At 39.5% G+C, this 144,179-nt stretch overlaps 1 protein-coding gene and 1 non-coding gene across 4 annotated transcripts; both read right to left on the bottom strand.

Moving 5' to 3' along the window:
- Positions 1 to 63,010: 63,010 nt before the first annotated feature.
- Positions 63,011 to 63,117, bottom strand: LOC149029143 (small nucleolar RNA R71). Its single transcript, XR_016171330.1, has one exon. It is a non-coding gene; the product is annotated as a small nucleolar RNA R71 (small nucleolar RNA).
- A 17,935-nt stretch (positions 63,118 to 81,052) lies between these two features.
- On the bottom strand, positions 81,053 to 141,436 carry LOC149029142 (CAP-gly domain linker). Of its 3 annotated transcripts, none has more exons than XM_089140584.1 (5): positions 141,184 to 141,436; positions 139,751 to 139,844; positions 122,053 to 122,252; positions 115,446 to 115,557; positions 81,355 to 81,433 (listed from the first exon to the last, which is right to left on the bottom strand). In XM_089140584.1, coding segments are annotated over exons 1-5 (630 nt in total). In that variant the 5' UTR covers positions 141,407 to 141,436; the 3' UTR covers positions 81,355 to 81,432. The 3 variants fall into 3 exon arrangements, with proteins under 3 accessions (XP_088996702.1, XP_088996710.1, XP_088996695.1); XM_089140569.1 differs by lacking the exon at positions 81,355 to 81,433 and adding an exon at positions 107,002 to 107,111; XM_089140576.1 differs by lacking the exon at positions 115,446 to 115,557 and having other exon boundaries at positions 81,053 to 81,433.
- Positions 141,437 to 144,179: the final 2,743 nt, after the last annotated feature.

Here is a 144,179-nt window from a genome sequence, read left to right as displayed (position 1 = left end):
AATCTTGACTTGGTATTCCTATCCTAGTAAATATAGTTTCTAATTCATGTCCTTATCATGTTAGACTTGCTACATATGTATTTTAACAGTAGCTTGGTGTTTACATTGTATTACTTCAATGTTGTATCATGTTTATCAATTTCAATATATGATGACTTATGTCATGAATCGAATGTTTACTATGACGTTGTATCTTGTGAACTGATATGATGAACTTGGGCATGTGATTGCTTAAGTATAACTTGGGATTGAGGGGTACCCTACTGGTGCTTCTCCCTTGGACATCGGAGGGAATAGTATGGGATGTTCTTCGAAGGTGTCCATTGACGCTTTCCCGGGTTATTGAATGACATGCATAGGATTTGTCTAGATGTATGGCTAGGATGTCCCTATCATATCAGACCCGATTCGGAAGGGCATTGAGACCGAACAACCCGTGGTAGTAGTGTGGATTTGTGGGCGCTCAAGACCGGTATCCACCCCGTGAGAGGACATAAATTGCATTACGGTTACCCGAAAGGGGCCATTTATTGGTAGGGTTACAAATGGCTAGACTTGGGCTCACGGGCACTCAAGACCGGTGAAATGATCCGTGAGAGGGACGTGAGAGCTTCCCGTTTACCATTTGTGGATGACCAATAGGGTTGATGAGTCCGGTGAGTAATATCCGTGACTCTAGTGTGAAGGATACCGGAAAGGATCCCTAGAGGGGAGGAATGGAAGTATCTGGAACTGGCATGATATGATTAAGTAGATGACTTGCATTGGGCTAGGCTATACCCTGACATGCGCCAATACTTAGACCAAACGGTGATGTGAGAGAGCGGTGACCGACACCCCCAACCATGGATTTGTCCGAGAGGGATGCAGGACCCAAGTCACCCCGGTGATGAGTAACTGAGACTACCCAAAGAAGTATGGTGCTATGACTTAAAGCATGTCTACCATAGATGACCAGCATACTTAGAATAAAGTCATATTGCATTATATGCCTCATATCATCTGCATCATTTTATGATTATCTTGTGGTTTATGTGTGAAAGGATAACTTCCTTGCTGAGTTCTTTTGAACTCATTCCTTTTCTGTTGCAATATTTTGTTAGGCTATTCTACAGGTGATTACTCTGATGGCACCCTCCCTGAGACGGACCCGGATACCTCATACTACTATCCAGAGGCTAGCTACACTGAAGACTTCGGTGACCATACCGAAGAAGATCACCCGGCGTACCAGGGTTAGCCCTGGAGTTGTATGGGAGCAGTCATGTTGGATCTCCATGGTCCTCACTTTTGAGGAGGACATATCCATTGTGGAGGAGACTTATGAGTAGTTACTACTTCTTTTTGTGACAGTTAAACTTAGAAGAATTGTAATAACTTTAATTTATCTTCATAATTTGAGACTTGTACTTAACTAAATTTTGACCTCACTTCCGTTTGGTGAAGGAGTGGATTCCGCCCACTGCCTTCTTAAGTTACCTGATTTGATATTTATTTCCGCACTCTGATTATGTCTGACACCTTATTTTTGAATTCCATGATCATTCATTGTCAGTTTATGATTATTATCTGTTCATGATTGTATTATCGTCGATGTGGATTATGTGGTCCCTGAACTATGGATCTGCGGGGCTGTGGATCACATCCCGGGTATGCCAGATAGGGTACCGGCTGGGTGGATGTGACACTTATTCTGGCTACAATAAAATTCTTATGAAAAGGGAGGACCAACCTCACACGGCTTTTATGACAAATCGAGAAAGCCATTGTTATAAGGTTATGCCTTTCGGATTAAAAAATGCTGGGGCAACATATTAGAGGGCAATGAATAAATTGTTTGCTGATCAGATCGGAAGAATTATGGAGGTTTATGTAGATGATCTTCTCGTGAAAAGCCAATTCAGATCTGATCATCTCATTGATCTAAGGGAATGCTTTGATGTACTCAGAAGGAATGGAATGAGACTTAACCCTAAAAAGTGTGCATTTGGAGTTTCATCTGGTAAATTCCTTGGTTATATGGTAACACAGAGGGATATTGAGGAGAATCCAGAAAAAATCAAGGCCATTCTGGATATGTCAGCACCCAGCAATATGAAAGAAATCCAAAGTTTAACAGGAAGAGTTGCAGCATTGAGCAGATTCATATCCAAATCAGGAGATAAATGTGCACCATTCTTCAAGGTGTTGAAAAGTTTAAATGCACTTAATGAATTTAGATGGTCTAAGGACTGTCAATGTTTGTTTGAAGAATTAAAAAGGAGGCTGACTAGTCCGCTAGTTCTATCTTGACCAAAGCCAGGGGAGGTCTTGCAGATATATTTATCTTCTTCGAGGGCGGCAGTGAGTGCAGTATTAATCCGAGAAGAAGGTACTATCCAAAATCCTGTCTACTTTGTAAGTCATAGATTGTTAGATGCAGAGTCTAGATATCCGGAATTTGAAAAATAGGCTTTAGCTTTGATAATAGCGGCCAGAAAGCTTAGGCCTTATTTTCAGGCCCATCCAATTATTGTTCTTACTAACTGGCCTTTAAAGAAAATATTACATAAGCCTGATCTTGCCGGGAGAATGGTATCATGGGCAATAGAATTGACAGAACATGATATAGATTATAAGCCCAAAACTGCAATAAAGGCACAGGTCTTGGCTGATTTTATTGCTGAAAGTATTTCATCACTAGAGGAGCAGAAAGATTCTAGTGAGATATCTACTGGTTGGATTCTTCATGTGGACGGATCAAGTCATTCTCAGGGATCAGGAGCAGGCGTGATTTTACAAAGTCCGTTCGGATTTGTAATTCAGAACGCTCTTCAATTTAAATTTCACGCTTCAAACAATGAAGTAGAATATGAAGCTCTCATTGCGGGATTACGACTGGCCAAATCCCTTTGTGTGCAAAACATTGAAGTAAAAAGTGATTCTGAGCTGGTGGTCAGTTAAGTCACGGGAGTATATGATGCGAAAGATGATCGGATGATCAGCTATCTTAAGAAGGTGTTGGAATGTAAAGGATGGTTTTCACAATTCTCGATTATGAGAATATCCAGAAATCAGAACACAATGGCAGATTCTCTTGCGAAATTAGCATCTGCAAAATTTGCTTATTTACTGCAGGCTGTATATATTGAGGAGCTGGATATTCCAGGCATATTCGAGCTAGAGATAATGGAAATTGATGCAGAAATGTCTTGGATGGATCTTATTATATAGTATCTTAAAGAGGGTATTCTCCCTGAGGACAGAGAAAAGGCCAGAACTGTGAAAAGAAGAGCTGCCAACTTTATTCTAAAGAATGAACTGTTATATAAAAAGAACAATTTCTGGACCACTTTTGAAGTGTTTGGGACCATCTGATGCACAATATGCTCTGGCAGAGGTCCATGAAGGAATCTATAGAAGTCATCTAGGTGGGAAAGCTTTGGCTTATAAAATTTTAAGGCAAGGATTCTATTGGCCAGGAATGCAAACTGAAGCAATTGAATATGTAAGGAGATGTCATCAGTGCCAAATTCATGCTCCAATTCAGAACCAACCGGCGAAGCAGCTGACATCAATTCTCAATCCCATTCCATTTGCAATGTGGGGGATGGATCTACTTTGTCCATTTCCTGTTGCGTCTAGAGGGAAAAAATTTGTGGTAGCTGTAATTGATTATTTCACAAAATGGGTGGAGGCAAAAGCCTTAGCCACAATCACCACAAATCAAATTGAGAAGTTTTCCAGAAACAAGGTCATCTTCAGATATGGTCTGCCAAAAGTCTTATTGACGGATCATGGAACTCAATTTGACAATGAAAGGTTCAAGGAATTCTGTGCAGATTATCACATCGAATGCAAAAACTCTTCTGTGGCATATCCTCAATGCAATGGTCAAATCGAGGTAACTAACAGAACTCTCTTACAGGGAATTAAAAGGAGACTGGATGAGGCAAACAGCCTGTGGGTTGATGAGTTACTTCATGTGCTATGGGCATATAGAACTACAATCAGAACACCAATGGGAGAAACACCCTTTAAGCTGGCATATGGGTCCGAGGCATTGGCTCCAGTGGAAGTAATGGTTGGATCAGATAGACCAGAGAGGTTCGATCCAATAACTAACGAAGAAGGATTGAGGGTAAATCTTGAGTTTTTGGATGAAGTTGGGAGAGAGCTCTATATCGAAATATAGAGTACCAGAGGAGAACAGTGGCATACTATAATGCTCGTGTCAGACCTAAATCTTTAAAGTTGGAGATTTGGTCTTGAGGAAGAAATCAGCATCAGATCCAAGGAACTGTGGAAAGCTCTCTACAAACTGGGAAGGACCATATGTGGTAACAAAAATTGTGAGCAAAAATACTTTTTGGCTCAAGGATGCTTATGGAAGCTGTTTGAAGCGACCATGGAATGTAATTCACCTCAAGAAATATTATCAATAGAAAGGAAGCAGAATTTTTTGGTATTCTTGAAGAAATTATTCTATCAACCATTATCATCAAAAGATTCTTCTTCAATTTGCGCAAAAGGTCTTTTTCGTCGAACCAGTCTTCTGATCATGCTTTCTAATGCTGATCCAGGGTCATTCCTTCCGAGGGTGATCCCGACTTCGAAGTCAGGCTCTAGTAAGCCAGCCTTCCGAGGCCTGATCATGCTTTCTAACGCTGATCCAGGGTCATTCCTTCCGAGGGTGATCCCGACTTTCCGAAGTCAAGTTGTAGTAAGTCAGCCTTCGGAGGCCTGATTATGCTAGTTGTCACAGATCATTCCTTCCGAGGGTGGTCCTGACTTTTCATAAGTCAGACTCAAGTAGCCAGCCTTCCGAGGCTTGATCATGCTTTCCGAAGCTGATCACGGATCATTCCTTCCGAGGGTGGTCCTGACTTTTCGTAAGTCAGGCTCAAGTAGCCAGCCTTCCGAGGCCTGGTCATGCTTTTCAAAGCTAATCACGGATCATTCCTTCCAAGGGTGGTCCCGACTTTTCATAAGTCAGGCTCAAGTAGCCAACCTTCCGAGGGCTGGTCATGCTAGCTTAATCATGGATCATTCCTTCCGCGGATGGTCTCGACTTTCCGAAGTCAGGCTCAAGTAGCCAGCCTTCCAAGGCAGCCTTTCGATCGAGGGCAAAGGAGTTTATCAAGAAAAATTCTCACAAGACAAGTTATATGGAAGATTTTAATCAAAGTTGCAAAAACTTTCATCAGCTATTTTTCTTTAAGGGCATCTGATCAGTTATAAAAGCTTCATCAGCCATATTTTTCTTAGGAATACTTCATCAGCAACTAAGCAAAGATATAGTAGTTGGTCAGAAGTGTGGTATCTGATCAGATGTGCAACAACTCAAGGATGGCTATCATTTTATATCCGTGGTCAACGTTGCAAAGGTTCTCTTCAAAATATTATTTTATCAAAGCCCCAAGGAGCAAAAGAAAAGAAAAGGAAATTCTATTGATATAAAAGAGATTAACAAAATCAGAGCCCTTATATTAAAAGGTTAGCAAAAAGGTAAGTTAAAAGCCAAAGGAAAATATTTTCTTAAACATCTGGATTTGCAGGTGAGTCACCATCTGTAGCAGCATTTCTATCACCTTGGGGAGGTGAATCATCATCATCATTCTTATCATCGGAAGAGCAACTATTGTCAGAACGGGAAGAGTCATCATTATCATCTTCCGAAGAACTACTTGAATCTGGATGCTTTAAATTCCTAAGATCAAAAAACTTCCTAGATGGGAGAAACTCTGGAGGCATTAGCTTGAAATCCACATTGGAGCAAATTTTGAGAATTTCAGAAAAGATTTGGTCAAAACAGACCTTTACCACATTCTTCCAAAATCCGAGGAAAGCTTGATTATCTCCTGCCTCCTCCATTGATGAGGTAACTGAGCTGAGAACAACTTGATGTTCATCATGCATTCTTTTCTTTTCCAACTCAAATTGTTTTCTTTCTGACTGTATGTCTTCAAGCATAGAAGCTTTGTCCTTCAGAGTCTCATCCAAAAGAGAATCTAGATTTTCTTTTTCCTGAGAGATCAAACTTAAAGAAACCCTGAGATTATCTCTTTCTGCAGCAACCTCACGAAGTCTCGATCCCAAATTATCATTCTGATATTCCAAAACAGATTTTTCCTGCAAAACTGAGTTGAAGGCTTTATGATGATACTCATGTGCCAACTCTAAGTTTGCATTTAATTTCTCAATCCTTTCAAGCTATTCTAGGAGTTAACTTTTCTCTCTCTCAACATCTTTTGACCAGGCAAAGGCTCTGGCTAATTTTTCTTTGAGATCTTCTCTCTCAACAGTAGCAAGTTTAGCCCTTTCCAGAGCATCATTCTTTAACATTTCAAGCTGGAGAAGCTCATCTTTGTGTTTCAAAACAGAACTCCTTAACAGAGAAACCTCTTCCTACAAGTCAGTGCATAGATCAGAGCAGAGTTGGTAATCATTTTGTAAATCATCTATATCATTGATCAAATCTATCTCTCTGAATTCAGCAGCTGTCAATTTTCTCCTTGAAGAGTTCAAACTATTTCTGAGTTCTTGTACCTCATTGATCAGTTCAAAATTTCTTTTAATCAAGCTGTCATTTTCCTGGAACAGAACTTTTTCTCTTTCTAGTACTTCAGAAAAAGTATTGAAAGCAGCTCCGAAACATCTGTAGGTTAATCAATAAAGACCAAATAGAATAAGTAAATGAAATCAATAGTAAGTTAGTTTTAATAAGAGAGATAGAAATTTGTTCCTTACCCCCATCCATGTGAGTAAAGATCAGGGTCAGACATACAAGCTGTTTCTCTCTTATCACGAGGAATTCTACCCTTTGTTCCCCATTCTCGAGCAACCTCCCAGTTATGGCTAGCTGTATGGTTCTCTTTCAAGAGCCACTCAGGGTTAAAGTGATTCCCTGAATCAGCAACACTCTGGGTATCATCTGGCTGATCAGGAATTGGGTGGAGATTGGCGGCCTCAATTATATCATGAGGGCCCACATTCGCAGTCACATCGTTCGAATCAACTTCCATATCAAAATTTTTGGCTACAATGTTCTCCTGGTCCTAAGGGTCAATTGGGGGATCAGCTAGCACATTAACTTCTTGGGGAATAGCATTAACTTCTTGGGGAACATCATTGACCTCAAGGGGATCAACATCAAAAGCTTCTTCATGAGGTGGGATGTTTTGGACATTTTCCTCAACAGCAGGAGCTATGTTAATGTCAGGAATGACATTATTCACAGCAAGATTTGGTAAAGGGAAAACAAAAATAGGGGGATCATTCACAACAATATTTTCATTATGAGGAATATTTTCAAAAATATTCTCTCCAACAACAATTTCCAAAGGAGGATCAGGCACAACAACATTCTCATCAAATAATTGATCAGCAATCTGTTCAATAATTTCACCGCAAGCATGAGCGAGTATAACTTCAGCAATTTTCTTCAGATGATCAAAAGAATAATCAGGAATTTCTTTACCTTGACCTTCATTCTCAACCATCTCTTCTGGGAGAATAGAAGCGTCATGGGGTAATTCGGCTGATGCAGGGGAAAGTTTATGTCAACAATGTTATCAGTGGCTGTGGGGGCTTCTTCCTGAAGAGTACTTTTTTCAGTGGGGACTTCAGTGGGAGTAGAGTCAGATTCTTTCTTCTTTCTTTTCTTGGAGCCAGATAACCCCTGACCAGAAGCAGGACCTGTAGACCGGAGTCTACATCTCAAAGTATTGGAGGTTTTGGAAGCTCTTTTCTTGACAACAGGATTGTCACTGGCAACTATTTTAACAAGCTGCACATCAGGATTTTCTTCAACATCAATTTTTTCTCTAACAGTATCTTCTGGTGCCTGGTCTACTTTTTCCTGACCAGGCGAAGATTTCTTCTCAGCAGATTTTTTCTTGGAGGGTTTGTTGTGACTACGATCACTGGAAGGACGAAGGGTAGTATGCTTTCTCTTCTTAATAGATTTGGCAAGCTTGGGATCTGATTTCTCTTCTTCTGAAACGGCTTTTCGAAGTTTGGCAACGCTGGGGATTTGATGAGCAATAGTTCCTATATATGTATATAAATAGAGTAAGGACAAGTTTCGTAAAAAAAAAAAAGGGAAGAAGGAAAAAGTATATCATTATCATTGTCCTTTACCTGGAAAAAGACCATGATTGGCTAGGCCTGCGTCAATTTTCAGGTCAGCCGCATCAATCGAGCTCCAAGGAGAAATTAAACCCCAAGTCTCTCGATCATACTCGTTGAGTTCAGGACGCTTGTTCAGAGGAAAAAGAGAATTCAAGGAATACAAACACCAACAGGAGCCGGAATTTGGATTGGGAATGGCACAGAAAAAATATTTCTCTCGCCACTGCTTGTTATCATGAGGGATGGAAGAGTCAATGAAAATCTGGGACTCTCTACCTAGTTCATTTGCAATGCATGTTCTTCTTGCAAAGTGAATGTATTCGCGTTCTCGGGATACTTTCAAACTATAGTAGTTTCTAAAAAGTTCAACAGAAGGAAGGCGCTTCATTCTAAGAATAAAGGCAAAAAAGCAGTATACTAACCTCCAACTATTTGGAGTGAGTTGAGAAGGACAAACATGGTAGTAATCCAACAGGGACGGACTATCGGGATTAAAGGGATTCTGAAACCAGATTCAAGGTGGTCAAGATAGATAGTGATAACTCTGGGATCAACAGTACACGGACAATCAGAAGGTCCGGGAACCCATATTTTGGCATTGGAAGGAAAGTGATAATCTTCTAAGTAAGATGACAGATGAGACTTCTTTACCTTGGTAGGATACCACTCTGGACCAACGTATTTTGGGTCTTTCTTTTCCTTGGACATGTCCATGGGCGTATAGGCAACGATAACTTCGTCGTGAGCATAAGGAGAGGGTTTCCAATCTGGAGAAATCTGATCGGAAGAAGAAGTACCTAAGGTTTTTCTCGGTCGTTTAGCACTTGGAGGCACAGTGGGCAATGTGAAAGCCAGACCTAACTTTGACTCGGAAACCTTGTTGTTTGTAGGTCCGACAACCTGAAGTAAAGCAAGAAGTCAACTATGGGCCATCCCAGTGGAAGACTCGGTGTTTGGCTTAGAATCCATGAGTGTTGATGACAGTGTTCCATTTATGGAAACTGCACCCTGATGAAGAAGGAATTAGTTGATGGACTTGGAGTACTCTCTGACTTGGTTCGAAGGCATTTCTACCTACTAGGTAAGTCACTTGGTGTGTGTGCAAAACCCCTTTATGTTTGGATTTAGTCTGAGCCTTCATTTCCCTTTTTTGGAATTGCTGTCCTGATTGGTCGACTCATTGGTTGACTGGGCCAGTTGACCAACCAATCGACCAATGAGATCTGATTTGCTGATTAGGTCTTTGCTTGCTCTATTTAAGTCCAATCTCGAGTCTACTTCGTATTTTCTGCCTCCAAACTCTTTGGAACGAACCAGAGCCCTCTGCAAGTCATCTCCTCTGCATCCTTGGTGATTCCCTTGACGGATCTTCGTCAAATCTCTTGCATTTACACAAAAAGGTATGTGATTATCCTCTTCTATGTTTCATCTTTGATTCTCCATTACTTTTCTTTCCTTTTCTGATTGAGGACAGTAGAGGTGATGTTGCATCTCTGTTGCAACTATCACTTTACTCATTCCTTCTCTTTTCCTAAGGATCTAAAGCTTGGTGGATGATCTTCATCAAGATCATCACCCACTTTTGAAGGAAAACCATGTATTCATTCTCTTTCCTTATTTAGATTGATGTTCTTCATTCTTAGATCTATTTTTCTAGAAGATCTATGCCTGCTTTTCATGAATTCTTTAGTAGATTAGTGATCCATCATCCTATAGTTTCTCACCCATGAATTTTAGTATGAACTCTTCAAGAACCATGATTGATCTAATTATGGTAAGTTTTTGTTTCCTAATTTGTAACTTGAAGACTTGATATGATTAGAGTTTTGAAGTCCTCTATATACTAGCATACTATCCTTGTAGTTTCCCTCTTGTTTGGTACCCTTTTGAACCACCAAATTTGGTTTTGTATTCAAAAATCTCTGATTTACTGTCTCTGTTGGTCGACTCATTGGTCGACTGAGGCAGTAGACCAATTGTTGGTGCTAATTTTTCCGATCACCTTGAACCGTCACCTTCGCACCGAACTCCTCAGATCTGGATCGATCTGGTTGGTTTGATCCTTCCGTCAGTCTCTCGTTTACTGGAAAAATGAAACACACTGGTTAGAAACGGAGCCGATCGTCTTGATCGGCGTCGCGTCTCCAATGATCTAGTTAGGTTTATGAAGAAAATTCTTCAGAGCTCGAAGGAGCTTCTGAGGTGTTTCCATGGAGTAAAACTAGGAAAAAAATCCAGTGTTCATGATCTGAGAGACTTACCCTTCTCGAATTCTCCTTCCTCTTTTATATGGATTTTCCCACTAGTAATACTTTCAATCATGACCATCGGATCATCGCTCCTTCTTGAATGGTGTTGATCATCTTTTCTTTATAATCTCGAGTGAACCCATAAGTTCTTTAATCTCATCAATCGAATTCGGTTAAGCCTGATTAGACCGGTGCAAACCGGAAGTGGATATTTTAGCCACAACACAAGCCCCCAAGCTTGCTGATTAGGTTGAACTTATATGAGACTCTGATTAACAGGTTTGAAAAAATCATCCAGCATACCCTGTTCAGCTCTTACATCTTTTCCCAAGGTACTTTTTGATTTCCAAAGAACTATGATGCCAAGTCATCATATCATCATTAACTTGAAAGTTGATTTATGGCTCTCCCCCATATAAAATCATAACTTATGTAATTGTAGAACCATCTTGTGTGATTATTACATCTCTGTACTCAGCCCCCAAATCATCCTGTAAACCATCTGAAATCTCTTTCTTGTCAGACTTTTCACAAATTCTTAAATATAACTTTTCATCTTCCTTAACGTTATCGCCGCTTGATCATAAATCTTGTCTCTTCCCACGTACAGTCATCATGTTCTCCCTTACTTGTCATATATCATCCTCGTATTCTCAATCACAATTTCCCTAAATTCACCGATTGATTCCACGCGTCGGTTATGAAAAGTAATGACCATTGATCTTGGAACATCGTGTGTTTCCCCCCATTTTTCAAGAAATCTCCTTACGCCTCTCTTCATTCTTTATATATTTATCTGTCAACTATCACCTGCTCTCCTCCGTACTCTGTCCTCCTCTTTCGAGAATATCAAATACACTTATCCGCCATTTTTCCCTATCACTTCTCTTCAAATTTTATCCTTCGAGTTTTCTTCTTCTTCCTTTCCTGCTTCCACCATGGATCCTGCTTCCAACCCTTCAGCACCTAGTATGTGACATCCAACCCAAACCTAACCTGGACACCCTATTTGTTTTGGGATAAAGAAAGACTTGTTTGATATTAGACCTTAAAGTTTGACCTTGATTTCAGTGTTATTGTCTTTGAAAGCCTTAAGAAGTCATGCCAGACCTTTTCTTTAGGGTAGATCTGTAATATCTGGCCTTATCCTAACCTTGACCTTGTCCGGAATCTGTTATGTTTATAGGTCCGAAGACCCAAAGTGGGGGAAAATAGACTTGTGGACCCTTTTGGTTGATGATTTGGTGTCAGAGCCCAAACCCATGGACATTGACGGTGATGCCCCTCACTTGAGAGCATTGTCAGTGTTAGTTTTGAATCTGCGCACCGAAGAGGGGTGAATTAGTTGAAATACCTAATGAACTCCTGTGCTCAATCCGAATATATTTCCTAAAACTAAACTTCTTGATGGACTTGTAGGAGAAAACCCCACTCAATTTGACCCCATATAGCCGTCCAAATCCCTGTCCGAAGTTGCTGAACTATGTCTGGCAAATCCTGCTTGCGCATCTACGAAGGTGAGATTATTTGGTGAACCTAATGAACTCCCATGCTTGATCCAAAGGTATTTCTGAAAACTAGACTTCTTTATTGACTTTTAGGAGAAAACCTCACTCAATTTGACCCCTTATAGCCCTCCGAATCCCTGTTCGAAGTTGCTGAACTATTTCTGGATTTTCTGCTGAAACCTGTTACTTGTTTTGGTCGATGCTCTTTGGTCGATTCCATCAACCAAGGACCATCGACCAAAGTTGCCCAGAATTGAGAAAAAAAGATGCTTTTGGATATTCCTTCATCTATTTAAGTGAAACCTCGAACCTAGAACCATATTTTACTCATTTCAACACCTGAGAACGTGGGAAGGCTCCTCCTTAGCTTGGGTGATGATCTTCTACAAGAATCATTGTCTCTCTTCTTCAACTATCATCTTCCAAGGTATGATTCTCTCTCTTTCTCTCTATTCTACTCACTTCTCTTCTTCTTTTACTGATGAGATCATGGCCAAGGTGCTGCAACCTTGCAAACACCTTGCCATGAATGTCTCTTCCCATTTATACTTGCTTTTCCTTCATTCTTGCTATGCCTCACTTGCATCTTGATCCTTACATATGCATTACCATGATTCTTTGTTTAAAAACTTGATTTCTTATACTAAACTGAGATGTGGAGTATGATTAGTCTAATCTTTGGCTTGCAAATGATTGTAATCATGTTCCTAACCTATTCCCCAACTAATTCTCTAGCTTCCCTTTCAATTCCATCAATTTCTCATGAATGCTAGGATTCTTGTCTTTAGAACATAGGACCTCAATTTGGGGGTTTTCATTTTGACCATTGGATCATGTTAATTCTTGCTACATAGTCTCCTGCTACTGTTCCTAGCATTCCCTCCAAGTTTCAATCCGAACCTCGAAAGACCCATTTCGGACCAAAATCCCCAAAACCCACTATTCTGTTCCGGAGACATTTTGGTCGATCCTCTTTGGTCGATGCCATCGACCAAACTTGCTACTGTCAGCAACCTTGCTCCGTTTTGACCCGTTCGACCTCCGATTTTCCCGATTTCTTTTCTAACCTTTCATTTATGTTTGTCTAGGGTCTTATTACCATCTTTGGATCATTCTTTTGAGATTGTTGGATTATCATCATCGCGACTTAAGGTAAGGACGGTTGTTACCATAACTACATAGATTATGTGATTCTTGCTTCTATGTTATAGACTTAGTAGATTTACCTTCTTTATCGTATTTCCTACAGTATATGACTGTTATAAGTACTTCAAGTATAGTAGTGCCATGTTTACATATTCTTTTGTTATCATGATTATGTATTCTTAATAAATTCATATGTAACTGATCATGTTATGGTATGTATCTTTCTATATGATGAAATGTCATTTATGTATGATATGATGGAATTGAGAATGTGATTGAATAGGTATGATTTGGGAATGGGGAATGTCCTATTGACATTTCTGTCCTTAGACATCGGAGGGAATAGTATGGGATGTTCTTTGAAGATGCCCATCGACGCTTTTTCGAATTATTGGATGACATGTATAGGACTTGTCTAGATGTATGGCTAGGATGCCCCTGTTGTATCAGACTCGAATCGGAAGGGCATTGAGACTGAACGACCCATGGTAGTGTATGGTTTGATGGGTGCTCTAGGCCGCTAACCAATCCGGTAGGGGACATAAACTATGCTACGGATACCCGAAAGGGGCCATTTATTGGTAGGGTTGCAAATAGCTAGACTTGGGCTCACGGGCGCTCAAGACCGGTAATCAATCCATGAGAGGACGTGAGACCTTCCCGTTTACTATTTGTGGATGACCAATAGGGTTAATGAGTCCGTAATCTGGGATTTCGCTGACTCTAGTGTGAAGGATACCAGAAAGGATCGCTAGGGGCGAGGAATGGACGTATCTGGATCTGACTTGATACGACTGAGTAGATGACTTGCATTGGGCTAGGCTTTACTGTGACATGCACCAATACTTATACCAAACTGTGATGTGAGAGAGCGGTGACCGATTCCCCTACCATGGTTTGAGATGACTTTACCCAATTACCACGGCATTCCCAAAGATACGGAATGGGTTGAGGGAGAGTGACTGACAACCCAAAGAAGTATGGTGCTATGACTTAAAGCATGTCTACCATAGAGACTAGCATACATAGAGTTAGAATCATAATTGCATCATGTGTTTCATATCATATTGCATCATGCTATGTTTTGTATCATGTATCTATGTTATTGTGGAATAACCTGCCTTGCTGAGTTCTTTTGAACTCACTCCTTTTTGCAACATTTTTGTTAGACTCTATTGCAGGTACTACCATTGTTGACAATGATGGTCAACACTATGAAGACTAAGTTGATGACCCGTACCCCACTGGTCACGGTTGACAAGTTGATAAAGACTAGTAGTCCGAGATTGGGACTTTTCTGGAGCAGTTCGGCCTTTACACTTGTGTGCTAGTGTTGGGATATCGTCCCATTTTCTTTTTACCTTTTAGTTAATTTGTTGAGACTGTAGTTTAGTCTGTTCCCTTGTCATGTTGGAAACCGGTTGTAACCCTTAATTTTAGTCGATCTACCTTCCGCTATTATTATAGGATGGGTTTCTTCCCTCCTTTTCACACTTTGACTATTTGTCCTATTTGTATCATTTCCGCACTCTGATATTATTTGTGAAACCTTCTGAGATCTTTTCTAGACTTTTATTATTAAATTATTTGAATACAAGGAATTGTTCTTGCTTTTGATTATATTATTGTGCTAAGTAGCTATGATCGTTCCTAAACTTGATCGGCGGGACCATGATTCACTCCCCGGATAATCCAAATAGGGTACCCCCTTGGTGGATTTAGGGCGGGATGTGACAGAATACCTCCACACAATCCATTACACCTCCAAGTATCGCACGACTGAAAGATATGTTTGGTGCTTCTTCTTCCCATTAGAACCCTTTAGACTGGAAACCCTCTCCATACGCTCACAATGAAGCTATCGTCACTTATACGTCTGTAGACATGTCCAAAGAAAAAATGGACCTGAAGTATGCATGTCTTGAGTGGTATCCAACCAAGGTAAAGAAATCTCACCTGGCTTCTTATTTGGAAAGTTACCATTTCCCTTCTGATGCCAGAATATGGGTTCCCGAACCTTCTGACTATCCTTATACAGTTGGTCCAGGAGTCATCACCATTTATCTTTACCATCTCGATTCAGGTTTCAGAATTCCTTTGATCCCAATAGTCCAGTCTTTGTTGGATTATTATCATGTTTGTCCCTCTCAACTAACTGCAAACAATTGGAGGTTGATTTACTGCTTTTTCGCCTTCATTCTCATAATGAAACGCACCCCCTCTGTCAATCTTTTCAGGAACTACTACACTCTGAAATTATTCCGCGAACGCGGATACCTTCACTTTGCTAGAAGAACCTGTATTTCAAATGAACTGGGTAAAGATTTCCAGATTTTCATTGACTCTTCTATTCCCCATGATAACAAACAGTGGCGAGAAAAGTATTTTTTATGCACCATTTCGAATCCAAATTTCTGCTCCCGATGGTGTTTACATTCTTTGAACTCCCTGTCCCCTTTGAAAGTGCGTCCAGAACTCAATGAATATGACTGAGAAACTTGGGGCTTGATTCCTACTGGAACTCCAATTGATGCGGCTGACCTAAAAACGGATGTAGGCCTAATCAATCACGGTCTCTTCCCAGGTAAGGATAACAATCAATGATATACCTTTCCTCCCTTTACCATTACTTTTCCTTTAAACCTTATCTTCATTTTATGCATATACAGAAACTATTGCTCGTCCAATTCCTAGCGTCACTGAACTTTGAAGAGTTGTCTTAGAAGAAGAAAAATCTGATCCCAAGGTTGTCAAGCTCACCAAGAAAAGAAAGCACAATGCCCTCTGTTCCTTAAAAAGAAATTCTACTGAGAAGGAAACTTCCCCTGGTCAGAAGAAAGTTGACTAGACGCCAGAAGGTTCCATCAAAGAAAACCTTGATGTTCAAATTGTGAAGACTGTTGCCAGTAAAACTCCTAGTCCCAAGATGAGGACCTCCAGAACTTCCAACACCCTGAGATGTAGACTTCGGTCTATAGGTCCAGCTTCTGGTCAGGGGTTACCTGGTTCCAAGAAAAAGAAAAGAAAAGAATCCAATTCTGTTCCTATTGAAGCCCCCCAATGAGGAAAACAATCCTCCCGAAGAAATCCCTGCTATCATTGAAACTAATACTGAAGAAAACAGAGAACACACACTGCCAAACATATCAGCTGAGTTATCCCATGACACTTCAATCTTCCCAGAAAAGATGGTCGAGGATGAAGGTCAAGGTAAGGAAATTTTTGAATATCCTCTTGAGCATCTGAAGAAAATCGCTGAAGATATGTTAATTCATGCTACAGGTGATATTATTGAGGAAATTGCTGATCAATTATGTGATGTGAATGTTGATGTGTCCAATCCTCCCCCGAAAATTGTTACCGAAGAAAATGTTTCTGTGAATGTTCCTTCTACTTTTGTTTTGCCTTTATCCCAAACATCAATATACCCCCTGTTCTTGAAGAAAATAACTAGAATGTTCCTACTCCTGAAGAAAATAACTAGAATGCTCCTCCCCTTGAAGAAATCCCTGAAGTTATCCCTCCAGAAAATAATGCTACTCTTCATGAAGCTCATATGGCAAGTTGATCCCAGATTGATCTTGGAGATCAAGAAAATATTGTAGCTGAAAATATTGTTATGCAGGCTGATTCAAATGATGCTGCCATAAATGTAGATCTTCAAAATGTGATTGAAGTTGCTGATCTCCAACCAATTCCTTGTCAACCAGATGATACCTTGAGTGTTGCCGAATCAGGAAACCCCTTCAACCCTGGATGGCTTTTGAAAGAAAATCATACAGCCAACCATAACTGGGAGGATGCCAGAGAATGGGGAACCAAAGGTAGAATTCCTCGTGACAAGAGAGAAACAGCTTGAATGTCTGACCCTGACCTTTACTCTCACGAATGGGGGTAAGAAACAGATCTTTATTCTTTTTTCATTAAAACTGATTTATTATTGATTTTATATATTTATTCTGTTTGGTTTATATTAATTAATCTATAGATGTTTTGGAGCTGTTTTTAATGCATTTTCTGAAGTATTGGAGAGGGAAAAAACTCTATCGCAGGAAAATGACAACTTGATTAAGAGGAATTTTGAGATGGTTAATGAGGTACAAGAACTTTGAAGAAATTTGAACTCTTCAGAGAGAAAATTGACAGCTGCCGAATTCAGAGAAATAGACTTGATCAATAATCTAAATGATTTGCAAACTGATTATGAACTATGCTCTGATCATTGTGCTGATTTGCAGGAAGAGGTTTCCATGTTAAGAGATGCCATTTTGAAACATAAGAATGAGCTTCTTCAGCTCGAGATGTTAAAGGATAATGCCCTTGAAAGGGCCAGGATTACCACTACTGAGAGAGAGAATCTCAAGGAAAAGTTAACCAGAGCCTTTGCTTGGTCAAGAGATGTTGAAAAAGAGAAGAATGAACTTTTGGAATAGTTTGAAAAGATTTTACAGGAAAAATTGAACACAAATTTGGAGTTGGCTCAGGAGTACCATGTTAAAGCTTTTAACTCGATTTTACAGGAAAAGTCTACTTTAGAAAATCAAAATGATAGTTTGGGATTGAGACTCTGCGAGGTCGCAGTAGAAAGAGATAATCTTAAGGTTTCCTTAGGCTTGATTTCAAAGGAAAAAGAGAGTCTACATGCTCTTTTAGATGAGACTCTGAGATATAAGCCTTAATGCATGAAGATATGGAGATAGAAAGAAGACAATTCGAGGCAGAAAAGAAAAGAATACAGAATGAGAATCAGATTGTCCTCAGTTCAATTACCTCTTCTATGAAGGAAGTTGGAGATAATCCAGCTTTCCTCGGATTTTGCAAAGGCATGGTGAAGGACTGTTCTGACCAAATCTTCTCGAAAATCCTTAAGATTCACCCCAACATAGATTTCAAATTGCTGCCTCCAGAATTTCTCCCATTTAGAACATTTTTTGATCTTAGGAATTTGAAACACCCAAATTCTGATAGTTTGTCAGAAGATGATACTGATAATGATAACAATGAGTCTTCCAGTTCTGGCCATAATCATTCTGCCAGTGATCTAGGTGATGATGATGACTCACCTTTTCAAGATGATGAAGAAGTTGCCGCTGATGATGCTGCAGATGTTGACCCATCTGCAAATTAAAAAATTTAGGAAAATATTTCTTTTACTTTCCAATTTACCTCTTTTTTTTTTTTTTTTTTTTTAATCTCTTTAGTGTATGAGGTTTTTTACTTTGTCCATCTTTTATATCAATAGAATTTTCTTCTTTTCTCTTTTGCCCCTTTTGGCTTTGACAGAATAACACTTTGAAGAGATTCTTTATAATATTGACCATCATCCTCAGGCCATTGTGTATCTGATTAGATATACCCTTCTGACCAAATCTGCACCCTTAATTAGCTTCTAACGAAATATTCTTGAGGAGAATATAACTGATGAAGCTTTTATAACTGGTCAGATATTCTTAGATAATGGCGTGTAGAAAGTCTTTGCACTTTTGATTAGCTCCTTTCCTTTCGATCAAAAGGCTGCCTTGGAAAGTTGGCTACTTGAGCTTGACTTCGGAAAGTCGGAACCATCCTCGGAAGGAATGATCCATGATTAAGCTAGCATGACCTGGCTACCTGAGCCTGACTTACGTAAAGTCGGGACCACCCTTGGAAGGAATGATCCGTGATCAGCTTCGGAAAGCATGACCAGGCCTCGGAAGGCTGGCTACTTGAGCCTGACTTATGAAAAGTCGGGACCACCCTTGGAAGGAATGATCCATGTCACATCCTCCCAGCCGGTACCCTAACTGGCATACCCGAGAGTGTGATCCACAGCCCTAAAGATCAAGTTTAGGAACGATCATATCCATTTTGCACAATAACATAATCAAAAGCAAGAACAAATCATAATGTTCAAGTAATTTATAATAAATTCAAGAAAGGATCTCAGAAGGATCACTATAGAATATCAGAGTGCGAAATAACAAGATACCAAATCAAAAGACAACTGTAGAGTATAGCGGAAATATACCCTACAAACACATGCGGAAGGTAGATCAAAATCTAAGTAAAGCTCTAAGCTAATACAAGTAAAGTAAAAGATACGTCTAGAAGAATGTAGAGAAAACTATTCCACATCTTCAGTCAGCTCTTCTTCTCTTTCAGTCTTCATCTTCTTCACTTTGCGCTTCCTTATATGGACCGTCAAAGAAATCGGAACCTGTAGAGAAGTCTAACAACAGATTGTACAAAAAGGAATGAGTTTCGAAAAAAACTCAGTAAGGCAAGTTAATCCATAACAACATAAATAACATGCGGCAAAAGATAACAAGATGCAATGCAATATGGAACAGATAATGTGTGTATGCATCTAAACTCTAGGTATGCTGGTCTCTATGGTAGACATGCTTTAAGTCATAGCACCGTACTTCTTTGGGAAGGTCTCAATCACTCATCATCAGTTGGTAAAGGGTCCGGCATCCCTCAGGACAACCATGGCAGGGGGTTAAGTCAACACACTCTCTCACAACCGTTTGGCATAAGTACCGGCGCATGTTAGGGAAAAGCCTAGCCCAATGCAAGTCATCTAGTCAGTTATATCATGTCAGATCCAGATACTTTCCCTATGGCACCGACCAACTCGGTTCCGTATCCTTCACACTAGAGTCACGTATCCTGTGGCACCGACCAACTCGGACTACGGACTCATCAACCCTATCGGTTATCCACATATGGTAAACGGGAAGCTCTCATGTCCTCTCACGGGTTGGTTACCGGTCTTGAGCGCCCATGAGCCCAAGTCTAGCCATATGCAACCCTCCAATAAATGGTCCCCACAATATGATTCCCGTCCTCTCACGGGTTGGTTACCGGTCTTGAGTGCCCGTGAATCACATTCGCTACCATGGGTTGTTCGGTCTCAGTACCCTTCCGAATCGGGTCTGATATAACAGGGGTCATCCTAGCCAAACACTGCTAGACAATCCTAGGTATGACATCCATTGATTCAGGAAAGCGTCGATGGGCATCTTCGGAGAACATCCCATACTATTCCCTCCGATGTCCAAGGACAGAAGCATCAAAAGGACACTCCCCAATCCCAAACCAAACTTAAGCAAACACATTCTCATATCAGTTATGACATACACAACCAACAGTTCATCATATACAATAGAATGTAAAAGCAAAATCAGATTAAGCAGTAATAAGTAACTCATATAATATGAATAATGAAAAGGATAACATAAACAAGTGCTACTGTTCTCACAGTAGGACATCAGAATTAAAATACAATAACAGTATGTAAAATCATAGTTTCACAAAGTAGAAACCAGAGAACAAGCAACCTATGTAGTTAAGGAATCAACTGTCCTTACCTGATTATCGAAGAATATTATCCAAAAATCAAAGACAGCAACTCCAAACTTAGCAAATAGACTCCTAACAATCATAGATACAACATTAGGAAAGATGCCTAAAAGATCAGAGAGCAAACGAAGCTCCTGACTCCTTTGGTCCAGTGCTTGGTAGACTGGCCCAATCGACCAAGCAGTCGACCAAGCAAGTCAGTACAGAATAGTGAAAACTGTTTTGGCCATAACTTCTTCGTTTGAAGTCGGATTGATCCGAAATTCGAAGGGGATCTTCCTAGGATGTATTAGAATCATATGGGAAGATAAAATCATCAAGTCATGGTCAAAATATGGGTTCTTGATTTGACCCAAGAAATTAGGGTTTCAACCTTATGGTTCCCATAAAAAGGTTATGATTACAGAATGAAAGGGAATAAATTGTTTGGTCAAAAGCAGCAAGAAATCATAGGAAACCTAATTTAGGTTAATAGAAACATTGCCCACGAGGTTTCCCTCGCATGGGAGGTCACCAAGATTTTCCAGAAGGATGATACAAGGGTTAGGGTTTCAAGAAAATCTTCGGCTAGGGTTGAGATCATGATGATGATCATAGATCTCAAAGAAACGAAGGACATCACGAAGGGATGGTTGCAAGGATGCAGCATCAACTTCCTGATTTCAATCAAGAACAAGATCATAGAAAGAATAATTAGAATTTCAGAAGAGATACTAACCTTGAATTGTCAGATCAAAGAAGAGAGGTTTCAGATCTGCAGAGGAATCGTTCGAAATCACCAGAGAGAGTTTCGGAGAGGTCTTCTCACGTTCAAAAAGTGTTTAGGAGGCTGCTGTAACTAAGAAACTCGAAGTAGGGTTTAAATAGAAGTGAAAAACCCTAAAAATTACAAATTCTCGGATTTGGCAAACCCTTTGGTCAAGTGCTTGGTCGAGTGGTCCAGTAGACCAATCAGTCGACCAAGCAGAACAGCAAGGTTCAAACAGGGATTCGGAGGGCTATACAGGGTCAAATTGAGTGAGGTCTTCTTCTACTAGTCAATCAAGAAGTCTAGTTTCCAGAATACTTTCAGATCAAGAATTGGAGTTCATTAGGACCACCAACTAAGCTCATATTCTTTGATGCGCAAGCAGGATTTGACAGACATAGTTCAGCAACTTCGGACAGGGATTTGAAAGGTTATATGGGGTCAAATTGAGTGGGGTTTTCTCCTGGAAGTCCATTACGAAGTCTAGTTTTGGGAAATATATTCGGATTGAGCACAGGAGTTCATTAGGCATTTCAACTAATTCACCCCTCTTCGGTGCGCAGATTCTGAACAAAACTGATGGCTCTCATGGAAAGGCTAGGGGTAATCAAGATTCACCCTAGGAAAAGAGAAACAAAGAATGCACAATATGAAAAGGTGTTGGGAAGTTTCCAACAGATAAAAGAACATTAGGGTCTCAGATATGGTTACCTCTCATAAGAGTTACCCATAATAAACTCTCACAAAAAAACAACCCAAGATAGATAAAGGAACATGTCATTAATATTTCAAAATCAAGAATGGAAATAGGAAGGGTGTACCAATGAGAGAAAAGAATGTAAATAAATTCAAAGGAAAGAAATCCTAATATCCCATGGGAAGACTAGGGAGAATAAAGATTCACCCTAGGGAATAAAGATAAAGAAATCATAATAAAGAAAGTCTTGGGGAGGATCCAATGAATTAATAGAAAATAGAAGGGTTGCCAAAGAGGAAGTTCAAAGGTCCTTTCCATGTTCTCTAGAGAGTTAGAAACCTAGTGGGATTGTTTACCACGAAATTAAAAGAAATAAAGCTTTTAAAAACCTTCAAAACAGAAAATTACCAAAATGCCACTGCCTAGACAACTTGTTCGAAAATAGGGATTTAATGGGCCTAACTTCAATATTTTTGGATGGGCTTCTTTCAACGCATCATACTACTTACCTAGTATGGAGGGATGTCTTCACACCGGGTCCAACTAAGCTTTAGGTCCATCAACCAAGTTCTTCTTCACCAATGAGTAGTTCAACACCAAATCAATTAAAGTTTCCATAAGGAAACACCATCATCAATATCCATGGGTTTTGGGTCAAACACCATATCTTCTACTGAGATGGCCCACAAAGACATCATCCCTCATTTTGGGACATTGGATCAACCCTAAGAGAAAGGTCTGACATGGCTTCCTAAGATTTTCAAAGATAGTAAAACTGAAATCACGGTCAAACTTCAAAGTCAACATTAAACAAAACTGAAATCACGGTCCAACTTTAAAGTCAACATTTAAACTAACCCTTCTTTACCCAAAACAGATAGGGTGACCTGGCTAGGTTTGGGCTGGATTTCACAATCCATGATCAGCTTCGGAAAGCATGACCAGGCCTCGGAAGGCTGGCTACTTGAGCCTGACTTACGAAGTCGGGATCATCCTCGGAAGGCATGATCCGTGATCAGCTAGCATAATCAGGCCTTGGAAGGCTGGCTACTTGAGCCTGACTTCGGAAAGTCGGGATCACCCTCGGAAGGAATGATCCATGATCAGCTTCAGAAAGCATGACAAGGCCTCGGAAGGCTGGCTACTTGAGCCTGACTTACGAAAAGTCGGGATCATCCTCAGAAGGCATGATCCGTGATTAGCTAGCATAATCAGGCCTCGGAAGGCTGGCTACTTGAGCCTGACTTCGGAAAGTCGGTATCACCCTTGGAAGGAATGACCCTGGATCAGCGTTGAAAGGCATGATCAGACCTCGAAAGGCTGGCTACTTGAGCCTGACTTCGAAAAGTCGGGATCACCCTCGGAAGGAATGACCCTGGATCAGCGTTGAAAGGCATGATCAGACCTTGAAAGGCCGGCTGCTTGAGCCTAACTTCGGAAAGTCGGGATCACCCTCAGAAGAAATGACCCTGGATCAGCGTTGAAAGGCATGATCAGAAGACTGGTTCGCCAAAAATATCTTTTGAACTAAATGAAGAAGAATCCTTTGATGACAACGATTGATAAGACGATTTCTTCAAGAATACCAGAAAATCCTGTTTCCTTTCTATTGATAATATTTCTTGAGATGAATTACATTCCATGGTCTTTTCAAATAGCTCCCATAAGCATCCTTTAGCCAATATGTGTCACATCCACCCAGCCGGTACCCCATTTGGAATACCCGGGATGTGATCCACAAGCCAAGGATCAATGATCTGAGGTCCATGCCTCCCACATACACGGTAACATAATCATGAATAGTAATAGTCAATGGTAAAAAACAGTTAATACTAAGTATCATGAATAAGATAAGATTAAATAAATCAGAGTGCGGAAGACAATAACATTAAAGTATAAACATAATCATAAGGGTGAGAGAAGGTATGATAACCACTCTCTCAGAGCAGCGGAAAAGAAGTGTGATAACGTCAAATACAAGTCCAAATGTCACAAGAAAATCCCAAAGATAAGTTAGTTACAAGATCCAAGGTTCCATAAATACACCAGGGGAATGGGGCACTATGCTAGGGTTTCTTCTATACTAATGGTAGTCTCCTTAACAGTACGAATGAAGTAAACCCAACGCTGCCGCTCCAGTACAACTGTGGGGCTAACCCTGGTGCGGATAGTAATCCTCCTCGGCTCCAATATACGGATCCTCACCGACGCCACTACCCGGAGGGTAGTATGTGGAATCATAGTCCGCCTCATAGGAGGTGCCATCGTAATCTTCGGTACCTGGAATATAATCTAAAACATTTGCACAAAAGGAATGAGTTTGAAGAACTCAGCAAGAAAGTTATCCCATAATTAGAAATCATACACATTCAGAACATATTATAATGCAATGCGATATGGAACATATGATGCAAATATGAGTCTAACTCTATGAATGCTAGTCTCTAGGGTAGATATGCTTTAAGTCATAGCACCGTACTTCTCTGGGTCGTCAGTCACTCTCCCATTTCCATATCTTGGGAATGCCCGGGGAAGATCGGTAAAGTCATCAAAAAGCCGTGTTAAGGGGATCGGTCACCGCTCTCTCACATCACCATTTGGTCAAGTACTGGCGCATGTCACAGTAAAGCCTAGCCCAATGCAAGTCATCTACTCAGTCGGTCAAGTCAGATTCAGATACGTCCATTCCTCGCCCCCGGCGATCCTTTCCGGTATCCTTCACACTAGAGTCAGCGAAATCCCGGATTTCGGACTCATCAACCCTATTGGTCATCCACATATAGGAAACGGGAAGCTCTCACGTCCTCTCACGGATTGGTTACTGGTCTTGAGTGCCCGTGAGCCCAAGTCTATCCATATGCAACTCTACCAATAAATGGCCCCTTTCAGGTATCCGTAGCATGGTTTATGTCCCCTACCGGATTGGTTACCAGCCTAGAGCGCCCATCCAACCATGCACTACCACGGGTTGTTCGGTCTCAATGCCCTTCCGATTGGGGTCTGACACGACAAGGATGAACCTAGCCACACAACTAGACAGTCCTATGTATGTCATCCAATAACCCGGGAGAGTGTCGATAGGCACCATCGGAGAACATCCCATACTATTCCCTCCGATGCCCAAGGACAGGAGTGTCAGTAGGACACCCCCCCAATCCCAAGTTATACGTAAACAATCACATATCCAATCTCATCATTTCTCATGCATCCAATGCATATTCATAATAGTAATCAAATCATGATATTGAAACGAATCATTATAAACATAAGCAATCAAAATGATAAGAGGACACAACAAGAGTATAAAGATTTAAATGTTACTGTTCTAACACATATGTAACAATCTTATAATGATTGAAAGAAAATAAGGGATTCCATTCTTTAAATAAAACACAATTCAATATTTGATGACTTATATGTTTATGGAGATAACCATCCTTACCTTGGATGAATTGATGATGAATTGAGAATACCAAGAATAGTCCAATAGAATTGTTAAGGCCCTAAATAAACATCAATAATAAGTTAGAAAAGAAGTCGGGAAGATCGGATGTCATTTGAATCAAAATTGGCCAAGGTTGCTATCTGCCAACATTTTGGTCGATGGTCTTTGGTCGATGGTATCGACCAAAAGGATTGACCAAAATTTCCTTCGAGACTGAAATGTGGATTTTGGGGGTTTTCATCCGAAAATGAGTCTTCCGGTGTTCGGATCAATCTGAAACTTTGAGGCATACTTAACAACAGTAGTATGACACTATAAATCAAAAAATTAACCCAATCCAATGGTCTAAATAAAAAGCCCCAATTTGAGCTATCAAGTTCAAGTGATAAACATCATGGCATGAGTTGGAATTGATTGCATTGATGAGGAATAGCATGTAATAGTTAGATGAACTAATAGAAATTCGATTGGAATCATATGGCAATGTTAAACATGAACATAATACACTCTATAGCTCAGTTTGGTATCAAATGGCATGATGTTAATAGGTAAATCATGGAATACATATGCTAGGCATGAGATAGAAGCATAGCATCAATGAATAGTTAAGGAAATCATGGATTGAATCATGAGTAGACACTTGGAGTGGTGGTTGCAAGGTTGCAGCACCATTCCCAATGTCTCATTATCAAGGTGACAATAGGAAAGAGTAGAAAATGGTAGGGTAGAGAGTGGAATGAGGAGTCATACCTTAGTGTGGAAGATGAAGACAAGAATCAATGATAAACTAAGTGTCTTTGATGAGGTACCCTTCACACTAACCAAGGAGCTGCTTTGAGAAGCTCTCCCCACGTTCTCAGGTGAGAAAATGATTGCAAAAGGGCTCAAGGCTCGAGGTTATATTAAATAGAAAAGGAATATTCCATGGAATCATTAACTTGGCAGACCGGGATATTTTGGTCGATGGTATCGACCAAAATATTTTCAGCAGAAAATTAAGGTTTAGAACAGCAACTTCAAATAGAGATTTGAAAGGCTATACAAGGTCAAATTGAGTGAGGTTTTCTTCCACAATTCAATCAAGAAGTCTAGTTTCGGGGAATACCTTCGGATTGTGCACAGGAGGTCATTTGGTACATCAACTATATTAATCTTCTCCGATGCGCAGACTTTCCTTAAACACTGACATTGCATTTAAGCAAGGGGTATCATTGTCAATGTCCATGGGCTCAGTCTCCGAATCATGATCATCAATCAGAATGGTCCATAAATCTCTTCTTCCACCGCTTCGGGTCTTCGGACCTGAATACAACAGTGGATCCGGGTCAGGGGGGCTGGATATTACATTCTCCCGCCTTAAAAGAATTTCGTCCTAGAAATTGAAAGCGTACCTGTGCTTCCAAAAAGATGAGGAAACTTCTCCTTCATGTCTTCTTCTTTCTCCCATGAAGCTTCTTCAGGGGCATGGTTTTTCCATCGAATCTTCACCAGAGGGATGCTGTGATTCCGCAACTGCTTGTCCTTTCTATCTAGGATCTCGACTTGTCCTTCATCATAAGAAAGATCGGCATTAAGTCCTTCGGGTGCTTGTTGTAGTATGTGCTCCGGGTTTTCTAGGTATTTCCGAAGCATTGAAACATGGAACACATTGTGAACTCCACCAAGTGATGGAGGCAAGGCCAAGCGGTATGCTACAGGTCCAACCCTTTCCAAAATCTCAAAAGGTCCAATGAAGCGGGGACTAAGCTTTCCTTTCACATTGAATCTCGTCACCCCTTTCATAGGTGATACTTTAAGGAAGACTTTCTCTCCAATTGGAAATTCTAAGTCGGTTCTTCTCTTGTCGGCATACGACTTCTGTCTAGATTGAGCAGACTTGATCCTTTCCCGAATCATGCCAACCATATCACTGGTAGCTTCAATCATCTCTGGACCTAAGACTTTTCTTTCACCAGTCTCAGTCCAATACAAGGGCGTTCTACAAGTGTTACCATACAAAGCTTTAAACGGAGCCATGCCTATTGTTGCTTGATAACTGTTGTTATAGGCAAACTCGACTAAGGCTAGGTGTTCATCCCAATTTCCACCCATGTCAACCACACAAGACCTAAGCATGTCTTCAAGAATATGAATTGTCCACTCAGATTGTCCATCAGACTATGGGTGATGAGCTGTACTCAGATTCAATTGGGTTCCCAAGGCTTTCTGCAGACCATTCCAAAACCTTGAGGCGAACCTAGGATCACGGTCAGAAACAATACTCACTGGCACTCCGTGTAGACGAACTACATTGTCCACATAAAGTCTAGCTAGCTTATCCAAAGAGTAAGTGATCTTCATAGGAATGAAATGCTGCATTAGTCAACCTATCAATGATCACCCACACAGTGTCATTTCCCTTACTCGTCCGCGGCAAGCTAGTCACAAAGTCCATTGAGATATCTTCCCACTTCCAACTAGGAATAGGAAGGGGCTGAAGTAATCCAGATGGGGGTTGGCGAACAGCTTTCACACGTTGGCAAGTTTCACACCTGGCAACAAAGTCTTCAACGTCTGCTTTCAAACCATTCCACCAAAAATGTTCCCTTAAGTCCTTGTACATTTTGGTACTTCCAGGGTGTACTGTAAAGATGGACTGGTGTGCTTCTTTTAATATTTCTTTCTTGATTTCATCAACAGTGGGCACAACGAGTCTACCTCTAAACAATAAGGTACCATCCATAGATGTACTAAAAGCAGGGTCCATTTCTGAATTCGAGGCAATTTTATCAATCTTCTCTTTCAACTCTTGATCAGAACTTTGCAAGGCAACAATTCTATCTCTAAGGGAGGATCTTGCAGTCATGGCATAGAGAATGCAATCCGAACCCTTAGGGACCACTTCCAAACCAAATCTTTCCATCGAGGACAACAAAGGCCGACTCAAAGCATTTAAATCCAACTCTTTTCTTTGACTCTTTCTACTAAGAGCATCCGCCACTAGATTTTCTTTACCCGGGTGGTACTGGATGTCACAATCATAGTCAGAGACCAACTCCAATTATCTTCTCTGTCTCATATTCAACTCCTTCTGGGTGAAGAAGTATTTCAAACTTTTATGATTCGTGAAGATGGCGATCTTCTCACCGTATAGATAGTGTCTCCAAATTTTCAAAGCAAATACGACAGCTGCAAGTTCTAAGTCATGAGTGGGGTAGTTCCGCTCATAATCCTTTAGTTGTCGAGAGGCATAAGCCACTACCTTTCCGTGTTGCATCAACACGCAGCCCAAACCGATTTTAGAAGCATCAGTGTAGACCGTCAATCCACCGGAACTATTAGGTATAGTCAGAACTGGAGCGCTTGTCAATCTAACTTTCAGCTCTTCGAAGTTCTTCTCACAAGAATCGGTCCAGCCAAACTTCTCTTCTTTTCTAGTTAGCTTAGTCATGGGGGCAGCCAACCTAGAAAAGTTTTCAATGAATCTCCGGTAGTATCCTGCTAATCCATGAAAACTTCTTATCTCAGTCACGATCTTCGGTCTTTCCCAATCAGTAACAGTTTGGACTTTCTCTGGGTCAACACGAATACCCTCGGCTGAAACAACATGGCCAAGAAATACTACCCTTGAGAGCCAAAAGTCACACTTGCTAAATTTAGCATAGAGTTTCTTTTCTGTCAACCTTTGCAACTTGCAGTTCAGGTGCTCCGCATGCTCTTCCTCATTCTTTGAGTAAATCAAGATGTCATCAATGAAAACGATTACAGATTTATCGAGTACATCGTGAAATACTCGGTTCATGAGGTCCATGAATACGGCAGGGGCATTAGTTAAGCCGAAAGGCATCACTTTAAATTCATAATGTCCGTACCTTGTTCTGAACGCTGTCTTAAAGATGTCACTTGACTTCACCTTCAGCTGATGATATCCCGATCTCAAATCAATCTTTGAAAAGACAGCAACACCCTTCAACTGATCAAAAAGGTCATCAATCCGAGGCAAAGGGTATCTATTCTTGATTGTCAGCTTGTTCAATTCCCGGTAGTCAATGCACAGACGCATACTACCATCTTTCTTCTTTACAAACAAGACCGGAGCTCCCCAAGGCAACACACTTGACTGCACGAAACCTCTCTCTAAGAGTTCATTTAATTGAGTTTGCAACTCTTCGAGTTCGGTAGGTGCCATTCTGTAAGGGGCCTTGGATACAGGAGCCGCTCTAGGAATTAAGTCTATAGAAAACTCAACTTCCCTATCAGGAGGCAAACCTGACAAGTCATCCGGGAAAACATCGGGGAATTCACTAACAACTCTGACTTCTTCAAGTCTCTTCTTCTCTCTGACCTTGCTTCCAGACGAAGCATCTCCCAAAAAGGCATGGACTTGCATTAGAGTGGACAAGGTCTTCTTGCTAAATCTTCCCTTCTCTCCTTGAAATTCGAAAACTGAATTCTCTTCTACATAGAACTGGATCTTCTTTGAGGAGCATAAGATCACGGCATTGTAGAAGGTCAACCAGTCGATTCCCAAGATTACATCAAAATCTCTCATGTCAAACAATACAAGATTTGCCTTCAAATTCCTTCCACAGATCAAAACAGAACAGTCTTCTAACACTTTATCTAGTTTAACGGCAGACCCAACAGGGGTACAAATAGATAAATAACTAGATAAACATCGAGGTGTCAGGTTAGTTCTCAAGGCAAAAGTAGATGATATGAATGAATGTGATGCACCCGTATCAAATAATACAAATGCGGGAAGAGAAGCTACTAACAGAGTACCTGTTACAACATCGTGGCAGGGGTCTTGCTCGGTACCAGATATGCTAAACACTCTGCCAGAGGGAGGGGCAGAAGTAGCAGCAGGAGTACTCTTCACTACAAGAGCTTGAGGTTGCACAGACTTCTTAGGGCAGAAATGAGCATAATGGCCTGCTTGCTTGCAGAGGAAGCAAGTAGTATCTTTCGGTCCAATAGGAGCTGCAGCAGAGGGAGGTCTCTGATAAGCTGGTCTAGGATTCACCATCCCAGGCCTAGGAGGATAAGTAGCTCCCTGAGGTCTGGCTCCACTGGACTGACCATAATAGCTCACAGGAAGGGAATTAGGGTTCTGACCAAAGTTTCTCGGCTGAAAAGCGGGTGCAGTATAAGGAGCAGGTCTAGCAAAACGCTGATCAGTGCGGTCCACAAATCCAGAAGGTCTAGGTTGCCAGGGTTTCTGAACTCGAGCATTTTCCTTTTCATTTTCTTCAAGCTTCTTCGAGTTTTGGACCACCTGAGCATATCCTTCGAGAGGCAAGACAGTGAGGTATGCCTTAATAGAAGGTCGCAAACCCTTGAAAAACTTTTTCGCCTTGGCTTCTTCAGACTTAATAGATTCGGGGGCGAAGAAGAAAAGTTCTTCAAATTTCTGCTGATACTCAAGCACAGACAAAGTACCTTGTACTAAGGCCATGAACTCGGCCTCCTTTGCATCCTTTACAGCTTCCGAAAAGTAATTCTTGCAAAAAGCTTCCTTAAACTTCTCCCAAGTAACAACACCACCATTCAAGGTCTCAAGGATAGGCCTAGTGGAAGCCCACCATGCATCAGCTTCTTGATGAAGCTTCTGCTCGGCAAACAACACTTTCTGGGCATCAGAACATTGCAAATGTCTGAAGGCCTTCTCCAACTCATGAAGCCACTTGTTCGGAAAGAGGGTGTCCTTTGTTACACCAGTAAAGGAAGGTACTTGCAACTTTAAGAAACTTTCCATCAATCGAGTGTGGGGTGTCCCGATGAATCTTTCCACAAGAGGGGCTGCGGCTTCAGAAGTTCCAACTCCGGCACGGTTCTCATTGCGAAGGGTAGCAAAACCAGTCATCATTTGATTAAATTGGGCAGCCTGCTGTTGCATCATATTGGTCATGACGCTGGCGATATCTTTAAAGCTTCCGATATCGGGGGCACCAGGAATGCCATTCGTGGTGTGGCTATCTTCCTATGTCTGCTGATCGAGCCCCCAAGAGGGGGTTTCTTCGTTTCCGTTGCTTCCGGATCTGACGAAACGATTTTTAAGTAAGACCATTCTGCAAGGATCAAAGATAAGGATACCAAAATTTCAGTTTTGACAAAGACAACTTGGCCAACGAATAGGATAACCAAATCATGGTTAGAATTATCAATATAACAGTCAAATAAATCAGCATTGATCAAAATCCAAAGGAAATGAGTCAAAGAATCAAAAATTCCCAAAATAACCCAATGCAGAAAAATGATACATTTTGGTCGATGCTTCTTGGTCGATGGTATCGACCAAAATAAATTCTGCGTGAAAATCAGATTTAAAGGGCCCACTTCTCATTTCATTTTCATTTCTCACTCAACCATTTCGAGTTTAGCTCTAGAGAAAGCGATTTTCTAGGGTTCTCAAAAGTGCTAGGACTTGATTCAAGGCTTCAATCATTCTTGATAATCTCATTTGATCATCTACACAAGTAAGTTCTCTTTCTTTTTCTCTTTTCTTGTAAACTTCATTCACCATTGTTGTGTTCTTCAATAAAACTGAATAATACTTGTAGCTAATGGTTAGAATCATGCATATAAATGATTAGAAACATGTTTTCATAACTTTTCAAGTAAGATTAAGTTCCAAACACACGATTGCGTCTATTTTGGTTACCAAAACATGAGTCATTTCACAAAAACCAACTTTACAAAAACTTGTCTCATTTTCAAACTAAAAGGAATTTTGACATGAAACAAATTTCTACAACACTGATCTATTATGGGGAAAGTGTTCCCATTCTCCATTCGGTCAAATCCTCATTTTTCAAAAATCACAAATGCAAGCCCAAAGAGGGATTTTTCTCTCTCCTACTTGCTGAATTTTCACTTAAATATATAAAAAAGATAAATTTTCAACAGAGGAAGTATTCTAGCATGTTTGTACAGGTCTTATGCATATGTCAGAATGATCAAATCAAAATTTCACCAACATCGAAATTTTCTGAAAATTTACGAAAATGCCCTTCATCTAACAATCACACACTGGGACTAATCCAAATGAGTTTCTTTCTTTGTTCCAACAGATCCACCATGCCTAGAGGAGGGAGACAAGTGGATAGGGGTAGAGGACTTGTTCCCCGGGCTGAGGTCATAGACGAGGAGCATTTCACTACTCCTATGGCGGAGTTTCTATACGAGTATTATTTTCATGATATACCGATCGAGCACGGACGATTGGTGGATGTGGATGATTTAGAGGTATTTCGCATCCGAGAGAGATTAGAGGCTATGGATTGGCTTCACTTATACACTACGGCACAGCCAGTCTACCCAAATCTTATCAGATACTTCTATAGTAATCTGACTTACCATATAGAGGATGATTCGAGGGATGGTTCTAGGATTGTCATGGATTCCGTGGTCAGAGGTATGGAGATCAGTTTAACTACGAGGACACTGGCTCACATCTTAGATATACCGATCGTACGAGAATCCCGTTGGTGGATTCCCGCCGGCACAGATATCACAGAGGTGCTTCTTCCCTAAGAGGTATACGAGGTGTGCATGACTCTATGGGATGACATTGACTGCTATATGCCTCGGTGTGGTACCGCGATGCGTCCTTCAGCTAGAGTTATCGCTCGCACCGTCGGGCGAAACATCCTTCCGAAGGCAGGGCATCATAGCAAAGTGTCGGTGATGGAGGCACTGGTCATTTATAGTATGTATACTGGAGTACAAATCGATTTAGCATACATCATGCAAAATGTCATGATTGATCGGATCGAGTTTCCTGGGGATAGGAACTTGGCTTTCGGCCGACTCTTGACTCGTATCTTTGAGTACTTTGGTGTGGACTTGGAGCATACACCTATGATTCAGGGTCGAGATTTAGGTGAGCCCATTGGTACATGGTTGATCAGGAAGATGGGGCTCCAGGATGCAGTCAGATCAGAGGATGAGGATGATATCGATGATGCATCAAGAGATGATGACTCGGAGGATGATAGTACTGATGGTGATGATGGTGGTGACGATGATGAGCATAGTGAGGATGATGATCAGGGTCATGATGATCGAGGTCATGAGGAGGCTCCAAGACATGAGGAGGTTCCCGCTCCACGCTTTACTGAGGTCGGAGGTCCATCACACACGACTTCTGAGGCTCCAGATGTGGCTTCTCATCAGTCATCGATTTACTCTATTCTTGAGAGGATCGAGGCTCGGCAGGAGAGGATGGAGTTACACATGTGCACCCTCAGTGAGAGGTTTGCACGACTGGAGGAGGAGTTCAGATCTAGGAGGGATCAAACAGATCGCAGGAGTCACTCACCTACATAGACAGTACTAGGAATTTTCTTTTATGTCATCATGGATGTATTTCTCTTTTCAAACTTGTAAAAATTTCCCTATGAAATCAATGAAGTTCAGTTTTTTTGTCTATATTATTGTGTCTTACTCATGAGTCAAATTATGTTTCAATATTTTGGTTTCTAGTCCATGTTATCTATTATTCACTTCTAAGAGCACTTGAGTCACTTTCAGATCTGTGACTCGGAATGTTCCGTCACTGTTTCTGTGGTCGGGGTTCCACTTGATCTTGGGCTCTGATACCAATCTGTCACATCCACCCAGCCGGTACCCCATTTGGAATACCCGGGATGTGATCCATAGTCCAAGGATCAATGATCTAAGGTCCATGCCTCCCACATACACGGTAACATAATCATGAACAGTAATAGTCAATGGTAAAAAACAGTTAATACTAAGTATCATGAATAAGATAAGATTAAATAAATCAGAGTGCGGAAGACAATAACATTAAAGTATAAACATAATCATAAGGGTGAGAGAAGGTATGATAACCACTCTTTCAGAGCAGCGGAAAAGAAGTGTGATAACGTCAAATACAAGTCCAAATGTCACAAGAAAATCCCAAAGATAAGTTAGTTACAAGATCCAAGGTTCCATAAATACACCAGGGGAATGGGGCACTATGCTAGGGTTTCTTCTATACTAATGGTAGTCTCCTCAACAATACGGATGAAGTAAACCCAACGCTGCCGCTCCCGTACAACTGTGGGGCTAACCTTGGTGCGGATAGTAATCCTCCTCGGCTCCAATATACGGATCCTCACCGACGCCACTACCCGGAGGGTAGTATGTGGAATCATAGTCCGCCTCATAGGAGGTGCCATCGTAATCTTCGGTACCTGGAATATAATCTAAAACATTTGCACAAAAGGAATGAGTTCGAAGAACTCAGCAAGGAAGTTATCCCATAATTAGAAATCATACACATTTAGAACATATTATAATGCAATGTGATATGGAACATATGATGCAAATATGAGTCTAACTCTATGAATGCTAGTCTCTAGGGTAGATGCTTTAAGTCATAGCACCGTACTTCTCTGGGTCGTCAGTCACTCTCCCATTTCCATATCTTGGGAATGCCCGAAAAAGATCGGTAAAGTCATCAAAAAGCCGTGGTAAGGGGATTGGTCACCGCTCTCTCACATCACCAGTTGGTCAAGTACTGGCGCATGTCACAGTAAAGCCTAGCCCAATGCAAGTCATCTACTCAGTCGGTCAAGTCAGATTCAGATACGTCCATTCCTCGCCCCCGGCGATCCTTTCCGGTATCCTTCACACTAGAGTCAGCGAAATCCCGAATTTCGGACTCATCAACCCTATTGGTCATCCACATATAGTAAACGGAAAGCTCTCACGTCCTCTCATGGATTGGTTACCGGTCTTGAGCGCCCGTGAGCCCAAGTCTATCCATATGCAACTCTACCAATAAATGGCCCCTTTCAGGTATCCATAGCATGGTTTATGTCCCCTACCGGATTGTTATCGGCCTAGAGCGCCCATCCAACCATACACTACCATGGGTTGTTCGGTCTCAATGCCCTTCCGATTCGGGTCTGACACGACAAGGATGAACCTAGCCACACAACTAGACAGTCCTATGTATGTCATCCAATAACCCGGGAGAGTGTCGATAGGCACCATCGGAGAACATCCCATACTATTCCCTCCGATGCCCAAGGACAGGAGTGTCAGTAGGACACCCCCCAATCCCAAGTCATACGTAAACAATCAAATATCCAATCTCATCATTTCTCATGCATCCAATGCATATTCATAATAGTAATCAAATCATGATATTGAAACGAATCATTATAAACATAAGCAATCAAAATGATAAGAGGACACAACAAGAGTATAAAGATTTAAATGTTACTGTTCTAACACATATGTAACAATCTTATAATGATTGAAAGAAAATAAGGGATTCCATTCTTTAAATAAAACACAATTCAATATTTGATGACTTATATGTTTATGGAGATAACCATCCTTACCTTGGATGAATTGATGATGAATTGAGAATACCAAGAATAGTCCAATATAATTGTTAAGGCCCTAAACAAACATCAATAATAAGTTAGAAAAGAAGTCGGGAAGATCGGATGTCATTTGGATCAAAATTGGCCAAGGTTGCTGTCTGCCAACATTTTGGTCGATGGTCTTTGGTCGATGGTATCGACCAAAAGGATCGACCAAAATTTCCTTCGAGACAGAAATGTGGATTTTGGGGGTTTTCATCCGAAATGAGTCTTCCGGTGTTCGGATCAATCTGAAACTTTGAGGCATACTTAACAACAGTAGTATGACACTATAAATCAAAAAATTAACCCAATCCAATGGTCTAAATAAAAAGCCCCAATTTGAGCTATCAAGTTCAAGTGATAAACATCATGGCATGAGTTGGAATTGATTGCATTGATGAGGAATAGCATGTAATAGTTAGAGGAACTAATAGAAATTCGATTGGAGTCATATGGCAATGTTAAACATGAACATAATACACTCTATAGCTCAGTTTAGTATCAAATGGCATGATGTTAATAGGTAAATCATGGAATACATATGTTAGGCATGAGATAGAAGCATAGCATCAATGAATAGCTAAGGAAATCATGGATTGAATCATGAGTAGACACTTGGAGTGGTGGTTGCAAGGTTGCAGCACCATTCCCAATGTCTCATTAGCAAGGTGACAATAGAAAAGAGTAGAAAATGGTAGGGTAGAGAGTGGAATGAGGAGTCATACCTTAGTGTGGAAGATGAAGACAAGAATCAATGATAAACTAAGTGTCTTTGATGAGGTACCCTTCACACTAACCAAGGAGCTGCTTTGGGAAGCTCTCCCCACGTTCTCAGGTGAGAAAATGATTGGAAAAGGGCTCAAGGCTCGAGGTTATATTAAATAGAAAAGGAATATTCCATGGAATCATTAACTTGGCAGACTGGGATATTTTGGTCTATGGTCCTTGGTCGATGGTATCGACCAAAAGGATCGACCAAAATATTTTCAGCAGAAAATTAAGGTTTAGAACAGCAACTTCAAATAGGGATTTGAAAGGCTATACAAGGTCAAATTGAGTGAGGTTTTCTTCCACAATTCAATCAAGAAGTCTAGTTTTAGGAAATACCTTCGGATTGTGCACAGGAGGTTATTTGGTACATCAACTATATTAATCTTCTCCGATGCGCAGACTTTCCTTAAACACTGACAATGCATTTAAGCAAGGGGTATCATTGTCAATGTCCATGGGCTCAGTCTCCGAATCATGATCATCAATCAGAATGGTCCATAAATCTCTTCTTCCACCGCTTCGGGTCTTCGGACCTGAATACAACAGTGGATCCGGGTTAGGGTCAAGGTTAGAATAGGGCTGGATATTACAATATGTATTTCTGCTTACAGTTTTTGTCAGCACATATGGTCCTTCCCAGTTGCCAGAAAGCTTTCCACAGTTCCTTGGATCTGATGCTGATTTCTTTCTCAAGACCAAATCTCCCACTCTAAAAGATTTAGGTCTGACACAAGCGTTGTAGTATGCCGTTGTTCTCCTTTGGTATTCTATATTGCAGTATAAAGCTCTCTCTCTAACTTCATCTAAAAATTCAAGATTTGCCCTCAACCCTTCTTCATTAGTCATCGGATCAAATCTTTCTGATCTGTCTGATCCCACCATAACCTCCACTGGGGCCAATGCCTCAGACCCATATGCTTAGTCTAAAAGGCGTTTCTCTCATTGGTGTCCTGACTGTAGTCATATACGCCCACAGTACATGAGGTAATTCATCAATCCATAGGCTATTTGCCTCATCCAATCTCCTCTTTATTCCTTGCAGAAGTGTTCTGTTGGTTACCTTGATTTGACCATTGCATTGAGGATATGCCACAGATGAGTGCTTGCATTCAATGCGATAATCTGCACAGAATTCTTTGAATCTTTCATTGTCAAATTGATTTCCATGATCTGTCAGTAAAATCTTCGGCAGACCATATCTGAATATAACATGGTTTCTAAAGAACTTCTCAATTTGATTTGTGGTAGTTGTAGCTAAGGCTTCTGCTTCCACCCATTTTGTGAAATAATCAATTGCAGCTACCACGAATTTTTTTCCTCCGGTTGTAATAGGAAATCAATAAATCCATTCCGCACATAGCAAATGGAAGGGGATTGAGTATTGATGTCAGTTGTTCTACTGGCTGGTTCTGAATTGGTGCATGAATTTGACATTGATGACATCTCCTTACATACTCAATTGCTTCAGATTGCATGCGTGGCCAATAAAATGCTTGTCTTAGAACTTTATAAGCCAAAGCATTCCCACCTAGATGCTTCCACAGATTCCTTCATGGACCTCTGCCAAAGCATATTGTGCATCAGATGGTCCCAAAAATTTCAAAAGTGGCCCATAAACTGTTCTTAAGTCCAATCTCGAGTCTACTTCGTATTTTCTGCCTCCAAACTCTTTGGAACAAACCAGAGCCCTCTACAAGTCATCTCCTCTGCATCCTTGGTGATTCTCTTGACGGATATTCGTCAAATCTCTTGCATTTACACAAAAAGGTATGTGATCATCCTCTTCTATGTTTCATCTTTGATTCTCCATTACTTTTCTTTCCTTTTCGGATTGAGGACAGTAGAGGTGGTGTTGCATCTCTGTTGCAACTATCACTTTACTCATTCCCTCTCTTTTCCTAAGGATCTAAAGCCTGGTGGATGATCTTCATCTAGATCATCACCCACTTTTGAAGGACAACCATGTATTCATTCTCTTTCCTTATTTAGATTGATGTTCTTCATTCTTAGATCTATTTTTCTAAAAGATCTATGTCTGCTTTTCATGAATTCTTTAGTAGATTAGTGATCCATCATCCTATAGTTTCTCATCCATGAATTTTACTATGAACTCTTCAAGAACCATGATTGATCCAATTATGGTAAGTTTTTGTTTCCTAATTTGTAACTTGAAGACTTGATATGATTAGAGTTTTGAAGTCCTCTATATACTAGCATACTATCCTTGTAGTTTCCCTCTTGTTTGGTACCCTTTTGAACCACCAAATTTGGTTTTGTATTCAAAAATCTCTGATTTTGTAGGCCACTGTCTCTGTTGGTCGACTCATTGGTCGACGGAGGCAGTAGACCAATCAATCGACCAATGAGGACAGCAACCTCATATTTGGTCTGTTTTGGATGATTTGATTTCCTTCTTTTTAAGTATCTTTCCTAATATGTTATATATACTTGTTTAGGACTTTCTTTCCAAGTTTAGACAAGATCTTACTTGATTCCCCATGATCCTTTGCGAGTTATATAAGGTAAGGATGGTTATTTCCTTAATTACATAGATTGCATGTTCTAGTTTCTATATTTGAATCTCTTTGATTTATTTCCTTAATTAGATTCTTACACTGATGTACTACTGATGCAACTACCTTGATTATAGTAGCATTACTTGTTTATGCTAATTGATTCATGTATGATTTACTTACTAATTATATGCAAGTTGCATGTTGTTATTGATTTCTTTCCATATAAGAAGTTATCATAAATGTGATATGATGGATTTATGTTTGTGAATGATTAAGTATGGTTTGGAAAGGGGAGGTGTCCTTTTGACACTTCTATCCTTGGACAACTACGGGAATATTATGGGATGTTTCCGAAGATGCCCTTTGGACACCTTCCTACACTGTTGGATGACATATTTAGGGTTGTCTAGTAGTGTTTGGCTAGGATGTCCTGTTATGTCAAACCCTAATCGGAGGGGTATTGAGACTGAACGACTCGTGGTAGCAATGGGGATTCATGGGCGCTCAAGACCGGTAACCAACCCGTGAGAGGATAGGAATCGCATTGTGAGGGCCATTTGTTGGTAAGGTTGCATATGGATAGACTTCGGCTCACGGGCGCTCAAGACCGGTAACCAACCCGTGAGGGGACATGAGAGCTTCCCGTTTACCATATGTGGATGACCTATAGGGTTGATGAGTCTGTAGTCAGGGACTCTGAGGACTCTAGTGTGAAGGATACTAGAAAGGATCGCCAGGGGCGAGGAATGGACGTATCTGGATCTGACTTGATGTAACTAAGTAGGAGACTTGCATTTGGCTAGGCTGTGACCCTGACATGCGCCAGTACTTAGACAAATGGTGATGTGAGAGAGCGGTGACTTAACCCCCAGCCATGGAATGTCCAGAGGGATGCCGGACCCACTACCAAAAGGCGTTGTGTGATGAGACCTTCCTAAAGAAGTACGGTGCTATGACTTAAAGCATGTCTGCCAATAGAGACCTTCATACATAGAGTTAGAATCATATTGCATCATGTGTTTCCTATCATATAGCATTTTACTCTGCTTTGAAATCCTGCTATTTATGTTATTATGGATTAACTGCCTTACTAGGTTTCTTTTGAAACTCATTCCTTTTATGCTATGTATTGTTAGATTTCTCTACAGGTATTGATGACTATGAAGGTCAATATGAGGAAGCACCAACTGAAAAAGTGTATTTCACGCAAGGTGTTGGCAACTATGAAGATTACGTTGAGGATTCCTCGAGTGGTCTTACTTGTTACCAGGATTAGCCCTACTGTGGAGTGGGAGCGTGTAAAACCCAGCCCTAACCTTGACCCGGAAACCTTGATATTTGTAGGTCCAATGACCCAAAGTAAGGTAAGAAGTCAGCTTTGGGCCATCCCAGTGGAGGACTTGTTGTCTGGCTTTCAATCCATGAGAGTTGATGATGAAGTTCTATTTATGGAAATTGAATCTTGATGAAGATCGGATTAGTTGATGGACTTGGAGTGCTCTCTATCATGATTTGAAGGCATTTCTACCTATTAGGTAAGTCACTTGTTATGTGTGCAAAACCCCTTTAGGATTGGATTTGATCTGGGCCTTCAATTCCCTGTTTTGGAATTGCTGTCTGCATTGGTCGACTGATTGGTCGATCGGACCAATCGACCAATCCACTCGACCAATGGGTGCTGTCTTTGGCAATTAGGTCTTGCTTGCTCTATTTAAGTCCAATCTCGAGTCTACTTCGTATTTGCTGCCTCCAAACTCTTTGGAACGAACCAAAGACCTCTGCAAGTCATCTCCCTTGCATCCTTGGTGATTTTCTTGACGGATCTTCGTCAAAACTCTTCCTTTTGCATCAAAGGTATGTCTACACTCTCTTCTTCTCCTCCATCTCTGTTTTTCTTTCCTTTTTGAGTTGAGACAGTAGAGGAGATGCTGCATTCTCTGTTGCAAACATCTCTGGACTTGTCCCTCATGATCTTCCTAAGGATTAATGGCTAAAACAATGATCTTAACCATGATCATTGCAAGCTTTTGAAGGAATCATGATCAAACCATGATCTAGTCTTTGTTTAACTTTTGATTTGAATTCTGATCTCCTTGGATCTTCTATATTGATCATGTTAGTAGTCAATTGCTGTGTTTTCTTTTCATGATCCATGATCTATCAATCTCTAGTTGTTTCTCTTCTACCATACCATGTTTTCTTCATGAATCATGATAGTTACATATATGGTAGGTTTTGTTTCCTTATTTAGATTTATGCTCTTAGGTCTATTTTCTTGAAGATCTAAGTATGCTTTTCATGATACCTTTACCTGAAGCAATGATCCATTCTCCTATTGTTCTTGTCTTTGATTTCTATCTTGAATTCTTCAAGATCCATGATTGATCTAATTATGGTAACTTTTTGTTTCCTAATTTGGATCTTGATGACTTGATTTGATTAGTGTTTTGAGACCCCCTATATGTTAGGATACTACTAATGTAGTTTACCCCTTGATTTGTACCCTTTTGAACCACCAAATTCGGATTTTATATCTTAAAACTCTGTTTTTTTTTAGGCTACTGTCTGCATTGGTCGACTGATTGGTCGACTGGACCAGTCGACCAATCCACTCGACCAATGAGTACAGCAACTCCAGAATTGGTCTGTTTTGGATGTTTTGGTATCTTTTCTGTTAGGGATCTTTCCTAATATGTTGTATACACTTGTTTAGGACCTTCTTCTCAAGTTTGTCAAGATCTTACTTGATTTCTTAGGATTCCTTTGCGAGTTATAAAAGGTAAGGATGGTTATTTCCTTAATTACATAGATAGCATGAATCTAGTTTCTATATTTGAATATCATTGATTTGTTTCCTTAATCAGATTCTTACAATGATATACTACTGTTGCATAACCTTGATTACAGTAGCATTACTTGTTTATGATTAATTGATTCATGTATGATTTACTTACCAATTATATACAAGTTGATTGTAATTATTGATTTCTTTCCATATATGAAGTTACCATATATGTGATGATATGAATTGATGCATGTGTATGCTTAAGTATGGTTTGGAAAGGAGAGGTGTCCTTTTGACACTTCTGTCCTTGGACTACTACGGGAATATTATGGGATGTTTCCGGAGATGCCCTCTGGACATCTTCCTAAACTGTTGGATGACATATCTAGGATTGTCTAGTAGTGTTTGGCTAGGATGTCCCGTTATGTCAGACCCTAATCGGAGGGGTATTGAGACCAAACGACCCGTGGTAGCAATGGGGATTCATGGGCGCTCAAGACCGGTAACCAACCCGTGAGAGGACAGGAATCACATTGTGGGGGCCATTTATTGGTAGGGTTGCATATGGATAGACTTGGGCTCACGGGCGCTTAAGACCGGTAACCAACCCGTGAGAGGACGTGAGAGCTTCCCGTTTACCATATGTGGATGACCAGTAGGCTTGATGAGTCCGTAGTCAGGGATTATGAGGACTCTAGTGTGAAGGTTACCGGAAAGGATCGTCAGGGACGAGGAATGGACGTATCTGGATCTGACTTGATGTAACTAAGTAGAAGACTTGCATTTGGCTAGGCTTTACCCTGACATGCGCCGGTACTTAGACCGATGGTGATGTGAGAGAGTGGTGACCTATACCCCCAACCATGGAATGTCCCGAGGGATGCCGGACCCATTACCAACTGATGATGAGTGATTGAGACCTTCCTAAAGAAGTACGGTGCTATGACTTAAAGCATGTCTGCCAATAGAGACCAGCATACATGGAGTTAGATTCATTCATTCATTGTTTGTCTCATACCATATTGCATTTATGTTTGTTCTGAAATCCTGCCATTTATGTTATTATGGATTTAACTGCCTTACTGAGTTTCTTTGAAACTCATTCCTTTATTGTACAATGTTTGTTAGACTATTCTACAGGTACTGAATATTATGACGGCCCCTATGAAGAAGCGCAAGGAGAAGAGGCATATCTCCAGGAAGGTGATTGCGGTTACAACAATTACACTGAAGATCCCGCGAGTGGTTATGCTCCGTACGATGCTTAGTCCAACCATTGAGTGGAAGCGCCCTTGTGCTGTTTATGAGATTTATACTTATAGGGATGTTGTCTATAAAGTTGAGAACAATTTAGTTACCCATTGTACCTGCTACTGGGATTAGATTATGTCTTGCTTATTCTCTTTTAGAACTACTTTTCCGCTGGTTGTAGAGTGGGATTTTGCCTCACTTTACTTATCTGTCTTAGACACTGATTATATCTAGTACTCTGATTTATATATGATTCATTCTTTCCTTATTTGGATCTATGATTTATCTTCTGCACTTTTATTATTATTGTTCATGATTATGCTATTGTTTATGTGGGAGGTTGATTACTCGATACCTGATCTTCGGGCTGTGGATCACACTCTCGGGTATGCCAGATAGGGTACCGGCTGGGAGGATGTGACAGAGAGTCTGAACGTGATTGATGAAGTCTATGTTTATGAAGATGTTCTTTATAAAGTAGAAAAGACTCTAGCTTAGTTTGATTATATCTTTCTTTCTTGTCTTCAGAACCAGTTGTAATCTTTCTTTTGACTTGCAATCTACTTTCCACTGATTTGTAGAGTGAGATTCCGCCTCACTTTACTTTATGATTTAGACATTCTGATTGTCTTTCGTACTCTGATGACATGTGATTATTCTTCCCTTATTTGGATCTTTTGATTATACTTTGTACATTGATTATTTATGTTATTGTCTATGTGGGAGGTTGATTACCTCGATACTTGATCTTCGGGGTTGTGGATCACACACTCGGGTATGCCAGGTAGGGTACCGATTGGGTGGATGTGACAACAGTGGGCTGTACAGAAGTACTGGGCGTTGAAGGAATGGTTGCAAGGTCCATAGTTGAGACAGGAAGGAAAGAGGAGAAAGATTTGCAGGATGTAACTTAGAAGGAAACTTGAAGAAGAGTATTAGAAAATGGCGGATCCATATTTGATATTTTCGTAGAGAGCGGACAGAGTACAGACGAGAACAGATAACAGTTGATGAATAAATATAAAGAATGAAGAGAGGCGAAAGAAGTTTCTTGAAAAGTGGAGGGAAATATATGATGTTTCAAGATCAATGGTCATCACTTTTCGTAACTGACGCGTGGAGTCAATCGATGGATTTAAGGGTATTGCGGTTGAGAACACAAGGATGATATAAGAGGAGTGGGGAAGGACATGGTAGTCGTACGTTGGGAAGAGACAGAATTTATAATCAAACGGCACGAGAGGGGATAACGTCAAGGAAGATGAAAAGTTATATTTAAGAGTATATAAAAAGTCTGACAAGAAAAAAGATTTTGGCTGGTCTGCAAGATGATTTGGGGGCTGAGCACAGAAGCGTAATGATTATGGAGGATGGTTTGGTTATTGAGAAAATTTTGATTTTATAAAGAAGATGAGCCACAGATCAACGTTCGAGTTAATGATGATTTGACAACCTGATATTATAAGTTTTTAAAAATCATAAATCTCTTGGGAAATGATATAAAGTATTGATCCAGTGAAGATTAGCTGTGTAGAAAAGGTGATGCAAGGGTTGACAAAGAACATCAAGAGTCGGCTATCAAGAAGGAGAAATATGAAAGGAGATCTTTATTCTGATCGAATGATTCAGATTTAATGCGTATAGTCTTTTGACCAGAGCTCAACATGGTATTCAAGAATTCCTTGGAAGAAAGATTCAAGCCTCTTAACTAGAGTCTCGTACGAGTTCGACCTGATAAGCAAGCTTGGGGACTTGTGTTACGACTAAAATATCCCAGTACCGGTTTAAGGCGGTTCGCTCTGGTTCTGCTCCGGTTCAATGATAGTTTAAATAGGTTCGATTGTTTCAACAAAGAAATCTATGGGTCCGCCCAAGATTATAAAGAAAGGTTGATCATCGCCATCTAATCAGAAGCTACGATCCGGCGGTTATGGTTGAAAACGTTATAGGCGGGAAAATCTATATAAAAGGGAAAAAAGGACTCGTCAAGGGTAAGTCTCTCAAATCAATTCAAAACTGGATTCATTCCTGATTTTACTCCATTAGAACATCTCAGAAGCTCCCTCGAGCTCTGAAGAACTGTCTTCATATACCTAACTAGACCATCAGAGACGCGACGCCGATCAAGATTATCAGCTCCGTTTCTAACCGATGTGTTTCATTTTCCAGTGAACGAGAGACTAATAGAGGAATCAAACGAATCTGATCGATCCAGATCTGAAGAGCTTGGTGCGAAGATTGCGGTTCAAAGCTATTGGCAAAATTAGCACCAACATCTACTAAAAATAATTCTAGTATAGTAAGTGTTAATGATCGAATTATCTGACAGAACCGACCACTATTCAATCCGACCATGGATTCAATCCAATGAGCCACACAGGTTTAATTAAAGAACGGTTCGACCATAGCTGATAACTAGGGAGATCAATGATCAAGATGAGCAGTGTTTTTGTGAAATCCAACCCTATCCTAACCCTGACCTTGACCTGGGAACCCAGTTGTTTGTAGGTCCGAAGACCCGGAGTAAAGAAACAAGCCAACTATGGGCCATCTCAGTGGAAGACATAGTGTTTGACCCAGAACCCATGGAAGTTGATGATGGTGTTCCATACTTGGAGGCTTGTTCAGAACTAGAAGGAAGCTACAGCTTGTTGAAGATGAGTCAAGTTGATGGACTTGAAGAATAGTTGGACATGATTCGAAGGCATTTTTCTATACTAGGTAAGCCATATGTTGTATTGGGAGAAACTCATTAGGTTTGGACTTGAGTTGGACCTTTAATTCCCTGTGTTTGGCTTGCTGACTGGCTTGGTCGACTATGTAATATCCAACCCTATTCTAACCTTGACCCTGACCCGAATCCACTATTGTATTCAGGTCCGAGGACCCGAAGCGGTGGAAGAAGAGATTTATGGACCATTCTGATTGATGATCATGATTCGGAGACCGAGCCCATGGACATTGACAATGATACCCCTTGCTTAAATGCATTGTCAGTGTTTAAGGAAAGTCTGCGCATCGGAGAAGATTAATATGGTTGATGTACCAAATGACCTCCTGTACACAATCCGAAGGTATTCCCCGAAACTAGACTTCTTGATTGAATTGTGGAAGAAAACCTCACTCAATTCGACCTTGTATAGCCTTTCAAATCCCTACTTGAAGTTGCTGTTCTAAACCTGAGTTTTCTGCTGAAAACATTTTGGTCGATCATTTTGGTCGATACCATCGACCAAAACCATCGACCAAAATGTCCCAGTCTGCCAAGTTAATGATTCCATGGAATATTCCTTTTCTATTTAATATGACCTCGAGCCTTGAGCCTTTTGCAATCATTTTTCTCACCTGGGAACGTGGGGAGAGCTTCCCAAAGCAGCAACCTTGGTCAGTCTTGACTCAAATGACATCCGATCTTCCTGACTTCTTTTCTAACTTATTATTGATGTTTGTTTAGGGCCTTAACACTTCTATTGGACTATTCTTGGTATTCTCAATTCATCATCAACTCATCCAAGGTAAGGATGGTTATATCCATAAACATATAAGTCATCAAATATTGAACTATGCTTTATTCAAAGAATGAAATCCCTAAATTTCTTTCAATCATTATGATACTGATACATATGTGTTAGAACAGTAACATTTAAATCTTTATACAATTGTTGTGTTACTCTATCATTTTGATTTGCTTATGTTTATAATGATTCGTTTCAATATCATGATTTGAGTACTATTATGAATATGCATTGGATGCATGAGAAATGATGAGATTTGATGTGTGATTGCTTACGTATGACTTGGGATTGGAGGGTGTCCTACTGACACTTCTGTCCTTAGGCATCGGAGGGAATAGTATGGGATGTTCTCCGATGGTGCCTATCGACACTCTCCCGAGTTATTGGATGACATACATAGGAGTGTCTAGTTTTGTGGCTAGGTTCATCCTTGTCATGTCAGACCCGAATCGGAAGGGCATTGAGACCGAACAACCCGTGGTAGTGTATGGTTGGATGGGCGCTCTAGGCCGGTAGCCAATCCGGTAGGGGACATAAACCATGCTACGGATACCTGAAAGGGGCCATTTATTGGTAGGGTTGCATATGGATAGACTTGGGCTCACGGGCGCTCAAGACCGGTAACCAATCCGTGAGAGGATGTGAGAGCTTCCCGTTTACTATATGTGGATGACCAATAGGGTTGATGAGTCCGAAATCCGGGATTTCGCTGACTCTAGTGTGAAGGATACCGGAAAGGATCGCCGGGGGCGAGGGATGGACGTATCTGAATCTGACTTGACCGACTGAGTAGATGACTTGCATTGGGCTAGGCTTTACCTGTGACATGCGCCAAGACTTCGACCAAATGGTGATGTGAGAGAGCGGTGACTGATTCCCCTTACCATGGTTTTTGATGACTTTACCGATCTTCCCCGGGCATTCCCAAGATATGGAAATGGGAGAGTGACTGACGACCCATAGAAGTACGGTGCTATGACTTAAAGCATGTCTACCTTAGAGACCAGCATTCATAGAGTTAGGCTCATATCTGCATCATATGTTCCATATCACATTGCATTATTATATGTTCTGAATGTGTATGATTTCTAATTATGGAATAACTTCCTTGCTGAGTTCTTCGAACTCATTCCTTTTGTGCAAATGTTTTAGATTACATTCCAGGTACCGAAGATTACGATGGCACCTCCTATGAGGCGGACTATGATTCCACATACTACCCTCCGGGTAGTGGCGTCGGTGAGGATTCGTATATTGGAGCCGAGGAGGATTATTATTCGCACCAGGGTTAGCCCCACAGTTGTGCGGGAGTGGCAGCGTTGGGTTTACTTCATCCGTACTGTTGAGGAGACTACCATTAGTATAGAAGAAACCCTAGCATAGTGCCCCATTCCCCTGGTGTATTTGTGGAACCATTGGTCTTGTAACTAACTTATCTTTGAGATTATCTTTTGACACATAGACATGTATTTGACGTTATCACACTTCTTTTTCGTTGTTTTGAGAAAGTGGTTATCATACCTTCTCTCACCCTTATGATTATGCTTTAATGTTATTGCCTTCTGCACTCTGATTTATTTAGTCTTATCTTATTCATGATATTTAGTATTAACTGTTTTTACCATTGATTATTACTGTTCATGATTGTGTTACCGTGTATGTGGGAGGCATGGACCTCAGATCATTGATCCTTGGACTGTGGATCACATCCCGGGTATTCCAAATGGGGTACCGGCTGGGTGGATGTGACAGACTAGGTGGTCGATTGGGCCAATCGACCAACAGAGTCAGAAATCCGAGAAAATCCTTTGTTTAAGGTTTTTCACTTTCTATTTAAGTAAACATCGTATTTCTTAGTATCCTCTGCCTCCAAAATTCTCAGAGAACGTGGGAAGACTCTCTCAAAGCTTTCCTTGGTGAACTCGAAGAACTTTTGCAAGATCTCAAGCCTCTCAACTCTGATTCTTCGATCTAAGGTTAGTGATCTCTTCTGTATGGTGATTTATTCTTCTATGATCTTATTCTGGATTGAGACTATGAAGAAGATGCTGCATCCTTGCAACCATCTCTTCCATAATCTCCTACCATTCTTAAGGATTTATGATCAACATAATGATCTTAACCCTAACCCTTGTGAAACCCTCATGAAACCATGATCTCCCTTTTCGATTCAATTTCTTAGCATGATTAGATCTGTTTTTCGTGATGGAATTGTGTATGACTTCTGATTATTTTCTACTAGGATGAGATCTGATCATTTCTAGTTTTTCCCATGGATTCATAGTATATTTTTCATCGAAAACTAGGGTTTTTACCAAATCGGAGAATCATGATTTCAAATTGGTAGGTAGTGTTTTTGATCAATGTTAGTTAGGTAGTGTTTTTGATCAATGTTAGTGGCTAATCTATACTCCTTTAGTGTTAGAATACTGTTCTAAAGGTTTCCTCCAAGTTTCGTAGAGTCTCTGTCACATCCACCCAGCCGGTACCCTATCTGGCATACCCAAGTGTGTGATCCACAGTCCACAAGATCCAGTAGTTAGAGAAATCAACCTCCCACATTCACAACAATATAATCAAGAACAAGACTAAATCAATGTTAACAATATTATTCAAATGAATCAAGGTAAAGTAACAAGACATTCATCAGAGTGCGGAAAAGATACCAATAGATATATAAATCAAAAGTAGAGTGAGGCAGAATCTCACTTCACGAGTACAGCGGAATGTAGTTCGATAATCAAATGGGCTTTTCTACTTTATAAAGGATGTCCTCATAAACATAGACTTCATCGATTATGCTCAAACGCTCCCACTCCACAGTAGGGCTAATTCTGGTAACAAGAGAGACCACTCGAGGGATCCTCAAAGTAATCTTCGTAGTCGCCAGCACTTTGCGTATGGTATGCTTCTTCATCTTGTGCTTCCTCATATTGCGCTTCATAGCCATCAAAACCTGTAGAATAGTCTAACAGAAGATATTGTACAAAAAGGAGTGAGTTTCAAAGAAACTCAGCAAGGCAAGTTATTCCATAATAGCATAAATAACATAGTATCACAAACAAAGCATAAGATGATATGATATGAGGCAACAATGTATGTATGAGTCTAACCCTATGTATGCTGGTCTCTATATATAGGCAAACATGCTTTAAGTCATAGCACCATACTTCTTTGGGTAGGTCAATCACTCCCCCTCAGCCATCTTGGCATCTTGGGTCTGCCGGTGGTAGTTGGGTCTTGCATCCTTCCTGGACATTCCTTGGTTAAGGGTTAAGTCACCTCTCTCTCACATCACCGTTTGGTCTATGTATTGGCGCATGTCAAGGTAAAGCCTAGCCCAATGCAAGTCTTCTACTTAGTTACATCAACTCAGATCCAGATACGTCCATTCCTCGCCCTTGGCGATCCTTTCCGGTATCCTTCACACTAGAGTCAGCATAGTAATAGGGGTATAACCTAGCCAAACACTGCTAGACAAGTCCTAGGTATGACAACCAATAATCCGGGAAAGCGTCAAAGGGCAACATTGGAAATATCCCATACTGTGAAACCCTGCCCTAACCTTGACCCGGAAAAACCCTGTTGTTTGTAGGACCGACAACTCGAAGTAAAGCAAGAAGTCAGCTTTGGGCCATCCCAGTGGAGGACTTGGTGTCTGGCTTTGAATCCATGAGTGTTGATGACAATGTGCTATTTAAGGAAACTGAATCTTGATGAAGATCGGATTAGTTGATGGACTTGGAGTGTTCTCTATCATGGTTTGAAGGCATTTCTACCTATTAGGTAAGTCACTTGGTGTGTGTACAAAACCCCTTTATGTTTGGATTTGATCTGAGCCTTCAATTCCCTGTTTTGAACTTGCTGAACTAATTGGTCGACTCATTGGTCGACTGGACCAGTCGACCAATCCACTCGACCAATGGGTTCTGTCTTTGGTAATTAGGTCTTGCTTGCTCTATTTAAGTCCAATCTCGAGTCTACTTCGTATTTTCTTCCTCCAAACTCTTTGGAACGAACCAAATACCTCTGCAAGTCATCTCCCTTGCGCTCTTGGTGTTTATCTTGACGGATCTTCGTCAAAACTTGTGTTCTTATACAAAAAGGTATGTTTACACTCTCTTCTTCTTCTTCATCCTTGTTTTCTTTCCTTTTTGAGTTGAGACAGTAGAGGAGATGCTGCATTCTCTGTTGCAAACATCTCTGAACTTATCTCTCATGATCTTCCTAAGGATTAATGGCTAAAGCAATGTCCGTAATCAAGATCATTGCAAGCTTTTGAAGGAATCATGATCTAAATCATGATCTTGTCTTCATTTGCCTTTGATTTAAATTCTGATCTTCTTAGATCTATTTTACTGATCATATTAGTAGTCAATCGCTGTGTTTTCCTTACATGATCCATGATCTATCAATCTCTAGTTGTTTCTCCTCTATCATACCATGCTTTCTTCAAGTATCATGACTAATACATCTATGGTAAGTTTTGTTTCCTTATTTAGATTCAAGTTCTTAGATCTATTTCTTGAAGACCTATGTATGCCTTCCATGATATCTTTATCAAAATCAATGATTCATTCTCCTATTGTTCTTGTCTATGATTTGTATTTTGAATTCTTCAAGAACCATGATTAATCTAATTATGGTAACTTTTATTTCCTAATTTGTAACTCTAAAGCTTGATTTGATTAGTGTTTTGAAGTCCTCTTTATGTTAGGATACTACCATTGTAGTTTACCCCTTGTTTAGTACCCTTTTGAACCACCAAATTTGGTTCTTTATTCTTAAAACTCTGATTTTGTAGGCCACTGTCTCTGTTGGTCGACTGATTGGTCGATTGAGACAGTAGACCAATCCAATCGACCAATGAGTACAACAACTCCAGATTTGGTCTGTTTTGGATGTTTTGATATCTTTTCTTTTAGGGATCTTTCCTTATATGTTGTATACACTTGTTTAGGACCTTCTTCTCAAGTTTGTCAAGGTCTTACTTGAATTCTTAAGATTCCTTTGCAAGTTATAAAAGGTAAGGATGGTTACTTCCTTAACAACATAAATTGTATATCTTAGTTTCTATATTTGAATCTTGTTAGTTTATTTCCTTAATTAGATTCTTACAATGTTATACTACTGTTGTACTGTCTTGATATCAGTAGCATTACTTGTTTATATTAAATAGACTGATGTATGATTTACTTACCAGTTATATACAAGTTGAATGTTATTATTGATTTCTTTTCATATATGAAGTTACCATATATGTGAGGTTATGGACTGATGCTTGTGTATGCTTAAGTATGGTTTGGGAAGGAGAGGTGTCCTCTTGACACTTCTGTCCTAGGACTACTACGGGAATATTATGGGATGTTTCCGGAGAGGCCCTTTGGACACCTTCTTCAACTGTTGGATGACATATTAGGAATGTCTAGTAGTGTTTGGCTAGGATGTCCTGTTATGTCAGACCCTAATCGGAGGGGTATTGAGACCGAACGACCCGTGGTAGCAATGGGGATTCATGGGCGCTCAAGACCGGTAACCAATCCGTGAGAGGACAGGAATCACATTGTGGGGACCATTTATCGGTAGGGTTGCATATGGTTAGACTTGGGCTCACGGGCGCTTAAGACCGGTAACCAACCCGTGAGAGGACGTGAGAGCTTCCCGTTTACCATATGTGGATGACCTATAGGGTTGATGAGTCCGTAGTCAGGGACTATGAGGACTCTAGTGTGAAGGATACCGGAAAGGATCGCCAGGGGCGAGGAATGGACGTATCTGGATTTGACTTGATGTAACTGAGTAGGAGACTTGCATTTGGCTAGGCTTGACCCTGACATGCGCCAGTACTTAGACCAATGGTGATGTGAGAGAGCGGTGACTTGACCCCCAGCCATGGAATGTCTCGAGGGATGCCAGACCCACTACCAAAAGGCGTTGTGTGATGAGACCTTCCCAAAGAAGTATGGTGCTATGACTTAAAGCATGTCTGCCAATAGAGACCAGCATACATAGAGTTAGATTCATACATTCATTGTTTGTCTCATACCATATTGCATTTATGTTTACTTTGAAATCCTGCCATTTATGTTATTATGGTTAACCTGCCTTACTGAGTTTCTTTGAAACTCATTCCTTTTGTACAATGTTTTGTTAGATTACTCTACAGGTTCTGAGTATCATGACTGCTCGTATGAAGAAGCGCAAGGAGAAGAGGCATATCTCCAAGAAAGTGATTGCGGTTACGACAATTACACTGAAGATTCCGCGGGTGGTTATGCTCCGTACGATGCTTAGGCCGACCATTGAATGGAAGCGCCCTTTTGCCATTTATGAGATTTATACTTATAGAGACGTTGTCTATAAGATTGAGAACAATTTAGTTACCTATTGTACCTGCTATTGGGATTAGATTTTATCTTATTCCTTTTCTTTTAGAACTACTTTTCCGCTGGTTGTAGAGTGGGATTCCGCCTCACTTTACTTATTGATTTAGACATTCTGATTATCTTTCGTACTCTGATCATATACATGGTGTATTCTTTCCTTATTTGGATCTTTGGTTTATCTGTTGCACATCGATTATTATTGTTCATGATTATGTTATTGTTTATGTGGGAGGTTGATTACTCGATACCTGATCTTCGGGGCTGTGGATCACACTCTCGGGTATGCCAGTTAGGGTACCGGCTGGGAGGATGTGACAGATTACTCCCAATGAGGTCCAAGGACAGAAATGTCAAAAGGACATTCCCCAATCCCAAATCATACCTAAGCAATCACGATCATAATTCAGTCATATCATCCACGACAAATATCACATCATATGAAAGAGTATAATAAGACAAGATTAATTAAATAAGGAAACATACATGAGTAAGTATTCATACATAATCAAGTACATAAAGTAAATAAGGAAATAAGATCCTAATGTACTTGCAGCATTCATATCATAATAGAAACTAACATAACAGTAGCAAATCTAAGTAGTTCCCAAATTAGAAACTAAATCTATGCAAATCTATGTTAATATGGTAACAACTTTCCTTACCTTAAATAGATCCAAGAATATTCCGGACGGACAAGAGGATGAATCCAAAGTTAGCAAATAATCCCTAGAATAGCATCACACAATCATTAGGAAGTAGTCCTAAAAGAATAAGCATGATTCGAATCAAATCGGACGAAGAAAACAGATTCTGCTGTTGCGGGTTGATTGGCTGGGTAGCATTGGCCAGTCGACCCAGGCAGTCTGCCCAAGAGCAAATCCAAAAGTAAAAATAGAATCTTGATCCGAAACCTATGCTACACAAATCGGAATGCGACGAAACTTGGAGGGATTGTCTAACACAGTAGTCTAAGCCTAGAAAACATAATTTAGACATCAAACCACCATTAAAACATTACTTCCTAATTTAGAACCATAGTTTCTATTTTGGTAAAAATCATAGTTTTCATTGAAACATGCTATGAATGAAAGAGATGAACTAGAGATGATTAGATCTCATTCTAGTACAAGAACACAGTAGATCAGAGGTATGAATAATCATAGAGAAGCATCTATAATGCTAGAATGAATCAAAATAGGAAATATTATCATACTTTAAGAAGAAGTCAAAAGAATCATGTCAAGAATGAATGAGATGATCATAGTACAAGAGAATGAAAAGAGATTGTAAAGATATGACTACAAGGTTGCAGCATCTTCATCATAATCTCAGTTCAGAAATGAGAGTGATCATGGAAAGAATAAATCATTAACATAAAAGATAGATTACTAACCTTTAATTGAAGAACAAGAGAGAGAGTTTGCAAGATTGCAAGATTAGGTCTTCTTCTTCACTCTTGGAGGCTTGGAGATGGTTTCCCTTCGTTCTCTAAGTGTTATGGAGGCTAGGGATACTAAAATCATGAAGTCATGGGGTATATATAGCAAGATACTCAAAACAGAAGATTCTGTTCGAGTTCAGCATCTCTGGGTCGATTGGTTGGGCAGCATTGGGCGTCGACCCAAGCACTCAACCCAGGCTGACAGCAAAGCCAAATATAGGGATTTGAGGGTCTTCCACTACTCGGAATCAAACGAAACTTTAAACACATATTCTATAACATACCTAGCATGGATAAATGGCTTTAAATCATATCCCACCAAGCTCTAAGGTCATCAACTAATCTTCTCTTCATCAAGGTGCAGTCTCTTCTCTATATCCAACACTGACTTCAAGTATGGGGCATCATCTTTAATCTCCATAGGTTCGGAGTCGAACACTACATCATCTACCAATATGGCCCATATTTGACTTTCACTTCTACTTTGGGTCTTTGGACCTACAGACAAAAGAGTATCCGGGTTAAGGTTAGGGTCGGGTTTCACAGTTTCGAACCTTGTAGATTGAGTTTCGGATCAAAATTCACTATTTTGCTTCGTACTGACTCAGGTGGTCGACTGGGTCAGTAGACCAACCAATCGACCAAGCAAGTTAGTATCTCTGTATTTCGCTCGATTTGATTCGTTTGATCTCCAGTCTTCTAGGCTTCTTTCCTAATGTTGTATCTATGATTGTTTAGGGTTTATTTGCTAGGTTTGAAACCTCTCTCTTTGATCTTTGGATAATCATCAATGCTATTTAAGGTAAGGATAGTTATTTTCATAATAACATAGATTGCGTGTATTTTAGTTTCCAATGATGGAAACTCTTAGATTCGCTACTAATATTGTATTTTCTAATTATGATGTACTTCTGTAAGTATAGTAGCACCTTACTTATATTTTCTTTTTTATTATTCAAGAATATATGTATGCTACTCATGTATGTTGTTTAATGAATTGATAATGCTTTTACATATTCTTTTATATGATGAGATGTTGGTTATGTATGATGTGACTGATCTAAGAATGTGATTGATTAGGTATGATTTAGGATTGGGAAGTTTCCTTTTGACATTTCTGTCCTTGGACATCAGTGGAAATAGTATGGGATGTTTCCAATGATGCCCTCTAACACTTTCCCGAATTATTGATTGTCATACCTAGGGCTGTCTAGCAGTGTTTGGTTAGAAATACCCTGTTATATCAAACCCGATTCGGAAGGGTATTGAGACCGAACGACCCGTGGTAGCAATGGGGAATCATGGGCGCTCAAGACCGGTAACCAATCCATGAGAGGACATGAATCACATTGTGGATACTCGTGAGAGGCCATTTACTGGTAGGGTTGCAAATAGTAGACTTGGGCTCATGGGCGCTCAAGACCAATAACCAACCCGTGAGGGGACATGAGAGCTTCCCGTCTGTTATTTGTGGATGACCAGTAGGGTTGATGAGTCCCTAGTTAGGGACTATCTGACTCTAGTGTGAAGGATACCGGAAAGGATCGCCATGGGCAAGGAATGGACGTATCTGGATCTGAGTTGATATGACTAAGTAGAAGACTTGCATTTAGCTAGGTTCTTCCTTGACATGCACCAGTAGTTAGACCAGTACCCCAGCCATGGATTGTCCTGAGGGATGAAGGACCCACTACCAAATGGCGTTGTGTGATGAGACCTTCCTAAAGAAGTATGGTGCTATGACTTAAAGCATGTCTGCCTATAGAGACCAGCATATATTGAGTTAGATTCATACATTCATTTTCTGTTTCATATCATACTGCATCATGTTATGTTTTGCAATCATGTTATTTATGTTGTTGTGGATTAACTTGCCTTGCTGAGTTCTTTTGAACTCACTCCTTTTTGTGCAATCTCTTTTGTTACACTACTCTACAGGTACTGAATACTATGAAGGACAATATGAGGAAGCGCAAGTTGAAGAAACGTACTCCACGCAAGGTGTTGGCAACAATGAGGATTTCATTGTTGATTCCTCGTGTGATCATGACACATACCATGATTAAACCTAATGTGAAGTGGGAACGTCTAAGTTGGATTGATGAAGTCTATACTTATGAAGACATTATCTATAAAGTAGAAGACTCTTAGTTTAGTTGATTTTCATTCCTTTAATTTCCTTTAAGAACAGTTGTATTCTTTTAGACTTACGTGCTACATTCCACTGTAACTGTGGAGTGAGATTCCGCCTCACTCTACTCCTTTTGATTTTTACATCTGGTATCATTTTCCGCACTTTGATTGTACTGTCTTTTCTTTCCTTATTTGGATCTCTTGTTTATATTATTATACATTGATTTTTTGTTCATGACTATGTTATTGCATATATGGGAGGATGATTTCCTTGATACTTGATCTTCGGGGTTGTGGATCACACACTCGGGTCTGCCAGATAGGGTACCGGTTGGGTGGATGTGACAGAGTGATATCAAAACCCAAAAATTCAAGGAAATCCTAACCACAGAAAACAATAGCGGAACATTCTTGAGTCATAGATCCAAAAATGACTCAATTACTCTTAGAAGTGAATAATAGAACACTTGGACTAGAAACTTAATTAATGAAGCATAATTGGTGATTGAATAATATACAATAATTATTGTGAAATCCAACCCTAACCTAACCCTAACCCTGACCCGGAAACGCGGTTGTTTTTAGGTCCAAAGACCCAAAGTAAAGGAAGAAGCCAACTATGGGCCATCTCAGTAGGAAATATGAAGTTTGACTCTGAACCCATGGATGTTGATGTTGGTGTTCCAATCTTGGAAGTCTATGCAGATTTGGAAAGAAAGATGCACCTGTCTGAAGATGAGATTAGTTGAAGGACTTGGAGTATTATCTGACTTGGTTTAAAGGCATTTCTACACACTAGGTATGTCACTTGATGTGTGTGCGAAAGCCCTTGAGGTTTAGTGTCCATTTGATCCTTCAATTCCCTGTTTGAACCTTGCTGACCTGATTGGTCGACTGGGTCTGTAGACCAATTAATTGACCAATGGTGTGTTAAATCTGAGAAACTCCAATTTTAGGGTTTTTCACTCTCTATTTAAACACACTTCGTGTTTCTTAGTATCCTCTGCCTCCAGAACACTTTGAGAACGTGGGAAGACTCGTTTGAAACTCTTTTCGGTGATTTCAAAGATCCCTCTGCCAGATTTGAAGTCTCTCATCTCCGATCTGTCAGTCTAAGGTTAGTATCTCTTCTGAATTGTTAATTTTTCTTTCTTCGATCTTATTCTTGATAAAGATTGGGAAGAAGATGCTGCATTCTTGCAACCATCTCTTCTATAATTTGATTCTTTTCAATAGGGTTTATGATCAGCATAGAGATCTCAACCCTAATTCTTGTCAGATCCGTTTGAAACCCTAGTTCTTCTTATGGATCTGATTTCGTAACCATTTAGATCTAATTTTCATGACGTACTTGTGATTAATTCTGATTACCTTTTTCTTGGATGAGATCTAAATCATCCCTTGCCTCTGCTGTGATTTCCATAGTGTATTTTATCGAATTCTAGGTTTTTTCTCCCAATTGGGGAAAACCATGATTTTAATTGAAGGTATGTTTTTGATCGTTATTAGTGCCTGATCTTTACTCCCTTAGTGTTAGAATACTATCATATAGTTTTCCTCCAAGTTTCGTGAAGTTCCGAACCCTGTAGATTGAGTTTCGGATCAGATTTCCCATACTTGCTTCGTATTGACTCTGTTGGTCGACTGGGTCAGTAGACCAATCAATCGACCAATGAAGGCAGTAGCTTTGTTTTTCGCTCTATTTGATTCGTTTGCTCTCTGATCTTGTAGGCATCTTTCCTAATGTTGTATCTATCATTGTTAGGGGTCTACTTACTAAGTTTGGAGCCTCTTTCTTTGATCTTTGGATTATCTTCGATGATAATCAAGGTAAGGACAGTTATTTCATAATAACATAGATTGCGTATGCTTTGGTTTCTAACTTAAGAAACTGTGAGATTACTTACTGTTCTTGTATTTTTATTTCTGATGTACTACTCTAAGTACAATAGCACTTCACTTATGTCTTCTTTTTCATTATTCAAGATTATATGAAATGCTTATTACTGCATATGGTCTAATGATTTGATTATGCTTTTACATTCTCTTTGTATGACGAGTTGTTGATTTTGTATGTCATGACTGATCTGAGAATGTGTTTGATTAGGTATGGTTTGGGATTGAGAGGTGTCCTTTTGACACTTCTGTCCTTGGACAATACCGGAAATAGTATGGGATGTTTCCGGGGTTGCCCATTGATGCTTTCTTGAATCATTGGTTGTCATACCTAGGGTTGTCTAGCAGTGTTTGGCTAGGATGTCCCCGTTATATCAGACCCAAATCGGAAGGGTATTGAGACTGAACAACCCGTGGTAGCAATGTGATTCACGGGCGCTCGAGACCGGTGAGTTATATCCGTGAGAGGACGGGAATCACATTGTGGGGGCCATTTATGGGTAGGGTTGCATATGGATAAACTTGGGCTCATGGCGCTCAAGACTGGTGAGTTACATCCGTAAGAGGACATGAGAGCTTCCCGTTTACTATATGTGGATGACCTATAGGGTTGATGAGTCCGTAGTTCGAGAGGGAATACGCTGACTCTAGTGTGAAGGATACCGGAAAGGATCCCGAGAGGGGAGGAATGGACGTATCTGGATCTGAGTTGATATAACTGAGTAGAAGACTTGCATTGGGCTAGGCTTAACCCTGACATGCGCCAGTACTTAGACCAATGGCGACGTGAGAGAGCGGTGACTTAACCCCCAGCCATGGATTGTCCGAGAGGGATGAAGGACCCACTACCAACCGGAGCCGAGTGACTGAGACCTTCCCAAAGAAGTATGGTGCTATGACTTAAAGCATGTCTACCAATAGAGACCATCATACATAAGGTTTAGATGCATACATATACTATTTGTTTCATATTGCATTGCATCTTGTTATGATCTGTTGTATGTTATTTATGTTGTTATGAGTTAACATGCCTTGCTGAGTTCATTCGAACTCACTCCTTTTTGTACAATCTTTTTGTTAGATTATTCTACAAATACTGGCTACTATGAAGGACAGTACGATGAAGCACAAACCAATGAAGCATACTACACGCAAGGTACTGGCAACTATGAAGATAACCATGATGATTCCTCGGGCGATCAAGTTGCGTACTACGATTAGACGTAATGTAGAGTTCGAACATCTCTATTGGATTGATGAAGTCCATTACTTTGAAGATGTCATCTATAGGATAGAAAACTCGTAGTTCAGTTTGATTTTATTTCCTTGCTTTTCTTTAGAAAGAGTTGTAATTATTTTTAGACTTACGTGCTACATTCCGCTATAACTGTGGAGTGCTACATCTGGTATCATTTCCGCACTCTGATTATACTGATATTCATTTCCTGATTTGATCTTTTGTTTATAATATTATACTTGATTTATCTATTCATGATTATGTTATTGCATATGTGAGATGATGATTTCCTTGATACTTGATCTTCACACTGCTAGGGTATGCCAGTTAGGGTACCGGCTGGGGGGATGTGATAATTATGATTTAACAAACATCACATAAAGCAATAAAAGGAAAGTGCATAACATACAATAATAAAGTGAAACAAAGTGAACTTCATTAATTTTAAGAAAAGTTTACAGCGATTACATCTGATAAAGCATAAAGGAAAATCCTAAGTACAATCTATCTAGGAGATCTACTATGATCTCTAAATGCTTTGAAGTCCTCTACAATCTGAGTAAGTTGAGACTCCATCCGTCCCTGTCTCAACTCTATTTGCTCTTGCCGTGACTCCATAGCACTGTACATCTGCTTCTGTCTAACCTCCATCCTCTCTAACATGGAAGTCAACGATCTCATCTGTGCACTTAGATACGAAGTCTCTGGAACTGTGTGTGATGGACCACCTACCTCAAAATTTGATTTGTGGGAATCTCATGATGCCCAGGATCAGCCTCATGCATCTCAATATCATCCCTTGCCTGATCATCAGAATCTGAACCAGCATCACCCTCATCTACTGGAACCTCATCGTCATCCTTAGTATCACCATCATCCTCACCCTCTGGACCTAGAGATCTCTCAATATGGGTAAGCCACATCTGTCTGATGGGCCTTGATGAGCACATTTATGTGTGAAATCTTAGGGCATAAAGCATGCATTTTATACACTTAGAGTGGAGTTACCTTGGGTTTTATGTTGTTTTTGCAGATTTTAGGACTTTTCAAGATTTAAGCAAATATTTGGAGTTTTGGGCTTGAATCATGCTATTTTACACATCAAGAAGTCCATTCAAATTCTCAAATGCGAAAATGGGCCTGATCTGGAGTATGATGGGCTAGAGATGTGTGACTATGGGCCAACTCCGAAATATTGAAGATATAAAGAAGGCAAATTTGATCTACAACTGAGATTTTAAATCAAATCTACAGAGATATTATTGAGAGAGTCCAAATGGAAAAGAGTCCTTGCATACCTCAATATCTTATCTCATATCTTGGATTTAATTAAAGAAAGAAAAAGAGGAAAAATAATTATATTCAGAAAGAAAAAGAGGAAAAATCCCGTTTTTGAATGCCTCTGTTCAGTTTTGATCAAACCCTTCATCGAACGGTCATCCGATGTTCGATCATGCTGATTTTTGAGGAGAGCTTCACGACTACTTAAACCTCAAATCCAACGGTGGAATTATGCATCTGATCTTTCTAAGTTGGTGCGATTAGTACGTCAAAACCCTAATTGACTGAGTCAGATAGAAACCCTAAGTTTTATTCAAATTCAGCCATGCTTCACATCTCATGTAAACTCTATAAAAGGAGAGCATACTCCATCAAAGGAGAACATGTTCTAGAGCTTAGTAGAAGCATTCTTTCTTCTCTCTTTAGTTTATTAAGGTTTTCTCTAGTTTTCTTTGCTTGCATTAGTGAGAATTAAATTTCTAGATTCAGTGTTTAAGTTTAATCTTTTTATGTAATGCAATTCAAGTTCAAGCTTCAAGTTCAAGTTTCATTTTTTTTTAGATTCGTTTTTCTCTGGGTCTAGCAATTGCAGATTTAGATCATTCTAGATCTAGATCTGGTTGTTAGGGTTGGTTGAGATTCGAATCGTTTGTTCAATTCGCAAGTAAGTAACCTTCTTTATTAATCTTCTCTCCTCCCACCATTCCCGCTTCTATCTACCCCTCCATATTCTTAATTTAGGATTTACTTTCAGCATTATTTATTGTTCTCCCTTCCCCTGGATCCTTGATCAGAGATGCCTACAGTCGTGCCTCTCTTTGGTTAAGGCTTCCTTTTCCTTTTATTGCATTGTTTATTGCTTTGTTATTTACTTTATGCCTATTCATTCATCATCTCGAACCACATAACCGGAGCAAGCCTACAGTCGTGCCTCTGCTTCTGGTGACGGGTGGTGTTGCATCTGCATTTTAGCTATGAACTAAATTTTACTGACTGCTTTAACATACTAACTGGTTTTACTTTTTTATTTTTTCCTTTTTATTTTTATTGTTCGCAATTTCAATTCCTGTATTTTATTTATGCATTGATTGTGTTTAATTTATTTTTCGTTTCAATTCGATTGCATTTGACGTATAGATTAGGATCATTTAGTTTAGTTAATTAGTTAACAAAAATTGAATCATTCCACTCTCGCATTACTATTAAGAAGTTGAATTATAAGTGGCATATCTCCTTGAGATCGACCTGTTAGCTACACGATACTATGCGCTTGCGGTTACTTTTAAATTTCACAAACAAATTTTTGGCGCCGTTGCCGGGGAGGTATTAGTCCACTTTGTTTTTTTTTTTTTTCATTCTTAGGTAAATCGAAGTGTTTTAAAAATAAAATAAATAAATAAATAAAAAATAAAAAGAATTCAAAGATATTACTCTTAACTTGAGTAGAAACAAAAACGTATAGTAGTCCCCACTCTACTACAGAATCCCCAGGATTCAATTGTAGGTGGATCCGAAGACTATACGTATTTCCTTGATGTCAAACCTATACAGCGCTCAGCTATACGGCAACCTTACAGCTTTGGAATCATTGTTTCAATCTTTGTGGTGGGAAATTCATTACTTTCCCTTCGTTTTTGTTATTTTCTTTTCTTTTATTCTTTAGTACTTTATTATTTTTTTAATTTAAAAAAAAAAATCTCATTCTTTCATAAAAGCCATTACTTGCATTAAGTGGTTAGTGCATGTCTGTCTAGACTCGTGATTCTACAAATAGAATTGTCCGAGTGTCTAACTTGACCATGGAAGGTCTACCTCCACCACCTCCACCTAAGAGTCATAGGGATAGATTTTATCCAACTCGATCTGCACAACCTTCCTATATACGTTTACCTGAAGTGAGGGGTAATAATTTTGAGCTCAAATCTCATTATCTATCTATGTTACCCCAATTTCATGGGTTACCTGATCAAGATGCATATTTGTTTCTTAGGGAGTTTGAGGAGGTTTGTGTCCTTATGAAGGTACAACAACTCACTGATGATGCCATAAGACTACGGTTCATTACATTTGCATTAAACGATCAAGCTAAAAAGTGGCTTTATAGCTTACCTAGGGATAGCATTATCACATGGGAACAATTTACTGTCCTCTTCTTGAAAAAATTCTTTTCTCTAAGACGAATAAAATAAGAAATGATATTCTTCAATTTCGTCAGAAACCCAGTGAATCCTTTGCTAAGGTAATGGAGAGGTTCCAAAGCCTTCTCCAAGAATGCCCTCACCATGGTATAGAATTATGGCATTTATGCCAAATAATTTATGAGGGTATCGATTACCAAACAAAGCAACTTTTGGAATCAATGTGCTCCACAGGATTTACATCATTCACTGATGATTCCGAAGCTTGGAATTTTCTTTTAGACCTAGTAGATAGAACTAGAAAATGGGAGTCAACCCAAGAGTCTGAAAGGACTAGTAGGGGATATTTTGTTGATAGCCAAGTTCATAAGGAAGTACAAATAGATAACATTTTGAAAAAGTTAGATACTTTGGTAGTTAAAGCTGCACCACCAAGTCAAGCACATTTTATTGACAAATCTATTGCTATGTGTGCATGGTGTCAGTCTCCTACACATGTAATTGAGGAATGTCCTAGCTATTCTGGAGGCCAACATGAGAATGTCAGTGCGATGTTTCCAAACCCGTACAGTAACACGTACAATCCTGGGTGGAAGAATCATCCTAACTTTTCATGGTCTCAAGGGCAAAACCAAAATGGATTAAGCAATTATTCCACACAAAATCAGTTTGGTGCCCCTCAAATACAAAGTGCCCAATTTTCTCATAATCCAAATGTCCAGTTCCCTCAAACCTCTAATTTTCAGAATGCCAATTTAGCTAGGCCTGCCAATCCACCTATAGTGTCTCGTATGCCTCATATTGCACAAAATCAATCACCACCTGGTTTCAATAGAGGTAATAATCCAAAGTTTTCTCGTCTTTCTACCTTAGAGAAGAATATGGAAGTACTTTCCAGCACCTTCATGACTTCTATGCATAATATGGAAAAACAAATTTCCACTCTTGCAAGTGCTTTGTCTGAGCGAGAAAAAGGTAAAATGCCTAGCCAGCCTAAGTTAAATCCTAGGACTCAGATTCAACAAAAGCCACCAAATCAAGTCAACCAAGTTGAAACCACTTCTTCTTCTTTAGAGCCAATTACTTCTGTGTATGCATTGAGAAGTGGAAAAGGGTATTTAACAGGTGAATCTCCTATTACTGACCAGAGCAAAATTAGTAACCATTGTGATGCGGAGAATGTTCAAGTATCTCCTAATGAGGGTTTGTCTGAAGAACCCTTAGAAGTTGAGGAGGAACCAATTGCTTTAGAGGTACCTAAGTCTAATGAATCATTATCGGGAACCTTAAGAAAATAACAAACTTCAAATAAGAGATCTTATGTACCTAAGGCCCCTTTTCCTAGCCGATTAGCAAGTACCAAAAGGAATGAAAATGTTGACAAAATTTTAGAAGTTTTCAAAAATGTGAGTGTCAACATTCCACTTTGAGATGTTATTTCTCATGTCCCTTCTTATGCTAAGGTTCTTAAAGACTTGTGTACTCAAAAGAGAACCACGAATGTCCCAAAGAAGGCCTTTCTAACAGAAAATGTGAGTTCAATCCTTTCAGAACAAGTCCCAATTAAGTATAGAGATCCAGGAAGTCCAACAGTTCCATGTGTTATTGGTGATAAGAAAATAGAACATGCTTTACTAGACTTGGGCGCTAGTGTTAATTTATTGCCGTATACTGTTTATAAACAATTGGGTCTTGGGGAACTCAAACCAACCTCGGTTACTCTCTAGTTGGTTGATAGATCTGTCAAAATACCCAATGGAATAATTGAAGATGTGTTAATTCAAGTAGGAGAATTTGTTTTTCCTGTTGATTTCATTGTCTTAGACGCACATCCAGTTACAAATCTTAAGGACCAAATTCCTGTGATATTAGGGAGACCATTTTTAGCTACAAGCAATGCTCTTATTAATTGTCGAAATGGTCTTTTGAAGTTATCATTTGGGAATACATCCATTGAGTTCAATGTCTTTAGGTTGGGAAAACAGCCAAACTTTTCTGAGAATATTAGTATGTTGCAAAGCATTTTTGATGATATTGATTTCTCCATTGAAAAAGGTTTTGAGGATGATTTTTACACTTGTTTGGAAGAACTAGAGGATATAGGGAGTGATTTTTTTTCTGATATGATGAGCTTGCAACAATTTAATGAACCACTTGATAAGTTGTCTAGAAATCTTCCTGTCCCATCTGTGGTTGAGGCCCCCCAACTAGAATTGAAACCTTTGCCTTCGACTCTTCGGTATGCTTTTCTAGGCCCCAATAAAACTCTTCCTGTAATCATTGCCTCTGATCTTACCAAAGACCAAGATGATGAGCTTCTTAGTTTGCTAAAAGACAATCAAGAAGCCATAGGTTGGCAAATGACCGACATTAAAGGAATTAGTCCCTCCATAGTTCAACATCATATAAATTTGATTGATGGATCCAAACCCTCTAGGGAGCCCCAAAGAAGGGCTAATCCTGTGATGAAAGAAGCCATTCACAAAGAAGTGTTGAAATGCATGGATAGTGGGATTATCTATCCCATATCAGATAGCCAGTGGGTAAGCCCAATCCAAGTTGTTCCCTGGAGTCACAGTAGTTACATCTACTACCAATGAGCTCATCCTAACTCGTATTCAAACTGGTTGGCGTGTTTGTATTGATTACCGGAAGCTTAATGCAGCCACTCATAAGGATCATTTTCCTTTGCCTTTCATTGATCAAATGTTAGAACGTTTGGCCGGCCATGCTTATTATTGTTTCCTTGATGATTATTCTGGCTATAATCAAATCCCTATAGCACCCGAAGACCAAGACAAAACCACATTCACATGCCCATATGGAACATATGCCTATCGACGCATGCCCTTTGGGTTATGCAATGCTCCTGCTACATTCCAGCGGTGCATGATGAGCATATTCTCAGATATGGTAGAGGATTATTTGAAAGTATTTATGGATGATTTCTCTGTTCATGGGTCTACCTTTTCTGATTGCCTTCACCATCTCTGCTTAGTTCTTGAACATAGCAGAGCCAAAAATTTAGTTCTTAATTGGGAGAAATGTCACTTCATGGTGAAGAATGGAATAGTCTTAGGTCATATTGTTTCTAAGGAAGGAATTATGGTTGATAAGGCTAAGGTTGATCTTATCTCTAATTTACCATCACCTAAGAGTGTCAAGGATGTTAGATCATTTCTAGGTCATGCTGGTTTTTACCGCCACTTTATAAAGGACTTTAGCAAGATAGCCAAACCATTAACTTCATTACTTGCTAAAGATGTCCCCTTTCATTTTACCTCTGAGTGCTTATTATGTTTTGAACTATTGAAAGAGAAGCTCTCCACCGCTCCTATAATACAAGCACCAAATTGGTTAGAACCCTTTGAGTTAATGTGTGATGCTTCTGATTATGCTTTAGGGGCAGTTCTAGGTCAAAGGCTAAATAAGATGCCCACCGTGATTTCTTATGCAAATCGAACCCTCAATGATGCACAACTTAACTATACGACAACTGAAAAAGAATTTTTGGCTGTTGTGTTTGCATTAGAGAAGTTCCACTCATATTTGATAGGTAGTCATGTAATTGTTTACACTGATCATTCAGCTATCAAATATTTGCTACAGAAGAAGGATGCAAAATCCCGACTTATTCGTTGGGTCTTGCTACTACAAGAGTTTGACTTAGAAATTAGGGACAAAAAGGGAACTGAAAATTTAGTTGCAGATCATCTATCCCGCCTTTCTAATTCTAGAAAGGAAGAAAGTCCAATTCTAGAAACATTTCCAGATGAGCAATTGTTATCCGTAAACATGGTACCTTGGTATGCAGATATTGTCAATTATCTTGTGACCAATGAAACCCCATCCCATTGGTCCACCCAAGATAAATATCGGTTCCATTCACAGGTGAAATATTTTTTCTGGGATGATCCATACTTGTTTAAAATAGGTTCAGATCAAATCATTAGGCATTGCGTACCTGAGCATGAAAAAATGTCTGTTCTTTCATTCTGCCATGATCATGCCTGTGGGGGTCATTTTGGGCCTAGGAAAACTGCAGAAAAAGTGCTTCAATGTGGGTTCTATTGGCCTACAATATTTAAGGACTCATTTTCTTTTTGCAGAGCTTGCAAAGCTTGTCAATCTCTTGATCGAGTGACCAAAAGGAACATGATGCCCCTGAATCCAATTTTAATTGTTGAAATTTTTGATGTCTGGGGTATTGATTTTATGGGACCATTCCCTAATTCTTACGGGAATCTATATATTCTATTGGCTGTCGATTACGTGAGCAAATGGATAGAGGCCATAGCTTGTAAATCAAATGATCACAAAGTGGTAGTCAAGTTTTTAAGGGAAAATATTTTCTCTCGTTTTGGCACTCCTCGTGCTTTGATTAGTGACAAGGGCAAGCATTTCTGTAATCGGCCTTTTGAGGCCTTGATGAAAAAGTATGGAATCACCCATAAGCTTGCTACTGCATACCATCCACAAACGAGTGGTCAGGTAGAGGTTTCCAATAGACAGATTAAGCAGAGTTTAGAAAAGACAGTTAACCCCACTCGTAAGGATTGGTCAAATCGTTTGATTGATGCTTTATGGGCCCACAGAACTGCATATAAGACAGATGTGGGTCAATCCCCATACCGTTTAGTGTATGGTAAAGCTTGTCACCTCCCAGTTGAATTAGAGCATCGGGCTTTCTGGGCAATCAAGAAGTTGAATTTTGATCTTGACGATGCGGGTATCCATCGTCGTATCCAACTATCTGAGTTGGAGGAACTTAGAAATGAAGCCTATGAAAACTCAAAGATTTACAAGGCTAAAACTAAAACCTTTCATGATAAGCATATTGTTAGGAAATCATTTTCTATTGGTGATAAGGTTTTGTTGTACAATACTCGGCTACATTTGTTTCCAGGAAAATTGCGAACTAGATGGGAAGGTCCATTTATTATTCACCGTGTTTTTAACCATGATGCTGTGGAAATAGTTGATCCTCATTCTAACCAAATTTTCAAAGTGAATGGTCAACGTTTAAAGCCTTTCCTTGAAATGCCAAGTGTTGATACTGTAGAGATCATTGATCTGAGCCTTTTTACACTGGTGATTGAGAAACTCCAAGGTATGCCCTCTTTTTCCTTGCCCTTATTCTTCTTTTCATCATGCATTGAGGACATTGCATTACTCAAGTGTGGGGGGGGGGGGGTATAGCTTCTTTGTAGATTTTAACTTTGACTTTTGGTTAGTATACATATTCTTTCAATTGCTATGATGTGTGAAATGAGAGTGATTTTGGTACCCATCATGAACTCATAAAAACCCTGTTGAGAGGAAGGTAACTTGTATATATGTTGAGATGAGAGTTTCCTTAGAAAAATAAAAGGCCCTTAACTTAAGGCGTTGGACCATCTATGAGTTTTGTGGGTCCTTGTTTCTTTGGCTAGAAGTTGAGATCAATTTTGTGTATAGCATGACCAAAAAAAAAAAAAAAAAGTAGAAAGTAAAAGTTGAATTCCTTAGAACTAGACAGGGCACTCCGACTCCGGAATCGAGGTGACTTGATCGAAACTCTTAGGAAGGAGATTATTAAAAAGAACTCTCGCATCACTGTCTATGTGGGCATATGCAAAGCAAAGCTACAAAGTAACTTGGGTTTCTGGTGTTTGTTCCACCATGTCATTCAAGCCAACCGTAGTGGATTAATGTAGAGTTCACTACTCAAAAGAAAAGAGAGAGATAAATACAAGTGTCATCAATGCCTTGGTAAAATTGTTTGGTCAAAAATACTTCAAAACCTTAGTACTTGGTCCCCTTACTTTATGAGTGGTTTTGCTTAAAGGAGAGGTGTACTTGAAAGATATAAGGTGAGTCTTTGATTGAGATATATGCTAAGTCTCAAGAATCAATATGGGGTAATAAAGTTCAAGTGTGGGGGATCTTAAATCAATGGTGAGAAAAATTGTCATAGCTATTGATCTTGTATGAGTACTTACCAATTGTTAGAGTTGGAATTTGCAATGTTTTATTTTGAGCTAAAATTGGAATTTTGGATGTACATTCACTGCAAACATCCACGAGACAAAACTCGTCCTCTAGGGGTAACCTAGTGGTTTAAAGGCCTGTTGCACATGCTAAGTGTAACCGTGATTCCTACGTAAGTGATTTAGGATTTATTTTGTTGCACTAGTTTCTTACTTGCATTTGAATTTTCTTTAATTTTTGCTTGAGGACAAACTTAATCTAAGTGTGGGGGAATCCGATGAGCACATTTATGTGTGAAATCTTAGGGCATAAAGCATGCATTTTATACACTTAGAGTGGAGTTACCTTGGGTTTTATGTTGCTTTTGCAAATTTTAGGACTTTTCAAGATTTAAGCAAACATTTGGAGTTTTGGGCTTGAATCATGCTATTTTACACGTCAAAAAGTCCATTCAAATTCTCAAATGCGAAAATGGGCCTGATCTGGAACATGATGGGCTAGAGATGTGTGACTATGGGCCAACTCCGAAATATTGAAGAGATAAAGAAGACAAATTTGATCTACGGCTGAGATTTTAAATCAAATCTACAGAGATATTATTGAGAGAGTCCAAATGGAAAAGAGTCATTGCATACCTCAATATCTTATCTCATATCTTGGATTTAATTAAAGAAAGAAAAAGAGGAAAAAGAATTATATTCAGAAAGAAAAAGAGGAAAAATCCCGTTTTTGAATGCCTCTGTCTAGTTTTGATCAAACCCTTCATCGAACGGTCATTCGATATCCGATCGTGCTGATTTTTGGAGGAGAGCTTCACGACTACTTAAACCTCAAATCCAACGGTGGAATTATGCATCTGATCTCTCTAAGTTGGCGCGATTAGTACGTCAAAACCCTAATTGACTGAGTCAGATAGAAACCCTGAGTTTTATTCAAATTCAGCCGTGCTTCATATCTCATGTAAACTCTATAAAAGGAGAGCATACTCCATCAAAGGAGAACATGTTTTAGAGCTTAGTAGAAGCATTCTTTCTTCTCTCTTTAGTTTATTAAGGTTTTCTCTAGTTTTCTTTGCTTGCATTAGTGAGATTTAAATTTCTAGATTCAATGTTTAAGTTTAATCTTTTTATGTAATGATATTCAAGTTCAAGCTTCAAGCTTCAAGTTTCAATTTTTTTAGATTCGTTTTTCTCTGGGTCTAGCAATTGCAGATTTAGATCATTCTAGATCTGGTTGTTAGGGTTGGTTGAGATTCGAATCGTTTGTTCAATTCGCAAGTAAGTAACCTTCTTTATTAATCTTCTCTCCTCCCTCCATTCCCGCTTCTATCTACCCCTCCATATTCTTAATTTAGGATTTACTTTCAGCATTATTTATTGTTCTCCCTTCCCCTGGATCCTTGATCAGAGATGCCTACAGTCGTGCCTCTCTTTGGTTAAGGCTTCTTTTTCCTTTTATTGCATTGTTTATTGCTTTGTTATTTACTTTCTGTTATTTACTTTCTGCCTATTCATTCATCATCTCGGACCACATAAGCAGAGCAAACCTACAATCGTGCCTCTGCTTCTGGTGACGGGTGGTGTTGCATCTACATTTTAGCTATGAACTAAATTTTACTGACTGCTTTAACATACTAACTGGTTTTACTTTTTTGTTTTTTCCTTTTTATTTATATTGTTCACAATTTCAATTCCTGTCTTTTATTTATGCATTGATAGTGTTTAATTTATTTTTCGTTTCAATTCGATTGCATTAGACGTATAGATTAGGATCATTTAGTTTAGTTAATTAGTTAACAAAAATTGAATCATTCCACTCTCGCATTACTATTAAGAAGTTGAATTATAAGTGGCACATCTCCTTGAGATCGACCCGTTAGCTACACGATACCGTGCACTTGCGGTTACTTTTAAATTTCACAAACAGGCATCGTCCCAATCATATACCCCAATGCTCCAGTGACTACATTTGCGCCCTCTAGACTCACCTCAAAGTGTTGGAAGACTAATGTTAGTAATCTCCGAAAACAAAGGTTCCTCATACTCGGATGTGCCACAAAATCTATCATGACATTATGGATTATGTAGGACAAGTCGATCTGGAATCCCATGTAGATGCGATAAATGAGAAGGGCCTTCATCACTGTGACCCGATGATGATGTCCGGCCTTCGGCATGATGTTTTAGCCCACAATGCGACCGATAATCCGAGCCGAATTCGTCATTTGCCTGCTGCTCTATGGAGCGTAACACCCCCGGTTGTCCCAAAGAATGGAACATATCTCGTGAAGCTCATAGGGCAACAGGTACCTGTCCACCTCAGCTCCTGAGTGTATCCATACACACTGTTGTGGATAGTGAGGCACCTGAAGAGATAGTATGGGAGCAGCCATATTGGGTCTCTGAGGTCTTCACTATCGAAGAGAACATATTTATTGTGGAGGAGATTTATGTGTAGCTACCCACCCCCTTTTTGTGACAGTTAAACCAAGAGGAATTGTAATAACCTTAAATTAAATTTCATAACTTGAGACTTGTACTTATTCAGTTTTGACCTCACTTCCGCTTATTTGAAGGAGTGGATTCTACCCACTGCCTTCTTAATTTATCTGATATGATATTTACTTCCGTACTCTGATTATCCTTGGTATCTCTTTTTTGAATTCTATTATTATCAATTGCTAGTTTAATATTGATTGTTCATAATTATGTTATTGTCGATGTGGATAATGTGGTCCCTGAACTAAGGATCTTCGGGGTTGTGGATCACATCCCGGGTATGCCAGATAGGGTATCGGCTGGGTGGATGTGACAGTAGCAATGAGGGTACTTCGGTACCTCAAGAGTGTGCCCGGAAAAAGGGCTCACCTATTGATTATTGGAGTATGGACTTTGTTGCCTTTTCTGATGCAGATTGTGCTGGATCTGTCATTGATCACTGATCAACTGCATGTTATTATACTTTCTTGGTGGAAATCTTGTGACTTGGAAGAGTAAAAACAGTCCACCATTGCCCAATCTAGTGTTGAAGCTGAGTATAGGGCTATGGCCCTCACCGCTACTGAATTAATGAGGCTTTGTTCGTTGTTAGAGGAAATGGGATTTCCAGTTTCTGCCCCTATGAAAATGTTTTGTGATAATCAGGCAGCCACTTACATTGCTAGTAATCTAGTATTCCATGAGAAGACAAAGCATATACAGGTAGACTGTCACTTTGTGCATGATGCAGTTAAGAAGAAGCTTATAGCGACTCCTTTTATGAGCTCTACTGACCAGCTAGCTTAATTGTTCACCAAAGCTCTGTTCAGACCAAGTTTTCAATCTATTTGTTGCAAGCTGGGCATGGGAGACTCGTATGCTAGAGCTTGAGGGGGAGTGTTGAAGTATATGCAAGTTTGAGCTATTTTACTGTTCACGTGAACAATATTATGGTAGTGAAGCTACTCTACTTTCTATTTCTAATGTAGGAGTCTTGCTACATAAGTTTTGAGAGTTTCTAGAAAGCATAGTTTCTGTTTTCAGAACTTTCTATTTTAGGAGCTAGAATGTTATTAAAGCTGTAGTTTTTTTTTCCCTAGAGGACAATTACTTGTCTCTCAAGTTGTATTAGATTCATTAGAAGCTATAAATTAAAGGGCTCTGTGATTCTAGACTCTTTAGCTAGAATCACAGGCCTCTTTAGTTGGTCCTTCATCTCTCTTCTCTTCTTCTTCTTCTTCTCTCTTTTCTCTGTTCAAGTTCAGCTACTGTTTTGATTATTTAAAATTTTTTTTTTCTAACATCTCTCTTAGATGGACCTCATCCCTGCAATGTACTCCATAAGCTCATGTTCTAGCTTGGAAGATACTTGTTCATGATTTCATAAGGTGTGGGGCCATGGTAACCTGGATCAAACTTTGTGATGGTGTTAATCATCGACTGATAATAGGGGCCAAGTGTTGTGTTGGCTGGAATGGCATTGAAAAGCATCCATTTCGCCACTGCTTCCTTCACCATGCCCTTTATGTTCTCTCAAGCTCCTCTAAAAATGGCTACTTTGCCCTCTGGCTTCTCGAAAACATTTGGATCATGTTCTAGTATGGGATGATGTCTTCATGGAGGACCACTAATGGAGGAGCAACCCTACAAATCTGAGACCCCCTAAACATACCAAAAACACAACCAAACTGAAAGGTCGAACTCCCGCAGCTCTAGAGGACCAACTCCTACAATGCCTCTGGCCTACTCCTGCTCATATTGTAGTGATGCCCTACTCTTTGCCATCACCCACCTCAAATCCCTGACCTTTGCAGTTGTATGTGCATTGACGAGATCATCATTATCCTCATCTAAATCAGAATCAATGGGGTAAACAAACCCTCACTACCTCAACAAGTGTAGCCACCACTCTCTATTTATCAACATTCTTTCATACCTCCTTTTCCCAAATCTCTAATTGTCGTATAACCTCAACTAATACCATGTTGCACTAAGCATCCTTCACGTTGCTGGTGAGGTGTGCCTGAAACCTACCAATGCCACCTCCCATAAAGTTACGGCCGCAAAAGTTACATTGGGTCTTCTTATTATAAACCACTTGGGCACGGCCATTCAGGGTCACCCCTGGGTTAGAAAGCAGTAGCTTATCTTTGCTCTCTACCATCATCCTACCTCTGCTATTTGTCATCCCCTGCCTTTGGTGACAGGAAACTACCCTCCCCCTGCATCTATGACCCTAATTGCCTCCTACTCCCAGACATGATTATTGTTGCATACACAAAACGATTGGATAAGTTATTAAACAACATCAAATTAATTTCAGTCAAACAAATAAACAATGAAGTACCTAACTAGATGATGGTGATGAAACTTTATTCTTTTTATATATAAAATCAATTGGCCATAGCAAAATTGGTGATGAAACTAAATGGACAACACTTTAAAAGCATATAGAAAGCCATTTAAGATTTTTCTATAATTTTGGAAACTTGTTCCCCATATTTTCCAATTTTTGATAATCATTTAAAATTTTTATACTTATTTTATTAATTTTTGAAAAAATAAAATAAATATTTATTGGTGGAAAAATATTTCGACTTTGTTTGACTGTAGATTGGCCTATAGAGTTCAACATGTATTTATTTTATCACCATACAAGGTGTATATCATAAGTTAGTAGATCGGCCCATAGCGTTCCACATATATTATTTTCATGCCCATCCAACAATATCTAACATGTTGTTGATACAGAATCTTGCTCGTCCTTCCCTGTCACAAACCTGCAAAATACGTGCTCGACTTTGGGTGGTCGAGGTACGTCTCCGATGAGCAAGTCAGTACCAATTATATGATCTCAACTACTTAATAGAGAATTCAAGTAATTGATCACATAGAATATGAATGCTTATCCCTTCATGTTTACCTGAGGTGTTTATATAGTATAAGATGATAGAGTTAGATTCGGAACATGACTCTAAGATGAGTTGTTCTAGGAGACTAACTCTACGAATAGTTCTTTACCCAGTTTAACTTCTTCTGTAGTTGATAGATGATAGGAGTTTACCTTAGTCAGGTTCCCTAAATATGTTAGCCGAATACTCTTGCCGCTATGGTTGGTCCTAACATGAACCTCCTGGTCGAACCGTATTGAGCAACAATCTTGGTCGGATCGTGCAATCATGAGTTTAGACCGGTATGTACCGAATGATTCATTTTATCCTTAACATAAGCCCCCCAATCTCTTGAGGTCGAGATGTTCGGCTCAAGGGATTAAATCTCTCTAGAACATGAGGATCTTGGTAGGGACGACCAATGTTCTCTTTCTCGAGAACATTGAGTAACGTCCCACTCATGATGTAAAATCCAGCTTTTACCTAACCTTGACCCGACCCGGTCATTGTTATGTTTGTAGGTCCAAAGACCCGAAGTGGTGGTAGGAGGGACTTATGGGCCCTACTGGTTGATGACGTAATGTCGGGATTCCAGTTTATGGACATTGATGATGCTGCTCCTTCCTTGAGCACATTACCAGTGTTAAGTTAGAATCTGCGCACTGATGAAGAGCGAGACAGTTGAAATAGCAAACGGACTCCTGTGCATAATCCGAAGGTACTCCCTGAAACTAGACCTCTTGAGTGAACTGTAGGAGAAAACCCCATGCAATTTGACCTTGTATAGCCCTCCAAGTCCGCACCTAAAGTTGCTGTACTATTCTGTAAAATTCTGCAGAGTTTGTTTTGGTCGATACTATTGGTCGATACCATCGACCAAATGTATCGACCAACAAGTCTGCTGAGCCCAGATTTAAAGATTCTTAGAATATTCTTTTCTATTTATTTATTCCTCGAGACTGGAGCCCTATCCTCGCGTCTTTAACATCTGGGAACGTGAGAGAGCCTCCCAAGAACTCCTCCTTGGTAGTGGTGAAGCATCTTCTTCATCAATCATTGCCAACCACTTATTCCTACCTTCTTGTTCCACTTTAAAGGTATGACTCTCTCTCCTAATCACTTTCTCACTCATCTTTTCTCTATTTTACTGTTGGGACCATGGTCAAGGTGCTGCAACCTTGCATACACCTTGCCATGAACCTTCTAAACCCCATACAATGATGTTTTCACCGATATGACTATGATTGATTCACCTCATGATCATTGACTACACATTTCCATGATTTATTGCTTACCAACTTGCTTTATTTACCAAAACTGAGATGAAGCTCGTGATTTACTTAATCTATACCTTGCATATGTGCTCCATGTTACTTCTAAACGATTCCCTACCTAATCCCCCATGTTTTCCCCTAATTTGCATTGAGTTATAGCCAATGCTATGATCTACAACTCTTAACCTTAATATGTCAATTTGGGGATTTCCAAATGGACCATTGGATTATGAAAGTTTCTTGATAATTAGTGTCCCCATGTTGTGCCTAGACTATCCTCCAAGTTTCATGTCAATCCGAGACCAGGAAGACCAAATCCGGGCAAGAATCCGAAAAGCCAGCTTGCTGTCTCGGAATTGATTTGGTCGATACTATTGGTCGATACTATCGACCAAATGTATCGACCAATAGAGTTCTTGTCAACAACTTTTGCCCGATTCCGATTCGTTTGATCTCCGATTGTTCCGATTTCTTCTCTAACCTTTCATATATGCTTGTTTAGGACTTTAAGACTATTTGGGCCACTGCTTGTGATCTTGGACCATTCTCTTCTCCGATTCAAGGTAAGGATAGTTATCGATGTAATTACCTAGGATATGGAAATCTTGACTTGGTATTCCTATCCTAGTAAATATAGTTTCTAATTCATATCCTTATCATGTTAGACTTGCTACATATGTATTTTAACAGTAGCTTTGTGTTTACATTATATTACTTCAATGTTGTATCATGTTTATCAATTTCAATATATGATGACTTATGTCAATGTCATGAATCGAATGTTTATTATGACGTTGTATCTTGTGAACTGATATGATGAACTTGGGCATGTGATTGCTTAAGTATAACTTGGGATTGAGGGGTACCCTACTGGTGCTTCTGTCCTTGGACATCGGAGGGAATAGTATGGGATGTTCTCCGAAGGTGTCCATTGACGCTTTCCTGGGTTATTGAATGACATGCATAGGATTTGTCTAGATGTATGGCTAGGATGTCCCTATCATATCGGACCCGATTCGGAAGGGCATTGAGACCGAACAACCCGTGGTAGTAGTGTGGATTTGTGGGCGCTCAAGACCGGTATCCACTCCGTGAGAGGACATAAATTGCATTACGGTTACCCGAAAGGGGCCATTTATTGGTAGGGTTACAAATGGCTAGACTTGGGCTCACGGGCACTCAAGACCGGTGAAATGATCCGTGAGAGGGACGTGAGAGGGACGTGAGAGCTTCCCGTTTACCATTTGTGGATGACCAATAGGGTTGATGAGTCCGGTGAGTAATATCCGTGACTCTAGTGTGAAGGATACCGGAAAGGATCCCGAGAGGGGAGGAATGGAAGTATCTGGAACTGGCATGATATGATTAAGTAGATGACTTGCATTGGGCTAGGCTATACCCTGACATGCGCCAATACTTAGACCAAACGGTGATGTGAGAGAGCGGTGACCGAAACCCCCAACCATGGATTTGTCCGAGAGGGATGCAGGACCCAATTCACCCCGGTGATGAGTGACTGAGACTACCTAAAGAAGTATGGTGCTATGACTTAAAGCATGTCTACCATAGATGACCAGCATACTTAGAATAAAGTCATATTGCATTATATGCCTCATATCATCTGCATCATTTTATGATTATCTTGTGGTTTATGTGTGGTGGGATAACTTCCTTGCTGAGTTCTTTTGAACTCATTCCTTTTCTGTTGCAATATTTTGTTAGGCTATTCTACAGGTGATTACTCCGATGGTACCCTCCCCGAGACGGACCCGGATACCTCATACTACTATCCGGAGGCTAGCTACACTGAAGACTTCGGTGACCATACCGAAGAAGATCACCCGGCGTACCAGGGTTAGCCCTGGAGTTGTATGGGAGCAGTCATGTTGGATCTCCATGGTCCTCACTTTTGAGGAGGACATATCCATTGTGGAGGAGACTTATGAGTAGTTACTACTTCTTTTTGTGACAGTTAAACTTAGAAGAATTGTAATAACTTTAATTTATCTTCATAACTTGAGACTTGTACTAAACTAAATTTTGACCTCACTTCCGTTTGGTGAAGGAGTGGATTCCGCCCACTGCCTTCTTAAGTTATCTGATTTGATATTTATTTCCGCACTCTGATTATGTCTGACACCTTATTTTTGAATTCCATGATCATTCATTGTTAGTTTATGATTATTATCTGTTCATGATTGTATTATCGTTGATGTGGATTATGTGGTCCCTGAACTATGGATCTGCGGGGCTGTGGATCACATCCCGGGTATGCCAGATAGGGTACCGGCTGGGTGGATGTGACACATGAGTAGCCGTCATTTTTGCCCGAATATCGAAACACGTCATTCGAAGCTCGTGCGTGATTGACACGTGTCATAGTTGTCAAGTCGCATTGAATACTCATCATAATGACCAAGAAAACCTCTCATCTTCTGTCGTCCATTTGTATTTTTAAAGCTCTGTTAGATGAGAATCTTAACTTTTTGAATTTTGACCCTAGATTATGGGTCTGTCATAGCCCTCAGATTAGAATCTAGGATTAATAAATATAACCTCTTCCTTCTTCGTTTCATTTCATTGTTTCTATCTTTCCTTACTGTGATTGTGGAGAGGCGAAAGCTGATGTTCGCTCTTTTCTTTTGAAGTTCCTTCTCACCTTCTTCTTCAGGAAACTTTGAACAAGTAAGTTAGGTTGTTCCTCATCTCTTTCTTTCACTGTTTTTTTTCTTTCTTTTTTGTGATACCTGCTATGTCTTATGCGTTTTTCATTTTCTATTTTTGCTTTTTTCTTTTCTATGCTTTCCTTCTTATTTCTCCTTTATGCCTTCCTTTTAACCCCATAAAGAATCATGGTAGTAGTGAAGAAGGGCTCTATGGCCTTGAAACGTAGGAGAGATTTAGTAGAGGAACCCTCTGATGAACCCAAACTTTCTGCATATTCCGAACAGAGTAATGATGATAGGTCTGAAGAAACCCTTGAAACTTTATCTAGTCATGAACCCACAAGTAATGATGGTGAAGTAGATGTAGAATCTCGACCAAGAGTAGTCAGCCAAAGTGCTCGAGCTCGTTTCAAAGCTGATAGGAGGTGTTGGAAAGATAGTCTGTCCTTAGAAGAGTATACCATTGAGAAGAACAAAGACCTCACTCCCGACCATATTGATTATGATCCATATTCGTCTAGCCCCGACTTCCTTCCTTCGTTGATGACCGAGGATAGATTGGAGTATCTTCGTCAAAAGTATGAGATACCTTCTGACCATATTATCTGCATCCCGAGCTCTAATGAGAGGGCGAATTCTCCTCAGCCCGAGGAGTTTGCTCTCTACGAAGATGCTCTGAAAAGTGGTTTTCGCCTTCCCGTCCATCCTCTCTTTAGAGAGGTTATGATTCATTTCGGTATGTGCCCCGAGATGTTCGTACCAAACAGTTGGAGAAATGTTATTTGTTTTTGGGGGTTCCGACCATCTCTTGCTCTTTTCCTTCATTTCTTTATGACAAAAAAGCAAGAGCAAGATGGGTGGTTTTACTTATCCAAACGGACAGCTTCCCAATGTAGTTGGGAAGGGAATTTTGTCAGGACTGGTACCCTCCCGTCCAACACAAGGGGGTGGCACCCTAAATACTTCTTCGTCCGACCTCCTTCTGCTCCTTCTTTTCCGATTTACTGGGTCCGAGGTCCACTTGAAGGGTCCAATGACTTTCCCATTCTGACTGAGGCCGAGGAGCGTGCCAGGAATAAGATTCTTCTACTTCCCACTGAGGATAGGAACATGTTTGTTGTTCATGGCTACTGTCCGGAATAACCCAATGTGTTGCGTCATTGGGGGTTCCTTCCCAGTGAGTTACATGTCGTATTTCTTTGATTCATACATTATGTTTTTGGTTTGTTCGGGAATAACAGCATATCTTTTTTTGTTGCAATGAAGCTTAATACCGAAGCTTGTGAGCTGGCTGCCGAAGAAGAGGCCGAGGATGCTGAGGCAAGGGTACCGACCAAACCTGATCGGGCCCGAACCAAGGGCAAGCAAGTCTCAACTTCTTCGACTCTCAAGAGGCCCAAGGATGCCATAGATCTACCTCCTCGAGTAACTAAAAAGAAGACGTCTTTGTCGAGAGAGGATGCTTTTTTCTCTTCTTCATCAGAACCTTCTGCCCGGGTCGTTATTGACATACCTTCCTCGGAGCTTCGTCCTTCCTGGTCGCTCACTTCTGATTCCCATGTTCTTAATAATTCAAAAGATGGGACTGAAGTGGCTAAGGAGTGGTTGCCGGGAGTAGTGCTCCCTGCCGATCAGAAGTTCCTGTCAGATATCGGTTCTTCTCGAACACAAGATGTGATGATCAGGTAATACAATTTCCCGGGTAATCCTCTTGGTTGTTCTTTATTTATTTGCTCTCTTTTGAGTAATCTTTCCTTCATTAGGTTGGTTTGTGCTGTGGCCCAAGCATGGGCGAGGAATTTGGAAGTTTCTCGGCGAGACGTGTCCGCCATTCACATGCTTGAAGGAAAAATAAAGGATCTCAGTGCTCAGGTAAAACGCCTAACCGGGGAGAAGGTTGAAATGGATGCTCAGGCTAAGTCTGCTGAAAATCAAGTATCCGCATATAAGTCAAAGGTTGATGCCCTTAAGACTTCTTTGGAAGGTAAAGACATAGCTCTTACATCCGCCAAGCAAGAGAAACTTAAAAAGGATGAGTTCATCAATGACTTAACCAACCAACTTGCTCAAGCTAGTCCGGCCACATTCGAGGATCTTTCCAACGAGCTGCGCCATGAAGTAATACGCAGGTGGGTCCGAACAAAGGGTTGTCAACTATTCGTGGCCAAGGTTGCTGCTCCCGGCTTTAAGTATGGTCGGCGTGCAGCCTTTTCCAGTATCATCGGGGAGTTCCGGGGACTTGATCTTCAGAAGTAAGAAAAATATATCGACCCAAGCATCTATGACAATCTCAAGATTCCCCAGCTATCTTAGGCAGTAGGCAAGAAATCATTAGGATTATCTAAGGAGGTGGACGTCCAGGATTTTCTTGATTCCGATTGGGAGCCGGCCCTTGAGGAGGAAAATCAAGCCCGCCCTTCGACGAACATTGAAGCCGCCGTCGAAATCCCCCAGATGATGTGGTCGCTAAATAGTTGTCTTTGTCCAACCTTCCTCACTTGAACTTTTTATTGCCTGTGTCGTTTTTTTAACAAACAATGACGATTTTTGTATGTTTATTTTGTCTGAGTACCTTTGTTCGGTACTCTATGTAAACAATGATATTTATCTTCCTTTTATACCAAGTATACTTGTTCGTTATTGTCACATCCACCCAACCAGTACCCTACTTGGCATACCCGAGTGTGTGATCCACAACCCCGAAGATCAAGTATCGAGGTAATCAACCTCCCACATAGACAATAACATAATCATGAACATAAATAATCAATGTGCAAAGTATAATTAAGAGATCCAAATAAGGAAGGAATAAATCATATATTATAGAGTACGAAAGACAATCAAAATGTCAAAATAAAAAAGTAAAGTGAGGCGGAAATCTCACTCTAAACAGCAGAAAAGTAGTTCCAAAAAGAAAAGGAAAAATGATGTAAACTAATCCCAGTAGCAAGTACAATGAGTAACTAAATTGTTCTCAATCTTATAGACGACATCTCTATAAGTATAAATCTCAAAAATGGCGCAAGGGCGCTTCCACTCTATGGTCGGACTAAGCATCGTACGCAGCATAACCACCCGTGGAATCTTCAGTGTAATTGTCGTAACCGCAATCACCTTCCTGGATATATGTCTCTTCTCCTTGTGCTTCTTCATATGAGCAGTCATGATACTCAAAACCTGTAGAGAAATCTAACAATACATAGCACAAAAGGAGTGAGTTTCAAAAGAAACCCAGTGAGGCAGTTAATCCATAATAACATGAATAGCAGGATTTCAAAGCAAAGTAAGATGCAATATGATATGAAACATATGATGCATTATGATTCTAACTCTATGTAAGTTGGTCTCTATTGGCAGACATGCTTTAAGTCATAGCACCGTACTTCTTTAGGAAGGTCTCATCACACAACGCCTTTTCGTAGTGGGTCCGGCATCTCTCGGGACATTCCATGGCTGGGGTTTAGGTCACCGCTCTCTCACATCACCATTGGTCTAAGTACTGGCGCATTTCAGGGTCAAAGCCTAGCCAAATGCGAGTCTCCTACTTAGTCACATCAACTCAGCTCCAGATACGTCCATTCCTCACCCCTGGCGATCCTTTCCGGTATCCTTCACACTAGAGTCCTCATAGTCCCTGACTACAGACTCATCAACCCTATTGGTTATCCACATATGGTAAACGGGAAGCTCTCACGTCCCCTCACGGGTTGGTTACCGGTCTTGAGCGCCCGTGAGCCCAAGTCTATCCATATGCAACCCTACCAATAAATGGCCCCCACAATGTGATTCCTGTCCTCTCACGGGTTGGTTACCGATCTTGAGCGCCCATGAATCCCCATTGCTACCACGGGTCGTTCGGTCTCAATACCCCTCTGATTAAGGTCTGATATAACGAGACATCCTAGCCAAACATTACTAGATAGCCCTAGATATGTCAACCAACAGTTTAGGAAGGTGTCCAAAGGGCATCTCCAGAAACATCTCATAATATTCCCGTAGGTGTCCAAGGACAGAAGTGTCAAAAGGACACCTCCCCTTTCCAAACCATACCTAATCATTTACAACCATAAATCCATCATATCACATATATGGTAACTTCTTATATGGAAAGAAATCAATAACAACATCTAACTTGTATATAATTGGTAAGTAAATCATACATGAACTAATTAGCATAAACAAGTAATGCTATTGTAATCAAAGTAGTTGCATCAGTATTCAGCCAATATAAGAATCTATTTATAGAAGTAAATCAAAGAGATCCAAGTATGGAAACTAAATCATGCAATCTATGTAATTAAGGAAATAACTATCCTGACCTTAATTACTTCGCAAAGGATCTTGGGGATCAAGTAAGATCTTGTCTAAACTTGGAAAGAAAGTCCTAAACTAGTATATATAACACATTAAGAAAGATACCTAGAAGGAAAGAGATCAAATCATCCAAAACATACCAAATATGAGGTTGTTGTCCTCATTGGTCGATTGATTGGTCTACTGCCTCAGTCGACCAACAGAGACAATGACTGAAAAAATCAAGAGATTTCGATTACAAATCCGAATCTGGTGATTCAAAAGGACTTCAAACAAAAGGGAATATGCAAGGATAGTATGTTGGTATATAGAGGACTTCAAAATCCTAATAATATCAAGTCTTCAAGTTACAAATTAGGTAACAAAAACTTACCATAATTAGATCAATCATGGTTCTTGAAGAAATCATAGCAAAATCATGGACGAGAAACTATAGGATGATGGATTACTAATCTGATAAAGGATTCATGAAAAACATGCATAGATCTTCTAGAAAAATAGATCTAAGAATGAAGAACATCAATCAAAAAAAGGAAAGAGGATGAATACATGGTTTCCTTCAAAAGCGAGTGACTATCTTGATGAAGATCATCCACCAAGCTTTAGATCCTTAGGAAAAGAGAGAAGATGAGTAGAGTGATGGTTGCAACAGAGATGCAACATCATCTCTACTGTCCTCAAACAGAAAAGGAAAGAAAAACAATGGAGAATCAAAGATGAAGCATAGAAGAGGATGATCACATACCTTTTTGTGTAAATGCAAGAGATTTGACGAAGATCCGTCAAGAAAATCACCAAGGATGCAGAGGAGATGACTTGAGGAGAGCTCTGGTTCGTTCCAAAGAGTTTGGAGGCAAAAAAGACGAATTAGATTCGAAGTTGGGCTTAAATAGAGAAGCCAAGACCTAATTCAACAAAACAGGACCCATTGGTCGATTGATTGGTCGACTGGCCCAGTCGACCAAGCAGTCGACCAACCAAGATAGCAAGTCCAAAACAGGGAAATGAAGGCTCAGATCAAATCCAAACATGAAGGGGTTTTGAACACACACCAAGTGGCTTACCTAGTAGATAGAAATGCCTTCGAACCAAGTTAGAGAGTACTCCAAGTCCATCAACTAATTCCTTCTTCATCAGGGTGCAGTTTTCATAAATGGAACACTGTCATCAACACTCATGGATTCTAAGCCAAACACCAAGTCTTCCACTGAGATGGCCCATAGTTGACTTCTTGCCTTACTTCGGATTGTCGGACCTACAAACAACAAGGTTTCCGGGTCAAGGTTAGGGTTGGGTTTTACAGTTATTTTCTCGTAATGTGTACTGCTCATTCATAGCATTCTCCCGTACAAATTTACTATGTATTCTATTCGGGGAGGAATAATTCGTGTGCTTTGGTCATCTTTGTGAAGATTCTGAAATTTCTGCTCATCATTCAAAGCCATGTTGTTCGGTAAGGTAAGGTTTGTTCGGTCATAAACCAAGTAGTTGTTCGTCAACAACTGTACGGTCATAACCCCTATCCCCCGGGCATGAAAACTTAGTATGATGAAAAAATCTTTGAAGTTTTCATGCCTAAGGAATGTTAGGTCTTTTCTGCCTTAAAATTCGTAGGGCTTTCCTAAGAATTTCAGGTCTTGTCCGCCTAGGTCTTTTCTGCCTAATTATATTAGGTCTTTTCTGCCTAAGAATAAATCTAGGGCTTTCTGCGAAAGAATAAATCTTGGGACTTTCTGCCTAAATATTTTAGGTCTTTCTGCCTAAGCATAGCATTTCAGCCTCTTAGGTCTTTTCCGCCTAATTATATCAGGTCCTTTCTGCCTGAGAATAAATCTTGGGACTTTCTGCCTAAATACATTAGGTCTTTGTGCCTAGGTCTTTCTACCTAAGAGTCTTAGGTCTTTCTGCCTAAGAGACTTAGGTTTTATCTGCCTAAGAGACTTAGATCTTATCTGCCTAAGAGTCTTAGGTCTTATCTGTACGTCTAGTTGAATTGATATGAAGTCGAGTAGCAATTTGAACGATTGTCTTCATTTATTTGATGAAGTAAAAGACTTGACATTTTGGGATTATAAATCTCCCATTTTGACTACACACTAAAATAAATAACAAAACTGAATAATCAAAATTTGTCGTGCCTACAACATTCTTGGTGACTATGCTTATTGATAGTACTTTCAAAGATTGTTTGAATTCCATGATCGAGGAATTTTGTTGCTTGTTTCCAGGTCTTGTAAATGATACGCTCCAAGAGCGACTTGTCGTATAACTATGTATGGTCCCTCCAAATTTGGGGATAATTTTCCTTGATTAGTTGGGTCTGAAGCGGTCGTTCGGCGAAGCACAAGTTCACCGGGCAAGTATTGCTCGTTCCGAACCTTGGCATTATAATATGTTACTATTCTTCGCTGATATTCTTCAAGTCGGAATTGGGCTTTGTCTCTTACCTCATCGATCAGATCCAAATTAGTTTGCATTCCCTCAGTGTTTGCTTCTTCTTCGAATTCTATTTCTCGAAGTGATCCAATATGAATTTCTACCGGGACTCTTGCCTCTATTCCGTAGGCTAGTCGGAATGGTGATTCTCCAGTGGTCATCCTCGGTGTTGTTCAGTACGACCACAGTACGCTGGGTAGTTCGTCCACCCACCTTCCTTTGAGCTAGTCGAGCCTCTTCTTAAGCCCATCAAGCATAGTCCTATTAGTAACCTCAACCTAGCCGTTACTTTGAGGATATGCTACAGAGGAGAACCTGTGCTCGATCCCTTGTTCCTTGCAAAATGTTGTGAATGTTGCATTCTCAAATTGTTTCCCGTGGTCGGTCACCAATATTTTTGGGACTCCATATCTATATAATATGTTATGCTTGACAAAGCGTTTCATTTGCTCGATATTGATTGTTGTCAGGGATTCAGCTTCTACCCACTTTGTAAAATAGTCCACTGCTACTACCAAGTATTCTTTTCCTCCCGACGCTTTTGGTAACTTCCCTACCAAGTCTATTCCCCATCTTGCAAAAGGTATCGGGGATAGAATTGATGTCAAGGGAACTGCTGGTGTGTGGGAGACTTTTGTGTGTGCCTGGCACTTGTCGCATTTTTTAACGAAGTCTTTGGCATCTTTTTCTAAGGTCAGCCAATAAAATCCTTGACGTAAAATTGTATTTGAGAGTGTTCGGGATCCTACGTGAGATCCGCAGATCCCTCCGTGCACTTCTCTTAAAACTTTTGTGGCTTCTAGTGATCCCAAGCATCTTAGCAGTGGTCAGGTGAAGGATCTTTTGTATAATAATTCGTCCCTGATAGTGAACCGAGCTGCTCTTGTCTTATTGTTCGAGCAAGTTTTTGGTCTTCTGGGAGCTGATCGTTCTCTAGATAATGTATGATCGGCTCCATCCAACCTTGCTCGGTTGTAATTTGCATGTGGTGGACCATGTTTATACTTGGGCGAATAAGCTCTTCTAAATAGACCACAGGTGCTTGAACATCCATACCTTCCGTGGCCAAGCGAGATAATAAATCTGCCTGGTCGTTTTCTGCCCTTGGTACTTGAGTAATTTCCAAATCTTGGAAGTATTGTTTGTGATTGTTGACCAGGTTCAGATATTTCTCCATTCTTCTTTCTTTGGCTCCGTAGACTCCCTTGACCTGATTTACAATCAGTTGTGAGTCACTTTTGATTTCTAGATGTTGAATGCTTAAAGCTTTGCCCATTCTCAACCCTACTAACATGGCTTCATATTCAGCCTCGTTGTTAGATGCTTTAAACTTGAAACAAAGGGCATATTTTATTTCAAATCCCCCTGGACTTTTCATTAATAGGCCTGCTCCGCTTCCTTGTGAATTGCTTGATCCATCTACGAACAAAGTCCATCTTTTAATTGATTTTGCAACTTGCTCAATTTCATCCTGGCATATCTTCAGCCGACCAAGCGAATACATCAGAAATTTTCTTTAGAAAATCGGTGAGCCTTGATTTGAAATATGCTTCTTGTTCAAATCCGATCATGGTGCTTTGCTCCTTCTGATCGGGATTGAGGTAGATTTTCTTCAGCTTTTCCACTGGCACAGCTCTTTGCAAAGTTTCTTCATCGCGATCATCCCTGACTTCAATAGTCATTATTGGTTTGTCTTTATCTTCTTTCCCATGTAGTTGTTGTAACTTTGCCGGCTAGTTTTTTTGTCGACTGTACCTTCTCCAATTCCCTGCATGGTCGGGAATTTCATCTTCATGTGTAACGACGAGACCACTGTTTCGAGAGTGCAAAGAGTTGGTCGTCCTAGAATAACATTATATGCCGATAAGTCTCGTACGACCATAAAATTGGATTGTACAATCCTATCTATTGGATGTTCTCCGATCCGCAGTTCTAATCGAACCGTACCTTCTGCTCGGGTGGACGAACCTGTGAAACCATAAAGTTGGGTTTCACATGGAACAAGCATATCCTCCCTTAATTTCATCTTTCTGAATGCCTCCAATGATAATATATCTGCCGAGGATCCAGTATCTACTAGAACTCTAGGACCTTCAATTCTTGCCAAGATAACTTTGATTACCAGTGCATCAACATGAGGGATTGTGATGTTCCGTAGATCTTTGGAGGAAAAAGTAATTGGCTCAGTCAATATATTTTTGTTGGTTTCAGTATTTCCAATATATCGCGCTTTTCTCTTTGTTTGTCGACTTGATTCTTCCGTCGGGCCACCAAATACAGTATATATTGGACTTCTTTTTCTTTGATTCTCATCCGCCTTAGGTCGGCGTTTGGCCGGACTTCCTCTTTCCTCTCTGTCATCCGACCTCCTTCTCTTCGTGACAGACTTATCTTGTGGTCGGCCTTCTTGCTTAGGCTAGATGTATTTCTTCAAGTGTCCTCGCGAAATTAAATTTTCTATCTCCATCTTTAGGTTTCTGCAATCGTTCGTCCAATGACCATGATCTTTATGATATTCACAGTACTTTTTCTTATCACGATTTCCCGGTGGTGCTCGGATTTTACTCGTCCACTTGATAAGTCCTTGATATTTGCATCAAGATCTCTGACATTCTTACATTAAGTGGGAGATTGCCGACCTCTTGATTTTTCTGGGGTTTTGCTCGGCCATTCTTGGTTGAGCTTATCCCTAACATCCTGGTCGGAGGTGCTCGTTCTCGACTGCTCCTTCTATCAGCCCTTGGCTCTGTCTTTTGAGATTCTAGGGTTTCCAATATCTCTACTTGTTTATGGCATCTTTCGGATAGTTCTGCGTATGTTTTTGGCATATCTAGGAGTAGTCATTCGAGCAATCCTTCATGGGTAAGTCCCTAGTACAACGCATGGAAAGCAATTTTTTCGTCCAAGCTTTCAATTTGCATGGTAAGGTTATTAAATCTTTGAAGGAAATTTCGTATGGACTCCGTTCGATCTTGTTTTATAGAAAACAAGGTATCCTCTTTCTTCTTCATTCCAACTCCACTCTGAAAGTGTAATACGAATACTCGACCTAGATGATAGAAACTCTTTATTGATCCGTTTGGTAGTGCCAAGAACCAATCCAATGCTGCACCAGTCAAAGAGGCCGGAAAACTTTGACACATAGCCGCTTCATTGTGTTTGTATGTAGACATTGTCGACTTGTAGCGTGTGATATGATGTTTTGGGCATCGCGATCCATTGAATAAAGTAAAGGTAGGGCACTTGAAGCTTTTTGGCATCTCAATTTCGGAGATAGCTTGGATGAAAGGATCCTATTTTAGAAAAGCATATAGCTCGTCTTTGTTTGGCTCCTTCAATTTCTTCAACTTTTCGTCTAATTCTTTGATTTGTTTGATCATGTGCTCCTCACGCTTACTCGGTCGGGGTCGCTTTTTTTGTCTTTTGGTTCTTTGGCCAGATTAGTACTGCTACCTCACTATCCTCGTCGCTTAGAGAATTTTCCTTTTGAACCGCTTCGTTCGATGCTCGAGGCTTTTCTCCTACTTTCTCTTGCAGCTTTTGTCGACTTCCTTGAGATGGTTGAGGTGTTTGGTCGGGAATAATTAGGAGGTCATTCTTGCTTCCTTCTGGTATTTTTGGATTTTCTTGAGAATTTGCTCCTGGGGCGATTATTTGACGCATGGTCATCCTAACCAGTTCATTCAAGGATGAGATTTCCTTTCGAAGCTTGGATTGTTCCTTTTGCCATACTTTTTGGAGATTGTCCACCTGATTCATTGTTGCGAATTGGTTAGATTGCTCCGCTTGCTTGGGATTCTCCTTCCTTTGGTCGGGATTCTTCTCTCCTTGGTCGGGAGTCTCCTTTTGCTAAGGAATCTCCAATGTTTCTGGTATAGGATTTTGCTTATCGACTTCATCCCTGACTTCCTTATCGCTCACGATCTTTGATCTTGCTCGCACCATGACTTTTTGATGCGTTTCCCACAGACAGCGCCAATTGTTGATACGAAATCTCGCTCGTCCTTCCCTGTCACGAACCTGCAAAATACGTGTTCGACCTTGGGTGGTCGAGGTATGTCTCCGACGAGCAAGTCAGTACCAATTATATGATCTCAACTACTTAATAGAGAATTCAAGTAATTGATCACACAGAATATGAATGTTTATCCCTTCATATTTACCTGAGGTGTTTATATAGTATAAGATGATAGAGTTAGATTCGGAATATGACTCTAAGATGAGTTGTTCTAGGAGACTAACTCTACGAAGAGTTCTTTACCTAGTTTAACTTCTTCTGTAGTTGATAGATGATAAGAGTTTACCTTAGTCAAGTTCCCTAAATATGTTAGCCGAATACTCTTGCAGCTATGGTCGGTCCTACCATGAATCTCCTTGTCGAACCATATTGAGCAACAATCCTGGTCGGTCGTGCAATCATGAGTTTAGACCGGTATGTACCGAATGACTCATTTATCCTTAACACATGTATTTCCAACCCCCACCCCCCCTCCCCCCAAAAAATAAAATAAAGAAAAATTATTAGGGAAGAATGGTATACCTCAGAGATGAAAAACTCCTATACCTTACTTAAATGAGGCATGATCCACCCAATGCACACGTTTAACGGCAAGATCCACAAGAAACACGAGAAGCAATAAAGAAGACTCAAAAATCACCAAAACCAAGTTATACATTAAAATTTTCCTAGAAAGAACTCTGGTCCAATTTTCGCTCAACTTGGGCAAAATTTTGTCCAAGTTCTGTATTTAAACCCCAAATATCGCGGTAAATTGACCAGCTTGGCAAAATTTGGCCGTAACTTGTACATTCAAGTTCGGTGGCCATTTTGTTTCGGTACTAAAATTTCGCGAAATCTCAAACCATGGTTTTAAAGAAAGGGGTTAAGGCCTTATGGTTAAAAGTTATACAATCTTTAAATTTTACTCGAGGTAGAAAGGATACTCTATTGAGGGATAGAGGATAAATTCCTTGAGATGGGAAATTGGGGTCCATTAGTGTTAAAATGGGTTAAAGTTGAAACTTTGAGATACTATCGGTAAAAACATACGGATATGATCCCCAAGTTTGATTCGGTTTGGATGGTTAAATTATAAGATATAAGGGCTCTTGTTTTGGGGGTTTTAGGGAGTAAGAAAATTCAAGAAAATATTTATATCTTACAATTGAATAGATAAAATCGGGGTCAAACTAAGATCTAAAATCATTTGAGTTTTTTTTTTTTTTTTTTTTTTTTTTGGGGGGGGGGGGGTAGAAGATGACGTACCTAAGTGTAAGACAAATCTAACAATTAGATTGGTGTAAATCTCATCATATTAAAACTTTTAAATAGTTTGAAAAAATAAAAAACAAAAAAGGGTGATATAAGAAGGGGAATGAAATATAAGCCGTTGGACACCTAGATAGGGAAGCCTTGAGAAGCTTTGGACTGAAAGGAGTTAGAGTGTGTATAATTCAATCGTAGCCAAAATCTCGGCTTGAGTTCACTACAAACCCTAGCTGTTCTTCAATCTTGGTCCTCCCATATTGAGAAAATACAGTTGCAACAAGAACAGATAAGGGAATAATCGATTGAGAAGTTTTATTAGTCATATTATAGTTGGGTGCCTTCCGATTGAGCAGAGGGACTTATTCATACAGAATACGCGGTAGTCCTAATCTCATTTGGACACCAAGTGGGTCTCGAATTCAAAAGAAAGTAACTCAAAATAGAAGTAATTGACTTGGACCAAGACACTTAAAACTGAAATAAAAACATAGAGTATTTTGGCTCCGTAACATAAGTTAGATAGAATTTACATTAATCAAAAGCAATTAATTAAACTTTAGAGAGACTCGGTGTGAAATCCAACCCTAGCCTAACCCTGACCCTGACCCTGACCAAGAATCCTTGATGTTTGTAGGTCTGAAGACCCGGAGTGGAGGAAGAAGACAGTTGTGGGCCTATCAGTAGAAGACATGGTGTTTGATTCCGAACCCATGGACATTGACGATGGTGCCCCTTACTTGGATGCACTATCAATGTTTGGTGATAAGCTGCACCTTGAAGAGGGGGAGATTAGTTGAAGTACCTAATGCACTTCCGGACCTGATTCGAAGGTAATACTCTGACCTAGAGTTGGAGGAGAAAGCCCAAGTGAATTTGAATTGATCTGGCCTTCCATTTACCTGATCTAAGTTGTTGTTCTTGCTTGGTCGACTGGGCCAGTCGACCAGCTGGTTATTAAATACAAAAATTGTGATTTTTTGATTATTTTCTTGCCTACATAAGGGAACCTCGTAGTTAGAACCATATTCTATTCATTTTGCCTCCTGAGAACGTGGAGAGAGCCTCCTAAGACCTCTCCTTGGTAGTGGTGAAGTATTCTTGCAATAATCATTCTCTCTACTCAAATCTCTTCTACAAGGTATGTATTCTCTCATTCTCTTTCTAATCTACTCTCACCTCTTCTCTTTCTTGCTGTTGAAACCATGAAGATGGTACTGCAACCTTGCAACCACCTCTTCATGTGTTTCCCCCTTTCATTTGCATAAACCCCTCTCAATCTACCTATGCTATGCTTGCTTCCCATTTTGATTTTTAACCTTGCATTTTCATGATTCTCATCATATCAACATGATTTCTTATCCGAAACTGAATTCTATAGTATGCTAAGTTTGATTTCTTATTAGTATATGATTCTAATCTATTGCTTATCATTCCCTTAATTGATTCCTTAATGTTCCTTGCATTTGCAATCTATTTCATTATAGAACATGATGTTTAGCATATAGAAGCTGGGTTTCAAATTGAGGATTCTTAATTAGACCATTAATTGATGCTAAATCTTTGCTAGATAATCTTCTTTTACTGTTCCTAACATTCCCTCCAAATTTTGGAGTGACCCGAGCCCCGAAAAATAGATTTCTGACCAAAAATCCATATTCAACCCCGACACTGTTCACTTGGTCGACTGAGTCAGTCAACCATCTAGTCAACCAGCTGAACACAACATTGATGTATTTGCTCGATTTGATCCGTTTGACCTCTGATTTGCTTGATTCTTCTTCTGATGTTGCACATGTGATTGTCTAGGGTGCAAGTACTAAACTTGGGACCATTCTAATTGATCTTTGGATTATCTTCAATTCAATTTAAGGTAAGGAAGGTTATTATCATAATTACACGGATTATGTGAATCTTGCCGCTATGTTGGAAGCTTAGTAGATTTACATTCTTTGTTGTATTCTAAACATCATATGACTGTTGTATGTACTTCAAGACAGTAGTACCATGTTATATATCATTTTGGTCATCATGATTATTTATTCTTGTTAATTACATATGTGATTGATCATGTTACATTATATATCTTTTTATATGACGAAATATCATTTGTGTATGATATGATGGAATTGAGAATGTGATTGGATAAGTATGATTTGGGATTAGGGAATGTCCTATTGACATTTCTGTCCTTGGACATCAGAGAGAATAGTATGGGATGTTTCCGATGATGCTCATTAACGGTTTCCGGAATTATTGGATGTCATATATAGGACTTGTCTAGTCATGTTGGCTAAGATGTCCTTATTGTATCAGACCCGAATTGGAAGGGTATTGAGACCGAACAACCCGTGGTAGTAATGTGGATTTGTGGGCGCTCAAGACCTGTAACCAATCTGTGAGAGGACATAGATCACATTGCGGATACTCGTTAGAGGCCATTTATTGGTAGGGTTGCAAATAGCTAGACTTGGGCTCACGGGCGCTCAAGAACTGTAACCAACCCGTGAGAGGACGTGAGAGATTCCCGTCTATTATTTGTGGATGACCAATAGGGTTGATGAGTCCGTAGTCCGGGACTATGCCGACTCTAGTGTGAAGGATACCAGAAAGGATCGCCCGGGGCGAGGAATGGAAGTATCTGGATCTGACTTGATACGACTGAGTAGATGACTTGCATTAAGCTAGGTTTTACCGTGACATGCGCCAATACTTATACCAAATGGTGATGTGAGAGAGCGGTGACTTAAACCCCAGCCATGGATTGTCCCGAGGAATGCATGACCCATTGCCTACCAGAGCCGAGTGACCGGACCTACCCAATAAAGTATGGTGCTATGACTTAAAGCATGTCTACTATAGAGACTAGCATACATAGAGTTAGAATCATATTTGCATCATCTGTTTCATATCATCTTGCATCATGTTATGTTTTGTATCATGTATCTATGTTATTATGGAATAACTTGCCTTACTGGGTTCTCTTGAACTCACTCCTTTTTGTGCAAATGTTTTGTTAGACTATTCCACAGTTCCGAAGAAACTGGATGGCCAATTCTATGAAGCGCCCTTTGATGAGTCACACTACCATCAGGGTGCTGGCGACCACGAAGACTACTGTGAAGATCCCTCATTGGATTATGCTGCATACCAGGATTAGATCTTCTCGGGAGCGGATTCTACCATGTCTAGTGTAATTAGTTTATGTCTTTGAGGATATTTTGTATAAGACTGAGGAAACATTTGTTTATATATTTATTCCTTTATTTCTCTCTTTTGAGACTTGGATTGTAAACCTTAACTGTTTCGAACTACTTTCCGTTGTGATTTAGGGAGTGAATTTCACTCGCTCTCTACACTCTGATTATATTTATACATTAGTATCTTTTACTTCTGCACTCTGATTATATTATCTCATTTAATCTTGTCTTGATCTTATTGTTTATGTGTCATTACATTAATTATACTTGTTCATGATTATGTTATCGTGTATGTGGGAGACATGGTTCATCGATACTCGATCTTTGGGGTTGTGGATCACATATTCGGGTATGCCTAGTAGGGTACCGGCTCGGTGGATGTGACACTCGGTGGTGGGATGGTGATGTTCAAGCAACATTAAAATAAAAAGCTAGTTTTAAGACATGGCAAAGCCCTAAGGATGTAAAGGATCTAGAAAGGTATAAGTTGGCTAGAAGTATGATATAATAACGTAAGCACAAAAGAAGGGGGGAAATTATGTATAAGATAGCTAAAATAAGGAATAGGAAGAGTCAGGATCTAGACCATGTTAGATGTACTGAAAGTGAAAATGTTTAAGTACTAGAATATAGTAAGGACATCAAGAAGAGACAAGGAAGTCTATTTCTCTAGCCCAATAAACAACATACTTTAGATATCTGTGATTCAGATTATTACATCATTCGCCATGGTACTAATTTTCGATCATATATACGAAGGAGTTTGATGTTCGAATTAAAAGAGGCTCTACGGAGGATGAAAGTAGTGAAGGCACATGGTCCTAATGAAATACCAATAGAAATATAGAAGAGCATAAGAACTTATAGGCTAGGATTGGATGACAAGTTGTCTAATAAGATTATAAGCACGACGAAAATGCTAGATGAATGTAGGAAAAACATTGTGGTCCTATTTTGTAAAAATAAATGAGACATTCAAAAATGTAATAACTATAGAGCCATAAAACTAATGAGTCATACTATAAAATAATGGGAGAGAGTAATTGAAGCCGATTTGAGACAAGAAACCTCTATTATAGCAAACCAATTTGGCTTTATGCCGGGAAGATCTACAATAGAAGCTACTTACCTTATTAAGAGACTTACAAAAAGTAAAAGAGAGTCTAGGAAAGATCTTCATATGGTTTTTATTAACCTAGAAAAAGCTTATGATAGTACCTAGAATGTTAATTTGGCAGTACTAAAGAAAAAAAAATGTTGCAAGTAAATATGTGAACATAGAAAAAGATACTTATGTTTACCAAAAACATTAAAAAAAAAAAAAAAAAAAAAAGTAGAGATATTTATGATGGTTCATTCATGAGTGTAACTGTATAAGAATGGTGGGAGGATAAGGTGGTGATTTTCTGAAAATAGTTGGTCTAAACCATGGATCAACTTTAAACCCATATTTATTTACAATTATAATGGATGATTTAACCAAAGACATTCAAGATAACATTCCCTAGAGTATGCTTCTTGTTGATGATATTTTTTTTATAGATGAAACACAAATAGGGATTAATACCAAGTTAGAATCATAGAGAATAATTTTGGAATCAAAAGGCTTTAAACTAAGTAGAATGAAGATGGAATATCTAGTGTGTAGCTTGGGTCGTGATCAGATGGATGTTGAGGTAATGAAACTTGATGAAAAGGAGATTCCACAAAGCAACTATTTTAGGTACCTTGGCTCAATAAAAATAAAAAGGATAATTATTGTTGCCCCTTGTACTATAGCCTAATTACTACTTTATCACCTATGTTTTTTGAAATTGCTAATCTAACCTTTAACTTTGTTTATAGTTACTAATGCCCCCTACTGTTAAGCTCCATTAGTTCACTTATGACATATCAATTTTATAGTTTTCGAAAACCCTAAATAACACTACAGTCATCTCTATACTTATTTACCTTTCCATCAAATTACAATACTACCCTTAGTTATCTATTGTAAAAAATTAACCTTAAATCCCTTTTTTCTCTTTGAAAAAAAGGTCATCTCTTCTACCAATTGACAACAAATTATGATGAACTACAGGTGCTGGTAGCGCATCATGCTGCCGTTGTCATCGTCGTTCTCATCCTTCTGCTACCTAGTCTAATTTCTCCTACAACAGTTGGAACAACAACAAAAGTCATAAGAAAAAACATAACCAGCAGAAGAAGAATAACAACGATGACATCCATCATCATTATGATAATAGTAGTCATGATGATCATCTGCAATATTATTTGCTTGTGTCACAAGAGCCGATGGTGCTACCGCAGAGCAGCTTTTCATGAAGAATGGGAGTAAGTACAGGGTTAGGTCTCGGATCTCCCCTGCCCAACGGCCCCATGGCTGTTGCTGTACACCTCTGAATCTTTTCTCTCGAGTCTCATTGGAGTTCATAGAATGAAATCTTCTCTTCTTCATCTTTGCCAAAGGCAGTAGGGGACACTGTTTACTGCAAATAACACTTCAACTCTACAACTATGAATTTCTCCTTTTTCTTTGCTTTCATTTTGGTTTAAGAAGTTCAATTAATCTTCCACCATTGTTATAAAGAGGGCTCGAGCAGAGCAGTTTAATCGCTTTCATCAATTGAGGTTGGGCTTTGTCAATTGGATCGATTGGGATTTGGTGCATTACTTTCTCTGATTAGGAGTTTGATTTGCGTAACTTCCCGGATCTCTGCTACGACTACAGAATTAAACTTTGTTCCTTGTAGTGCCTATCTGGTGGCTTGAATCCTGAGAAGGTAGTCAGATCTAATTTCAAAATTTACAGTGAAATTGAATAAAACAAAATCTGAATCAACATTTCTCCAACTCCCAAGTTCTCTTCTCATGCTCCTCGCTGATAGAATCATGAGCTTTTGTGTTAAGTCTTTCTGTTCTGATGGCAAATTTCTTTGCTAGGTCTAATCGATGAATTTTACACATTGATCGCCAAAAGAAACACAATGTCGACAAAGGAGATGGCGATTGATGGATTGCCAGAATTCCAAGGAGATTTTACTGTCAAATCAGAAGAACAACCACCTAACATGGATCATAACAGAGATGAATATCTTATCAATGGCAATCTAATGTTTGAGACTCATGACCAGCTTTTACAGATGGTTATTCAAATAACATATACCTGAAGTGTCATATTGAAGGCTTGATGAGTATTCATTGGATCCTAGCGGATTCTGTGTGAGTGGAAATGTTACGGAGTTGCATCATCATAAGATTGAATCTTTGAAAAGAGAACCATTGGAGAACAAGCAAGCACAAGTTGTTGCAGAGGATGCTCTAAAGCATCCCGTGATCATACTCCAAAGCAGATGCTAAAGCCCAAGAGCTGTCTGCCAAGCTCACAAAAGGTTAGATTTGATCTTTCATCTTCCCTATCTTTGAGAGAACCTTAGATGCTTCCTTTTGCATACTTGCCTTTACCTTGAAAGAAACCCTAAACACCATTGATCCTTCCTAGTGCAACAACAACAATAATAACAATAAGCCTTGTCACAATTAAAAGGTGTTGGCTACATGGATTCTTGCCCTCCAATCAGTTTTGTTTAAGACCATGCTAGATACAAGGCCTAAGCTATGGATATCCTTTCTCACCACTTCTCCTAAGGTTATCTTAGGTCTGCCCCTAGTTCTTCTAGTTCCTTCAATTTAGATTATATCACTTCTCCGTAGAAGGGCATTTATAGGCCTCCATTGAACGTGGTTGTGCCACCTCAAACAACTTTCTCATAGCTTATCACTTATGGAAGCAACACCCAGACCAACTCTAATATGTTCATTCCTTATCCTATCATTCATAGTTTTGCCACTCATCTATCTTAGCATCTTCATTTTTGTTATACTAAATTTATCTATATGATTATTTTTAACAGCCCAACACTCTGCACCATACATCATAGCTGGTTGAACTACGGTCCTATAGAATTTTCCTTCAAACTTCAATGGAATACGTCGATCACACAAGACCCCGGATGCACCTCTCCACTTTATCCACCCTATTTTAATTCTTTGAGAAACATCATCCTCTATGTTATCTCTTTTATTTATATTGAACCAAGGTACCTAAAACAATCACCCTAAGGAATCTCCTTATTGTCAAGTTTCACCACCTCATTGTCTGCCCAATCATAACTAAAGTTACAAACTATAGTTTGTCTTCATTCTACTTAGTTAAAGCCTCTTGATTCCAAAGCTTCTCTCTATGATTCTAACTTGGTATTTGTTGAAAACATGGACTGAAGTTTCCTAATTAGAATATGACTATGTTTCCTAATAAGTCTAGAGTTTTATTTTTATTTGTTTTATATTTTCTTTTCCTACTTAGTATAGGACTTAACTAGGTTGTAACTATAAATACTATATTAGGGTCTTGTAAATAATATACTTTTAGATGAGCAATTCCTCACATTACAACATGGTATCACAGCAAGGTTTTGTTTTTCATCTTATAGAGGTGCTGTAGAATTTTTTTTTAAGTCGCTACTCATGTGTTTGTTTTCTTTTCGGTTATCCTGGAAAATATATTGGGTGATTAAGTGCATGTTTAGGAAAATTTTGTCTAAGGAGTCTGGTATTTAAGCGGACCGGTTGTGTCCCTCCAGTTTTTCCTGAAAACTTTCCTGGTGTACTTTGATTCAACAATATACCAATTGGAGGTAACCTGAGAAAATATTTTTCACGTGAATTAGTGGGAGTAATATTGAAAATTATTTCAGGGACTTTTTCCTAAGTCTAAAAAAGTTCAGGGATTTTTTTTTTGTAATTTGCAACAATTTCAGGGACTTTTTCGTAAATTTTGAAAAAGTTCAGGGACTTTTTGAATAATTTCTCCTTGCGATGATGGTTGATCCCATATCTCCTTTATCAGGTACATCCGAAGAGTCTTCCATGCCTTCCATTCATAAGGATCGTGAGTTTTCTCCACTTCAGCTAACCACTATGAAACTTAATGGAACTAAATTATCTTAGATGGTCTCGTTCAGTTTCCCTCGATGTTGGTGCTCGTGGTCTTATTGGCCATCTTGATGGGACTTCTACAAAACCTTCCACATCTGGTCTGGAACTTTCCAAGTGGTATACAGGTAAATGCCCAATCATGGATGTTCTCATCAACTCCATTGAATCTAGCATAGCAGAGAGTTATCTCATCTTTCCTGATGCGGCAACTATTTGGAAAGTTACTAAAGATACATACCCCATAGTTGGCAATGATGCACAGTGCTTTGAAATTAGACGGAAAATCAATCAGTTACAACAAAAGAACCTTCCTCTTTCTCAGTACTATAACACTCTACGGGGATATTACCAGACTTTAGATTTCTATAGGAAGTTTACACCGAAGAATGCCGAAGTTGCTATTGCCTATTAACAATGAGAAGATAAACAGAGAGTTTATAATTTTTTGGCAGGATTGAATATAGAATTTGATCAAATTCGCGCACAAATCCTTTCTAGGGAGCCTTTCCCTTCTCTGCCTCAAGCCTATGCCATGGTAGATACCGAGGACAGTCGAAGGACAGCTATGGTACACACTCAAACATCTGATAGATCTGCATTGGTAGCTGGTTATGGCAATAATAAATCTAGTTCTGGTAATTTTCGCCCTCCAGTAAAGTGCGAGTATTGTGGAAAAGAGTGTCATACAAAGGACAAGTGTTGGAAGTTGCATGGACGTCCAACAAATTTCCGTGGAGGAGGTAGAAATGAAATCAAGGGCAGCAATCAAACATCTGCAAATCAAGCCAGTTCTGACACCCTGAGTACTCCAACACCTCTTTCCTCAGATGAGGTCCAACACCTTCACCAATTGATGTACAGACTTGACTCATCTTCTCCAGTACCAACTTCCAGTACGAGTATAGCCTCTGTCCTTGATCCCTCTGTTGATCCACAAATCCCCAAAGGTATTTTTGGTTGTCACAATGTCAATTTGACTTATCCCTCCTAGGTAATCGACTCTGGGGCAACCGACCATATGACAAGCTCATCTACTTTGTTTCATACTTATTCATCTATCCCTATTGCTCAAGATGTTCAAATGGCTGATGGGTCTCTCTCCCTTATCTCTGGGAAAGGATCTATTATTTGTTCGCCTTCTCTTACCTTATCTAATGTCATACATGTTCCTAAGTTTTCGGCTAATCTTTTATCTATTAGTAGCCTTACTCGTGATATGAACTGCAAAATAACTTTTTTTTCCTTCTCATTATGTGTTTCAGGACTTGAAAACAGGGCTTACAATTGGCAGTGGTAGACAGAAAGGGGGGCTCTACTTAATGGATGGGTCCCCATCAGCTCTTTCTACGGTCTATAGTTCCACCTCCCCTGCATTTTTTACCTTATTACAGTGGCATCATCTTGGCCACGTTCATTTACCTATTTTGTCCAAATTATTTCCTGATATAATTAAAAGGTGTAATTTGAATGATTTTTATTGTGAGGCATGCATTTTGGCCAAACAGACCAGGCATGTTTACCCTATTTCAGATAATTGTAGTAAAATTTATTTTTCAATCATTCACTCTAATGTGTGGGGTCCTTCTCGGACCATGTCTGTATCTGGTCATAGATGGTTTGTTACCTTTATTGACTGTTGTACTAGGACCACATGAGTTTACTTCACCAAAAAAGTGATGTTTTCTCGTGCTTTCAAAATATTTCATAATATGACAAGACTCAGTTTGGGGCAACAGTCAAAATCCTTCGTACGGATAACAGAACTAAGTACTTGGGTGGTGCATTCCCTTCCTACTTAGCAAACCATGGCATCATACACTAAACTAGTTGCGTCGACACTCCACCTCAAAATGGGGTTGCCAAACGTAAGAATAAACATCTACTTGAGGTAGCACGTTCCCTCATGTTTTCTATGCATGTGCCTCTTCGGTTTTGGGGTGAAGCCATTCTTACTACGGCATATCTAATTAACCGAATGCCTTCCCAAATCTTAGACCAACGTTGTCGCCTTAAGGTTCTTTTAGGTACAATAGTCTTTACAGTCTCACCTAAGGTTTTTGGATGTGTTGCCTTTGTCCAGAACCACCATGTTCATGGAAAGTTAGATCCTCGTGGGTTAAAATGCATTTTCTTGGGTTATCCTCCTACACAGAAGGGGTATAAGTGTTATCATCCTAGTTCTCGTCGTTTTTTCGCCTCTATGGATGTTGTGTTCCAGGAACAAACTCCTTTTTTTCCCCTACACCTCTTCAGGGGGAGAGTTTTAGTAAAGAGGTTCCAGTGTTGATTCCTCCTTTTGATATTTCTTATGAGATTCCTGCAGATGATCCTCCTTTGGAAGATGAAATGACCAGACAGGAACAGCTGGTGGATGATATACAGGGGGAGACTAGACCTCTGAAGACCTATAAAAAAAAAGCAACAAGTGACCCCTTCTGAACCAAGCAAATCAAAAGCCTTGGCTCCTGGCCCTGAACAATCCGTTCCTCCAAGTGAGTCTGTCTTTGACCCTTCTTCTAATTCTACTTTGGACTTACCAATTGCATTAAAAAAGCAGCCTCGAACTTGCACCAAACATCCTATTTCCAATTATGTTTCATATCAATCTCTATCTCCAGAATTTCAAAGTTTTATTTCCTCTTTGTCCTCTACTTCTATTCTTAACACTTGGCAGGAGGCATTATCACACTCAAACTGGAAAGAAATTATGGATGAGGAAATGCAAGCTTTGGAAAAAAAACAAAACGTGGGACTTGGTTACTTTGCCCATAGGAAAGCAGACTGTTGGGTGTAAATGGGTGTTTGTGATCAAGTACAAGGTAGATGGGACTGTTGAAAGGTACAAGGCAAGATTGGTGGCCAAATGTTTCACTCAAACTTACGGCGTTGACTACCAGGAGACATTTGCCCTTGTTACAAAGATGAACACAGTCCGTACTATTATTTCATATGCAATTAATAAAGGGTGGAGTTTACAACAATTAGATGTGAAGAATGCCTTTTTGCATGGAGAACTCCAAGAAGAGGTATATATGGATATACCACCCGAGTATTCTACTACAGAGACTTATAGGAAAGTGTGCAAGTTAAATAAGGTTTTATATGGGTTGAAGCAATCTCCAAGAGCATGGTTTGGAAGGTTACATAAGGCAATGATATCTAATGGCTATAAGCAAAGCAATGCATACCACACTTTATTTATTAAAAGAGATAGTTGCCACAATACTATACTTTTAGTATATATGGATGATATTGTGATCACAGGCAAGAGTGAGAATGAGATTTCAGCATTAAAGACTTTTGGGAACTGAATTTGAGTCAAAGATATGGGAAAACTAAGATATTTCCTAGGTTTAGAGTTGGCATATTCTACTAGCGGTGTATCTCTATCCCAGAGGAAGTATACATTGGATCTTCTTGAGGAAACTGAAATGCTAGGATGTAAGCCTGCTGAGACTCTTATTGAGCCTAACCTACACTTGAAGGCAAAGGAAGGAGAATCAGTTGACAAGATAAGGTATCAAAAATTAGTGGGAAAGTTCATCTATCTATCTCACATCAGACCCGAAATCACATTCGCAGTTAGTCTTATTAGCCAGTATATGTATGATCCATATTCCTCACATTTGGATGCAGTATATCGGATTTTGAGATACTTGAAGACTACTCAAGGAAAAGGAATTTTAATTTCAACTCATGGACATTTGAAGATTGAAGCAAATACAAATGCATATTGGGCAGGATGTCCAGATGATAGAAGGTCTACCTTTGGGTATTGTGTATATGTAGGGAGGTAACCTTGTGACTTGGAGAAGGAAGAAACAGGATGAAGTTGCGTGGTCCAGTGCCGAGGCCGAGTTTAGGACGATTGCTCAAGGCATTTGTGAGGTACTATGGCTTAAAGGGCTGCTTCAAGAGGTTGGGACAGATTTAGAGGTTCCTATACAGTTATACTCAGATAGTAAGTCAGCAATCAGCATAGCTCATAACCCAATACAGCATGATAGGACAAAGCATGTGGAAATTGACAGACATTTCATCAAAGAGAAGCTTGAGGCTAGGCTGATCCATATCACCTTTGTTACTTCAAATGAGCAACGGACTGATGTGCTCAGAAAGAGCTTGAGCACGAAGATATTCAATTACATTATGAGCAAGTTAGGCATGAAAAATATCTATGCTCAAACTTGAGGGGGAGTGTTGAAAATATGGACTAAGGTTTCCTAATTAGAATAGGATTATGTTTCTTAATAAGTCTAGAGTTTTATTTCTATTTGTTTTATATTTCTATTTGTTTTGGCTTCTATGATGTCCACTTTTAAAGGTAATTAAATGTTCATCTCTCTTTTTAAAGTAAGTATTTACAACAGATAGATCAAAAGCAATAGCAACATCTAAAATTGAGATACCTTCCTCATTCCTCTCTCCAAAACCATATCTTCTATGTACACTCTCATAGCCTCTTTTATATTTTCCAATATGTCCATTTAGATCACCTCCATGATAATATTTTCTCCTCGACAAATTCCTTGCATTTATCCATCCATATTTTCCCAAAATCCTACTTGAGGTGCATATGCACAAATTATATTTATAATCTCTTTCTCCATTACAAACTTAATAACACTAATCATATCACTTACTCTTTTAACATCCACCACATCATTCTTAAAATTTTTATCTACTACTATACCTACTCCATTTTTATTAGTTTTATCCCCAATATACCAAAGTCTAAAGTTATCAAACTCTCTAGTTTTTTACCCTTCCATCTAGTCTCTTGAATGCAAGCTATATTAATCCTTCTTTTTCTCATAACATCTATTAATTCTAAGCTCCTACCTGTTAAAAATCATATGTTCCATGATGCCAATCTAATCCCTATGTTTATGGATAACCTTCATTCGTCCACGGCATGGGAACCCTTGGCTACTTATCACCACAACCAAGCGCAGATGCAATGCGTCACTTATAGGAGAAGCCCCAGCTAACCCTTGCCCACTTATCACTACACCAAGGCCATAGTGTAGCACGTCGCTTCTTTTGTTCGGGGACACCCTAACATAGCATTTATCATATAAGGTCAAATCCATAAAAAGGGTTTTTCTGGTGTCGGCTATTGACCTAACACACCAACCCTCCTGCTTTACCCGGGGTTGGGACCGGCAACAAACACTGGCAAAGTTATTGATCTTTCCTTGTGATTACCTTTTAATCATAATCAATCTATCATGTGTTCTCTTTTTTCATCCCGCCCACAAAGTGAGCTAGGGAAGCTTGAGAATAAGGGTAAAATTGGTATTCACTAGGGATTTTATAAATGAAGACACTATCGTCTTTTGACTTCTTAATTTTTAATACAAGGTAAAATAGACATTACATATCCAATCTCAACATCCACTTAACACAATTAAAAGTAAGGTTGCAATAGCAATCTCATAAAGAACAAGGTTTAAATAGTAATTTAGCTATAATACAGGAGGGCAAAAGTAAGTATCCCTAAATAAAAAAGGCAATATAGAGGATGATGTTTCCCAAATAATTAAAATCAAGTGGATGAAGTGGAGAGGTGCATTAGGGGTCCTATGTGATTGACATATTTCTTTAAAGCTCGAATGAAAATTCTATAGGACTATCGTGTGACTAACTAAGATGTATCGTGTAGAGTGTTAAGCTATTAAGAAGTATCATATAGACAAACTCAATGTAGCAAAAATGAGGATGTTAAATATGGATGAGTGGAAAAACTAGGAAGGATAAGATAAAGAATAACAATATTAGAGCTGGTTTGGAGTAGCTCCGATAAACAATGGGCCACAAAAAAGTCGATTGAGGTGGCCAACTTGATGTAACCCGGGTTTAGGTTAACTTCCAGGGACCCACTTAAAGTGAACCAGCTAACACACAAATAGGCTTTGGGAGGTTTTATCTCAATTTTCGCAACCCAAGGGGAAGTTGGACTAAGAAAAATAGGTTATGGAAGGGGTGGCAAGTTTTGGACCTAAACAACATAAATAAGACTAAAAAAATTAGGGATTGCACTACCCAGGAGATACCCAAGGTGGAGCAGAATGAAGATTTGGGTTTAGGAAAGGTTAGGGGAAGGTTAGGGTTTAACAAATATAGCTGGGAATGGATTTTGAACTATAATGGACTTTTGGATACCCTAGGATGGGATGGAAATGGCTGGTGTCTTCGGTATGAAGCTAGGGGAAGGTGAGGATTAATATGGATATGGTTTGAGATATCCAAACATACCCTGGGTAGGATGTGGGGAAGGGAAATTAGAACTAGGATGGTGTGCATCGGGAAAGGAAGGGTTAGGGTTTTAACAAACCTAATGGGAAGGGTTTGGGAGTCTATGGTTAAGGGAGGAAGAGGGAAGCTTGCAGTTGGGGATTTGGAAAGTCTTGGATGGTTCTTGATCTTTCTTGAACTTTGCTTTTCTCTTTCTTAATTCTTCTTTCTTTTCTTTCTATTTTTCAAATCTGCTGCGAGGATCAAGAACTTGAATTGCAGAAAGGACTGCAATGTTGTTGCAAGTTCAAGAAAGGGAAAGAACAAGGAATAAAAGGAGGATGGGATGAAAGGGGAAGGAGACACTAGGGTTTCGATTGGGAGGGTTGCTGCTGCTGCCACAAGCTGTGAGGAGGAATTTTAGGCCTTGCGCCAGGGTTAGGTAGGGGAATAGGGAAGGGTAGGGGGTTGCGGTTGTACTTCCTTGGCTGGGGTTGAAGGATCTCTCGATAGCTGCTGGAATTTGATTGTACTACGCTGCTGTGAGCTTGGAGAAGTAGTTGAATGCTGGAAATTCCTGAATTGCACAGAATACTCTTCAGCCTAGGCCACAGGGTTTCCTCCCCCACAACCCAAGCCTTTGATTTCTTATCAACTCTAAACTGATCTCATACTCAATGGGCTATTATAGTCTTAGTAGGGCTACAACTGGGCTGGGCCGGGCTTTTGCAATCCCAAGCCCAACCATATATGTTCTAATCTGAGCCCATTCCCGCCCTGACCCTAGTTCAAGGCCAAGGATTATTGTCCCTGGCCCTAAGCCCTATAGGGCCAAGCCAAGCCCATTCCCGCCCTAATTGGTCCTAATTGGCCATAATTGGCCATGGCCCTGACCCTGATTGGCCATGTCCCTAGCCCTGATTAGCCTTGATTGGCACTGTCCCTGGCCCTAATTGGTCTGACCCTGATTAGCCCTGATTGGCCCTGTCCCTAGCCCTTAGGGGTGTCAACGGTGCGGGTTGGAGCGGTTTCGGGCCCAGCCTAACGGTTTCGGGCTGAAAAACCCCCAACCCAAACCAGCCCATTTAAAAGATAACGGTTTCGGTTTGGTGCGGTTTGGGTTCGGGTTGACTAACGGTTTGGCCTAATGGTTTGGATTTGGTTTGGCTAACGGTTTGGACTAAATTAAAAATCAATATTTATATTTATTTATATTTTTTCCTCAACTCCAAATCTTAGTTTCTCACGCACAAAACTACAAAAGATAGATGATGAAGACTCCAAGTAGATCCAACGATAAGTGATGGCATTAGCTTGATCCAAACTACCCTCCACCCTAAAAAAATAAAGAATTTAAAATTTTCTATCATGTGTAGACGGTGAAACAACGATTAAGATTAAGATTAAGACTTAAGAGTTAAGAGTTATCAATTAAGACTTTTAAATTTTAAAATAATAAAACTAAATGAAATTTGAAAATTAAAAAGTTATCGATTAAGATTAAGACTTATGAGTTAAGAGTTATCAATTAAGACTTTTAAATTTTAAAATAATAAAACTAAATGAAATTTGAAAATTAGAAAGTTAACGATTAAGATTAAGACTTAAGAGTTATCAATTAAGACTTTTAAATTTCAAAATAATAAAACTAAATGAAATTTGAAAATTAAAAAGTTAAAACTTAAAATTTAAACCGTTAAACGTGTTAACACTCAACTCTCAACTACTCAAACTCGAGTCTCAACGTCTCTAACACCGAAATTCATGAATCATTAAATACATTTAAACAATACCAAAAAAAAATTAATTACATATAATATTTTCATTTTATTTATGTAAAAGACTAACGGGCTGACGGTGGGCCGCACACGGGCTGGGCCGGACCAGCCCAAAACCGTTCAGGCTGAGGACCCTCAGCCCAATTACGGCCCATTAAGGATCGGTTCGGGCCGGTTCGGGCTATAACAGGCCGGTTCGGTCCGGTTTTAACGGTTTGGGTTGAAAATGTCCTCAGCCCAATTACGGCCCATTAAGGATCGGTTCGGGCCGGTTCAGGCTATAACAGGCCGGTTCGGTCCGGTTTTAACGGTTTGGGTTGAAAATTGACACCCCTACTAGCCCTAATTGGCCCCGACCCTGATTAGCCTTGTGCCTGGCCCTGATTGACCCTATCTTGGCCCAATAAAAGTATCATAAGTAAACTAAAAATAAAATTCATAGAAATATAAAATGATTCAAGCTCATACAAAATGATAAAATAATCAATAAGTTGATGATGTTGCTTTAAACATAAATAAATTCATACTCCATAATTCTATATTGATCTCTAAAAATCTCTCATTGCTTTGACGATGGAAATTGAAAACCTCTTCCATTACTTTGGTGATGGAAATTGAAAACGCCTCCCATTGATATCCTTATTCAACAAAAAAAAAATCATATTCAAAACTTTGTTAAGTAAATCAACGATAATTTAGTATTGATATTTTTTTCGTAGTTAAAGAAAATTATATTTTAGTTACAAACACAGCTATCTGTCCTTAATATTTTTCCCCCCTTCTTCTAAAATATCACATTGGAGGCAAAAGAAAGATGTCAATATTCATGATGAGAAGTTAGGGTCTAGATTTGTTATATATTAATTCTCTATATATTAGCTTTTATTATTTATAATATATTATCTCGCCTTCGTCCCAAAAAAAAAAAATCAACGATTTTTTGGAACTAAAAATGACTTAGTTCAAAAAATAAAAATTATCTTAAAAATAATAAAAAGTGAACTCATAGTCTAATATGATCAAAATGACTGAAGGTCAAAGTCAAGACTTATAGTTATATCAATGTTAATGTGAAGATTAGGGTAAAAATCTAATACATGATCAAGGTCAAATTAACATGAAGACTAGAGCAAGAATTAGGGTCAGGATCGGGCTAAAATCAGGTGGATGCTTACTACATTGGTAATGAATATATAATTTATTTTTATTAATTTTTTACAAAACATGATCATGTTTTTAAAATTTGACACGTGTCAAATATTCACCCATGTGGATTAAAATTAATTCTTCTTTGTATGGGTGGAGGGTCTAGACTCAAATCAAGGCCTAAGTCATGGGCCTAAATCAAGGCCAAGATTAGAGCCAATCAGGGCCAAGATCAGGGCCAAGATCAGGGTCAAAATCAGGGCCAGAATCAGGACCAAGATCAGGGTCAGAATCAGGACCAAAATCAAGGCCAGGATCAGGGTCAAGAATCGGGGCCGAAATCGGGGCCGAATCAGGGTCAAAATTAAGGTCAGAATCAGGGCCATGATCAAGGTCGAGATCAAGGTCAAATCAGGGCTAGAATCAGGGCCAAAATTAGGGACGGGTCAGGATGGGCTGGGCGGGCTAGAGAGTAATCCCAGGCCCACCCTTGGCCCTAGTTCAAGGCCAGAATATTTTGACCTTAACCTGCCCTTAGGGCCATAATCTTTAGCCCAAACCCTATTCGGGCTTAGTGCAGGCTTAGGGCGGGTCAGGGCCGCCAGGGCCAAACTTGCACCCCTAAGTCTTTAGACCCAAAGCAATTTGACTAAGACTCAAACTGGGGAGCCTTATCCATTAAGGGTTCCCCTCACAAACAGGATTCGACTAATTTAATAACAAAAGGACTCCTAGAAGAAACCCTAATTGAACTCTTACATAAGACATCTAGAAGGAATCCAATTACTAACTCTGAGAATGAGTCCTACTTGAAAATTGGACTCTTAAGTCAGTCTTACATAGACTAGGACTCTTTGGGACTCTGTCATAACTCACAAATACTAACCCAAATAAAAGAATAAAGATATTTCCATGACCCTTGGATCGAGGGAGCTCCAACTAATCCCCTTTTGAACCCCAAAAAGGCTGAAAATTACTAGAATGCCCCTGGGGTATTCAGCCTAATTTGGGGTAGGCCTCTTTGGTCTAGGCTTTCTGGCCCAATTATAGGAGGGTGCAACCGTAGTTACATCACAGCCACATTGCAGGGAGAATTTTAAATGCCTCTATACAAAGAAGCAATCTAATCCAGATTGAATGAATTAGCAGAACTATGAGTAGACCTAAGATAACCTTAAGAGAAGTGGCAAAAAATGACATGCATGGGTTAGGCATTGTATCCAGTATGGCATCAAATAGAGCTGATTGGAAGGCAAGAACCTATGTAGCTGACCCCAGTTGGGACAATGCTTGTTGTTGTAATTAAACTATTTTCGAGGTTAGGGTGTTAAGATTTTGGGATTTTGGGGTACTTTCCTAGGGTGCACAGAAGCATAATAGCCATTGCAAGAGAGAAATAAACATATATAGGGGTAATAGTCGCTAGGACACTTGAATTAATCCTTGAACTTGTAGAATTTCAACATTTTGAAGCTTCTTAATTGGGAGATCAAATGAGACAGCTCAAGGAAATTATAGGAGAAGGGGAAAGAGTGAAGGAATTATCAACAGTAACTCACAAAGCAACAATGCTCGAAATAAACTACAAACTTCCATTAATGGAATCATGGATCTAACTGTGGAATAACATCAATATACATTTCCAAAATGGCTGATATAACCATTCAATTAGGATAAGAGTTACTATTCATGGTTACTTTTCATGCGAAGAATAAGTTCAGCTATCTTATTGGAACTACATCCTCAAATAAGGCTCAAATAAAATAGTAAATATACATAGACTAACTAAAAATAAAAATAAAAAACCTCAACCTAAACCAAACCCATGATTACAGCTGCCGGTGTAAGGGGGTATCCCCTACAGCTGACATACACCTAATGGTGCTGGTGTAGAGATTCCTACAGCTGAGGCTGTTTTTAGACAGCCAAACTGCATCATCATCAAGCTGCCACGTTGAAGTATCTATCTATCTATCCTTTGGAATGCTTAAATTTTCTGAAGTTGATTATGTAGTACCCAAACTGGGTCTTCCAGCACCGTATGAACTTAACCAGCCCTGACAAATAAAAACGTACTTTTTGCCATTGAGTTGCTGAATTATGGTTTCTGCCTATTGGATTAACTTCAGGTTCATTTATTATGTTCTAACAAATGAATGGATGAAATACCTTCTGATATAACAAAATTCTAGAGTTTTTCTTGTAGGGATTTTGCTCTAGATTTGGGCTCACCCAAGGGTCTTCTCTCAGGAAACCAGCAGTCTTCTAGGGCTGTACATGCTTGTAATAGGAGATTTCTTGGATGAATTAGGGTTTGAAGTGATAAGGCAATGCCCTAGAAGGGTCCGGCCAGGCTTAGGACCAAAGGAAATTGAATGTAGGGCTTGTTACTATGCTGTAATTGCATTTTTAGATCTGGAACATGGTTTAGGTTTGAGTTCAGGGGGTTCTAGGGTTGAGGGTGAAAGGCATTATGGTTCAGCTGCTGCTGTACTGTATTTCCAGAATTGTAGTTCTAGGTCAGTTCTTAGGGAATGATGTTTTAGGATTTTGGTTGGGCTTTGGAAGGGGCTGTTGTTGTCGTTTATAGTTTCAGGTTAATTCTAATAGGCTTAGGTCAGTCCTAATCAGTTTGGGTTAGGTTTGAAGAGTCCTATTGGGGTTAGGAAGCTTGGAATGGGATGGGGTTGGGATTGAGGTGAGACAGGCATTGGGGAAGCTAATCCTAATAGGGTGAGGGGATTGGATTTTGGGTGTGAAAGATATAGGAGCTCTAATGAAATTAGGGTTTAAGGTTTCTAGAGGTTGATGATGAATTGCAGAAAATTTGTAAACCTAATGGATAATGGTAAGAGGAGGGGTACAATCCAACGAGAAGAGGGAGGGGTGGTAAGGGGTTGGGATATAAGAGTTCTAGAGGGAAGGGCAAAGCTGCTGCTGCTGCAGGAAAGAGGGGAGGGGTTAGGGATGCTTGCAGGTAGGGTAGGAGATGAGGATGAGGGTTAGAAAGGGGCTGGAGTTGATGTCCACTTGCTTGGAGATAGTTAATGGCTGCTTCTGATGTGACCTTGACCACCCCCATAATTGGGCCCGAAATCTAGGCCCAAAAGGCACAATCTAGAGTTGGCCGAATACCCAAGTGGTGTTTTGGTCAGTTTTCTAGCTCTTTTAGGGCTCAAGATGGATATAGCTGGAAAATTGGAACCCCTCAATCCAAGGGTTATGGATCTAACTTTGCTTTTTTATTTGGTTTAGAATATTCTGAGTTATGGAAGAATACCAGTCTAATTTAATTTCTCAAGTTGAGTTGTGCTTGAATAGGTTATAAGAGTTTAGTTTTGATTTGTTGAGTCTTTAGTTAACTTAAACTAGGCACATGACTTTTAATTAAAAAGGAATTCAGCATGTGCTTATTTAAGTTAAGTCGAAGTCTAATAATTAGCATGTGTCTTTTATTATATTCCAAACCGAGAGTTGAGGTCTTTAAGTAATTATAATTAGACTTCAAGAGTTTTGGTTTGGTGGTACGATCCTTGTCAATTAAGGATTCCCACCCTAGTTAGAGTCTATTGAAAGCAATAAATAGCTAAACAGTCTATGTAATTTTCAGTTTTGATGATTAATAAAATTGTCGAGTTTTGGGATCAGGTTTCCTAGTTGAGTAGAAATTGTTGAAGTTCAAGCTTCTTCTCCATTCCAGCACTCTACAAGCAATCATCAAGCAACCCACAATCATTCACAGTTTTCCACAAGTAGCAACCCCAGCCCCTTCCTAATCCCCAGCTTCTTCTTCTAGACCACCCGCAAGCTTCTTCTCACCTCCCCATATACCTTTTTTTTCCTTTTTTTCAAGAATTTTTCTGGAATTTTCGGACTTTATATCAGACCCTAAATTCAAGGTCAGATCTACCAAAATCTAACCGTTAGATCCATCCCACACTTTAGGAACATCATCCCCCTAACCCTACTGACCTTTCGTCCTATTTTCAACCTAATCGGACCAAGCCCTAACCTAAGCCAAGTAAGAAACCTAGTTTGAACCATAACCTTAAAGGATTAAATTTGAAGTTGTAAAACAACAAAATCAGAGTTAGTTCTAGCCTAACCGAACGCTTGACTCATTTCACACTAAACCCTAGAAACTTAAAACACCGAAACCCTAATTTCCAAACAATTTTGTTAAAATTTCACATCTCCTTTAGAGTTATGAAACACCCTGAATCAACCTTCCTCTTTGCTGGAATTCCTGGGCAGCCCATAGATTTAGGGAAAGTCCTGAAATACCCTTAACCCTAAATATGGGTTTAATCAGCTGCACTTGAAAAGACTGCAGGACTGGATGAAGAAGCGCTGAACTTGAAGAAGATACACTCTCAAATCTGCAGTGGTGGTCCTAAGAAAGCCACAACTTTATTTGTCTCCAAACTCTCAATTTGTCATTCAGTTCAACTTGTGTATACAGAGATTGAAGACTTCATTTATAGCCTCTAGAAGAAACAAAATAAGACTCAAACTAGGAAACCTAATTGACTTCAAACTAACTTTCTAATTTAAATTAGGACTCTGACTTGATTACAACCTCTCATCTAAACAAGGACTTTATCATAGCTTACTCTAGAGAGATCCAATTAGGATTCTAAGAATAGATGTGCATTCCTAAGAAGAAGTATACTCAAACTAGGGGATCCCAACACAACTAGGAATCACCTAGACAAGGACTTTGCAATAAAACACAAAATATGATCCAAATAATAAAACAAAAATAGATCTAGGGTCTAACAACAATCTAGACTCAATGAGATCTAGACCTAGGACACCACAAAATTGGTAAAGTTACCAAAATATCCTTGGTTCTAAATAGGAGTCCCAGGACTTGGGGAAGTAACCCTAGGCCCTGTGGAACCCTAGAAACAGTTTACATCACCTTCCCATAGTCCTGATGAGATATTGCTGAGTCAGAAACGGTAATTTATGTGTTTTTCTGATATTTATGTATGGTAAGACTACTTAAAAACAGAAATATATATGGAATTATATCTACATAGAAGTACATCTCCTGGTGATAGTGGTTGTGGTCATGGTTGTTGGGGGCAGTGATGGGGGTTGTGGTGGCGCCGTGACAGTGGTGGCCGTTGAAGTTTCGAAGGGAATTGGTGATTTCATGCATGTTCTCCTCCCCACACCCCCACCCTCCAAAACAAAACAAAAATAAAGAAAGAAAAAAAATAGATGCATTTCAGTATTTGATCATTTCCAAGAGAAAAAGGTAAAAAAGCAAACCGTACAATACATACAAGTTATATTCCACAAAACTACAACCTAATTTCTAATTCTTTGTATTGAAATAAAACTTTTAAGCTTTGGATAACTAGGAGAGATCCCGCTTTGGTGGAATTTTGCAATTGATTCCGCAGCTAAACATAGATTGGAAAATATTAAAGACCTTTACACTGCTGGTTCAGGTTCCAGTGTTTATGTTAATGGGTAGGAATTTGTGATCTACTACAGTGCTAGATTGAATCCACTAATATCGGGATATGGGTGATAAGAACCACTGCTGGAATGAAAGTGACAGGAAGCCTATGCATAACTCTTTTAAGCTAATCAAAAGATTTGAACACAAGACACTGACAGCTGCCAATTCCAAAACAGAAGAGGAGGCCTCAGATTTTTAATACTTAAGGACTGGCTCTTGAATATATGATATAGAAACCATAAAACATTCTCTATAGGGTAAATATATGTAATGAGTCAAAGGTGTTAACTTTATAGCACAGAAATTTGACAGGTTTTTAAAGAAAACAAAAGATGTCCCTGCCAGTTTTGCTTTAAGAGAAAATAGATTGTGGTTAGTGAGTTAGTCATGACTCATTCTATCCAGGTTTATGGATGCAGAAGATGAACAATCTGATTCTTTCAGGGATGAATGCAGAAGATGAACCATCTGATTCTTTCAAGGATGATCAAGAAGGACCGTCGGTAGCCCCTTCCAGACCCAGGTCTTATGAGCCCTTGGTCAAGTCCAACATTCAGTCCAAGTTTAAGACCCGTTCAGATATGGACTGAATATCTCTGGCCTGTACAGTCCAGTTGTGCAATCCTTGGGACAGAAAAGCCTGGCATAGAAAGCCTATCAAAGTCTTGTGTCTTCTTAAAATCCTACACAGCATTTAACTGGATGTAGAGGTCTTTTAGTTGGGTATCTTTTCATACTTGGAAGATTCATTGTTTTCTTTGTAGTTCCAGAGTCCTGGAATAAGTTTCTTCTAAGGCTTTGCTTTTCTAGGTTTGGAATTCTATTTAGCTTGGAATTCCAGCAGTCTAATTATTTGAAGTAAATTTATTGCCTCCATGCCTGTGGCTATAAAAGCAAAATCACATGAGCTTCATTGGCACAAAATTTTTTTAATAAAAAAAAGGTTTTTTTTAAAATTTTTTTTTTGGGTTTGGGAAAAAAAAAAAAATTTTGGTTTTTTTTGGGGGACTTTTGTAACTAGGGGGGGTTTTAAAGTGGTTTTGGGGGTTTTTAGGCCCTAACATTAAATGTTTTTTGGGATAATTATTGTTGCCCCCTTGTACTTTGATTTTATTACTACTTTATCCCCTGTACTTTTTAAAATTACTATTCCAACCTCTAACTTTGTCAACAATTACTAATGCCCCCCTACCGTTAAGCTCCGTCAGTTTACTAATGATGTGGCATCTATATATTTTTTCAAAATCCCAAAAATAACCTTGCAATTATCTTTTTACTTATTTGCTCTTTTTTCAAGTTATAATACTACCCTTAATACGAAAAAATTAACTTTAATTTCACTTTTCTTTTTTAGAAAGAAACCACCAAATAAAGGAAAGATGTGATTTTTTTTTCTCTAAAAATAAATCACCAAATAAAGGAAAGATGTAATTAAATAGAAACTAAAATATTAAGAAATATCAAATTTAATTCAAAGCTGAAAATTGAAAATCACCTAATATATGCTGACCATTATGTATGTTACCAAATTTTCTATCAATTAGATCTTATATGCTAATTTTTTTGTAAAACTTCCATCATGGTGATTATGAAAAATTTAAGTGGAATGTGAAAGTTTCAACAATCATAAGTATGTGGTCCCACCAAATCCAAAACTAATTCTAAAATATAAGATTTGAAGGATATAATTGACATGCAATATAGTTTCTATAAATGAGGGTAATGCCATATTTTTTACTTCTTAATTTTAAGGGTAAAATGGACATTTCATATTTGATGTTAACAGCCACTTAACACCTTTAGAAGTGAGGGGGGCAATAGTAATTTCACAAAGAAGGGTGTTTGATTAGTAATAAAACCAAAGTATAAGGGGGAGTAATTATCCCATGTTTTTTCTGTTAAACTTCCTTAGGTTTAATTTCAATTTTATTAACCATCATTATCTTCAACCTTGCATAAAGCCACCTGCAACGGGGCTAGGTGACTCTTTTTGTCCAACACAACCTATTTTTGATCTGGTTGTTCTACAGAATTAATCCTCCAAAAATCTGCCATTCAGATTCTCCATTAAAGACTCTGGACTGCTGGAATGATCTTAAGGACTGCAAACCAGAATATTGTCCAGGCCATTATCAAGTTTTGATTTCAAAAGCATTTGATAAGTTAAAAGACGTTAACAGGTACAGAATCATGTTTGGCTGGTTTCAATAGTCTTGCTAACCTCTAAATTAAAGGAAAGAAAAAGAAGAAATTCAAGCTTAGCTCAGAAACCACAGAGAGAAGTGAAGAAGCAAACAAGCGATCTCTTACTTCAAGAAGATGGAACCATTTAGACTAAAAGAAATTTTACCAGGGGTGGTTGCCACTCAAGCATGCTGCCAGTAATAGAGTCTTCAACTCGTCAATATCTTCAAGCAACTTCTTGTCTTCCATATTTCGACACAGTATATCAACATTTAAGGCTGTGAATACAACAAATCACATGATTATGTTGCACCTTCCAGGAAGTGGTAACATGCAGGGGAAAAAATTTCGATATTTTCAAGTACCATCAGCTAAAAAATTGGCATCCGACTAGCATGATTGCAAAAGATTGGGTAAAAACACTACAAACTCAATACCACAAGGATTGAAAGAATGATGAGTTGATGACTTGTGAGAGAGTCCTGGTTGTATGGCAAATTATAGCACTTCAAATGCAATAATACATCAGATACAACAGTAAGACATCATTAATGTCAAATGTCAAATCCAACTGCCAGGATTGAAGTGGAACCATATTCAGGTAAGCTTTTTAAGTCAAGGAATTTGAATGTATAGTGGAAAAAACCAAATGATCGTTTGAAGATGAATACCTGGACAAAAAAAAAAGACTTTTTTATGGTAAAGGGGAAGAAACAAATATTACGTTCCGTTCAGAAAATCATCCTTTTGAAAGTGCTTACTAGATGTGGTTCTGAGGTTGGACCTCTGTATTTCACTACACATTATTTTCAACATTTATCAGAAAATGAGAACTCAAAAGTCTTCCATACTACCATAGGATTGAGCTGTCATAAGAGTTGTCCCCATAGAAAAAAAAATTTTAAAATAATAATAAATTTAATAAATCATAGAAGAATGCTACAGTAAAAAGGAGAAAGAAACCTGCAAATGTCTGGAATCCACTTGTCCCCGTGGTTAACTTGATATTGTATTAACAACAGAAAGAAAATAAAGGAAGAAAATGAGGAAGTAAACTGGGAAGGATGTTAACCAGCTCTCACTGATGTGAACATAGAGACCCCCCCCCAACCCGAAACCCTAAGTGGGGCCCATAGATGGCTACAGGAAGCCTCCATAACCTAGCCAACCCCCTAGTAGGGGTAATTAGGGCATTTCCAGCCCTCTTTCCTTGCTGGAATTAATTCCAGCTTCAGTCCTAGAGTCCTATTTGAGTTTTATTTCTTAAATTGAGTTTTTTTTGGGTCAGTTATTGAGTCCTTGGTTATCTTAAATTTTAGCACATGTGCCTTCGCATTTTAATTAGAAGAAGAAAAAAAACAGGCATTTGTTTATTTAAGTTAACTTAAAGTCGTATTTTCACCATGCGTCTTTAGATCTTCAGATTTAAGTGATGTAACCCAGGGTCTGTTAGATCTTCCAGGATCCTCTTTAGTAAGAACCAGCACAAAACTAGGGTTCTTGGGCAGTTCGGCTAGGGTGGAACAGGGGCTAAGTTTGCTGCCTTTGAGGGTGCAGACCTTATCCTAATGACTTCGATCAAAGGAAGGTTCTGAACAGCCATAGAGATAGGGTTCAGACCTCAAAAGGGTTACAATAGTTGCAGAAATGTTCTGAAAATTTTTGTTTTACTATTTTCTGCCTAAACAGGGAGCTGAATGAAAGAGGAGGGGTTTAATAGGACCTGCAGGGGATGGGATTGAAGGGGGAATGGACTAGGAGGATTGCAGGAAGGTGGGGAGGGTGCCTAAAGGTCTGAAACAGCAAGGGGAGGGGTGTGGGAGTGGTGTTCCTGCTATGCGCAGAACAGGGAGGGAGTAGGGTGTCTTGTGAGTTGCGAGTGGGGGAGAGGGTAAGGGAAAGGCTGCGATGCGTGGTGGGGGTTTCATACTTGTTGATGGCTGGAACTATTGCTTGAAGGCTGAAATGCTTGCTGGAATTAAAGAACTGAATTTAAGAGCTTGAAGAAGATGAAGATCCTGCTGGAATTTTCTGGAATACATTGAGAATTACTCTCCAGCCCAGGCTGCAAGGGTTTCCTTCCCCATGGCCTAAGCCTTCGATTTCTTCAAATAATCCAACCTACTTTATTCAGAATAAAAGAGACTATTTATAGCCAAACTACATGACAATTGGACACAATTTGGGACTCCTTAACTGATAAGGATCCAACTACTGACCTATCTCTTTAACTTAGACTCTAATTAATAAAAGAATTGGACTTTATAGTTTAGGATACCACCACCTTACATGGACTCTCAATTAAAAGTTAAAACACTTGCCAATTAAGATAAACAAGGACTCAGACAACCAACTTTGACCAAGTCAAAACACAACTAACTTATAATGGACTTGGACTCTTCATAACTCAAAATTTACTAACTGAAATAAAAATAAAATTAGATCCATAACCCTTGGATTGAAGGGATTCAAACTAGACCCATGTTGAGCCCTAAAAGGGCAAGGGAAAAGTCCAAAATACTGCTGGGGTATTTGGCCAGCTTTAAGATGGCTTCTTTGGGTCTGGTTTTTGGGGCCCAACCCAAGGTACATCTCTAAGTCAGGAGTCCAGATTAGGTGGTGGGATCTTAGTTTCTTAAGGAATCTCTCTTAGTTTTAAAGTCTTTTAGTAGGCTATAAATAAGCCTACTGTTTCTTTGTAAGTTTTCAAGTTTGATTGAATAAAATAAGTGTCTTTGCGGAACACAAGGTCGTGGTTCTCTTTGGGAGGGCCACGGCAGATTTTGAAGAGTTTTTCAACTACAATCAGCGACTAATCTCCATTCACAGCAGCCATTAGTGCTCTACATAAGTTCCTAACAAGTGAGTGAACACCCCAGCCCCATTCCCATCTTCTTCCCTACCCACGCAAGCATCCCCTACCCTTGTCCTTCCATCTCCAGCTCCTCCCCTGTCCTGCACACCTAGGTAATCCCCTCCCCTTCACTGCTGCATCTCAACGGCAGCATCCCCCACCCCTACGACTCCGCCGTCCCTCTCCCCTAGCATCTGTGAAACCTCCAGACCCTCCCCCACCTTCCTGCTACCCTACGGCTCCCCCATTCTTCCTCCCTCTTAGCTTCTTCTTCCCTGCAGCAACAGATGTACCCCTCCCCCGTTAAACCCCTAAACTCCACCCCCTTTGCCTCCCCTTTCCCTCCTCCTTGGATCGCAAATCACTCCTAACCCCATCCCTACTGTCAATTTCATCTAAAACCTATAACCCTAACTCTTTTTGTGAAATCCAGCCCTATCCTAACCCTAACCTTGACCTGGAACCTTTGATGTTTGTAGGTCCGAAGACCCGGAGTGGAGGAAGGAGAGATTTGTGGGCCCTCTTAGTTAAAGACTTGGTGTATGATTCCAAACCCATAGATATTGACAGTGGTGCCCCTTACTTGGATGCAATGTCAGTGTTCAGTGAGAAACTACACCTAGAAGAGGGGAAGCTTAGTTGAAGTACTTGATGCGCTTCCGGTCTTGTTTCGAAAGTATTTCTCTGATCTAGACTTGTTGATTGACTTGTAGGAGAAAACCCACCTCAATTTGAGTTGTTCTAAACCTTCAATTCCCTGGATCAAGCTTATTATTCTTGCTTGGTCAACTGAGTTGGTCGACTAGGCCAGTCGACCAAAGGATTCCCAAATCCGAGAATTAGATGTTTTTTGGATATTCTCTTCTCTACTTAAGTGATCATCGTGACTTGAACCCTATTTTACTCATTTAGCTTGTTGAGAACGAGGGAAGAGCTTCCCAAGGCACTCTCTTGGTAGTGGTGAAGGAATATTGCATTCAATCATTGCAAATCATTGTCTTTTATCTCCATTATCATCTCTAAGGTATGATTCCTCTCTCTTACACTCCATTCTACTCTATTCTCCTCTTCTTGTTGTTGTAACCATGGAGTTGGTGCTGCAACCTTGCAAACACCACTTCATGTGTTCATTCCTTGCAAATGCATAAGCTCTTTCCAATTCTACCTATGCTATGCTCTCATTTTGATTCTTGTATATGCATTTCCATGATTCTCTTCTTAGCATCTTATATTCTTGTCCTAAACTGAAGTATGAAGCATGCTAGGTCTGATCTTAAGCTAGCATTTGATTGTAATCTATTGCTTAACACCTTCCCTAGCTGATTCCTTATTTCCCCTTGCAATTTCATTTGATTTCAATTGAAAGCTATGATTCTAGCATTTAGAACTTAGGGTTTCAATTTGGGGATTCCTAATTAGACCATTAGATTATGCTAATTACTTGCTAGATAGTGTTCTTATACTGTTACAAGCAATCCCTCCAGATTTCGAAGTGATCCGAGCTCTGGAAGTTAGGTTTTGGATCAAATTCACTATTCAGCCCCGTTCTTGTTCACTTGGTCGACTGGGTTATTCGACCAAGTCAGTCAACCAATTGATTGTTGAATTGTGTAATTCCCCGATTTGATCCGTTCAACCTCCGATTTTCCCGATTTCTTCTCTAACCTTTCATCTATGTTTGTCTAGGGTCTGAATACTATCTTTGGATCATTCTCTTGTGATTATTGGATTAGCTTCACATCGACTCAAGGTAAGGACGGTTATCGCCATAAATGCATAGACTATGTGATTCTTACATTGATGTTGGCAACTTAGTAGGCGTAGCTTCTTTGTTGTATTTGGACATCATATGACTGTTGTACATACTTTAGAACAGTGGTAATATGTTTACATACTCTTGCTTATCATGATTATTATTTCTTGTCAATTTCATATATGATTGATCATGTGATGTTATGACTTATCTTTCAATATGATGAAGTGTCATGTATGTATGATATGATGAAACTGAGAATGTGATTGGATAAGTATAATTTGGGATTGGGGAATGTTCTTTTACATTTCTGTCCTTGGACATCGGAGGGAATAGTATGGGATGTTTTCGAAGATACCCATCGACACTTTCCTGGATTATTAGATGACATACATAGGACTTGCCTAGTGGTGTTGGCTAGGATGTCCTTGTTGTATCAGACCCGAATCGGAAGGGTATAAAGACTGAACGACCCGTGGTAGTAGTGTGGTTTGATGGGCGCTCAAGACCGGTAACCAACTTGTGAGAGGACATAAATCACATTGTGGATACTCGTTAGAGGCCATTTATTGGTAGGGTTGCAAATAGCTAGACTTGGGCTCACGGACACTTGAGACCGATGAGTTATATCCGTGAGAGGACTTGAGAGCTTCCCATCTACTATTTATGGATGACCAATAGGGTTGATGAGTCCGTAGTCAGGGACTATGCTGACTCTAGTGTGAAGGATACCAGAAAGGATCGCAAGGGGCGAAGAATGGAAGTATCCGAATTTGACTTGATATGACTGAGTAGATGACTTGCATTGGGTTAGGCTTTACCGTGACATGCGCCAATACTTATACCAATGGTGATGTGAGAAAGTGGTGACTTAAACCCCAGCCAAGGATTGTCCCAAGGGATGCAGGACCCAATTACCACCGGAGAACCCAAGATACCGAGATGGTTGAGGGAAGAGTGCTTTGAGACCTACCCAAAGAAGTATGGTGCTATGACTTAAAGCATGTCTACCCTAGAGACTAGCATATATAGAGTTAGAATCATATTTGCATCATCTGTTTCATATCATCTTGCATCATTTATGCCTTGTATCACGTGACTTATGTATTATGGAATAACTGCCTTGTTGAGTTCTTTCGAACTCATTCCTTTCTATGCAATTGTTTTGTTAGACTACTCTATAGGTACAGAAGGATATGATGGCGCCTACCCAGAGACGAACCCGAATGAGGCATACTACCCTCAAGGTACTGGCTACCATGAAGATTACAGTGAAGATACCGAGGGTGATTGTGCTTCGTACCAGGATTAGTTCGACTATGGTGTAGGAGCGGTCGTGCTTGGTCTCATATGTTTATACCCACGAAGATATTTTGTATAAGACCGAGGAAACGATTGTGTAGACTTTTATATCGTTATGTCTCTTTTTAAGACTTGGATCTGTAATACTTAACTTTAATTTGATCTACTTTTCGTTGTTACTGAGGGAGTGATTTCCGCTCACTCTCTTCTTTTGGATTATGCATTGGTATCGTTTAATTCCGCACTCTGATTACATTATTACCTATACTTATCATGATTTCATTGTTTATATGCTTTGACCTTGATTATATTATTGTTCATGATTGTGTTATCGCGTATGTGGGAGGCATGGTTGCTCGATACTTGATCCTTGGGACTGTAGATCACATACCCAGGTATGTCAGGTAGGGTACCGGCTAGGTGGATGTGACACTTTTAGACTTGCTGCACTTCATCTTCTTCCTATAAATTTCAGCAACTTATTTTTCAAACTTCTGAAACCTAAATCCACTGCAATTCATACCCTCCCCTATGTTCCAAAATCATTAAAATAAGATCTGAAAAAACCCTCTCATTGCTGGAATTCCTGGGCAGCCCTAAGTTTTAGGGAAATTCTACTACTACCCTAACCCTAAAACTGGGTTTACATCACTCACTCTCTCAAGTCTCAACACAGTGCTTCTAAATTACATGAGAATGAAACAATTTCCCTAAGGCAGACAAACATATAGTGCTCATTTGCCAATAACATAAAATGACTAAAATTCCCCTCTACAGACCTGGCAAACATTGTTATGGAAAATTCAAATGTCAAGCTAGCACTTAGCATTTCAAATTGTAAAAGGAAACGATGGATCCTCTTACCAGAAATAGAACCATTAAGCTCCCCAAGGATATCTTCTACAAATGCTGACAGTGAATTTCTCAGCACATCAATTTTTGCACTCACGTTATCATTTTCATTTTCAAGGAGATTTTTCTCCAACAACAATGACTTCAATTCCTCATTTTCTCCCTCCACAATGTCCCTCTGGAAATTTCTACATTGGACAATAAATGCTTCTCTGAACAAAACAATGCAACTCCATTATCTTCATGATTGGCCTAAGGTGTGCCAAGGAAACACTAACTAAAAATACATGGCTAGGATTTGCAAGATGAAAAGGAAGTTACACCAAATAATAGTCTATTACACTGATAGAATCACAGATGACCAAAGATACTGATTTTTTTTTTTTTCCTGCATTAAACTAGTAATCAGAAATATCAATGGCTTGTAAAGTAACCAGAGAAAAACAGAATTTTTTTTTTTTTTTTGTGCTTCCTTTTTTCTTTTACCCAGTGACTAATAACAATTCAGATAAATGGCTAGAACCTATATACAAATTTTGCTTTTCAGGAAATAAACATACTTAGTTTAGAAGGGGACACAAGCCAACTTTTTTCTCACCAGCTGAAGCCATTCAATTACGGTAAGAAAACAATGAAAGATGGTGCATCCTGGGTGGGACCACTTTATGACTACAACCTCCTGGTTCTTAGACAATGCACTTACTATGAAAAACAAGTGCTGAAGAGCTAGTGCAGCACAGTTGTACCCCAGTTAAATATTCCATCAGCATATTCTGACCATTTAATCATTTTCTTTTCTCACCAGACACATCTGAAGACAACTCTAACTAAAGAATATTGTGCAACTCATAAGGCAATAAATTCTTTCTAAGCTTTTTGGGAAATAAAAAAGTTGAATTCTTTTCTTATTTTAGATACAAAATTCATGTAGCCCACAACAGGTGGAGTATTGAAAGCTGGACACTAGGTTTTAAGAATTCATAATTTGATCTCTTTAGCAATAAAAGAAACAGAACACAGTACATTTAACATAAAACAGTTGATAAAAAAAATAAATCAATGGAATATATATGCCAAACCATGAATTTAAGATGCATTTACATATATTATCATTAAATAACTGGGAGAAAGTAAATTAAAATTATATATTTGTAATAGTCACCCAAAAAATTATTTAATTGTAAAATGTGAAAGGAGAAAAAAAGAATAAGAGATCAGTTACAAAAATAATATTTTCTTTTGTTGAATAAAAAGTCAAAAACAATATTATTAGTGTTAAACTAACACTTGTTCTTGATTAGACATGTCATAAATATATGAAAGCACAATAGGAGCTATTCAAAAGATGTGCATAACACATTTACACTCAAGTAATATAATATTTGATGTAGCACAACAGGTTACTGTTCATGCTGCAGTAACGTGAAGAGTAACCTGGAGATTATTCTTCCTATTCTGTGGGTCCAAGTCCAGCTTGGAAGGAGATAAAATAAGAGATGCTGTTTTGCATGGGAGTTTAAAAGATAAATGTAGGATTTAATTATTAATATATGGGGATAATTCTGTAACCAGATTTTTAACGTGTAGGATTATTAGGATCAGCTTTGTCAGTTTTAAATTGCTAAGAGTCCTAGTAGGGTCAGTTTTACTTGGTTTTAAATTGCCAAGGGTCCTTCTATAGTTCTTTTCTTACAAAAGTATGTCTGTTTTATTATTCAAACATTTATTGTCAGCTTATTGGAGATGGAATGGAAAGATGAATTAAAGCTTGAGCTTTGTTGTTTGCAGCTCCCATTCCCTCTCTCATCTTCTCTTCTCCTTGTGAGTGAGCTCTTCGTCAACTACAACTCTTAAGTCTTCTCAGGCTTCTTTCTTATTTTCTTCTTCTCTATTCAGTCCCCCATAAATATCACAAGAAAGTTAATGAGTTACTAATTAGTAAACCTAATGCAGGAAGATTTGGTTCAATTAGATTGGCTCGTTTGGTTCCAATTCTGGTTCAACCCATGATTTTGGCTCAAGAGATGGTTAAGTTCAGGACCTTCAGATTCTTCTGGAAACCAGAAGCCAAAAGCCAGTCATAGCAGCTTGCTTTAATTAGCTTATTTCATGTATGTTGAAATTCCAGCTACGGCTATTGGCTTGAGGAGATAAGAATTAATATTGGGTAAGCTTACCAAGTGAAGGTTGTTAATGGGTGTTTTAAGACATTTGGGCTAAGAGGGCCCATAGTCAATATAGTTCATTTCAATTGAATGAGGTTGAACTATGCTCCCTCTGTCCCACTTTATCTTTTGACTTCTCTCCGTGTCTTTCATCATTTCCCGCATGATTTGAAATTCTATTATTCTCTTTCTCACCACAAGCAAATTTATCCATCTGATCTGTGTCATGAATTTGTTGACACACACACAAATATACACACATTAGGTTTCTAACACCTCCAATGTCCATAACTTGACACTAATTTGAAGACCTGGAAACACTTCTGCCTAATCCATGTGAGTCAAGTCTTTTCCTCAAAAAGTGAGACATTTATGGACAAAGGAAAAAGGGCACTCTCAGGTTAGATTTTATTGGAAATCCTCTATAGTGTGCAGAGTATGAGTTTAATTGGTGCCAATTTGAAGCTCGAAATAGGTGCATGATGAGAAAAAGAATGTATGGTGAAGGCTTTGACATAAGGATCTATAAATGGGTTCATATAGAGAGGGTTCTCCAACCAATCATGGTTAATGGTTATGCTATATGACAGATCAACTATGATAATAATATTAATTGGTGGGTGTAACACTCCAATGCAATCAAAATGAACCTAGTAGCAAAACCACTAAAGAGCATGTATGCCCCAGAAAACTTAAAAAATAAAAAAAATATAAAAAAAAAAAAGAGGGGGAAATAATTGGCAAATATATGAATGCAAATTACAAGAATGATGAATTAAATGTGTTGAGAAAAAACAATTAGGGTAGAATGGCTTATCGATCAATGATATCAAGCCTTCTATTTATAATTAAGTGGAAAGTACACTATTACAAGGAATAGAATTTTACATGAATACAAACTCTAATTTAACTCCTATACAAACTCTAATTGAACGCCTAGTAGAATCCAACACTCCCCCTCAAGTTGAGGCATAGATATTAGTCATGCCCAACTTGCCTACAAAGAAAGGAAATCTCTTTCTTTCAAACCCTTAGTGAAAACACCTACTACTTGGTCTCCAGATCTTACAAAAGGCATGCAGATAAGCCCTTGTTAGAAATATACCTTTCTTTGATCGAGCCACCTCAATCCCTAAGAAATACTGTAGCTTCCCTAGATCTTTAATTTCAAACTCTCTGCCAAGAAAGTCCTTCAACTTTTGAATTTCTTCACCATCATTCCCTGTGATGACAATATCATCTACATAGACAATGAGAAGTGTGATGTTAGTACCTGACTTCTTGACAAATAGTGTATGATTATCATTGCTTTGCTTGTACCCAATAGAAGTCATTGCCTTCAGGAGGCGTCCAAACCAGCATCTAGGAGACTGTTTTAACCCATAAATTTACCTCTTCAACCGACAAACTTTCCCTGCAGTATTGTCATCGAAGAAACCATGTGGGATTTCCATATAGACTTCTTCTGCTAACTCCCCATGTAAGAAAGCATTCTTTACGTCTAATTGGTGCAAGTTCCAGTCTTTGTTCACATCTACAAACAACAGAACTCTGACAGTGTTTAGTTTCGCAACAGGGGCAAAGGTCTCCTTATAATCAATCACATAGGTCTGGGTAAACCCCTTTGCAACTAGTCTAGCTTTCAACTTGTTGACTGATCCATCCACATTTTCTTTAACCACAAATACCCATTTGCAGCCCACTGGTTTTTTTCCTGGAGGAAGCGTAACCAACTCCCAAGTGTCATTTTTCTTCATTGCCTACATTTCCTCTACCATAGCTGCCTTCCATCTCTTATCAACATAGGTTTCCTGCCAACTTTTAGGAACAGATGATAGAGAGAATATAAAAGCACGGTAGGAGTCAGACAAAGAATTATAAGAAACATATTTAGCTATGGGATGTTGAGTACAAGATCTGACACCTTTTCTAACAGCAATAGGAAGATCAAAAGAAGATACCTTTAGGGGAATAGTAGAATCTGATTTTGGAGCAGGAGACTGAAGTAGTAACGTATCACCTTTCTCCACCTGCTTTAGCCAGTTGTAATTCTTCCTCTGATAAGTCTGCACCTCCTAATTCTGGTCAATTTGGTTTTTAAAGACCCCAACAGTGTGTCTCACAGGAGTGGTCTCCCCCTAGCTAGGTTCTTCATATGGTTCAGAAAACGAAGGGGGAGGATTAGAGTCCTCAAGTATACTGGCCGAAGTCTCCCCCTGGTCAGGAAACTCTTCTGTGACTCTTAAGTTGTGTTGGTGTGTGATAGGAAGATCTAGAGTTAGAAAGAACACCTCTCCTCTAGGACTCTCCCCCTGGAGAGGTGTATAGTAAGGGCAAGAGATGCCGATTCTTCCTTTCGGCAACCCCATTTTGGGCAGCCGTATCAATGCAACTGATCTGGTGTATTATGCCAGAGTCAGAGAGATATCTCTAAAATTCACCATCAATATACGTTGTGCCATTGTCACTGCGAAGGATCTTCACAGTGGCATTTAACTGAGTTTTAATCATATTATGAAAATCACGAAAACATCGAAAAACCTCATTTTTTTGTTTTAATAGATAAATCCATGTAGAACGAAAGTGATAATCAATAAAAGTAACAAAGTACCTATGGCCAGTAATAGACACATGTCGGCAGGGACCCCACACATCAGTATGAATTAGCATAAAAGGAATAACTTTTCTATTATGAAGAGAAGGCAAATAAGTAGAACGAGTTTGCTTCGCAAAAATGCAGGCTTCACAAAAAAAATCATCCTCATTACAAGAAGAAACTAAATTAGGAAATATTTTCTTAAGAGTTCCTAGAGGGGGGTGACCTAGCCTACGATGCCACTGATGAAGGTCTGATATTACCAAATGGACCTGATTAGAAGATGTAGTCAGAGCAAAAGTAATTCCTTCAATCGGCTTAAGCAAATAAAGTCTATTGTCTAGTTTAACACATCCAATCTCCTTCCCTGTGACCAAATCCTGGAAGACACAATAAGATGGGAAAAATGTCACTGTACAATTCAAGTCATGTGTAAGACTACTGATAGAGAGGAAGTTAGTAGAGAAAGAGGGAACATGTAAAACTTTAGACAAAGAAAGTGATGGAGAATGTTGAATGGTCCCTTTTCCAGCAATGGAAGAATAGGAGCCATTAGCAATTCGAACTTTATCTTTTCAAGAAGTTGGAGAATATTGTAAGAAAGATGAGGATAAACCTATCATATGATTTGTGGCTCCTGTATCAATAATCCAAGGAGTAGAAACTGAAGAAACTTGAAAGCCTGTAAAAGTTTTACCTGAAGTAGCAAGGTAGGAGTTGGTATGGGTAGTAGAGGAAGCAGTGGTCGAGGTCATGACTGGGCGATGAGAAGACTGCAGAATACGTCGCAGAGTAGCGAACTCCTCCTGTGAAAAACCAATGTCTACAGGGGTGTGGTGGATACTGTCTCAAAAAGATTAGCCTTTGGTTTTCCCTTTCTTTGTGCTCGTTTTTGCTCAAAATCAGCTGGCTTCCCATGCAATTTCCAACAATTTGCCTTGGTATGATATGGTTTGTGACAGTGCTCACACTTGACAATCTCCTTAGCGAGATCAGATTTAGTGCGAACAGACTGTAAGGCTGATTTCTCCATAATAGGAGTATGAAGCATGGCTAATCGACAACTTTCCTCACACTGAACAAGAGCATAAGACTGTTCTAGTGTAGGAAAGGGAGAATGACTTAAAACTTGCACTCTGATTTGATCGTACTCTACATTCAAACCTGCCAAGAAGTCATATACCCGAATCTTATCAATGTGCTTCCTATAAGTAGTCACATCATCTGGGTTAGTGGGATGATACTCCGTATAATGATCCAACTCCTGCCAAAGAGATCACAACTCAGCATGATAGTGGGCCACAGTCAGTTCCTTTTGGGTAGTCTCATGAAGCTTTTTTCGGAGCTCATAAATCGGGCATCATTCCCCAACTGTCCATATGTTTCAATAATAGCCTTCCAAATTTGGGATGCAGTATCAAGTAATAGATATCCACGGGCAATATTTGGACTCATGGAATTCAAAAGAAATGACATAATAAAAGAGTCATTCGAGATCTATTTATCCTGTAAAACACCTATGTGAGTAGGTTTGATAGTGGTGCACATAATGTGTCCAACATGTCCTTTTCCAGCAATAGTGAGGTAAGCAGATCGAGACCAGATCAAATAATTTGTTCCATCAAATCTCATTGAAAGAGTATGAAGAGTGGGGTAATGGTCGAAGCTAGTGGTAGCAGGAGTATCATCAATAGTTGTCATGTTGACAAAATAGTCTGCAGTTCTTCAGTCTTCACCCTTTCGAAGTAACAGAAACGTCACAGAATGCAATAGCCGAACAACCCAAATAAGTCTAAGTAATGACAAGTCTGAGTAATGATATGAGCCAATTATGCTTTCTCTTTTTTTTTTCCTTTTGATTCTGATTCGGATTTTGATTCTGAAGTTATGGAAAATCACAAACAGGCCCCTGAAGATATGTGAAATCACAAACAGGTCCCTACTTCTGGAAGGCGATGGAATAGGAAAATAAACAGCCAACTGCTGGAAACGATGGATGTTGAAGAGTTAAAGAGCAGCGATGGTGTAGTCGCAACGGTAGCAAGCCTAGTCATAGAATCGCGAGAGAGAGACGATTATTCCTTCCTAATTGATTTTTGGCTCGATGCCATGTTGCGAAAAAAACGATTAGGGTAGAATGGCTTATCGATCAATGATCTCAAGCCTTCTATTTATAATTAAGTGGAAAGTACACTATTACAAGGAATAGAATTTTACATGAATACAAACTCTAATTTAACTCCTATACAAACTCTAATTTAACTCCTAGTAGAATCCAACAAAATGTCTCCAACAGCTAATGTTTTGGACCAAACTTGGATACAATCCATTACATATATATTGATAACTAGATGTTTCCAAAATTGATTTTCTGCAAGTGATCTCTTCATCACTTTTATGAGGCCAATTTTAGTATGACTAGTATGAAGGGCTATTTTTGTTATTATCTCAAAATCAGATGATCCAGAGTTGTTCCAGAAGTTCATTAATTGCTAAGTCATGTATGCAGCCTTCATAATTACAGGCTAGAGTAAACAATTAAACCTATGTCACATGGATATAGAATGGGACTTCAGAATCAACCACAACCAAAAATATTGGCCTCATACATTCCCAAAAAAAAAAAAAAAAAAAAGAGTAAATTACAGATTGCACGCTTAGTGGATCTTAAACTCTAGGTTAAAGAAGAGTAAATTATAGATTGCATGCTTTAGTGGAGCTTAAACTCTAGGTTGCACGCTTTAGTGCCCTACATTACATATTGCACCCTCTTAAAATTACAAGTTGCACACTCCTAACATTCCATCCAATATTCCGTTAAGTCATGAGTAAAATGACAATATTTCCCTAATTAGATTCATATGACATAACTACCCCTGTTTAAACCCTCCCATACTCAACTCCTAGGTGAGTGAAGGGAGAATCCCTTCAGACTCACCCGTCTTCTAACTACACCTCGCTGGAAACTGCCCACCACTACCCTTAGAAACCTCCCTAACCCCCCTGCCGGCAACCACCGCCCTCCCCTCTGCTGGAAATCACCCCTCTCTCTCTCATTCTTGTTTTTATCCGTAAATCCAGAAAATGGCTATACGGAGGGGTCGCTCCAGTAAACGCTCATCATTGTCTTCTTATTTTCCCACGGTGTCAACAATCATCTTCCTTTTCCTCTATTTCTTTGGTCTTTGGATGCTAAGTTCCACCATCATTCCACGACAAGTTACTCGCACTTCTAATCCTGGTTTCATTAAATCCAAACTTCAACGTTGGGATCCTCCAGCATTCGATAATGATGCGATCAAAGGCAACAAGAGATTTAGTATTTTTAGTTTCAGAACTGAATCTGAGAACAAATTTCTAATAGGAAAACAGAAACTTTCCTATCTCCATATCCAGCAATCTAGTGATCCAAATCAGGGATGGTTGTTGGTTGAGTACTACTAGGAGTCCAACTCTATTAGAGTTTTTATTCATATAATTTTTTATTTTCTTATTACCCAAGTAAGGGTATTTATATAATAGTGTTCTTTCCACTTTATTATAAATAAAGGGCTTGAGATCACATTGATCAATACAAGCCATTCTACCAACATTGTGTTTCTCAACATGGCATTAGAGCCTAAGTTCGATTAGGGGAGAGGGAAAAAAAGAAGAAGAAGAAGAAGCGAAAATCTCTCTCGCTGACGAAGACCTACCTCCTTCTGATTTTTTTTTCAAACCCATCGCAGTTCTTCAAAACTAACGCAATTCTCTGATTTTTTTGACCCATCGCAATTCTTCAGTTCTGCCTCGAGCCGATTTGGGAAGAGCAAGAACAGAACAAAAAGAAAGCAGAAGAGAAGAAGCTGCTCCTGCTTTGCTGCACTACTACTGTCTTTTCTGGCCATTCTTCAGTTCCGCCTCAAGCTGATTCGGGAAGAACAAGAACAGAAAACAAAAGGAAAGCAAAAAAGAAGAAGCTGCACCTGCCTTGCTGCCCTACCGCTGCTCCTGCAATACAGTGAGTTATTTCCTCCACCTTCCTCTATTTTTCTGCCGCTGCTCCTGCCTTTAATCGAACCATACTCTGGTTTTTTTTTCCTCCTCCCTGCAATTTGATTAGCCCATAGAACAAACAAATACTGATGTTTTGAGGGGTTTAGTTTGTAAATTTACATTCTTTCACGGATCTATTGGTAAATTTGCATATTTTCAGGGACCTATATGTAGACGTGCATAATAATTTCAGGGACTTATATGTAAATTTGCATATTTTTAGGGACCTAATTGCAAATTCAAATTTTCTAGGGGCTTATTTGTAATTTCCCATTGTAAGGTATTCTTTATAAGCATTTTTTGAATCCTATCATTTGTTTGGGTGGTTTGGCTATGTATTTTGCGACGTTTCAGTTACTTTGAAAGGGTGAAGACTGAAGAAAAGGGAAAAATGGATACATCAATTCTGATTACTGATCTATGCACAAGAGTACAAGACACTTATTTGGCGTCACACTATCATAGAGGTAAGTAAGAATATAAAATTCCTACTTTCATTTTCATTTTTCACATTGATTATTGATATAGTACATACTAAATAATTATTGTTATGAATCTTATGATGCTTGATGAGATGAAGTTATGTTTTTAATCTTTTTTTGGATAATTTTTCATAATTGTGATTCTTGAATTTTTTTTTTTTAATGAATGTGATTGTTGAATATTTATTTAGTACTTTATTTTATTATAAAAAATGTGTATTAAAAAGTAGTTATATTAAAAATATTGACTAAACCGCTTTGGTCGCTTTTTTGCCGCTTGGTCGCCTAATCGCCAAGACGAATCCCCATTCGCTTTGCCGCTTTAATAACCTTGCTCCTGAGAGGCACACTATTGAGGTCTTTCAAAACAAGATTGACCAGAATAAGGGGGTGCAGACTTATCAAAGGAAGAATTACAACCGGCTAAAGCAGGTGGAGAAAGGTGACACGTTACCACTTCAGTCTCCTGCTCCAGAATCAAATTCTCCACTTAAGATATCTTCTTCTGATCTTCCTATTGCTGTTACAAAAGGAGTCAGATCTTGTACTCAGCATCCCATAGCTAAATATGTTTCTTATGACTTTTTGTCTGACTTTACCGTGCTTTTATATCCTCTCTAACATCTATATATGTTCCTAAAAGTTGGCAAGAAGTTTATGCTAATAAGAAATAGAAGGCAGCAACGGTAGAGGAAATGCAAGCAATAAAGAAAAATGATACTTGGGAGCTGGTTACACTTCCTCCAGGAAAAAACCTGTGGGCTGCAAATGGGTGTTTGTGGTTAAACAAAATATGGATGGATCAGTCAACAAGTTGAAGGCTAGACTAGTTGCAAAGGGGTTTACCCAGACCTACGGGATTGATTATCAGGAGACTTTTGCCCCTGTTGCAAAACTAAACACTGTCAAAGTTCTATTGTCTGTAGCTGTAAACAAAGACTGGAACTTGCACCAACTAGACGTAAATAATGTCTTCTTACATGGGGAGTTAGAGGAAGAAGTATATATGGAAATCCCACATGGTTTCTCTGATGACAATACTGCAAGGAAAGTTTGTCGGTTGAAAAGGTCAATTTATGGGTTAAAACAATCTCCTAGATGTTGGTTTGGACGCCTCCTGAAGGCCATGACTTCTATTGGGTACAAGCAAAGCAATGCTGATCATACACTATTTGTCAAGAAATCAGGTACTAACATCACACTTCTCATTGTTTATGTAGACGATATTGCCATCAAAAGGAATGATGGTGAAGAAATTCAAAGTTTAAAGGACTTTCTTAGCAAAGAGGTTGAGATTAAAGATCTAGGAAAGTTACAGTACTTCTTAGGGATTGAGGTGGCTCAATCAAAGAAGGGTATATTCCTATCCCAAAGAAAGTATATCCTAGATTTATTATCAGAAGTGGGAATGTTGGGGTGTAAAGCAGTTGATACCCCTATTAAAGCCGGAGCTAAACTTAAGGAAAAAGAGGGAGAACCAGTGAACAAAGGAAGATACCAAAGGCTGGTAGGGAAAGCTTATTTACTTGTCCCACACCAGGCCAGACATCACTTATGCCGTGGGAATAGTAAGCCAGTTCATGCATTCCTTATTTAGTTCATATGAAGGTTGTTATCAAAATACTACAATATTTGAAGGAAACTCCTAGAAAAGGAATCTTTTATCACCCAGTGAAAATCTAAGATTATAAGCATACACTGATGCAGACTAGGCTGAATCTCCTGACAAGAAGTCAATTTCAGGTTATCAAACCTTTGTTGGAGGTAATCTAGTTACTTGGAGAAATAAAAAACAGAATGTGATAGCTTTATCCAGTACTGAAGCTGAATATAGAGTTATGGTTTGTGGTGTTTGTGAGCTACTATGTCTGAAAGGCTTGCTAAAAGATATTGGAGTCCAAGTTCCAAACCCTATGATGTTATAATGTGACAACAAGGCTGCCATTAGTATTGCCAATAATCCTATACAACATAATCAAACTAAGCACATTGAAATTGACAGGTTTTTTGTCAAAGGAAAGTTGGAACAAGGGCTCATCTGCATGCCTTTTGTGAGGTCTGGAAACCAAGTGGAAGATATTTTCACTAAGGGTTTGAAAGAAGGAGATTTCCTTCCTATTGTAGGCAAGTTGGGCATGACTAACATCTATGCCTCAACTTGAGGGGGAGTGTTGGTTGAGTACTACTAGGAGTCCAACTCCATTAGAGTTTTTATTCATATAATTTTCTATTTTCTTGTTACCCAAGTAAGGGTATTTATGTAATAGTGTTCTTTCCACTTTATTATAAATAGAGGGCTTGAGATCACATTGATTAATACAAGTCATTCTACCAACATTGTGTTTTTCAACAATGGTAAAAGACAAAAACTTCCAAAAAGTTGTTTCGAATAATAAGTTAGGAATCAAGAATGAGAATGAACGATTAGACAGTAAATTAAACCAAGAAATTCCAAGATCAGCAGTAACAACCAAATATCAAAATTTTTGTGAATTTAGAGTTGAAATCTCCTTCAATCAGTTAAGTAAACAAATGAAAAAGAAATCCTGAACAAGAAAGACGACGAGATTGAGAGCAACAATAAGGGTTCAGTTTCAATTGAACAAAAACTGAAAGGGTTTTAGATGGAACTCACCTTGGACAAGAAGACCTTTTTTGGGGCAAAGAGAGCTAAACAGAGTGTGTTTTCACGAGGCAGCTCGCCTCATTGCCCCTCTGCATTATCGAAATAACAACAATGGCATCGCTTGTTTTCAAGGACGAAAGTGGGTAATTTCCAGCGAGGGGTTGGGGTGGTTTCCAGCAACCGCAGTGGGCATGCAGTTCCTGGAAGAATGTAGGTAGAAGATGAGCCTAAGAGTTGAGTATGGAAGGCTGTAAATAGGGGTAGTTATGTCATTTGAATCTAATGAGGGTAATGTTGTCATTTTACTCATGACTCAACAGAATACAGGATGGAATGTTAGGGAGTGCAACTTGTAATTTTGAGAGCGTGCAATATATAATTTAGGGCACTAAAACATGCAACCTAGAGTTTAAGCCCCAATAAAGCATGCAATCTGTAATTTACTCAAAAAAGAATTTGGGAGCTGGAGGTTAGTCGAGCCCTTATTTTCTCATCAATTACAAATTATTTGTGCATTGCTTTCAATGGCTGCTCTATAAAGGTATCAAGAAGAAGAAAATTTTATACGTGCACGCAATTACAAGGTTACACCATTCTCTACATATTATGTTGAGGCCCAGTGATGCAAATCCATCACCAAGACACCATTGGTTCATATATGTGTTGGGGCCTTGATCCCAAGGGTTTTCTATGTAATAGACCACACTTTATGGGCCAAAAATATCAGTGACTACGATCAGTACAAAGATAGCTTCTATTACATGATTTATTTTAAGCTGTTATGGTCCAATCCAATTGAACAGGCTCCATGTGGTTCAATTTAAGTTGCATTCAATCATTAGTAAGTGGTTTAATAGACATACATTAGGACTTCATAAATCTACTTTTTTTAGTCTTTTCAGTTTCCTTGCCCTTTTTTTTTTTTGGATGAATAAGAAATTCATTACCCAAAAGGGCAGAAGTGGGGAGGGGAGAGAGATTACAATCAAAAAAGGCAAAGGGCAAACCCAACCAAAGCCAGCAAAGCCCAAAATAAACAATGCCAAAGTACCCTAATAGTTTAAGATTTGGGGGATGTCAACAATCAAATTCACTGGTAAGACGTAGTTTACTAATGCTAATACAGCCATGGTCATGGTGGGAGATCTCGCTCTTGAGCGAGATCTTAATCAAGATATGTGGTTTTTTTTACGTCAACTCAGTGGCCCATCTCAGTGGATTTTAGGGTCCCGGTTGGGCTGAAACTTGGTATTTTAGCCTAGTTAAGGCCTTTTGAACACACTGGTGGCCTTAGATTTGTGAGAAAATAACCCTAATTATGTCTTCTAAGTCAACACTATGTGTGAAACTGAAATACTACAGCATTGGGGGAATGCAAGGTTAGACAACATGTAATGTAGAACATTTAATACATATAAATGAAAAGCTAGTGTATCAACCATCAAAGAACTTAAATTTACAACCATTAGAAGTTTTATTAAGTAGTAAGTCATAAATCATAATCCATAAGTCATAAGTTCGCAAGAGTACAAGACAATCATGGAATGGGAATATGGGATCAAATCATAAAAAATTCAATCAAGATCTAGTTGAAATAGTCTTGAATGATGGTAATTTGATGTTATAGATATGTTAAAGGTGCTTGGAAGTTGAAATCCATCTGAAACCCCCAAAAAATTCCGGCCAAAACTCAACTTTTCGACGAGATGGGCTAGATTGCAGCAAGAGAGAAACGAGATATGCCTCCCTCATATGAGATTGGGGGTTTAAAACCCCCTAAACCACTTTGTTGGACAAAAAAAGAGGGATCTCGCTATATCGCGAGATATAGGGGCGAGATCTCACAAGATGGCAAGATCTCGTAGCAAGATATCCCATTTCGCCCAACTCGACTCCCGTCTCATCTCAGTTAATGAAAAAAGCGAGATCTCTCAGCATGGCCATGGTGCCTACGCTGCTACTTATAGGAGGCATAACTATAACTCACGAATACATAGGTCACATAATGGTAAGAGCATACATGAAGGACATCAGTAGAGAGCATAGAGAATATGCGCATTGACAACAGTGGTAGTCACCATCAATATAGGCTCGAATTATAGTGCCTACTCCCAGTATGGAGGACATCATATTCCTTATAAAGCCAACCCTAGCGAGAATCAGTACGAGTGATGTCCAAGATCTGGGGTTTGATTGATTGAAGAAAACTCCTATATTTAGGTCCACCTATAGGTTCCCTCTTCAAATGAATCAGCAGTCTACTAGGGTTTGTAACACCGTACGGTTGAGGGAAATAGGCTGGTTAAGGGGTAAGGTTAGGTTCGGCCAGGGTTTAGAGGCTAGGGATTGGAGAGCCAAGTGAGAAACGTTGTTGTAATTTAAATTTCAGAATTGAATTTCAGTTTGAGGGCTTACTAGCATTTGAACTAGGGTTAGGGTACCGAGTGTCTCATAGGGTTGAGGGAAGTTGGTACTAGAAGGGCTTAGGGTTTGGATGAAGGGTTGAAGAGAAATAGGAAATTGAAGATTTAGGGTTTCAAGGTTTCTAATGAAGAAGATGAATTGCAGAACTTTCCAAGGCTTATGGGGGAAAAGAAGGGCTGTAAACTAAGGTCGAAGGTAGGGTATAAGGAAGGGAGTCTTAGACCAAAAGGGGATGGGTCAGTAGACTAAAACTGGGGGACTCCCTTACAACATAGGAATCCTAACCTAACTAGGACTCTTCAAAAATTAACAAATAAATACTCAATTTTAAAATAAAAGTAGATCCAGGGCTCCAAAAACATAGTGGACCTAGTAAAACATTATGTTGACTCAACTGAAAATAGTAAAATTACCAAAATATCCCTGGTTAAAAAAGCAGCAGGCCTTAAGGTATGGGGCTTATACCCTAGGCCCTAGCTCGGCCTTGAATCTGGTGCACATCAATGAGAGTGAAGGTGTGTCATTGAGTGACTACTTCAGAAACCCATACCCTCCTATTCAAGAGCCAATGTCAATGTATGGCTTTCACATGCCAGCCATTAAAGGTTACCTCAAGATGATATTCCTTCAGTTTGCAGATCATACAACATATATGTGTAATATAAACCCATAAAGAGAGTTACTACTTACTACAAGGATGAGACAACTTAGGAAACCTTCTTTACACACTCATAAGTCAAAACTAGATGTTGCATCAAAATGAGTGATACTCATCAATCACCATTTCTCCATATTTCACAATAAGGTTTACACTTTGAACACACACTTTGATAGTTTAATTAATGTATTACAAGAATCATAATAGTTTCACTTTTCCATTGAATATGATGGTTTCTAATTCAATTTATATTTTGCATCCAGGTCATACTTCCTAATACTAAACAACAACAAATGACAATATTGCTTGGCAAGGTCTGAGTTAGCCTTCGAGGACCCTTTGTTATTAAAACCAACAAATAAAAGGGCTATCAAAGGGTTAGGATCTAAGTTATGGGTATTTTTAGAGGATAGGAACCTTATGGGTATCCTATGGAATGGTTTTGGTGAAGAAAATGTGTAATACTTGTGTACCTAGGTTTTGGAAAGGTTTAGGGTTTAACAAAAATTAATATGGGCTGGTGGTCTGAAATAAGCAATCCCTAATGGGTAAACTTTGGAGAGGAGGCAATTCCAACGGGATATGATACTCAAAGATTCTATGGGATGAACTAAGGTTGGTAAGAAAAGGGATCGGTTGAGATACCCAAACTTACCCACGAAGCCTGCCGCGGAATTTTTGGGATGGTTTAGATATGGTTTTGGGATGATTTGGAGAAGTAAAAGATAATTGGAGAAGAGAAAGATCCCTAGGTCATTAGGGTTTTATCAATTAAGGGAAAGGATGGGAAAGGTTTGGGAGGTCTACAGTTAAGGGAAAAGGAAGAGGAAGTTTGCGGTTGGAAAATTGGGTAACTCTTGGATGGATCTTGGACAAAATCTTGAATCTTCTTTCTTCTTGATCTTTCCTTTCTTTTCTTTTCTTTTTCTTTATTTTCTTTCTGCTTTTTCTTCTCTCTTCTTTTCTTTGTCTTCTCTTTACTTCTGTTTCAGATATGTCACAGGGTTCAAGAAAGGGGAAGGGGAAGAAAAGAGGGTGCAAGGCCTGCTTGCAAGAAGAAAGGAATGGGGGAGGGTGAGAGTGTTGTCACAAGAACTAGGAAGGGAGGGGGAAGGAGTTTCTTGCTGCCGCTGGCTGGAGAAAGGGTTGGGCAAAGGCTGTTGTGTACTTACTTGATGGAGGTCTCTTGCAGAATTTTCTTGAATTTGTATGCTGGAATTTATTAAAGAGTTGTAGAAACCCTTCAATGGAAGTCGCCACAAAGAAGAAGATGACAATGAAAGAAGCTTGCTGAATTTCAAGAACTTAAACACTCTTCAGCCCAGGCCTCAGGGTTTCTTCCCCATGACCCAAGCCTCTGATTTTGCTTATCAATTCTGAACTGATTTTATTAATAGTTCAATGGGCTATTTATAGCCTTACAACCTAAGCAATTTGACTAAGACTTAAACTGGGGAACCTTATCCAAAAAGGATTCCCTTTACAAAAAGGACTCAACTAATTAATAACAAAAGGACTCTTAAAATAAACCCTAATTGGACCCCCACATAAGACATCTTGTAGGAATCAAATTGCTAACCATGAGAAAGAATCCTACTTGAAAATTGGACTCTAACTTAAGAGTCTAACATATACAAGGACTCTATCATAACTCACAAAATACTAATCCAAATAAAAAAAACAAAGACAAATCCATGACCCTTGGATCGAGGGGGTTCCAATTATACCTCTTTTAAGGACCTAACGGAGCTGGTGAAGATGGTGCCAATAGGGCTGGTGCTAGTGGAGCAAGAGTTGGAGGAGCTGTTTAGTGCTTAGTGCCTCAATGATTTTACTCTTATACTCTCACAGTGTAACTTATAAGTTCACCAGTCTTGTCATGTGAAATTGGGACCTGAATATGGTTGATGTATACCTTTATGTATTCAATTATATCAAGTCATGGTTGTGTATTTTATGTTTTATAAGTCTGCATGTTCACTCCTTCACCGTATCAGTTACAAAGTTAGAGTTGAGTTGTTACTCATACAAACACTAGTTTTCTCACAAATATAAGGCCACCTCTATGCTTGGGAGGGTCAAAATAGGCTAAATATCAGCCCAAACTGAGCCTATATACCCACTGAGATGGGCCAGCAAGTTGGTTTGAGTTGAGGTGGCAAAAAACTACTATATGTCAGCCGATATCTTGCAAGATCTCGTGAGATGTCAGTTTTATGGGGGACTGAGATCTCAAACCATGGCCAAAATTAAATATCTCGAAGTTCAGTTGACACTTTTGGGCATTCTTAACTAGATCATAGAAATGTACCACATTAATCAAGTCGTGAATGGGGAATCAAAGGGCAGCAAACTTAATCCATCGATTTCCCCAAGTCCTGTAACAAGGATGAAAGTAATGGGATTAACTTGCCGGAGGGAATGCAATGGAAGAATATGAAGGCTGCGAGTCTGCGATGGGAAGAAGTTTTGGGTCAAAAGGGTTTAAGCGCTGATACCATGTTGCTTCTAGAGAGAGGAAGTCCCAGAATGCCCTTTACAACAAGTATCATCTATACTTCAACAGCAAAAAGCTTCTTTCTGTCAGCACAGAAGTATCTTAAGCTAGTTTTCCTCTCACTAGTTCAAACTTAGGAATCTTTTTTGACATGTGATGTAAATTACAGGCTACCGCTGATGTAGGACACAGTACTCATTTTCCTACATAAAAGCTACGTGTAATACCTTTTGCAAGCCATTCTTTTAATTGCCTCCTCCCTCTTCATTCTTAAACAACTCAGTTCCTTCTCCAGGAGATCCAGTGAGGTTCTTCCAACAGCTGGAATATGAAACAAGAGGCTGATTAAGAACATCAGTACGGTAATAAGGACGAAGCACCAATATCCCTCTGATGATGCTGCAAATGGGTCTGAAACAAAATCTTCTAACACAAATGTTAAAAAATGTCAAGTCATGAAGTATTCTCAAATGAAGAAGGGTATAACTGAAAAGCATCTAATAAGAAAAACTCACCATCAAATTCAAGCAGGAATGATACAGCACAATATGTGTAAAATGAAAAGATCACCATTTCCACCTTTATTGAGCAATGTTCACCCACTAAATTGAATGCATCATTGTGGTATGCCAAAAAGATTGGGGGGGTCGGGGAGGGGGAAGGTTGCATGCACCATGTGCATGAGGCTCCTGCCACAGGACAGCCTAGGGAGTGCATAATGCACACAGCCTTACCCCGACTTCATAAAGTGGCTGTTTCTTGACTGATGCCTACGACCACTAGGTCACAGCGGAGCAATCTTATCATTTCGGCGAGGTTCTCCCTCTTAGATAAATCCAGCTCTGGCATTCAGAACTAATAAGAGTGCTCCTAGTGCATTCATTTGTTCAAAATCTAATCGTAATGCTTCATTCTTTTCAGGAATTATAAGTCAAACAGAAAAACTCCACTGAAGTCAGTCCACATAAATATACTTGATAATAACCTCTTCCAGGAGGAACATTAAGCCATAAAATCTATGTTTGCTGGAAAATTAGATCTTTTAATCTTTTAAATCAATGTTTCTATGATTTAGATCTCACGTTGGGTCAGACTCAGCCAACTTCTCGTTGGATATGCACATCTTCATATAACACAAAGCATAAGTTAGGGACACACACGTTCCTTTCTTCAGGGGGCCTTTTAAGGGGGAAAGACTAACCCCTGAGTAACAAAGGTAGTCTTACATCGGTAAGTGGAGAGAAGACCATGGTTCTTGTAAAGATTGAAGCCCTCACTCCCTCGTGTGGACTTTTTAAACCCATCAGGGTGACATTAAGCTGGAAGGGAATCCCTGAAACACGATGGACAAATCATTTCTGTGCTGAATAAGATTACATTAAGCACTTTAGTTTCGTCATTTCCATGGAAAACAACTCTCACTGCCAATAGCTACATGCTGTAACGAATTAAGTACAAACAAGAAGTTCAGAGTATTTCAACAAAACTACTGAAGATCCAAAATTAGTGGCGGCAGCTTTCCCTTTCTGTATCGCCCTAAGAAAGATGAATTCAGAAGGGTTACTAGTGCTTCAAAACCGCGCCTAAGTATCAACGTTCCTAGCTAAAGTAGTCTAGCAGGTGAAATTAATGAACAACCAAATGTTCAGAACACTGTTACCTGTCACTTGGATCAAGCTGTCCATATCGAATGCAGCAATGTACATTTCCTTCATCAACTTTGATTCTCTCATTGCAAAACTGTTGTCCATCTCAGAGCAATTTAGAAGTTCAGATTCTATATATCTCGTTGTCTGGATGTTTGCCTCAATTTCGTCATTTACCTGGTCTAGCATATCCTTGAGTGACGCTATTTGACACAGAATAGCTCCCGAATCCTCCATCCCTAGCTCCCCTGTTCCCTCTCTCGTTCCCGGGCTTTTACCCCCAAGTTTCCTTTCTGTCGAGCGCTCACGTCTGTTTGAATGGGCATTGTATAGTGGAACCGCTACAGTGTCGGACTGGTATCAATATCAACGATACCGAAACTTAGAAACCAAGCCGGCTTTGGAAATCAAAGATTACTGATTTACTGGGACCAATTTTCAACAAAATGGCAAGTTACTTGTTACCGGCTGCAACCCTGTTACTGGTAGTGAATTCAAATTTCGAGATGTAAATGACAATTCTGTGGCTCTGCATTTTATGTTGGGTTATGAAAAACTCAATGAATAGAGCAATCAGCAAATAAAAGAAAAGAAGAACACAAGAATTTACGTAAAAAACCCTTAAAAGGGAAAAAACCACGGACAAGAGATAAAACTCCACTATAGATAAAGAAATATACAAGAAGAAAGATTTTGGGATGATTTACATGTGGAAGGGGAAGCATTATTTTATAGCCTCTCCCCATCCTACCTTCTCCCACATCTACTTGAACTGGGACTAAAACTCTCAACAAACTCCCACTTCTTTTCGATGTGGGATAACAACTCCCACTTCTACTAGATGTGGGACTAAGACTGATGCGTTCAAAATCTGCTCAGCCCTTGGATCTCCACGTGATGTCCTGCAAAACGAAAGCGTCAGATGTGGCCCGACCACTGGGGTCGGGAGTCCACCTCCGAAGGCTAAGTCAGTTGATGAACTTAATCACAAACGGCTCTGCTAGAAGCACAGAGCTAATGAATGAAGAAACGGGAAAGGTGATCTAGATAGCAGGATGCTGATAGTTTGGATCTATCAATATGTATCTGAACCTGAGTCTCAGATAGTATTCTTTTTGATCGATTGATCCGTCCCTCACCTTGTATGGTAGTGAGGTTTATATAGAGTGTACCTTCGAATCTCCTTCGTTGGATGCACTCGAGCCTTCTTCGGGTAGTCATTGGATCTTATCAATGAGATCCGTTGAGCGATAGACTTCTACTAGTTTGGGCTAGTAGAGGACTCTTGAGGTAACCATTAGGTTATGCGATAGTTATCCCTTTGATGATGATTATCTGCAGCCGTCAGTTTGAGTCTGCTATCATCAGGGTGATTACCCTAATCCATAAGTAAGATTAGGGCACGCTTGCAGCCGAATAATCTTTCTTCTTCACAAAGCCATCTTCCGGATCCGGTTCGCTCGGGAGCGATTCGGTTTTCTCCGTCTCGACCGGGGTCGAGGGTCGGACCAGGTATGAACCCGGTCTGATCATAAACTCTCCATATCACGAGCCCCCCAGACCAAGCGTTCGGTCGATCCCGAGGGCTTGGTTTTTAACTGGGTTCGTCGTCAGGTGATGATCTCTGCGTGCTTCATTAAATGTCATATCACATTTAATGCGGTGGTCACTTTTCCTCGAACGTTGTGAGTGTAAGGCCACGTATCTCCGTTGCAGTTGATCTGTCGTGGCTCACGTCATCCAAGCGACGGTTTCCGAACGCCTATTTCGGATTCGTGAATTCAAACTTTCAAAACGTCTTTCAATCTTGATCGTTGATTTTGAATCAATCTCGATCGTTCAGATTCCCGAACACTCGTGCGGGAGTTTTAAAAGCGGTTCGTTGTCTTCGTAGGTTTCATTCTTCCTGTCTAGAATTTGAACCTTTGTTGTCTGCTTTCGCGCCTTCCTGCTCTCAAGCTTCCGTCTCACCGAATCGGTAAGTTTCTTGGTCTTTTCTTTTTGTAGTTTACTGAAACGAGTAATGGCGGACAATAGGGCTTTTTAGTACCCCATGTTGGTGATAGCGATGATGCTTTTGCTTCTCCTGCTCCCCGAACAATCGGATAGTGATAACAAAACCCTAACCGTCCTCTCGGCGGAGTTCGCTGAAGTTTCTCAAAAAGGTTTTGAAAGAAAAACCGAAACTTCTCCTGTCCTTCTCGAGTCTGGATCTTCCAAGATCGTCGATTCTTCTAGGCAGCCTCAAACCTCCGGGTCCAATGGTGGACCTGGCTCTGTTCCTTCCATTTACAATGGAGAAACCCTTCTTTCAGCTGTCCAAGATTTTGACCTTCCTTCTTCCTATCAGGTTAGGGCTCCCCACCCTGATGAGAGGGTTGATTCATCCCTTTCGGGTGAATTTTCTCTGTACATAGATGCATTGGAAACCGGGGTTCGCTTTCCCTTTTTTAATCCTTTATTCTCCGCAGTTTTGAATCACTGGAACATTTGTCCTGGAATGCTCCTCCCCAATAGCTGGCGTCTCATCGTCGGCTTCTTGGGTTTGTGTTTTGAGCTTGGCATTACGCCATCTCTTTCTCTTTTTGTACATTTTTATGTTCTTTCTATCTCCCATCCTCCCGGATGGGTCTTTCTTTCCAAACGCAATAAGGCTGAACTTGATTGGAGGGGCAGCATCCTTGTCAAAGGAACTTGCCCTTCTAACCACAAAAGATGTCGCGAACGATACTTTTTCTGTCGAGCGCCTCCATTAGATCTTAACTTCCCGACCACCTGGAGGAGGTTTACTTCTTCGTCCGAAAGTAACCGGGGCCTTCCCTTATCCCGGAGAAGACGAGGCGGCCATCGGGAAGATCAAATCCATTCCGTGGTATCAAGAGATACATGGATATGAAGTGGAATATAACTCCATCCTTCGATCTTGGGGCTTGGCTCATTGTGAGCTTCTAACCATCATCCTTTGATTTGACTGAAGTGATATGTCTTGAATTCCGATTCTTGTCCTTCT

The sequence above is a fragment of the Hakea prostrata genome, chromosome 1, assembly GCF_041222555.1.
Source record: "Hakea prostrata isolate BN-2017 chromosome 1, UWA_Hpros_2, whole genome shotgun sequence".
NCBI classification, from domain to species: domain Eukaryota; kingdom Viridiplantae; phylum Streptophyta; class Magnoliopsida; order Proteales; family Proteaceae; genus Hakea; species Hakea prostrata.
Note: the sequence above shows the minus strand (reverse complement) of the source record. Positions and strands in the feature narration are given on the sequence as shown.

Excerpts from the sequence above, each read along its gene's own strand:
- LOC149029142 (XM_089140569.1), bottom strand. The coding sequence starts at position 141,406 with ATGGAGGATTCGGGAGCTATTCTGTGTCAAATAGCGTCACTCAAGGAT. Across the intron at positions 139,845-141,183 it reads CAGCTTGATCCAAGTGACAG|CTGTTGGAAGAACCTCACTG; the intron begins GTAACAGTGTTC and ends TTCATATTCCAG. Across the intron at positions 115,558-122,052 it reads GCTTAATGGTTCTATTTCTG|CCTTAAATGTTGATATACTG; the intron begins GTAAGAGGATCC and ends TTGTATTCACAG.